The sequence below is a fragment of the Mercenaria mercenaria genome, chromosome 7, assembly GCF_021730395.1.
Source record: "Mercenaria mercenaria strain notata chromosome 7, MADL_Memer_1, whole genome shotgun sequence".
Classification (NCBI taxonomy): Eukaryota; Metazoa; Mollusca; class Bivalvia; order Venerida; family Veneridae; genus Mercenaria; species Mercenaria mercenaria.
In genome coordinates, this window is record NC_069367.1 from 50,416,195 (window position 1) to 50,560,373 (window position 144,179).

The 144,179-nt window shown below is 35.4% G+C and overlaps 3 protein-coding genes, 1 long non-coding RNA gene and 1 other non-coding gene across 10 annotated transcripts; 3 read left to right on the plus strand and 2 right to left on the minus strand.

Moving 5' to 3' along the window:
• Positions 1–4,101: 4,101 nt before the first annotated feature.
• LOC123554210 (H/ACA ribonucleoprotein complex subunit DKC1-like) lies at positions 4,102–33,116 on the minus strand. The gene is made up of 14 exons (XM_045344192.2): positions 33,066–33,116; positions 25,948–25,985; positions 25,570–25,656; positions 24,924–25,015; positions 23,905–24,154; positions 22,935–23,061; positions 21,962–22,092; positions 20,472–20,615; positions 14,061–14,181; positions 9,242–9,360; positions 7,956–8,044; positions 7,484–7,568; positions 7,007–7,162; positions 4,102–5,762 (listed from the first exon to the last, which is right to left on the minus strand). The coding sequence occupies exons 1-14, from the start codon at positions 33,073–33,075 to the stop codon at positions 5,688–5,690; spliced, it is 1,524 nt and encodes a 507-aa protein (XP_045200127.1). The 5' UTR covers positions 33,076–33,116; the 3' UTR covers positions 4,102–5,687.
• Positions 33,117–37,562: 4,446 nt separating this feature from the next.
• LOC123554211 (monocarboxylate transporter 12-like) lies at positions 37,563–81,427 on the plus strand. 5 transcript variants are annotated; one of them, XM_053548382.1, is made up of 8 exons: positions 37,563–37,667; positions 54,020–54,255; positions 55,209–55,352; positions 59,791–60,525; positions 64,962–65,012; positions 68,177–68,342; positions 69,417–69,463; positions 77,682–81,427. In XM_053548382.1, exons 2-7 carry the CDS (start codon positions 54,027–54,029, stop codon positions 69,460–69,462), a joined length of 1,371 nt encoding a protein of 456 aa, XP_053404357.1. In that variant the 5' UTR covers positions 37,563–37,667; positions 54,020–54,026; the 3' UTR covers position 69,463; positions 77,682–81,427. The 5 variants fall into 5 exon arrangements, with proteins under 5 accessions (XP_053404357.1, XP_053404355.1, XP_045200131.2 ...); XM_053548380.1 differs by lacking the exon at positions 37,563–37,667 and adding an exon at positions 40,404–40,564; XM_053548381.1 differs by lacking the exon at positions 37,563–37,667 and adding an exon at positions 43,751–43,846.
• A 17,258-nt stretch (positions 81,428–98,685) lies between these two features.
• Positions 98,686–102,471, minus strand: LOC123554213 (uncharacterized). The gene is made up of 3 exons (XR_008371739.1): positions 101,799–102,471; positions 101,286–101,458; positions 98,686–100,230 (listed from the first exon to the last, which is right to left on the minus strand). It is a non-coding gene; the product is annotated as an uncharacterized LOC123554213 (long non-coding RNA).
• An 18,258-nt stretch (positions 102,472–120,729) lies between these two features.
• Trnae-uuc (transfer RNA glutamic acid (anticodon UUC)) lies at positions 120,730–120,801 on the plus strand. The gene has a single exon. It is a non-coding gene; the product is annotated as a tRNA-Glu (tRNA).
• Positions 120,802–130,886: 10,085 nt separating this feature from the next.
• Positions 130,887–140,456, plus strand: LOC123554214 (uncharacterized). Of its 2 annotated transcripts, none has more exons than XM_045344198.2 (4): positions 130,887–131,262; positions 136,700–136,997; positions 139,649–139,919; positions 140,349–140,456. In XM_045344198.2, the coding sequence occupies exons 1-4, from the start codon at positions 131,217–131,219 to the stop codon at positions 140,406–140,408; spliced, it is 675 nt and encodes a 224-aa protein (XP_045200133.2). In that variant the 5' UTR covers positions 130,887–131,216; the 3' UTR covers positions 140,409–140,456. The 2 variants fall into 2 exon arrangements, with proteins under 2 accessions (XP_045200133.2, XP_045200135.2); XM_045344200.2 differs by lacking the exon at positions 130,887–131,262 and adding an exon at positions 136,205–136,531.
• The last annotated feature ends 3,723 nt before the right edge of the window (positions 140,457–144,179 follow it).

Consider the following 144,179-nt stretch of genomic DNA (forward strand, 5'->3'; position numbering starts at 1 on the left):
TTGATTTGACCCGGTGACCTAGTTTTTTACCCTACATGACCCAGATTCAAACTGGACCTTGAGATCATCAAGATCAATATTCTGATAAAGTTTCATGAAGATACAGTAATAAATGTGGCCTCTACAGTGTTAACAAGCTTTTCCTTTGATTTGACCTGGTGACCTAGTTTTTGACCCCTAATGACCCAATATCAAACTCGTTCAAGATTTTATTGAGGGTAACATTCTGACCAAGTTTCATTAAGATTGGACCATATATGTGACCTCTATAGTGTTAACAAGCTTTTCCTTTGATTTGACCTGGTGATGTAGTTTTTGACCCCAGATGACCCAATTTCAAACTCGTCCAAAATTTTATTGAGGGTAACATTCTGACCAAGTTTCATTAAGATTGGGCCAAAATTGTGACCTCTAGAGTGTTAACAAGCTTTTCCTTTGATTTGACCTAGTGACCTAGTTTTTGACCCCAGATGACCCAATATCGAACTCATCCAAGATTTTATTGAGGGTAACATTCTGACCGAGTTTCATTAAGATTGGGCCAAAAATGTGACCTCTAGAGTGATAACAGTCAAATTGTTGACGACGGACGGACAAAGGGCGATCACAAAAGCTCACCTTTGAGCACTTCGTGCTCAGGTGAGCTGAAAAAGTAGGTCAGCAGGACGGTGGGGGGGGGTGACCAAGTGTGGGTACACAACTTCACATGTTGATAATTAATTTTTCCTATACAAAATGTAAAACAAGGGAACCCTCGGGGGTGGCATATACTGACCCCAGGGTGATGATTTGAGCAATCGTGGTAGAGAACCACTAGAGCATGCCACATACTAAATATCTAAGCTCTGAGCGGTTTGAGACAAGTATTTTTTTAAAGGTTTTTCCCTATACAAGACTATTTAAACCATGTGCACTGCCCCCCACCCCCGGTTTGGGCCAGTTTTAACCACAGGGGTTAATTTTTTGCAATCTTGGTAAAGGACTACTACACAATGCTACATACCAAATATCAAAGCTCTAGGCCATGTGGTTTTGTACAAGATTTTAGTTTTCCTTATACAAGTCTATATAAACCATGTGACCCAAAGGGCGGGGTCATATTTGACCGTAGGGGGATAACTTGAACAACCTTGGTAGAGGACCGTTAGATGATGCTACATACCAAATATCAAAGCTCTAGGCCCTGTGGTTTTGGACAAGAAGATTTTCAAAGTTTTCCTTATATAAGTCTATATAAACCATGTGACCCCCCAAGGCAGGGCCACATTTGACCCTAGGGGGATAATTTGAACAATCTTGGTAGATTTTGCTTTTGTTTGCTTTGGGTTTAACGCCGTTTTTCAACAGTATTTCAGTTACGTAACGGCGGGCAGTTAACCTAACCAGTGTTCCTGGATTCTGTACCAGTACAAACCTGTTCTCCGCAACTGCCAATTTCCCCACATGAATCAGAGGTGGAGGACGAATGATTTCAAACACAATGTCTTCTATCAAATCACCACAGAGAACATACGCCCCGCCCGGGGATCGAACTCACGACCCCGCGATCTGTAGACCTGCGCTCTCCCTATTGAGCTAAGCAGGCCTGCGGACCTCTAGATGATGCTACATACCAAATATCAAAGCTTAAAAAGTTTTTCCTTTCGGTTGTCATGGCAACCAGAATTCTGTATGGAATTCAGTTCTTTGAACAATTCTTAAAGACCATCCAAGGGACATCCCTGTGATCGTTTCATCAAAATTGGCCTGGTGGCTTAGGAGATGTTGTTTAAAGGAAAGTGTGGCTGGACAAACGTACAGACGCCAGACGGTGAGCAATCACAATATCTCATAGAATATTTAACGGTCTTGAGGCAAAAAGTGACACAGGTCAACAGCCTAACTTAATATCATGCTGGTCATGCTATACTAATATATCGTTGTACTATATCAATACCTTCATGAGAGAGCTTAAAAACCAACAACCCACTTGGTTTTCTGCCAAGACATAGTTTTGTGCACACACACATGCCTCCTCCCACAATTTTAATATGACAAGAGCTCGTAGAACACGAAATGACCCCCTTGATGCATTCAGTAATTGCACAAGGAACAGACATTATTTGGTCACTGTGCACTTGATGTTTGACATACTGACCTCAAGTCAATAATATGGGTCATTAACCAGTCGTAAGTGACCTCCGTATCAAATTTAATGTGATCTTAGACCAAAGCATTCTCTAGTTATTTGGCAAAAAAAAGTTCTACTGTTCTGGGTCAATGTGACCTTGACCTTTGACCTCAAAATTAATAGGGGTCATCTGCTGGTCATGTCCAACCTCCCCATCAACTTTCAGGGCTGAAGCTAGGCTAAGATTTTAGGCAGAAGTCACTTCTCCCTCAGCTAAGATTAGGGAGAAGTGGAGAGGTTTTAGGGAGAAGTGACGAGATTTTAGGGAGAAGTGACGAGATTTTAGCACCATGACATGCAAGTTGAAAAAGGAACTAATTATGCTTAATATAAGTTACTATTTTTATTATTTCCTGTCTTTGTTTATTAATTTAAAGTAAATAACAAATTCACTGAAAATGTCAGTGATTCTGTTTTCTTATCATTTTAAACCTTGTGAATGTAATGTGCTTAAACTGCAAATTCAAGTTTTTTTTCACTCTTGCAATGATTGCCCAAACCAAGAAAACCCTTTGAATATGAATACAATTAAAAAAAGTAAATTCCATATCAGCAAAAAATAAATCAAGCTCCCAGTTGCTGCACTCAGAGTCAGTCACTTTAAATAACAAGTGTATGAATTAAATACATGTCAATAGCAGTGACATCACTATGACATCACACAGAATACAGGTCTCCTTTGATCTGCTGGTGTCTCTTTGATATGCTGGTGTCGGCACACATTAAAAGAAACAGTTGTCAAACAGGTTTAAGCCAGTTTCTGATGGCAGGTGTCAAAAATTTGCGTAAATTTCAGTTAGGTTATTTTGTTCACAGAAAGTGTCAGTGATAATATTATGTTTCTAAAGTTTGGGTTTTGAAAAATACCAGTGAAATTAAGTGGATTTAATGAAATTACTCGAGCCAGTCATGGTAAGATACTTTCTAAAGGTCAAAAAAGAATGTGTAAGCTTATGTAATATAAATCCCTTCTGCTTTGTTTATCAACAGTCAGTTTACACAACAAGTGTCACATTTGCACTTCTCCGTAATCTGAAGTAGGCGGAGCTTAAATTATGCTTTCGTGTATTCCTGTCAAGTGTCAATAGGCTGATAGCCGATAATTGGAAGTGTGTGGATAAAAAAATCAGGCGACTTGAATTTCACTTTGATGTTAAATTAGAGCGAAGTGGGGAGCTACAAAGCGACTATTTCGCTCAAGTCGCTCCCTAGCTCAAGCCCTGATTTTCATGATCCTAGGCCTAAGCGTTCTTGAGTAATCGTCCAGAAACTGTTGAAATGTTCCAAGTCACTGTGACCTTTGACCTACTGACCTCAAAATCAATAGGGGTCATCTGCTGGTCAAGATCAACCCCCCTATCAACCTTCATGATCCTAGGCCCAAGCGTTCTCAAGTTATAGTACGGAAACTGTTTAATTGTTCCAGGTCACTGTGACCTCGACCTTTGACCTAAAAATCAATAGGGGTCATGTCCAACCTCCCTTTCAACTTCTATGATCCTAGGCCCAAACGTTCTTGAGATATCATCCTGTTCCAGACAACTGTGACCTTGACCTTTGACCAACTGACCTAAAAATCAATGGGGGTCATCTGCTGGTCATGACCAACCTCCCTATCAACTTTCATGATCCTAGGCCCAAACGTTCTTGAGATCATCCAGAAACCGATTGGTCTACCTACCAACCGACACCTGCAAAACGATATACCCCACCTTCTTCGAAGGGGGGCATAAAAATTGATCAACTAGGAAAGGTTTGATCAAAACAATGGTCTTTCCCAGTTTTTGTTGGGAATCAACTATTTAAACACATCAAGCACTGGTCCAATGTGACGTACTCTGGTAAAGGTGTGGAAGGACCGACAATACTAAAACTGTTTGTTTTGTGGGTGGTAGTATGTTTGGTAGCTTTCTGATTAAAAACAAGCTTCATTTCAGGTCTTTCACAATTTATACAACTGAAAATAGCCATATTTTTTAACAAATGCATATGAATAAAAACAAAAACATGGAGATATAATGAACACATTTCTCTTCTAGACGAATGATCAGTAATATATTTAGTCCATCTACTGGTATTGTATACGTGTTGTAATCATATTTTCAATACTGTATGTATAAACATTACGTTGGGGTTGGGGTAAGACCCGAGGGCCTTCTTCAAGTGGCGCAAGAATTGTTAAACTTTTACAGTTGTTGCACATGAAGTGTCACTGTGTGTGTCGATTTGCTGAGTTACACTGGTTCCACCCTGCAACAAGTCTTACCCCCTGCGAAAAACCATACAGAAACCAGTAATTTGTATTGTTTGATTTCACTGGCAGACTCATTATACATGGGTTTGCTGAATTCCCCAAACACACCTTGGTGATGCACTACTGTACCATTTTACGTTACTAAACAATTATTGACCAACTAGTTTTGACCGATCAGGATGTAAGAACAAAACTATTTTGATAATTGGGACCCAAGGTTTGGTCCTTTCAAAAATGGAACTGTACAAACACTATTTTTAGAAGTCAGAAAAACATGATGACCATAACATCTTTAACACCCCAGAACTGTTCTTTTTTTCCAGACAGCAGGGATTTCATTATTTAAGAATTAAGTTGTGAAGTACAGCAGTAGTGGGGTCCTCGCCCAGCAGTGTTACTGGGGTGGGACACCTATAATCATATGCCAAGGTTCCAGTATGCTCCTTGCTAGTGATAAAAATTATCTCTCAGGACTGAGCTTTTAACATTCTTTTACTATCATTTTGTCTCAACTAAATCACAATTTTCTGCACACGTTTATTTAGGAAGCTACATTTAACTAGCTGTTTAAAACAAGCAAGTTCAGATATTACAATTAACTTTAAGAACCAGTATTGCAGGTGGAAAACTTCATACTTCCTCACGACAGGTAACCTGGATATTACAATCCTTTACTCTATGGGGACAGGGCCTTCTGAGGGCAGATCTTATTTTTTAAGTATTTTAAAAGAACTAGGGAATTCTGTCAATAAAAATTTTGCTATCACGGTATAAAATTTAAGCTGAAATAAAACACAGGTAAATGAATTATTGCTTATTTACCAGGTAATATTCTTTATCAAAATCAATTTTTTTTTCTGAGAGCAAGAAAAATAATGTATAAACACTTAAAAGTTTTAAAGTCTTAGGGACCAAATTTCTGTCCAAAACCTGGAACAAAGACCCTGTCACCCTGGATGTACAAGCATAAAAATATTAGATTTTGGACAATACTGTTTCATTTTCTCTGCATGTGTTTATAAAATTTACTGAAATATGTCTAATCAGTAATGTCAGCTCACTTTGCTGCAAACATACAGCTACAATTATGCAGGTGAAATTCCACAGGGAAATACAAAATTTCCTACACAAGTGAAACCTCATTTTCAAGTACTGATCCGAAAAGACCAGCAATTATCCGTAGTTTGTTTTGGGAACACTGGCTGCTTTTCCTTCTTAATTGTCTTTATATATGTTCACCAATCAGCATATAACTGGTGAAACTCAATCAGAGTCTGCAGCTTCTTTCTTGTGTTTCTTTTTCTTTTTCTTCTTTTTCTCTGAAGTTGGCTCAGTCTCCTATAACAAAGTCAGAATTTTGAGTAACAGGTATGAACAAACTGTTGGACAAACATGACTGTGTATTTGCCCCTAAAGTCACATCAACCTAGTTTAGATAAAATGGCAGCATTAAAGTTTTACTGCTGGTGAATGAATCCAGGTATATTATTTTTTCTACTGTATTATCTGACTGCTGACCCATAAGGAAGAGGTACTGAGGCAAAATGGTTGTTCTGTTGAGTTTTAAACCTTATCATGCTGAACATGACTGATTCTGCTTTTACAACCAGTGCCGATCAAGTTTGGCCTGCACATATGTGCAGTCCGATCATGATCTGCACTGTTCCCAATTCAGTCAGTATCCTTAAGGTATGCACCCCTTTTAACAGTTAATGGTACTGTCCATATTGAACTAGAAATGTGTCCATGGGACAGAGATGCCCCCACTATATGACGAAGGACACAAATTTTTTCCTAGGTCAGGGGTCAAACTCCTACAATACTGAATGAATCCAAACGTGAAACCCCAGGTGCACAAATGCACATGCTGACCAACATTCCTGTAAACTTTGGTGACTCTAGGGTGACACAACATTAAAATGACCAATTTTTAACTGTCAGGGGCAATAATTCCTACACGACTGAATGAATCCAAACGCGAAACCCCTGGTGCACAACTGCACAGGCTGACCAACATTCCTGTAAACTTTGGTGACTCTAGGTCAAAAACTTTTGGAGCTACGCGCGACACAACATTAAAATGACCAAGTTTTTACTAAGTCAGGAGCCATAACTCCTACACGACTGAATGAATCCCGACACGAAACCCCAGGTGCACAACTACACATGCTGACCAACATTCCTGTAAAGTCTTGACTCTACGTCAAATACTTTTGGAGCTAGGTGCGACACAACATTCTCGGACGGACGGAAAAAAGTGTGGGCATAAAAATGAACGAGTTCATTATAGAAATTTAGCAGGGTAAGGGTGGTTATACACACACACTGCAGTCATGTGACATATTTTCAGCTTCTGACAATGGAGCAATATTCTAAATTTATCAATCTCCTGAGAACACCTACCCCTTTCATATTTGAAATCAGTATGCTTTCTCTTTTAACCCTATCAGGTGAATAATTTTTCTCGAGCAAGTTTGTGAAAAATTTATTAAAAAAGTTTTCACAAGTTTGCAGCTAGAGTGATGTTAAGCTATTATAAAATACTGAGAGAGGAAGCTCTTTCCTCCATGTTAAATTCTCACCTCAACTGGTTGTTCATCTCCACTAACAGGCTCCTCCTTTATCTTTTTCTTTTTTTTCTTTTTGTGACTGTCACCTCCAGCTGTTGGTGTTTTAGGTGAAGACATTGATGAAACATTTGCTCCTTCATCTGAACTACTGCCTGATTCATGCTTCCTCTGTAAAGTAACAAGATTAAATTTTCATTTACAGACTGGTTTTAACGTTTTACTTCTCATTTGATGTAACTAATTTCATTGGTATAAAACCCTTTAGTTTATTCCAAACTTGTTATTTCTTGAAGAACAAGACATATGTATTCAATAATTTCAAACTTAAGTCTGGTCAAGCAAGAATTTCAACTTTAACTGAAAATATTTATTCAAGCCATTCCAGTTGAGAACTTCTGTGGACAGCCCAAATAAATTAATTAGAAAGTTTTACACTGAAGGACTAAAAACAAATTATTCCGCCAAGTTTGATCATAATTTCTACACTACCTTAAGAGGTGTTTGTGCCTGTTCTATGTTGTTTATATCTGGTTTGATATCTGCCCCCTCTCCCAAGTCCCCAGATTTCTTCAATCTAAAAAACAACACAAAAACATGCTCTTTTATCACCACAGTGAAGTGTAATTTTAACTTTTCATGATTTTAGGAGTGTTCACTGAAACTTTAGTTCAAATATGTCATGCCGACTGAAAATAAAACATTCTCTAGAGCTTTAATTAATGACAACATCTGAGTGTCTTTTAATTAAAATAGATGACTTTTAAGAAAAGTTGCATTCTAATTTCAAACTTCCTGATACATTATAAAAGCAACTTCACACTCTGAAATATCATAAAACCAAGTCTAACATTCATGGTCAAACTGCACATGATCAATTACACTTTCACCGCTAAAGTAAACTATGTTAATAAATTATCCAATCAATTGAAATACTATGTAGCATCCAAGAAAAAGAACTTACATTTCCATCCAAGCTTTGGGTGTTTTGTCATTTGGTTTTCCATATTTGTCCAGTTTACCTTCTTTAACCATCTGCTTCTTAATCATAGCCTGAAAAATCATTTGTCAACACGTTTTCTAAAACTGAAGTCTCAAGATGTAAGATTTCAATATATGCAAATTCTTCGGTTTACAATTTTCAAATTTCAAGTGTTTTAGCTTAATAACAAGAGCTGTCTCCGTAGGATGACACATGCCCCCGATGGCACTTTGAATGAATAGTTATGGCCGATGTTAGAGTTTAGGACCTTTGACCTACGGAGCTGGGTCTTGCGCGAGACACATCATCTTACTGTGTCACACATTCATGCATAGTTATTTTAAAATCCATGCATGAATGACAAAGATATGGACCGGACATGCCCATCAAAGCACTATCATGAAAAATGATCTTTAACGTCTAAGTGTGACCTTGACCTTTGAGCTACGGACCTGGGTCTTGCGTGTGACACGTCGTCTTATTGTGGTACACATTCATGCCAAGTTATTTGAAAATCCATCCATCAATGACAAAGATATGGACCGGACACGCCAATCAATGCACTATCCTTTAACATCTAAGTATGACCTTGACCTTTGAGCTACGAACCTGGGTCTTGCGCATGACACGTCGTCTTACTGTGGTACACATTTATGCCAAGTTATTTGAAAATCCATCCATCGATGACAAAGATATGGACCGGACACGCCAATCAATGCACTATCCTTTAACGTCTAAGTGTGACCTTGACCTTTGAGCTACGGACCTGGGTCTTGCGCACTGCACGTCGTCTTACTGTGGTACACATTCATGCCAAGTTATTTGAAAATCCATCCATCGATGACAAAGATATGGACCGGACACGAAAATTGCGGACAGATCGACAGACTGACAGACAGACAGACGGTTCAAAAACTATATGCCTCCCTTCGGGGGCATAAAAATAATGTTACTTTAAAAGCGAGAAAATCGAGACAGATCATACAACTGTGACACTTATAATACAGAAAATCTTGCTGCACACTGCTTAATCCTATTGTGTAGACTTAGTTTGTCAAAGAGACAAAGAATCATGGGTTGAATTCTAGTTATCAATTACATTCAAGTTTCAACATTACGTAAATAGCAAGCTATTACAAAACTGTCCTAGATTTCACAAGCCAACCATAACTTGTTATGGAGAAGTATCTTTCAACTTCTCCACATGATTACAAGCAGGAGAGCCAACAACTTCAGACAAAATCTCTTTACATATAGCTTTAACTTACCCTTGGTCCCAGTCCCCATTTCCTAGGATATGTATCTCTCTCCATGATCACACGTTTTATCTTTGCAACAATATTGTGGTCTGTTGTTGCCATCACGGCTGATGTCATCTGGGCTATTGCTAGAAAGAACAATCAAAGGTTGAAATTTCATTACATACATAATTTTACAATGTACGTGAGTCAATCATCTCTCAAAATCCCTAAAAGTTTCCATATACTGTATAATAAAGTAGTTCCTTTAATCACAAGAGTAACAAGAGCTGTTTGTAAACACATACGCCCCTAATGATTGTATGCACCATCGTCAGTTTCAACATACTGTGACCCTGACCTTTGAAACAGCTATCTACCAATCAAGAGTATTTGACATTTGTAAACCAAAGTGTTCTTTTATATACTTAAATGTAACCGGTTCAGTTTGAAAAAGTCACCAAGACAATAACCTTTGATCGACAAACTTCCAAAACAATTTGCTTTATCTACTGAGAACTGGCAATCATCATGTGTGAAGTTTTCAAGGCAGCAGATGAAAGTGTTTTTCAGAAACTGAGCTACCGTCATTTTTGCCTCACAGACTGACCTTCATCTTTGAAATACTGACCTCAAAAACAGCAGTAGTTATCTATTAACTGAGCAGGCAATCACAATATGCAGTTCTACTGAATACCAAAACCATTCTTTAGTTATCTAGAGGAAGTAATTTCAGTGCAGTCATTGTGATATTGACCTTTGACTTACTGACCCTATAGGGATCATTCATTTTCTGTTAATAGGCAATAATTCTATGTAGTCTGACAGCTTTAGACCTAGGCATTATCTAGTTACTGATCAGTAACCAAGTTGTCTACCTAATGGGCAAAACAGTACACATTCTCTTCTTAGGAGGGGGCATTTCAAACGCAAGTTTAAAAGAATATCTCATTACTCAGAACAAAACCTGTTGACCTACCAGATACTTTTGACTAGACTGCACGCAGCACTCTTGTTTTTTGGGACTGGGGCCAGAATCCATAAAGGGGGGAATTTCGCATGATTTTTCAAAACAATTCTTCTGAGGGGGAATTTCAAACGCAAAAAGAAATGCAAACAAATATAAACATTCTTCTCAACTTTACTGACCCAAACCTGAATTCTGTTAATAATAAACACTGCTGTATGAATTCTGCCAAATATAAACAACCTTATTCAGACATCACACCTTATATTTTTTCTCTGAGCCACTGAATTTTTGGAAACAATAAAATTTTAAGGCCAACAAATCAACTGCAAAGTGTTTAGCACTAATGTTCCTGGACTTGAGGGGGAATTTTTTAAAAACGGTGAAAAACGTACCATTTTGAGGGGGGAATGGGGCCGATATTCGGCCCCAAATTTTGCCAAACGAGAGCCCTGGCACGTGATACAAACTTTGCTGAAAAGACTGCAATACAGTCAAAATATCCAGCAAGTCAACTGTCAATATCACCAATTAAAGCCAGAAATTGCAATGAAATCCTTGGTCTGATATATACAAAAGCTCGTAGAACATGAAATGCCCCCCTTGATGCGTTCAGTAATTGCATAAGGAACAGAAATTATTTGGTCACTGTATACAAAAGTTCTACTGTTCTGGGTAAATGTGACCTTGACCTTTGACCTATTAACCTTAAAATAAATAGAGGTCATCTGCTTATCATGATTAACTTGCCTATTAAATTTCATGATCATAGGCCCAAGCGTTCTTGAGTTATCATGCAGAAACCGTTTAACTGTTCAGGGTCACTGTGACCTTAAACTTTGACATACATATTTCAAAATCAATAGGGGTCATCTGCTGGGGATGACCAACATTCCTATCAATTCTCATGATCCTAGGTCAAAGCATTCTTGACTTATCATCCAGAAACGGATTGGTCTACATACCGACCGCCAAACAATATACCCCTCCTTCTTCGAAGGAACGCATAAAAATTCAAAGAATCTCTTTGTCCCTGTTAAAACAAGAGGACCATGATGGTCCTGAATCGCTCACCTCTTCCCACATGACCCAGTTTTGAGTATGACGTCGTTTTTTCTATTATTTGACATAGTGACCTAGTTTTTGAGCTCATGTGACCCAGTTTTGAACCTGACCTAGATATTATCAAGATAAAAATTCTGACCATTTTCAGGAAGATCCATTGAAAAATATGGTCTCTAGAGAGGTCACAAGGTTTTTCTACTATTTGACCTATTGACCTAGTTTTCAAAGGTACGTGACCCTGTTTTGAACTTTACCTAGATATCAAGGTGAACATTATCACTAATTTTCATGAAGATCTCATGAAAAATATGGCCTCTAGAGAGGTCACAAGGTTTTTCTATTTTTATACCTACTGGCCTAGTTTTTGACCGCACGTGACCCAGTTTCGAAACTGACCTAGATATCATCAAGGTGAACATTCAGATCAATTTTCATGAAGATCCATTGAAAAATATGGCCTCTAGAGAGGTCAAAAGATTTTTCTAATTTTAGACCTACTGACCTACTTTTGACCGCAGTTGACCCAGTTTTCAAACCTGACCTAGATATCATCAAGATGACCATTCAGACCAACTTTCATACAGATCCCATGAAAGGTATGGCCTCTAGAGAGGTCACAAGGTTTTTTTATTATTTGACCTACTGCCCTAGTTTTTTATGGCACGTGACCCAGTTTCAACCTTGACCTAGATATCATCAAGGTGAACATTCTGACCAATTTTCATGAAGATCCATTCAAGGGTATGGTCTCTAGAGAGGTCACAAGGTTTTTCTATTTCAAGACCTACTGACCTAGTTTTTGATCGCAGTTGACCCAGTTTCAAACTTGACCTATATATCATCAAGATAAACATTCAGACCAACTTTCATACAGATCCCATGAAAAATATGGCCTCTAGAGAGGTCACGTTTTTTCATTATTTGACCTACTGACCTACTTTTTGATGGCACGTGACCCACTTTCGAACTTGACTTAGATATCATCAAGATGAACATTCTGACCAATTTTTATGGAGATCCATTCACAAGTATGGCCTCTAGAGAGGTCACAAGGTTTTTCTATTTTTAGACCTACTGACCTAGTTTTTCACCGCACATGACCCTGTTTCGAACTTGACCTAGATATCATCAAGATGAACATTCAGACCAACTTTCATACAGATCCCATGAAAAATATGGCCTTTAGAGAGGTCACAAGGTTTTTCTATTATTTGACCTACTGACCTAGTTTTTGATGGCACGTTACCCACTTTCAAACTTGACCTAGATATCATCAAGGTGAACATTCTGACCAATTTTCATGAAGATCTCATGATATATATGGCCTCTAGAGAGGTCACAAGGTTTTTCTATTTTTAGACCTACTGACCTAGTTTTTGACCGCACGTGACCCAGTTTCGAACTTGACCTAGATATCATCAAGATGAACATTCTGACCAACTTTCATACAGATCCCATGAAAAATATGGCCTTTAGAGAGGTCACAAGGTTTTTCTATTATTTGACCTACTGCCCTAGTTTTTGACGGCACGTGACCCATTTTCGAACTTGACCTAGATATCATCAAGATGAACATTCAGACCAACTTTCATACAGATCCAATGAAAAATATGGCCTCTAGAGAGGTCACAAGGTTTTTCTATTATTTGACCTACTGACCTAGTTTTTGACGGCACGTGACCCACTTTCGAACTTGACCTAGATATCATCAAGGTGAACATTCTGACCAATTTTCATGAAGATCTCATGAAATATATGGCCTCTAGAGAGGTCACAAGGTTTTTCTATTTTTAGACCTACTGACCTAGTTTTTGACCGCACGTGACCCAGTTTCGAACTTGACCTAGATATCATCAAGATGAACATTCAGACCAACTTTCATACAGATCCCATGAAAAATATGGCCTTTAGAGAGGTCACAAGGTTTTTCTATTATTTGACCTACTGACCTAGTTTTTGACGGCACGTGACCCAGTTTCGAACTTGACCTAGATATCATCAAGGTGAACGTTCTGACCAATTTTCATGAAGATCTTGTGAAATATATGGCCTCTAGAGAGGTCACAAGGTTTTTCTATTTTTAGACCTACTGACCTAGTTTTTGACGGCACGTGACCCAGTTTCGAACTTGACCTAGATATCATCAAGTTGAACATTCTGACCAACTTTCATAAAGATCCCATGAAAAATGTGACCTCTAGAGTGGTCACAAGCAAAAGTTTACGGACTGACGCACGCACGCACGCACGGACGACGGACGAAGGACACCGCGCGATCACAAAAGCTCACCTTGTCACTTTGTGACAGGTGAGCTAAAAATACTGGTGTAAAAAATTTTTCTTTTGTAATCAAAGTCAATATATCCCATATCAGTACTGTGTCAAATTTGCAATAATTTAACACAGCTATCCGCGAATGGGAGTTAGTATAGCACACTTTTCCATCCTCCAGTCTACAAAAAACAGGAACATGAACAGGTGTGCACAGGCACAGTATCTCAAAATTCAATCATTAAAGTTTGGTCTCGGTTATCACTAGAATATTCTCATCTAAGATATCTAATCTGTTGCAACAGAACAACCTTTATGGCTGCATAAATATATTTGTTTTATATCAACTGTCTAATTTGTCTGTTTAACCCGTACTCTATTTTAAAGTTTAAATGTTACTAAAATAATATAAGTTAACCAAACTGGACTGTCTAAAAGTTGTATTCTTTCATTCTATCATAAATAAATTCTGCACCAAGTTTCTCCAACTTCTCATCAGAAAGGGAAAAATACATAATTCTTTTCAAATTTAAAAATGTATTCTTACCTAATGCTACTGCCTCGCCTTTAGTTGTTACAATGACTATTTCCTCATCTATTTCTATACCATTCTCATACCTTAACACACCTGGTAACATTATCTTTGCTCCATAGCAGACAGCATTCACCTGTTTGTAAATAACATTATTATAGATGATAAATAAACAGACAGGTATCTTTTCACTTCACTAACTCTTTTGCTTATCCTGCCCTTGAATACAGGAAATATCCCTACAAGACCTCTTTGCTATTTAGAAAGAAATTCAAACTGGAAAAGTTCAGTTCATCCCTCTTTGAAAATAATGGTGTTGTAAATGTTATCCTCCGACATGTTCCTAAACTACAGTAGTTTAAAAACTTTTTAAAAGGATATTCAATCTTGCACCAGCTACCAAGTTAAGTGCCTACAAAAGACAGAAACCTGTTTTAGAGTGCTTTAATTAAATAACAAGAGCACCCCAATGCCGAGCAATATATGAACCTTGACCCTTATGTGTGACCTCGACCTTGAAGCGAGCCGTCTGAAACGTGCGCTCTACACGTCATCTCAATGTGTTGAACATTTGTTGCAAGTTTTTTAAAATGCTTCAAGCAGTTCAAGAGTTACAGAGCGTACAAGAAACAAAATCATATGACTTTTGGCCCTTAAGTATGACCTTGATCTTGAACGAGCCATCCAAAACATGTGCTCTGCCTGTCGTCTCGATGTGGTGAACTCTGTGTTAAGTTTCTTCGAAATCCTTCAAGGGGTTCAAGAGTTACCGAGCAGACATGACATTGCTTACAGACGGACACTGTCGTCATATCATTTTACATCCCTTCGGGCATATAATTAGCAAAGACAACAGAGAATGAAATTAAGGACATCATAACGCTAAAATTTCACATTTGGAAATAAATATCCCTTCAAGACCTTTTGTTAATTAGAAAGAAATTCAATCTAGTAAGGTTTAGTTTGAAGTTCAGCAAGGTTAATGGCGTTGAAATGTAATCCTCCGACATGTTCCTAAACTACAACAGTTGTCTAGAAACTTTTAAAAGGATATTCAATCTTGCACCAGCTACCAAGTAACTGCCTACCAAAGACAGAGACCTGTTTTAGAGTGCTTTAATAAAAGAACAATTATTCGGTAAGATAGGTGAGAATGAAATTAAAGACATCATTACGCTCAAATTTCACATTTGAAAATGTTATGGAGTATCTGTGTGAAGTTGTAACAAGAGTGCCAGAATGTCACAATATATGCCCCTCATAGCAAATTTCTTTACACTAGCACCTGTATTTGCAAATGGAATTTTAGTTCTGTGGTTATGTAGGAATTACTGTAATTCTTTTGTTTTTCTAAACCCACAAAAAAATCCTTACCAGGTAAAGACACCTTAAAATACACCTAAATTTGAAAGTAACATCTATGTTGTACCACAGAACAGTGGTCTTGGTTTTTCCCTATGGTCAATTATAAAAAAGTTACAATATAAGTTATTTATAGTAACAACTAAGGAAAGTTAATTTTAAATTATTTTTTTTTAAAAGTCCCAAAAACATAATTTCTAAGTCCACACAAAACTCCTTACCAGGTAGAGACAGGTCAAAATACACCTCAAAATTGGATGTAACATGCATGTTGTACTACAGAAAAGTGGTCTCAATTTTTTCCCTATGACTAGTAATGAAAAAGTTACAATATAAACAAGAGGGCCATGATGGCCCTATATCGCTCACCTGAGTTTAATTGCTTTCTTGAAAAAAATTCTTTGCTAAAGCTAAACAAATAACCCCATGGGGTGGGGTCAATTTGACCCCGGAGGTAATGATTTGAACAAATTTTGTAGAAGTCTACTAGGCAATGCTACATGTCAAATATCTAAGATCTAAGCCTTCTGGTTTATTTTTAGAAATTTTTTGAAGATTTTCCTATGTAAAATCAAGTGACCCCTGGGGTGGGGTCAATTTTAACCCCGGGGGTCATGATTTGAACAAATTTTGTAGAGGTCCACTAGGCAATGCTACATATGAAATATCTAAGCTCTAGGCCTTCTGGTTTATTTTGAAGATTTTTCTATGTACAATCAAGTAATCCCATGGGGCGGGGTCAATTTGACCCCGGGGGTCATGATTTGAATAAATTTTGTAGAAGTCTACTAGGCAATGCTCCATGTCAAATATCTAAGACCTAGGCCTTCTGGTTTATTTTTAGAAAATTTTTGAAGATTTTCCTATGTAAAATCAAGTGACCCCTGGGGTGGGGTCAACTTTGACCCGGGGGTCATGATTTGAACAAATTTTGTAGAGGTCCACTAGGCAATGCTACATGTCAAATATCTAAGCTCTAAGCCTTCTGGTTTATTTTTAGAAATTTTTTGAAGATTTTCCTATGTAAAATCAAGTGATCCCTGGGGCGAGGTCAATTTTGACCCCGGGGTCATGATTTGAACAATTTTAGTAGAGGTCCACTAGGCAATGCTACAAGTCAAATATCTAAGCTCTAGGGCTTCTGGTTTTTGAGAAGAAGATTTTTTAAGATTTTCCTATGTAAAATCAAGTGACCCCCGGGGCGGGGTCAATTTTGACCCTGGGGTCATGATTTGAACAAACTTGGTAGAGGTCCACTAGGCAATGCTTCACACCAAATATCTAAGCTCTAGGGCTTCTGGTTTTTGAGAAGAAGATTTTTAAAGTTTTTACTTTTGGTTGCCATGGCAACCAGAATTCTGTATGGAATTCAATTCTTTGAACAATTTTTAAAGAAGACCATCCAAGGAACAACCCTGTGAAGTTTCATCAAAATTGGCTTGTTGGTTTAGGAGGAGATGTTGTTTAAAGGAAAGTGTGGACGGACGCCGGACGGACGGACGGACGCCGGACGGTGAGTGATCACAATACCTCACCCTGAGCACTTTGTGCTCAGGTGAGCTAACAAGGGACCTGCGCATGACACTCTGTCTCATGATGGTGTTCAGTTGTACAAAGTTAAATCAAAATCCCTCCATGCATGAAGAAATCCTCTAGACAAACACATTCTTGCATCTGACCTTTGGCCTCTTATGTGTGACCTTGACCTTAGACCTATGGACCTGGTTCTTGTGCATGACACTCCGTCTCATGGTGGTGAACATTGTGCCAAGTTATATCAAAATCCCTCCATGCATGAAGAAGAAATGCTCCGGACAGTTTTCATTCTTGTATCCATTGACCTCTAAGTGTGACCTTGACCTTAGACCTAGGGACCTGGCTCTTGCGCATGATATCCCGTCTTATGCTGGTGAACAATTGTGCCCAGTTACATCAAAATCCCTCCATGCATGAAGAAGATATGCTCGGGACAAAGTCATTCTTGAATTTGACCTTTGACCTCTAAGTGTGACCTTAACCTTAGACCATGGGACCTGTTTCTTGCACATGACACTAGGTCTCATGATGCTGAACAACTGTTTCATCAAAATCCCTCCATGCATGAAGATATGCTCCAGACAAAGTCTGTGGACGCCGCCTGCCTGCCAGGGGCGTTACAATAATATGTCCCGTTTTTCAAATGGGCGTATAAAAAGTAAAATAAACATAAAAGTTTGAGTTAAAACAGTACTATGTCTGATTTAAAATGCTTTAAACACAGAATGGATATGAAATGTCGCTAAAAAGTCTAAAAACATTTTAAAGGACTGAATGTTATTTGGGTAAAAACCACAGTGGATCTTCTAGCAAAATCATCCTAGAATCATGATACAATGCACACTGAATAACATGCAGTCATAAACTCCAGCTCTACCTACTAGGTTAGTTTATGTATATTTAGCTAAGATAAATATATTTTACAAGGATTTTCTAATTTCGATCAGTATGTAATGACAAGTATTTTAGAGAAATATGAGCATATTACGTCTTTAAGAAAGATTAGAACAAATACTCCTGTGGGATAGGTCCTATGCAGATTGTGATTCTTCTTTACTCCAAGACTGATGTGATATTATATATAAAGTTTCCAATGAACAGCAGTGGGGGGCAACTGATTTCAAGTCGGCAACCTTAACCACTCAGATACAATTAGAGACTTTGAACTGTCCTGTCACAAAGATTATTTGATCAAGCAAGGATCTTACTGGCAAGTTTTACAACAGTTTTCTTATGCAACTGTTCATTTTTTCATCTATAAAATGTTTTTGTTTACTCTTTATGATATGATATTGGTCAAACGAGTTTCCATTCCATCAGACAGGTTATCATGGATCATCCGACAGTATGAGACAAGTCTTAAAACTCTTTTGCCATGTCTGAGCTCTGGATTGGTCTTTTCAATGTTGCCATTAAAGAGTAAGCTGAACATTTTGTCTCCTTATGAGACAAGAGGACCATGATGGTCCTGAATTGCGAACCTGTCCCCAGATGACCCAGTTTTCAACTGAGTATGACGTCGCTTATTCTATTATTTGACATAGTTTTTGAGCTCATGTGATCTACTTTTGAAACTGACCTAGATATCATCAAGATAAAAATTCTGACCAATTTTCATGAAGATCCATTGAAAAATATGGCCTCTAGAGAGGTCAGGTTTTTTATTATTTGACCTACTGACCTTGTTATTGATGGCACGTGACCCAGTTTCTAACTTGACCTAGATATCATCAAGATAAACATTCAGACAAACTTTCATACAGATCCCATGAAAAATATGGCCTCTAGAGAGGTCACAATGTTTTTTTATTATTTGACCTACTGACCTAGTTATTGAGGGCACTTGACCCAGTTTCGAACTTGACCTAGATATCATCAAGATGAACATTCTGACCAATTTTCATGAAGATCCATTCACAACTATGGCCTCTAGAGAGGTCACAAGGTTTTTCTATTTCAAGACCTACTGACCGCACGTGACCCAGTTTCAAACTTGACCTAGATATCATCAAGATAAACATTCAGACCAACTTTCATACAGATCCCATGAAAAATATGGCCTCTAGAGAGGTCACAAGGTTTTTCTATTATCTGACCTACTGACCTAGTTTTTGATGCCACGTGATTCAGTTTCAAAAATGACCTAGATATCATCAAGATGAACATTCTGACCAATTTTCATGAAGATCTTGTGAAAAATATGGCCTCTAGAGAGGTCACAAGGTTTCTATTTTTAGACCTACTGACCTAGTTTTTGACCAAAAGTGACCCAGTTTCAAACTTGACCTAGATATCATCAAGGTGGACATTCTGACCAATTTTCATAAACAAGAGGGCCATGAAGGCCCTGTATCGCTCAACTGACCTATTGACCTAAAGATCATCACTATTTAAGTTTCATTAAGATATGGTCATAAATGTGGCCTCTTAAGTGTTAACTAGCTTTTCCTTTGATTTGACATGGTGACCTAGATTTTGACCCGACATGACCCAGATACTAATTTGTCCTAAAGATCATCAAGTGTAACATTCTGACCAAGTTTCATGAAGATACAGTCATAAATATGGCCTCTAGAGTGTTAACAAGCTTTTCCTTTGATTTGACCTAGTGACCTGGTTTTTGACCCCATTTAATCCAGATTTGAACTTGATCTATAGATCATCAAGATTAACATTTTGACCAAGTTTCATTAAGATATGATCATAAATGTGGCCTCTACAGTGTAAACTAGCTTTTCCTTTGATTTGATCGGGTGACCTAGTTTTTGATCCTACATGACCCAGATTCGATCTGGACCTTAAAATCATCAATATTAACATTCTGACCAAGTTTCATGAAGATACAGTTATAAATGCGGCCTCTAGAGTGTTAACAAGCTTTTCCTTTGATTTGACCTGGTGACCCAGTTTTTGACCCCAGATGACCCAATATCAAAGTCATCCAAGATTTTATTAAGGGTAACATTCTGACCAAGTTTCATTAAGATTGGGCCAAAAATGTGACCTCTAGAGTGTTAACAAGCTTTTCCTTTGATCTGACCTGGTGACCTAGTTTTTGACCCCAGATGACCCAATATCGAACTCGTCCAAGATTTTATTGAGGGTAACATTCTAACCAAGTTTCATTAAGATTGGGCCAAAATTGTGACCTCTAGAGTGTTAACAAGCTTTTCCTTTGATTTGACCTGGTGACCTACTTTCTGACCCCAGATGACCCAATACTGAACTCGTCCAAGATTTTATTGAGGGTAACATTCTGACCAAGTTTCATTAAGATTGGGCCAAAAATGTGACCTCTAGAGTGTTAACAGTCAAATTGTTGACGACGGATGGACGATGGACACAGGGTGATCACTAAAGCTCACCTTTGCTCAGGTGAGCTAAAAACCCATGAAAAATGTGACCTTTAGAGTGGTCACAAGCAAAAGTTTACGCACGGACAGATGGACGCTGCTCGATCACAAAAGCTCACCTTGTCACTTTGTGACAGGTGAGCTAAAAAAATTAGAGATTCCTGTCTCTACTTACTGCAGAATCTTTTATCACAATACGCTTATGTGATGTGAGGAGAGCTTCTAGAGGTTTAATAACACGTCTGAGGTAACTCTCATCTTTATGGTTATCATACATCCATTGAGCATCAAGGACATCATGTAGTGTCACCATACCAACCTGTAACAGAACCAGCTTAAATATAACACAGACTTGGTGCTTCAATAGGAATGATGTCATCCTTTCCTGATTTGGTCTAAAACTGCTTGAAAGGATAAAAGTATACATAAAAAATTTGTTTAACAAAGTTAAAACTCAGTATTTTGATTTCCAAGGGACCAAATGTTTTACTTCGAGATAACTGAAATTTGTCTTAAATTGTATATTGTGAACATGTTTTTTTCGACTGGACTTGAAAATTTCTTCGAGATAACCAGAATTTTCAGTTGTTAAGCAAATTCGAAATACGGTGTTTCTCTTGCATAAAGTAAAAAAGTGGCAACATTAAAAAAAATCTGGACAAGACACTACCAATACTTTCATCAAATGGGAAAAAATGTCATGTTTGCTCTTTGGAGATGTTGTTAATGGAAGCTGAACAGTATTGTAATATTGTAGATTATATATCCAACACAAAGTACTGTATGAAGCATCTAGGCTACACACAGATATCGGATGTTGGGAGTATTACTGTAGCATACGTTTCCATACCAAAGTCCAGAATCAGTCAGTAGCATGAACATGTGTGCATCTTTTAACAGAATTCACAAAATTAATGAAAATGAGCTCAATTGTCTTCACTTCTAAACAGAATACAAGAAATTTCAACATTCAACATCATCAACTAAAGTGAGAAACAGTCATGAAATCCTTGAAGTCTAATATATATAAAAGGAATGGTTACCTTCATTGCAAAAACTAAATGAACTTGAAACTTTTAAAAAGCTTACGTGATACAAAAAAGGAATTAACAAATCATACCATTCGCTGACACTAAAGAGTGGACAGATCTGTGATTTGTAATCAAAGTCAATATATCCCATATCAGTACTGTGTCAAATTTGCAATAATTTAACACAGCTATCCGCGAATGGGAGTTAGTATAGCACACTTTTCCATCCTCCAGTCTACACAAAACAGGAACATGAACAGGTGTGCACAGGCACAATATCTCAAAACTCAATCATTAAGAATTCTGTGATATATCCAAGTCTGGATTAAAAGCTACTTCAAGAATGTTGAGAAATTACACCAAATTCTTTTCACAAATACTCATCTTTTGCATATAAGCACGTTTCTATTGTTTTTGCAAAAAAAAATGCTTAAATACTTTTCAAATGCTTCTACCCTTTTATAAAATTTAACCTTATGTATCTTTAGCTTTCAGGCCTCTACAAGAAAATAGTATTACGAAGCCATAACATGAAGATGTTTCCCCTGTAAACAAGTCCTTTAATGGTCAAATCCACACTCCTGGTTGTTAAAAGAGTCTACACATTTAGCTGACAGAGAACAAGTTTACAAACCTTCTCATTTTGAATGCCTGATCGGACCCGCCGCAGTTCTTGCATCTGGCCTCCAACTCCGAGCAGAAGTCCCAGATGTACGCACATGGTACGAATGTATGTGCCTGCCTCACAGCTGACCCAGAATACACCTAGAGGTCAACATGAAAGAGGTCAACACTGTGAACCAATGTAATGCACATGGCTAATGTAGCTGACTCTTTTCAGCATTTCAGAAACTATTTATGAATGTGTTATAGATGAAATGATTTTGGTGGCAAACTGGTGTGCCTGAGATAACCTTTATTTTGTTATTATAAAGTTCCTGTCCAATCCAACACACCAATATGAGCACTGAAAAGTATTCTTGAAATAAAACAGACAACTACATTCATATACATGCAAGCATAATGTAGCATTACCACTAAAAACATATTCTTAAAAAAATTCAACTGTTCTTGCACTTTGAATGAATAAATATGGTCAGAACGGATCTTATTCTGTTGCTGAACTACATTTTACATAATAATATAAATCTTGGCAAAATACATGTAGGTCACAATGCAGAGGCTTCATTAAGGGTTGGCGGGCATAGATTTCACCCTTCTATAATGGTCTGAAGACCCGGCTACCTTTTTTTGTAGCATGTGAAGTTCAGAATAGCCAGACCTTTGCGACCAGTGCAGATCAACATCCATGCAGGCCAATCTTGGTCTGCATTGTTTGTTTATCATTCTGATTTCAGTAAATTTTCAGTGAACACCCCTTCAAATAATAAATCATTAACGGTACTGCCCAAACTGAAATATAGACAGTCCATTTTAGAAATTTAGCTGGGTAAAGGTTAAGATGAACAAAAATAGAGCTACTGCAATGTATCACTGTCACTGAACTGCATCAAACATAGTTGTTGTGCATATACCCTATCTGCCTTGCTTCATCATCTAGATATCTGCAAGATACTGTCTGTATTCCTGCAATACCAAATACTTACCCATTGCATCTTCCTTCTTGTATTCTAATGATTTCACCTCATAAACTGTTCTAATTCTTAACTGTCTCTTTACTGCAGATATCAATGGAGGTCTTTGAAATAATGCACCTTGTAATGTTTCCAAATTCTGCAATAAGTAAGCACAATCAGTTAGTGTTTTCTTAATGAGAGCGTTATCTTTTTTCTTCTTCCTACTTTGATAGAATAGCTAATGTTTAACTTTTGTTTGAAGTTGAAAGTCAGAAAAGTAACCAGAGTTAAATTTTGTTTTGGATATCATATAAAGCATTCTCAGTAGTATTCTCTAAAGGATTTTGAACCAGTAGGGACTTGCTCTCAACAAGTAACAGACAACCATCCTATATGAGTTACAGGAGAACACACAACTTCAGACACTACCAATTTTTAATGAAGTTTTACAGATTTTGTAACTATACCGCTTTCTCTACTTTCCCTCTACAAGAGTCACTGAGTTAAAATTATTAGGGAATCGATCCCACCCATTTTCGTCGCAAATCCCTCTACGGTAACATGCAATATACTGAATGAGATATATACTATCAAGTTAAAAACTGTGTCCTTCCGGCACGTGCACAGTGTCTGAATTCGGCTTTTTTTGGAAGAATATGCTTTTTCCTTGTGCCTAATAAGCGTCCACATTACTTGTCCGAACCGCAATGTCTTGCACATCAGTACAAATATGGGTAGTATTGTTTTTATTCCAAAGTCCAACTTTAAATTGAATTAAATTGCGAAGCGACAAAAATCAGGATCGATCCCTCTACACTAACATGCAATATACCGAATGAGATATTTACTATCGAATTAAAAAATGTGTTCTTCCGTGCTGTCATAAGACAGTTCTTTTCAAATAGTTGTCGGGTCGATTCCCGATTGAGGCAGTGTCTTATTTCATATTATTTACATAAGGACATTAACTAACGAAAAATATTACAGAGAAAATACAAACCCTTAAAACCCTTTTCTCATCCTCCACCACACTATGTAGTCTGTAAATACAAACATACTCCTTGCCGGCACCCTGCTGAGATTTTACGAGTCTTGTTGCACGTTCTATACATACAATCAGACAACCTGTTACTTTGGGATCTAATGTTCCACTATGTCCAGTTTTATTTACACGCAATATTCTCTTCACCCAAGCTACAACTTCATGTGATGAGGGATTTGATGGTTTGTCGAGATTTAAAAAGCCACTCCTGAAAATATACATTGATGTTTTTAATTTCTGTAATAAATTAGCCAGTTTCAAACCTTAGGAAACAAAATATTCAATTTTATGTCTAAGCATTTCCATGCTGATGATGAAAACTATAGCAGTAAATTCCCATATGACAAGAAATTCTGACTGCAAGTTCGGGATCCCTATGGTAAACAAAGGTTTTGTGATTTTTAATTCCATTAATTACTTTTCAATCGCTTTCACTGTATTTAGCAAGCACTTAAGACTAAGGCTCCCAAGATTACAGAATTTTGCAGGTGTTTACACAATCTTTCAAATGCAGAACATTATAGTTTAAATGGCCTTCAGTTATGATGACAGAGAAAAAATTACAATTTAAAGGAAAAGTCATGGCTTCTTTTTGACATTTAAAGAACATGCTGTCTGGCACCTTTTCATGCAGTATTTCAAGTCCAACAATATATTTCAATTTATCTGCTTCAAACAAAATTTAGCACCATATATAAAGCCTTCTTACACAGTTTTGTTCCATCTCAAAAACAGGATATATACAATTGTCAATTAAGCATGCAATATGGTAGCTAACTGTTTATTGAAGTGAGGTATAATTTAGATAGTTCAGCAAGTTAGCCTTTCATTCAACCAGGTAGAAAATTCAAATTTTGTAAATATTTAAAGATCAAACATGACACAGTCTTGCTTAAACATGTAAATGTGGGAGCCTACTTACAACTTGTACATTTTAAATGAGTCATAGATTCAACATTTCTGATTAAGGAACATACTTTACATATTCTTCTATGGGACGTTTCAATGGAGAACATCCTGATGGTATAGGTGTGTACCTTCCTGTTTTCACATTAAGTTTGTCAAAATTCTGAAAATAAATCATTAAAACAGTAATACTACGTTTTATTGTGCAGAACATGCCAACAATACGCACTACTACTAGCTTCTTACAAATCACTCATTTGTCAAGAAAAGTGACATTCAAGTACCAAAATCCAGGTAGAGGTTTTGAGAAGTGGGAACAAGCAAAATGCGGACTAACGGATAGTAAAGGCAAAAACAACGTCTCCCATAAAATGTAGAGACAAAATTCTTAAAATAAAAGCTAGAAAACTAAACTTGTTTCTTTTATTCATCATCTACATCGCAAACTATATGGAAGCTCCACTGGTGGAGGAAGACCCAATCTGCACACCAGGGACATTACTTTCGGCACTTACAGGCACTTGGGTAGAACCACTGAACTTTGCAAGCAAGCTACAGGACTTCACATGGGATACCTCAAGCAGTACACAAGCCCACAGAGGTAAAGGTTTATGATGATTCAGAGTCAGTTACCTTAACCACTCATCCACATCACTGAATGCAATGGAATTATAATGAATGACTGGATAGAAACACAGGATGTTTACATTTTTTTACCTTTAATAGAAGGGGCCACTGTGATGTGTCTAACTTCTGTACTTCAGAGGAAGGTTGAATGAGAAAATCTGCATTATGCTGTGTCTCCTAAAATAACAAAAGACATTTAGTATCTCTTAAATTTTTATAAGTGTCTGATGAGAGGAAAAGAGCCATTTTCTATTCTTAAGACTTATCCAGAAAGCACACTGGATACTCAATCACAATTGAACAGAGATTAAGAATGGAACAGTTTTCTATTTCATCCAATAATACAAAATTCAGAGATAAAGATAAAGTACCCTAAATTTTACTCTATTATTACTTTATCATTAAAAATTTCACAAAATAAAAATGTGTGCATAAAATATTACAACCTGTGATGATAAACAAACTTACAGCAACATCTACTGACTTATGCTTTTTCTTTTTGTGACCTGAAAAATACATCAAACTTAAGATTTCAAATACTGGAAGAGATCTATAAACAGTTATCCATTTAAATACCAGCTGACTGCCTATTTTCCTATTCTGCTTTGTGTGACAAATAAGACTAAAAGCTACCAAACATAGAAAGAAAAAAAAGAAAGGTATTTTGTAATGCAAAAATGTGTTGTCAAAATCTCTAAAATGCAGGAGCTTCCGGGGGGCTTTGCCCCCCTGGTCCCCTAGTTCTATAAACGGCGGACTTCAATATTTTACGATTTTGACATTTCATATAGTCCGAAAGTATGAATTTCCCGGTAGAGCTTTCCGCAAAAGTTCTTGCGGAAGGTATTACAAATTCACGGTAGAAGTGACTTAAAAGCGACAGCTAAATACCAACAACGGACAAAGAAACCTAATTTACACACCCATCGAACATACTGTCTTACTGAAGATCAGTCCGCACTTTGAAAGTGAAATTTACATCCATTCACTTTCGCAACACAACAAAAAACTAACAAATCTTCTCTATTATAAAGAATAATTTTAGAAGAAACTAAAATGTGTCTGTAGGACACTGGGTGTGCCCCCCACTGGTACTTTTGTCACAAATAAGGGGCAATAATTCAAATGTTTGCAGTCTTAATGGGGTATAGCCTCAACAAACATTTTATGAAAAGGATTCATTATTCTAGACCCTATACTTTTTGAGCTATGAGCATCACAAACAAAAAATCCACTATTTTGGCTATTTCAAGGGCCATAACTCTGTAATATGAGCTAAGATTCTCAAGAAGAATGCCAAGTGTGCAAGGTCACATCATGTTAAGGACTCCAGCAATGTTTCCTGAATTTACATCTTATACTTTTTGAGCTAGGCACATAATTAGGTGAAAAAGTGCATTTTTTTACTATTTCAGGGGCCATAACTTTAAAAATAGGGGGTGGAGCCAGCCAAAAAATTAGAGGTGTGCAAGTTTATATCATGATAAAGACTGACGCAAGTTTTCAACCATTTATATTAAATACTTTTTGAGCTAGGTGCGTCACAAGGAGAAAATGTAGTTTTTTGACTATTTCAGGGGCCATTACTCTAAAAATATGGGGCGGACCTATATGAAAAATAGGAGGTGCGCAAGTTCATATCATGATTAAGACTCATGCAAGGTTTCATGAATCTATATCAAATACTTTTTGAGCTTGGCATGTCACAAGGTGAAAATGGGCATTTTTGACTATTTCAGGGGCCATAACTCTGAAAATAGGGGGCAGACCCAAATGAAAAGTAAGAGGTGCGCAAGTTCATATCATGATTAAGACTCATGCAAGGTTTCATGAATCTATATCAAATGCTTTTTGAGCTAGGCATGTTACAAGGTGAAAATGTGCATTTTTGACTATTTCAGGGGCTATAACTCTGAAAATAGGGGGCGGAGCCAGATGAAAAATAATAGGTGCGCAAGTTCATATCATGATTAAGACTCATGCAAGGTTTCATGAATACATATCAAATACTTTTTGAGCTAGGCGTGTCACAAGGTAAAAATGTGCATTTTTGACTATTTCAGGGGCTATAACTCTGAAAATAGGGGGTGGAGCCAGACGAAAAATAGGAGGTGCGCAAGTTCATATCATGATAAAGACTCATGCAAGGTTTCATCAATTTATATCAAATTCTTTTCGAGCTAGGCGCGTCACGAACTCCAGACGGACGCACGGATAAGACCAAATCTATATGCCCCCACCACTCATGGGGCGGCACAAAAATATTCTCACGGTCTGATTTTTTAAACAAGAGGACCATGATGGTCCTGAATCGCTCACCTATCTCCACATGACCCAGTGTTCAACTGAGTATGACATCGTTATTTCTATTATTTGACATAGTGACCTAGTTTTTGAGCACATGTGACCTAGATATCATCAAGATAAAAAATTCTGACCAATTTTCATGAAGATCCATTGAAAAATATGGCCTCTAGAGAGGTCACAAGGTTCTTCTATTATTTGACCTAATGACCTAGTTTTTGAAGGCACGTGACCCACTTTTAAACTTGACCTAGATATCATCAAGGTGAACATTCTCACCAATTTTCATGAAGATCTCGTGAAAAATATGGCCTCTAGAGGGGTCACAAGGTTTTTCTATTTTTCGACCTACTGACCTAGTTTTTGACCGCACATGACCCAGTTATGAACCTGACCTAGATATCATCAAGCTGAACATTCTCACCAATTTTCATGAAGATCCATTGATAAATATGGCCTCTAGAGAGGTCACAAGGTTTTTTCTATTTTTAGACCTACTGACCTAGTTTTTGACCCCACGTGACCCAGTTTCGAATCTGACCTAGATATCATCAAGATGAACATTCTGACCAATATTCATGAAGATCTCATGAAAAATATGGCCTCTAGAGAGGTCACAAGGTTTTTCTATTTTTAGATCTACTGACCTAGTTTTTAACCCCACGTGACCCAGTTTCGAACTTGACCTAGATATATTCAAGGTAAACATTCTGACCAATTTTCATGAAGATCCATTGAAAAATATCGCCTCTAGAGAGGTCACAAGGTTTTCCTATTTTTAGACCTACTGACCTAGTTTTTGACCGCACATGACCCAGTTTCGAACTTGACCTAGATATCATCAAGGTGAACATTCTGACCAATTTTCATGAAGATCCATTGAGAAATATGGCCACTAGAGAGGTCACAAGGTTTTTCTATTTTTAGATCTACTGACCTAGTTTTTGATCCCACATGACCCAGTTTCGAACTTGACCTAGATATCATCAAGGTGAACATTCTGACCAATATTCATGAAGATCTCATGAAAAATATGGCCTCTAGAGAGGTCACAAGGTTTTTCTATTTTTAGATCTACTGACCTAGTTTTTAACCCACGTGACCCAGTTTCGAACTTGACCTAGATATCATCAAGATGAACATTCTGACCAATTTTCATGAAGATGCATTGAGAAATATGGCCTCTAGAGAGGTCACAAGGTTTTTCTATTTTTAGACCTAATGACCTAGTTTTTGACCCTACGTGACCCAGTTTCGAACTTGACCTAGATATCATCAAGATAAACATTCTGACCAATATTCATGAAGATCTCATGAAAAATATGGCCTCTAGAGAGGTCACAAGGTTTTCCTATTTTTAGACCTACTGACCTAGTTTTTAACCCCACGTGACCCAGTTTCGAACCTGACCTAGATATCATCAAGATGAACATTCTGACCAATTTTCATGAAGATGCATTGAGAAATATGGCCTCTAGAGAGGTCACAAGGTTTTTCTATTTTTAGACCTAATGACCTAGTTTTTGACCCTACGTGACCCAGTTTCGAACTTGACCTAGATATCATCAAGATAAACATTCTGACCAATACTCATGAAGATCTCATGAAAAATATGGCCTCTAGAGAGGTCACAAGGTTTTTCTATTTTTAGACCTACTGACCTAGTTTTTGACCCCACGTGACCCAGTTTCGAACTTGACCTAGATATCATCAAGGTGAACATTCTGACCAATTTTCATGAAGATCTTGTGAAATATATGGCCTCTAGAGAGGTCACAAGGTTTTTCTATTTTTAGACCTACTGACCTAGTTTTTGATGGCACGTGACCCAGTTTCGAACTTGACCTAGATATCATCAAGATGAACATTCTGACCAATTTTCATAAAGATCCCATGAAAAATGTGACCTCTAGAGTGGTCACAAGCAAAAGTTTACGGACGCACGGACGCACGGACGCACGGACGCACGGACGGACGACGGACGACGGACACCGCGCGATCACAAAAGCTCACCTTGTCACTTTGTGACAGGTGAGCTAAAAAGTGCGACCCGTTACTAACTCATTGTCTATGTAGTATGCATATGTTTATAATCGATGGGTGTAATCAGTATTTATTGGTTGTAATTTAATTAAAAGTTACTTAAATTAGTTGAAAGTCATATCAAAGCAGTTTAAAAGGCTAGTCTACATGCGTTTGGTGGTACCCATGTTTTTAAAAGTGTCGTAGGCTAAAGGTATGTGTTTTTGTCTAAGCATGTATAATTGATTCTATGTATTTATTCAGTGTTGTCTTGTTCATGATATTTCAATAAATTACGCTAGAAGATTCTGTGAAATGCATCGGGGAAGTGATTGGTGGTGCAGTTTTAGTTACGGTAAACCAATGTTTCATGTGTTTGAGACTTTTCCTATATTACACTTCAATAAACAGGGTTTTTTTTTTTCGGCCGTTTTTATAGCCATTATTCGGCTATATTCCCAATGCCAAAAAGTATGTATTTTTCCCAAAATGAGTGTAAAAATTCCCAATCTTCATTCTGAAAAAAATTTCATCAAAATTGCACAAACATTGACCAAATTATTGACAATTTGTAATGGAAGTATGTTAAAAGAGGTTGTACAATGTGAAACAAGTGTATGAGAAAGTGCTTAAAGGCGTACGCTAGAATTCCCTGTATATGAGATGGGCGAGAATTTTCCCAATAACAGAATTTCTTCAAACTTTGGATATTGAAGGACCATCATCTAAGAAACAAAAAAATGCAATAAAAATCATAGGTCACCGGATTCGGAAAAGAGTTATCCGCCCTTGAAAACATCATTTTTTGGAGGAAATGCCGTTTTCAAGGGCAGATAACTTTTTTTCGATACCGGTGACCTATGATTTTTATTGCATTTTTTTGTTTCTTAGATGATTGTCCTTCAATATCCAAAGTTTGAAGAAATTCTGTTATTGGGAAAATTTTCGCACCAAATTCTAGCATACGTCCTTAAACACATCTTTACTATATCCTATGGGACTAAATATTTCCCAATTCTAAACATTTACGCGTCAAAATTCCCAATTTTGGGGGTATAGGCTATGTTCCCAAATTAGCTAGAAAAAACCCTGATAAAATAAAGTCAAAATATGTGCTATGTAAATGGCTGACATTCGATTAAACTTGACACAGGGACATGTTGAACGTCCAAATATTAAAAGGCACCCTGTGCAAGTTTAATGTTATTGAACTACCTGGTCCCCTACCAGGGCTTTGCCCTGGACCTACAAGGGGGCCTCTGTGTCCCAGTTGATCCCCGGCTGATCTGTTGAATTTAATTTCTAATCTGTTCATTTCAGACATTTTGACAACCCTGAACATGCAATATAGCGAATGAGATATATATGCTTACTATTGAGTTAAAAATGTATCCTTCCTGCATGTGTACAGAGCGTCTGACTTTGAATTTTTTTGGAAGAATATACTTTTTCCTTGTGCCTAATAAGCATCTACATCACTGAATTGCAACATCTTGCACATCAGTACTAATATGGGCAGTGTTGTTTCTATTCCAAAATCTTCAATTTATAATTATACATAATGGATCCCTCTACACTAACATGCGATACCGATTACCGAAATTATGAAATATTTACTGTTAATTAAAATATTGTGTCCTTCCGTGCTGTCATGAGACAGTTCTTTTCAAATGTTATGGGATGAGTTGAAGTCGGATCGATTCCCGACTGAGGAAGTGTCTTATTTCATATTAAGCCTGATCATTAAGGTAACTTGACATGAACAACCAAGATGGCGTCACGAAATTGGGGTTGGTCACATTATTTACTCGTATAGACGATATACTGCTACAGAGGTCTAAAATTGCATTTAAATCATTTAATACATACATATACAATTGACAAAATGCATTTAATTTATAAAATTATAAAATCAAATGTTCTGAAACTCACCATGAAAACTAGTCAATTTTTGTGCACATTTTGCGGAAAAGTTATGTATCCAAACTGAAAAAAATTTATATCCTCATATCTTTGAATATGTCCTTTAGGTGTTCCACCTATAAACAAAAGAACTTATCAACTGAGTTTTATGCTATTTGCTCGGTAATTTCATTTGTAAATTATAAATTTCTATATTTTCACCCTAAAAAGTTGAAACCTGCCTGCAGTATGAGGGTCGTTAAAAAAAATTCGAAGTACATGTAAGTTTACTTTGTCCGTATTTCTGAGACTTAACATCCTCACATATTAAGAGTTTTGAGTGATGTGTTCATTTCTTAGTAATTTTGCATTGTTTGTATTTTAATTTTATATAATGTTTACAATCTTTTCAATCTGTGTCCTAGTTCAAATATGTTTGCTACTGTTTGAATAACCCTCAATGTCAAATCTTCTCTGACTTGCATGGAAATCTCATGGAAAGTGTGGATCATAGGCCGTACTAAATTAATGGATGTTTAATGTAATTGATAAAGTACATTTTCTTGAATTTCTGTTGCCCCCCAAGACATATAGAGCCAGTTTAGATGAGGATTTCTGCATTTGAACATGCAAGGGTCATATAACATAATGTAAAAGACCCGAAATCAGCAGCTATGTTTGGGTTCACTTTCCATTCATAGGACTGGGAGAGTTTTACGATAAACATATTTTTGGAATTGCATAGCCTCTTGTTACTGAATTTATTTGCAACAAAATATTGAAATTTATAATTTACTGACCAAATTACAGAGCAAATAGCATAAGACTCAGTGGATAAGTTCTTTTGTTCATAGGTGGAGCACCTGAAGGACATATTCAAAGATATGAGGATATCAATTATTTTCAGTTTGGATACCTAACTTTTCTGCAAAATGTGCACAAAAATTGCTTAGTTTTCATGGTGAGTTTCAGAACTTTTAATTTTATAATTTTATAAATTAAATGCATTTTTACAATGGTATATGTGTGTATTAAATGATTAAAATGCATCTTTAGACCTCTGTAGCAGCATATTATCTATAGAAGTAAATAATGTGACCAACCTCAATTTTGTGACGCCATCTTGGTTGTCCATGTCAAGTTACCTTAACAGTAACATGTTGAAAATTATTGGAACACGTGGGCCATGCTTTGCCACAGCAAAAAAATGGACTAATTTTCTTTATCTTTGACTGACAGCTTGCAATAGATCTCTACCAAGAATAAATAGATTACAACAAGTTAAACAAAGTATTTCAAAGATTATATTAGTCGCAGAAAATCGTATAATGTTTATTTTTTACACCCGGCTTACTTACCGTCTTCCATTTTGAAAACAACACGTGCTCTTGCGCGCGTTTCCGGTTGAACCGTAAGAACAAATATTTCATGAGATTTACAAAAAATAGAAAAATTATAAGTCTAAACACCACTAAATCCGGCTGAATTATAAAAATCCACCCACTTTGAAATGGGTTTTTGACATTTTCTAGCATATCATATTTCAGAAACTTTTATTCCCATAAAGAACTATATCGCTGCTTTAAAAAAAACAAAAAGAAAAGGGGTGTTAACTGTTATATAAGAAAACTACAGTTCGTTAAATACAACCCGCTCAATTTACTCCTTTTCGCTTCTTTTAATTTCTCTTTTCAAAACATTATATTTTTACGCCACCATTTTATATAGCATGCGATAGGAACATGACGATTTCGACAGAATGTTAAGTGATACATACTGAAACGTGGTAAGTAAAAAAACATGATGATATGATATTATAAGAAAGGGCGCAGGAACCTAAACTACATTAATCCCCATTCTTCCATGTGGGTTTCTTCTGTTCGCAGTATGTTCGAGTATACATATCATTTGTCATTTCTGAAGGTAGAGCTCCGCGATCTAAGCTGTCACACTGCAATCAATCCAGCCCTTTCTGTAGAGTTGTTCGTCTTCCTTTAGAGTTGGCATTAAATACTTCCCATGGCGACATGCTCTGGGAAAAAAACAGCATATAAACAATATAACAACTCATTAAGATTCATAAAAGAAATCTCAAGACAAACAATACACAGGCCAAACAAGCAGCTTATAACACCTATGTAAGACCCCAGTTAGAATATTGCTCTGGCACCCCTGGCAGTAAAATTGAAAGTGTCCAGAGAGCTGCTGCTAGATTTTGTCTGTAACAACTACGACTTTACAGATAGTGTAACTAAAATGATTCAAGAACTCCAGTGGAAATCTCTAGAACATCGTAGAATTCAAAACTCTCTTTTTATATAAATGATCCAGTATAATCTTGTCTTTGTTGACCAAAATCACCTGATACCAACAAGGAACCTAAATTTTCTCATACCCCAGTCACGCACCCAGTATCACTCAAATTCTTCCTTCCCCAGAAACATCAGATACTGGAATGCTCTTCCAATATATATTCAGTCTAGCCCTAGCCTAAACATCTTCTCTGACAGGCTAGCGGCGGTCACATGCTAGAGCTCAGTTTCCCTTTATCCTTTTCAGCACACCTTATACTGTTCTATATCTTTTTAACCTAACTGTTTGTTGTAAACTAACACACTGTTTTTCCAGACTAGCGCCTCTCAATCATAATCGTAAACAACTGCTCGGAAGAAACATGTAGCTGTAGATACTAGGAAATATGGATAATTAGAAAGTATATTATGGAGGATTAAAAAGTATATACGATATATTTTGTTAAATATGACAAACATTAAAATCTAGCTTTTAAAATACCTTAACCTACAGTTGTTATCAATTCAGTTACTGTGTATCATTGCATGTGAACTGATATTAAATCCAATGTTTAATCATGTTTTCAGTCAAAACATTTTACTCAATTTCAACTGACCAAGAACTTTTTCTTGATCATAACCATATTGTGAAGTGAAATGAACTTGAAGCCAAATGATCTATGATGTGTTTTCAATCACAGTGTTGAAGATCATAAGACCATTGAGCACATCATCTCTATTTTCAAACATTGATACACGTGTATGATAATTTTTCATTGATTCATGCTTACATTGTTTTATAACTATCACTTTTGTATATTGGAACTTGATGAAACCGGCCAACACCTGATCTTTCCGTGTAAAGTACGGTCATCTGCAATTGGACTGGCTGTAAAATTCGCAGAGATTTTCACAGTACAGACTACGCTCACAAAGTGACACTAACTTTAACAGCCCTAGACGGCGAACAAAATTAGCAGATAGATCTATGGCCGTCGTTGGTCCCAAATGGTGGAACGATCTACCTAGCTATCTGAAAGACATTCAGTCTGAAGGCAGATTTAGATCAAGACTGAAAACACATTTGTTTGGTCAGTTTCATGAACATTGAGTGTACTATTGTTAAAATACAAAATATCAGTAGTGGAATGAAATAGTATTTATACATGTCTAAATCTAAGTTCTAGAATCCTGTTCATGTTTTGAATGTATATATTTTAAATGTGTGTTATGTAATTGTAAAGCGCAATAGCATATTTTATAATTTTTGCGCTATATAAATGCCATGTATTTGTATTTGTATTTAGATGTAGTTCGAGAGGTCGTCAGTAAACATCTGGCAGGAATAGCCAGTACACTGGAATCAATTGACGCGATTGATGAATGAATTCTATGTAGGATGTCGTGTTGGGTACGTTCTCAAACAAAAATGCTAATCCAGTCATTATATTGCTCTAAACTCCATTGAATTCTTACTTGTTGAGCAGTCTGACGTGACCCTGGCGTTGGAGAATTCCAGTGGTGTGACGTCTGTCTGTTCCCGTGTGCCAATACTTACGTAAGATCGTTGATATTTAAGAATGGCTGCGTTTCAGAAAGCATTCTTTTCTTAAACCCATGTTATACATCATCCTATACTTGTAGAGTGTTAGTTCACATGTTGCATGAAGATAATGCTGACAGTAATATTACGTACCACGGTTTATCATGTGGTGGATGTCAGTCACTGAAACTGTTCTGTAGGTCTCCAATTCATTTCTGACCCGTGTCTTGTCAGTCTGTGTCACCTAGCTTCGCTGTCTTCCAATACGGGAACTTGATCTGGTGATTCCTGGGAGAAGAGAGTTTTGTTTCTGTTGGTACAATGTAGTTCATTTCAAGAGGTGTCCTGTTAATTCGTCTAGGTATGTAGCTTTGTGTTGTTCTTTACTGTTATGTAGGTGGTTCATGGTAGGATAAGGACTTGGTAGAATTGACTTGGCTTTAGTGATCCTGTCTACAGCTGCCTTAACTTATTTATCTACCCCTGTAATAAATAAATAAATGGCAGATCACGACTATTATTTCTACAAGCAAGGCAAAGTCAGTGGTTTAAACACAATACAAAGGTATTTAGATACAGTCAAAAATCAGACCAATCTAAATGTTTTGTTTGGATTACCTTTAATAAACCAACTTTTAACTTTACATACTTGGTGTGGTGAACGTAGTACAAAGCATACAAACGGTAGTTTTATTTAAATAATTTTGCGCATGAAAGCGGTATTTTGTACATGTCATAATAAATGTTTGAAAAATAATTGTAATGCCACGAGATGTTGTGGCGTTCGGATCGATCGATAAAGAGGTGTGAGGAATCCTCAGTCTTTGGGAGGCAAGTGCAATATTATCCCATATTACTTACTCATTTCTATTCCGTTAAGTTACAGTGGTACCGGAAACGTCAATATTTTTCGTTGTTGTTGCATTAAGGATAACATGGTGTAATAGCCATATTTCATATCTTGTAACTGGATGGTTATATTTAAATGAAATCTGGTCACTTTAAAGACATTCAAAATAAAAACTTTTCACCGAGAGATTTTTCAAATTTTATCATTTTTTTTTTTTCTCTTTTTTTTTTTTTTTGAAGATATCGGTATTGAAGTTAACATTGATGCCTATATAATTTCTTTGATTATGAGAATCTGAATTCGAGTTCCGAGAAAATATTGCGAGATAAAGCTCCATTATATGATTCTGATACAAATATCAAAAAGAAATCTAAAATTCCCCGTTAGGAAAAGGAGTAAATCATTTTTTTTTCTAGTTTTCAGGGAGATAACTCATGAAAAACCAAAATTATCAGGGGATGTAATCTAAAGGAAATTTAGAGAACTACTTGTCAATACGCACCTTATTTATATCGGTTGACATTTTTAAAGCTTAAATTATCAAGTTGTATTTACGCTTTTGGTGAAATTGAGACCTATTACACCATGTTATCCTTAATTCTTTTATTTCGTTCAGTATTGTCAATCTTTTTTCAGGCTATTGAACAAATTTATAATGTTTTCGTTACATTTATACTTGTAGTTTGTGGTTTTAAAATCTCTCGGTGAAAATTTTTTTTAAATTTTGAATGTCTTTAAAGTGGCCAGTTTCGGATAAATCTCTAGTGTATCCGTATATTAGGATGTCTCCAGATAGTAGCCTACGGATGACTGCATGAAACACACTGCAGTGCGAAATGCGTCGGAACGCTGGTGACGCGCAACGATACGAGCTACAATGGTAATAAAGTGAGCAAGCGCAGGTCATAGGGAATGCTCGTCTTACATCTAGACTAAGACGCGATATTCAATCTTGCATCGTCATACTTTCTATAAAAACACAGTAACAACTATATTTACACAAGGGCATGAATCACCAAAGGCAGACTGTCCTTTATAGCTTTACTGACTATGGGGCTTTATTAAATACAACAAAATGGTAATCTTAACAATCTCATATAATTTACAACCTGCAAAGGCAACGAAGCATCAAATTAGTCCTAGTTTAGATTACTCTCGGCGTATTTCATATAAACCAAACAAAGAGTGTTCGGACGTTAAGCAACGTTATATTTTATAAAAGTTCATGTATATACGGAGATTACAAACACGGGCGCATGAAAGTTTGCGATGAATAGTAAGTAAGTTTCATTTCAACATTCCTTATTAATTTAATGTATGAAATTTAATTCTATTAAAAACGTACGCGTTCGCTTATTTATCATTGTGATTTGAATGCGAATAATTATTATATGTTAATCGTTGTTATCTGTTTAAATAAAAAAACTATTAAGTTTAAAGTAAGTTATACAAGTAGAAGTAGCACTCTAACGTAACACGGTTTCTTCTTATTGTGCTGAAAAAAACAGTTTCTGTTTGTTTTAAAAAGTTCAGGTCAGTAACTAGTTCACCATGTATGCAGCACCGAAACGTTTTTAAAAAGTGTATGATACTAACCTGAAAAAATTTTTCATAGACTGTTTTTGTTTTGCAATAATTTAAGTCGTTTACTTATATACCATACAACTTTGATATTTACAACATGCTTGTTTGACCATGTCTAACAAGTAAACGTGCATTTGTTTACTGCAAGATCGAATTCAAATTTTGTAATCGAAATTGTATATTCAGTCACATTATCTCAAACGAAAAATACAAACAATTTTGAATTCAATACGACAAGACTTTTGTGCCAGATGTATAACTCAAAAGGCCTACCCCTACCACCCTTTCATTGAAACCTCTCAAACTGACATAAACCAACGCGGAAAATAATCACAAAGTATTCTACTGACTTAGATTTCTTGGAGGACAACAACGACTGGCTTCTACAACATAACCAAACATTCCTAAGTCGAAAAAAATGGGGCATCACTCGGTGAACAAGCAAAGTAGAGTTATGGAATCTATCTACTGCATATCCAATCAGTTTACAGTTCAGAAGTTTATGCAGTTTCAGTTCGTTCCGACAAGTGGTTACTATAACGCCGACACGTAACAACTTAAAACAAAGTATCTTAAAAGACAAAATAGTGCATTACATACCAGATCATCACAGTGAACAGGGCGGAGCTACAATCCACAAGTGGTAACTGAGGTAACGTATTACATGCAAAAACTTAACCCGCCGAAGCCGACATAAGGATTGGTAAATAACTTTTAATATTCTCAGATATCAATATCTTTAGTTCAGCGCTTACGTCTTTTAAGGCGCTAGACCAAATGTGATTTTTAGATCACAGGGTATAATAATATTGTTCCGTGTAAAAATTCAAATAACCTGGTTTATTAAAACAATTTATACATCCAATATTATATGGAGTCTTGTTAGAAGGTTTGTTCAATATATATTATACTTGCTGCGATAGCGTGAACAATATGACACTTCATGCATGTTATCAGTATGAGCTAGAATGTGACTTCTTTATCAAAAATGAGGTCACATCAACTGCTGCCGCTTTTAAGAGTTATATTTCCGTTTTAGAAAGAATCTATCTATATCTCTATATAAAAGAATCTTTCATTTGAGAATCACTTGCTAAGTCTTTGAGGATTCGCATAGTCAAACAGGCATTTTCCCGTAAGATTTAACAAAATTAACAAAATCAAGTTTCTTGTTTTATTCGATATAATTTATTCTGACATCTTATAGTACTTCTTTAATATCTGGGGACTCTATTTTAGACTCTGTCTATTTTAGAAGAAAACTGCAAAGCTGAACTTTGTTACGAATATTCTGTTTTGTATAAGAAAGAAGTGTGTGTTGCTGTAAAAATAGGCTTTGAATTTTAATCTGTTAGCAATGAAGATTTAGGTCTGTTTAATGTTAACTAACTTGATTGTTTTTAACGGAGTTTGTGTCGGTTGGGGGAATGTGCTCGTTATTAGAGTTATAAGCATACTTTTGAAAACCATAGAATCCTTATTTAATTCCATTCATGGACATCGGGGATGAATTGTCAATGGTAAGGCAGTCCAGTCCGTCTAGGTATTTAGAGTATGTAATTTTAGTCATTGATCATAAGGTAGTCCAACCCGTGATCACTGACTGCATTCCAATTACGTAAGTTTTTCTGACTCGTGTGAGAGGTCGCATAGAGAACCACAGATTTAAGGTACATTTATTATTACGTAATACTTGAGTATTATGGCATTTAATTCCTTACAAACAGCTTGCTACAGGTAGGTCTGAGGTACTAATGTGATATTTATAAAGTTGACGTGCTGAATGTTGATATTTCAAGCTGTTTCATTTTTTGTTTACATTTTGTATTCAATCTGTGTCTTATATTTGTTCTTGAGCTAAAATTTGTTCTTAGATAGGTTTCACTATGTTGTACTTTTTTTTTTTGTCAACGAGCAGCATTAAGGTGCTTGGTAATTTTCTTAAAACAGGGCGAAAACTAAAAAGACGTTCCACCCGTCCTCACAATTAAGGCTTCGATTTGATTCATTTGAGAAAGCGTTTCAGAAACATTCAGATGTGTTAACGTGGTAAAAAGTATTTCTGGCAAAGAAAAAGTATAATATGTATAATATACAATTTATTTGGTTTAAGAAAACACATTTTGTATATCACATATCCTAAAACAAGTACAACCTGCTGATGCATGAACGATGCGAAGTAAAATTATTTCAGCTTCAAATTTAGACTTGGCTTCAATGTGCATAAGATCTGTCCTTAGATGTATTTTACTTGTATGCAAAGATATAACTGTCCTGTCGTGTCCATCCTAGTGAAAATAAAACTGTCAAGTTTACATTTATCAGTAGTAAACCACATATATGTTATATAACTGATAACAAGTATCTTATATGTGAAAATATCGGCTGACCTCAGCACATGGCAGATATAGGTCAGATTAAACGATACACTAAAATCAGCTGTTTAACGTTAAAGGGAATGTATATATATAGAGAGCGATTTTCAACAATTTCACATAATTTAGTTAATAATTTAGATTAATATAAACTCATGGTTTATGTTTCCGGAACGTACTTAGCAGAATGTTAATAATTCACCAATGTTATCAGGTATTTGCTTTTTGAATTGTGAACATTTGTTTTCCTATACTAGTATGTATTTTTTTCTCATCTTCGGCTTTTTTTAAACGTACACTATCTCGAGCGCACACTCTTTTTGTTTCGTGACTCGACTTTTCTATATGTTCTGTCTCATGGGCTCATGGGCTCAACGCATTATCTTGTGCGCACAAAACACATTTCACATGTTATCTCCTGACTTCCGTAGATTTCTTGGTTCATACCAAATGACGGTTATTCAAGACATGCGGCATTAAACAAAAATACTTAATTATGTTTGACATAGTTTTAAGTTCAAATAAAGAAAAAACTTCTAATACATCAAATACCAAATCAATACCAATAAATACTATGGCTGTATCGTGAACAAGCATTTTCCACTGGCACTCTTATGCAGGACGGACATAGATTTTGATCAGCACTATGAGGTGCCGCTTTACTGTTTATTCACTTATTTGCGCTATCTTAAATTCGTTTATGGACACAACAAAGTCATTTTATGATTTTATATTTTCATTTATGGATATCACAAAATTTTGCGACCTTAATAATTCATTTATGGATATCACAAATTCACTCGATGATGTTTTTGGATGTCATGAAATGAATATTAATTATTATAATCATTATGATGATAATAACAATGTATGGCACACATACAGTTTTTGTATATAGTGTCACAAGTTCTGTCTTGTATCAAGTGTGATGCTTTAAATGTGTAGCTGTGATGAATTGTGGACGCCCTTGTCCTTGAATTGGACACATTTCTAGTAGTTATTTGGAACAAATTCTCTTTTAAATGTATCTAAAAATTGTTGACACACACGTATATATATATATATATCCATTTTAGCTCGACTATTCAAAGAATAGTCTAGCTAGCTACATGTATTCTACTCACCCTGGCGTCGGCGCTGGCGTTGGCGTCACACCTAGGTTAAAGTTTTGCATGCAAGTATATAGCTGTCATTATAGCTTTGAAACTTATTTTCTTTCTTTTCTATGTCAATTACAAACCTCACTGGGTCAAGATCCATAACTCTGACATGAATTTTGGCCAAATTATGCTTCTTTATGGACTTAGAAAATCCTGGTTAAAGTTTTGCGTGCAAGTTCCTATCTCCAAAACTAATGTAGATATTGAATTGAAACTTCACATGTGTCTTCAGGGTTATAAAACTTGGTAATAGCATCAAGTCCCATAACTCTGATATGCATTTTGGCCAAATTATGCCCCCTTTGTACTGGTTCAAGTTTTGCATGCAAGTTAATTACTATCTCCAAAACTAATGCAGATACTGGATCGAAACTCTTAAGATATTTTAACATCTAGGGTAATATTCCTGCCTTTGGGATAATAATTCGAATAGTCGAGCATTGGCTATCTTACGGACAATTTTTATTATCAAGACTGATTAATTTTCCTGTTTTTGGCTCGAAAATAGTCAGGAAATACATATTATTTTTCGGCGTTAGCTGAATAACATGGATTTTGACCTAGATTCTGCAGTAATCGGGACACGGAACAGGTGCGCGCTGAGAAGATAAACCATTTATTAAGTCTACTCTTAAATGACATTGATTATCAGAAGTCACATATATTAAATGGAACATAATTAGCAGTTTTGTTACCCTAAACTAAAAATGATACATTCTAATATAATGTTTTTAGTAATTTATCACCGCTAGAAAAATCGAAAGTAAACTTCTTCCCCGGTTGCGTATCTCGCTTATGGATGAATGAGTGGCGGCTGGTTGTAACTGTAGTCAGTGTACCCGGTGTCGGAATGTACGCGGTTTCGCACACACGGCAAATTCATGCTCTTCGTGAAAATAAAGCAGAAAATTTAACAATTCTTTGTTATTATTTCACGAAACTGAGTTATTCCCTACATAATTTGACACCAGGGGTCTTTCCCCACTGGAGCCTCGCTCTGGCAAGTGCAGACAAAAACAATAACAACACCAATGGAGGCCAGTAGGTCAGCTGAAATTTTTTAAATTTCATGAAAATAATGACTATGCAAACAACAACAATGTGCAAATTAAATTCAAAAATCACTATTCCATCATATATTATGTTAGTATTTACTTATTACTTTACCCAAATAAAAAAGATTTCAACAATTATTGAAGGTATCCCAATCTGCAAATGTTTGATTTTTTGCATTATTTTTTTTTTTACTGAGAACTTAATCAAGTAATTAGAGTTATGGAGGTCACTAGTGATTTAAAAGCTAGGGTTTTATTTTCATGACAGCTGCTTTAGCCTTTTCCAGTCCAACTAATTGTACGCTGGTCGACATATTGTGCTAGTGGGTTACTTATAAATGGGGGATTCTGACCCAGCACGAAATTATTTCAGAATCAGCCCAGGACGTCAAATCATTTTGACCTTCTATCACTGAAAGGATACCTCTTGATCATTTAAATTTGCTGCTTAGATGGAATATTTGTAAATGAATAGTGTGTTCGTATATGCATATCCAAATATTTTCTGTCTGTACATTCTGTTTAATTCTGAATTTTTCATGCGCCAAACATTATTACCTCTACGCCGTTTGTCTTTTTAAAGATATTTCTTGTTTAATTTTCTTTTTCTTTCTGCAAACTAGCAGTATGAGAAATACAATCAGCGCTAATAAATATCTATAACTTCAAGCATTGGGAGAAATTCAGTGTGTTTTTCATGAAAAAGCCGTAGCTAGAACCGGAACAAGGCCTTATATAAGCAGAATGGCCATTTTTAATTTTGTAATGGTACAAAAATATACTGGAAATAGTTACAAATCAGGAACTAGCAGAAACCTGGATAGAATTATGTTTGATTAACAGACAGACAGACAGATATCATTATTTTTGCCTAAGGTAAACATATTACAACACGGGGAAATGTAAAGAAGTTAAAAAGGTCCTGAAACATGACGATCTGATATTAAATGTAGTTTCATAACTTAAGATACTCGGTTATGGGGAATAAAAGCAAAGAAATGTATGGCGACATACACAAATTTACTTTGTACTTCCCTGATCAATTTCAGTGCTTTATTTTTGCTGATTTAAGTATAGATACAATTTTATAGGTCTGTCTACTCACGGTACGCACACTTATTTTCTCGCACACCGGACTGGTCCGTTACGTGGGATTGTACGGATATCGTACGTTCCGGGCAAACAGTTTATTCAAGCCAAAATGGGAAGTAACTCTGAAAATGTTATTACGTTGTAAATTTTTGTGCAGAATTTTTTGGCTTTTATATTGATAAACAGAACGTAAGTGTTGCAATATATATATCTTTCAATAATTAAATGTATACACTATCCTACAGACATAAGTTCGGTATAAATGAAAAATTTTAAAGTGCTTAATTTGAAGGTATTTTATGGTTATATTGAACAGTTGTCGGATAAACATGTCACGGAGTCAGTATACATCCGGTCGGACTTCGATTGAGAGAATGGCTGTAGTGATAGTAGGTTTAAAGGCAAATTTCAACAGCCATGCTTTTGGGTTAACACGTGACGTTGTTAGACTATCTGCCTACTAGCTTAAGGTCTTCAGCGCTCTCGCCAGTCTCGGTTTATATACTGGATTTGGACGGGAGCGCTGAAGTGTACTTCGTAGGGAAATCATACCAATAATTGTACCAGAAATCTGACACGCTCGTGTTTGTACATTTTAAAAGAAATCGGCAGCAGAACTTTCTGATCAGTTAATATATAGTAAAATCTACCATTGGGCCAAATTTTACGCATTAAAACCCATAATTGATGGCAGAACTACCTGACAATTTCGAACTGGTCTGAAACGTTTACTCTACGCCGCCATCTTGCTCCTTTGAAATACGAGAATGACCTTTCACCCGCGCGAACCGTAAAGAGAGCACTTACATGTGCCGCTTCGCGTTTGAAGTTGCACCAGCATCCTGGTAGCAAAAAAACTTGGGAAAATGGTTATTTTTTATTGAAATTGATTTGAATTATTACTTTCATAGATAAATCCTTAAGAAAACTTGTATGTATAAATCATTTCTTTTGTTTACAAGGTGCTCTACATGTATACTTTTAGTGGCTCGCGCGGTTACGTCATGAGAGAATCTCGTTGTAGCTATTCAACAATGGCCGCCGAAATGATGCTGATCTAAAAGTGACTTGTAAAAATCGGCGATTTTATTGTAAAATTTGCTTAACTGATGTAGAAGTGATTACTTTATCAAGATACCCATACGTCTTCGTTCAAAATTTCAGTTGACTACGTTTGCGACGAAAAGTTGGACAACTTTTTATTTTGGTATGGTTTCATAGTAGGCCTGGTCCAAAACTCTAAAGCCGCAACTATGAAAAAACAAAATATAAAAAAGCGGCATTTAGAGTTTTGGAAGCCAGGACTATCTGCCAACGATCACAGGTCTGGGGTTCAACTCTACTCTAGTAATGACATAATTTGGTACTTCTCCCTGGTTTACTTTAGGAAGTGACTAGGTGTCAAGTAACTGGACCTCTAGACAACCGGTATACGGCAGGCTAGAGGTCCGATAATCAATATGAATTCTGAGAACGGTATTTACAAAGAGCTAGGAGATAAAAACAGGAGATGATTTCAAAAATTTGTTTTCTTATTTTTCTTGTTTTAAAATTATTGTAACTTATAGACGGAAGTCATATGATGAATTGAAATAATAAACTTATTTTTTCTTTAGTATTTAAGACATGCATTGTGCTCATGAATTGTTCAATTCATTTACTACTTTAGTAAATACAGTACAGCCAGCGCGGAACCTTCATTTGAACACCCATCGCCGCTATTCAATTTCGCATGTTCGTTTTTACTGTCCGCCACGGCGTGTGTTCATTCTCGATATCGACATTATAGGATAAATCCCGTTTTCCGGTATTACCCACCAATAAACACCAGTTCCCGGTTTTACGGTGAGGGGGGTATCGGCCATTACGCTGTATAGCAGTAGTGTTTAATATTATCCTTTTTTCAAGGTTTAAACAAAGAATATGAATAGAAAAGTATTGCATATTATCATAAAACATTGTTGTCATTAAAATTTAGCAAAAATATCCTCAAAGTTTAATTTTTTTTAAATTTTATCTTTTTTTCTACACTGCCGCTTCCGTTGCTCAATACCGAAGGTGTGAAATTATTCGCATTTTTCAAGGTAAACAAATTATTTTTGCAAAAAATTTTTTTTGCCGAGGTCGTAAAATACTATTTTCATTGTGAAAAAGTAAGAACTTTCCTAAAATCTTATCTTCTGGCAAAAATAGTCGCTGATATTGTACACGGTCCGTATACTGGTTAATCTTGCCAGTTCCCCTGTCCCCATTTACGGAAATACCGGAACACAGGATTTATCCTATAATGTCGATATGGTCAGGAATGGTTGTTCAGGAATGGTTGTTGCTGGAGGCAGCAAACGCAGCGCATTGCGATGGCGGACGCAATGGTGCGTGGCAGGGCTTCCATTAGGATTCAGTGTCATGGAGTCAGGACTGCCTAACATTCAGATTTTGGAGTCCCTCTTAAATTTTCTTGGAGTCCTACGTAGTATCACTTTGTACAATGACTTTCAATATCATCATCATCATAATCATTACTATCTTCATCATGTCTTATTGTTTCAGAACAATGTTTAAAGTAATAGAATTTAGAGAAAAGGACCACTAGATTGATCAGAAAACATCTTATTTAACAAAGAATATTTTATTGTTTTATTATATGTATAGCAACAGTCAGCACTTCACTAAAATCGACAGACTTACTGTTGTTCAGCTACATAACGAAAATCCACTAACAAATCTGAAGTACATTTTACTTGGAGTAGAATTATGTCAAATTACGTCATTCACCTGGCTATACCCAACCAGTTAACTTTCATCCCGAATAAAAAAAAATCAATAATTTGAATGAATAAAGGACAAATTTGCCGACACTCCTTTTGTAGTTTTGCTGCCATGTGCTTGTGTTTATTTCAAACTATTAATCGAAATGTGTCAGAGATATCAGTTCTTGATAGGAGACAAATTGAATGTGTGTTTTTTTATCTAAAAAATACTGTAAAAGTAGGATTTATCATTTACGAAAATCCAAAGTAAGTAGCAAATTTATTTCCGATCGGAAAATATGTTTTAATTTAAACTGGATGTGAAATGTCATTTGCTAGAAGAATATAGTTACCGTAGATACCCATGTATAATGCGCAGTTTTTTGACCCCCGGGACCACCCCCGAATCGTGGGTGCGCATAATACACAGGTATAGACAATTTTCCAACTTCAAAACAAGTTTGTTACCGATGTTCGCCATTTTGGTAAAGGGAAACTACTCCCCGCGCTTACTGTCTCCGCTAAAATCTAAGATTGCCATTACGTTCCGTAAAAGATCGAATTGTTTATTTTTCTTTCAAACAAAATTAATTTCATATAAATTTAAAAGTATTTTGACGAAAGAAATGTTTATAAATCACAAAACTTATGTTACTAATTAAAGATCGAGAATTATCTTTAACCGAGATCAAACTGTGAACAACATAGTTGACACGAGGTGACTCGTTGATTGCCGGTAATTACTGGCTTTATGATCGTGACAAAAAGACTATCACACCTTTTGTTATCAGTTTAAATTGAGAAGCTCATGTCATTTTGAAAGATACCATTCCGAAATATTGAATCGGCTGCTATTTATTTATTCAAAATAGTGAATTAAAAAAGGTAAAACAACAAATATAACAATAATTTACTGGTTTTATTTTCGAGAAAACAAAAATCGATAGTACCGTGAGACCGATGCTGCTCTCCGCCGTGGAGATAAAATTTATTACCGGTGTCGATGTAAACTCTTAGTTTCGTTTTCCATCCACCTCAAAATTGACCAAAAAAATTTTTTTTTTTTTTTTTTTTTTTTTCCAGGATTTTGGACTAAGATTGGGGGTGCGCATTATACATGGGTGCGCATTATACACGGGTATCTACGGTACTTGCTGAGGTTTTATGTGCTGAAATTATCGATTTTTTTTCCCACAATTAGTTACTTTGTCTTCGGAGCTTGTTTCACCAACTTAATCCGAGCCAAATGCATGTATTGTTTTATTGTCGGCAATTAGCGTCTTCTAAACATGTCAACTGTTCTGGATAACAGTTTATATTTACAGACGGTCTCTACTGTAGTCTAGCAAACATGATGCTTTCACACTAGTCTCACACTTCAAACACTGCCGGCAGTTTTTACAAGGCTGTCAATCATCAAGAGTTAAAACAGATTTGATTAATTATGGGGCGGAACTAATCACGTCATTTGAGTGAAGTTACGTCACGTTGTATTGATTTTGTCGTCCTTTGAAAATATCTGAAGTCCTTTGTATGCCTCTGACATTGTGTATTGGCATATGGATCATAATTTCTGGTGTATTTTACGCCGGGACGCCGCTTAATGGAAGCCTTGGTCCGTTGTGGTCGGTCGCGAGGAACCCTGGTGTTCATTTAATACTTTTTAGCTCAGAGCTTTTGTGGTCGTCCGTCCGTCCACAATTTCCTTGTGAACTCGATAACAGGGATTTTGTAAGGCTGATTTTAGGGCCGAAGATGGGCCCCATCCCAATTGCAAAAATTTGCTTATTTTCCCAATTCTGAGGTTTAAATTTCTCAAAATTTTACTGACCGTTGAATGTCGAGTTTCTCACTGAAGAAATACCAGAAAATTTAGTAGACACTTCCAAAAGACAAAAAATATAAAACAAAGACTTGTAATATGACATCAAACAATAACAATGCTGAAATAAAGGTTGTACCGTATGATGGTAAAACTTTTTTTTTGTATTTCCCAATTTTCAGGTTTTACGCGCCATTTTTCCCAACTGAATGGGCCCGGGCCCCAGTTTCTAAACGGTAAAAAAATCCCTGATAGAGACCACATATTGTATTTGATTTAATCAAACGTGCACACAACTTATATGGGCATAATATCTCGGTTCCATTCGAAAACTGGCTAGATCCCATCATGGGTTCCAGAGTTATGGCCCCTTAAAGGGCCAAAATTTTTTTTTTTGGCTTGTGAACACGATAGAGACCACATTTTGCAATCAATCTTAATAAAACTTGCACACAACTTGTATTGGCATAATATCTCGGTACCTTTCGAAAACTGGCCGGATCCCATCATGGGTTCCAGAGTTATGGCCCCTTAAAGAGTCAAAATTTGCTATTTTTGGCTTGTGAACATGATAGAGACCACATTTTGCAATCAACTTTAATCAAATTTGCACACAACTTGTATTGGCATAATATCTCAGTTCCTTTCTAAAACTGGCCAGATCCCATCATGGGTTGCAGAGTAACAGCCCCTTAAAGGGCCAAACTTTGCTACTTTTGGCTTGTGAACACGATAGAGACAACATTTTGCAGTCAACTTTTATCAAACTTGCACATAACTTGTATTGACGTAATATCTTGGTTCCTTTTCAAAACTGGCCAGATCCCATCATGGGTTCCAGAGTTAATGGCTCCTTAAACATGTTAAAGGGCCAGAATTTGCTATTTTGGCTTTTGCAGCCATATAGAGACTTCATTTATGGTTTGAAACTTGCAAAATATCTTCAACAACAATAAATCTTGGATTCCATGATGAATCTGTCAGATCCACTGGACCAGTGATCATAGGTTCCGGAGTTACGGCCCCTGATTGACCCCTAAAAGAGCCAAAATTTTGTAATTTTTACCTTGTGAACATGATAGAAGTGACATTTTATATTTGAGTTTAACTACACTTACATACAACTTAAGTCACAATAAGATCTCGGTTCCTTTCGAAAACTGGCTAGATTCCAGCATGGGTTCTAGAGTTACTGCCCCTGAAAGGGGCATATTTTTAGCTCATCTGTCACATAGTGACAGTGTGAGCTTTTGTGATCGTCTGTCGTCCGTCCGTCCATCCACAATTTCTTGTGAACACAATAGAGACCACATTTTGCAAGCAATTTTAATCAAACTTCTACAAAACTTGTATTGGCATGATATCTCAGTTCCTTTCGAAAACTGGCCAGATCCCGTTATGGGTTCTACAGTTATTGCCCCTTAAAGGGCCAAAATTTGTGTGTGTGCATGCGTCAACAATTTCTTGTCTGCACGATAGTGGTTTCATTTATGATTTTATTTTAACCAAACTTGCACACAACTTGTATCACCATCAGATCTCGGTTCCTTTCTTGAACTGGCTAGATTTCTTTATTGGTTCCAGAGTTATGGCCCCTGAAAGGGCCAGAATAAGCTATTTTGACCTTGTCTGCAAAATAGCAGCTTTATTTATGATTTGATTTTTACCAAACTTGCACACAACTTGTATCACCATAAGATCTCAGTCCCTTTCTTGAACTGGCAAGATTCCATTATGGGTTCCAGAGTTATGGCCCCTGAAACGGCCAGAATTAGCTATTTTGACCTTGTCTGCACAATAGCAGCTTCATTTATGATTTGATTTTAACTAAACTTGCACACAACTTGTATCACCATAAGATCTTGGTTCCTGTCTTGAACTTGCCAGATGCCTTTATGGGTTCCAGAGTGATGGCCCCTGAAAGGGCCAGAATTAGCTTTTTTGACCTAGTCTGCACAATAGCAGCTTCATTTATGATTTGAATTTAATCAAACTTGCACAAAACTTGTGTCACCATAAGATCTCGTTTGCTTTCTTGAACCAGCCAGATCCCGTAATTGGTTCCAGAGTTATGGCCCCTGAAAGGGCCAAAGTTAGCTATTTTGACCTTATCTGCACAATAGCAGCTTCATTTATGATTTTATTTTAACCAAATTTGCACACAACTTGTATCACCATAAGATCTCGGTTCCTTTCTTGAACTGGCCAGATTCCATTACAGGTTCCAGAGTTGTAGCCCCTGATAAGGCCAGAATTAGCTATTTTGACCTTGTCTGCACAATAGCAGCTTCATTTATGATTTGAATTTAATCAAACTTTCACAAGACTTATGTCACCATAAGATCTTGGTTCCTTTCTTGAACCGGCCACATCCCTTAATGGGTTCCAGAGTTATGGCCCATGAAAGGGCCAAAGTTAGCTATTTTGACCTTGTCTGTACAATAGCAGTTTCATTTATGATTTGATTTTAACCAAACTTGCACACAACTTTTATCACCATAAGATCTTGATTCCAATTTATACGCCCAAAGGGACGTGTTATGTTATTGCCTCGGAGTCCGTCTGTCTGTCTGTCTGTCTGTTGGTTAGCAATTTCTCTTCTGCTCGGTAACTCTTGAACCCCTTGAAGGATTTCCAAGAAACCTGACACAAATGTTCACTTCATCAAAACGACGTGCAGAGTGCATGTTTCGGATGACTCACTTCAAGGTCAAGGTCACACTTAGGGGTCAAAGGTCATATCACTTTGTTTTGTGTGTATATTGCTCTACATTTGCGTTGCATTGCAGTTCTCTTGTTTTTAGCTCACCTGTCACATAGTGACAAGGTGAGCTTTTGTGATCACCCGTCGTCCGTCGTCAGTCCGTGCGTCCGTCCGTCCGTGCGTCAACAATTTCCTGTCTGCACGATAGTGGTTTCATTTATGATTTTATTTTAACCAAACTTGCACACAACTTGTATCACCATAAGATCTCGGTTCCTTTCTTGAACTGGCTAGATCCCATTATGGGTTCCAGAGTTATGGCCCCTGAAAGGGCCAAAATTAGCTATTTTGACCTTGTCTGCACAACAGCAGCTTCATTTATGATTTTAATTTAATCAAACTTACACAAAACTTGTGTCACCATAAGATCTTGGTTGCTTTCTTGAACCAACCAGATCCCATTATGGGTTCCAGAGTTATGGTCCCTGAAAGGGCCAAAATAAGCTATTTTGACCTTGTCTGCACAATAGCAGCTTCATTTATGATTTTATTTTAACCAAACTTGCTCACAACTTGTATCACCATAAGATCTTGGTTCCTTTCTTCAACTGGCGAAATTCCATTATGGGTTCCAGAGTTATGACCCCTGAAAGGGCCAGAATTAGCTATTTTGACCTTGTCTGCACAATAGCAGCTTCATTTATGATTTGAATTTAATCAAACTTGCACAAAACTTGTGTCACCATAAGATCTCAGTTCCTTTTTTAAACCGGCCAGATCCCTTAATGGGTTCCAGAGTTATGGTCCCTGAAAGGGCCAAAATTAGCTATTTTGACCTTGTCTGCACAATAGCAGCTTCATTTATGATTTGATTTTAACCAAACTTGCACACAACTTGTATTACCACAAAGTCTTGGTTGCTTTCTTGAACTGGCCAGATTCCATCATGGGTCCCAGAGTTATGGCCCCTTAAAGGTCAAAAATTGCCTATTATGGGTTTTGCAGCCGTATAGATACTTCATTTATGGTTTTATTTGATACAAACTTCCAAAATATCTTCAACAACAATAAATCTTGGATTCCATGACAAATCAGATCCAATCGTAGGTTCCAGAGTTATTTTATATCTGATTACCTCCCCTGATTGTAATCAAAATGGATTTATATCAGTAAGTACTTATAGGACTTATTTGAAATTTTATTATTGTCATTAGTTGGACTGAGCCAATCAGGGTAGATAACTATGGACTGATTTTATGACAAATTACCTCCCTTTATTTCAAATTAAAATGGGTGTATCTTCGTAACTAATGAAGATACTGATCTGAAATTTCATTTATGTCAACAGATTTTTTTGGCAGATCCTTCTTTTGTTCACTTACAATAATTTTTTTTTTAATTACTTCCCTTTTACGTTACTATAAATAGCTTATTTTTAGTAACTTTTTTATTATTGGCCGTAGGGAAAAACCGAGACCACTTTTCTGTGGTACAACATGGATGGTACCTCCAATTTTTAGGTGTATTTTGACATATCTGTACCTTGGAAGAATTTTTTTTTCTTTTTGGTTAAATTTCTTCCCTTTGTTGTTCCTGTCCTTTGGACTTAGATATTTTTTCTGAGGACCTTCTTGTCCTCAAGTGCAATGATAACAGGTGAGCGATATAGGGCCATCATGGCCCTCTTGTTATTTGGCAGATCCTTCTTTTGTTCACTTGCAATAATTATTTTTAATTACTTCCCTTTTATGTTACTATAAATAGCTTCTTGTCCTTAAGTGCAATGATAACAGGTGAGCGATATAGGGCCATTATGGCCCTCTTGTTTTATTTTGACCCTTTCAGTCATATAGAGGTTTCATTTATGCTTTGATTTGATACAAACTTGCATAGAATAATTATCTTGATGATCTCTAGGCCTGGATGAAAAATGGGTCGTGTCGGGTCAAAAACTAGGTCATCAGATCAGATCAAAGGAAAGGCTTGTTTACAACCTAGAGGCCACATTTATGACCCTATCTTCATCAAACTTGGTCAGAATATTTATCTTGATGATTTCTAGGCCAGATTCGAGACTGGGTCATATGGGGTCAAAAACTAGGTCACCAAGTCAAATCAAAGGAAAAGTTTGTTAACACTCTTGAGACCACATTTATGACCCTATATTCATGAAACTTGGTCAGAATGTTTATCTTGATGATTTCTAGGCTAAGTTCGAAATTGGGTCATAAAGGGGCAGAAAACTAGGTCAACCAGTCAAATCAAAGGAAAAGCTTGTTAACACTCTTGTTCATTGATGTGCATGAAACTTGGTCAGAATGTTTGTGTGCATGAAATCTTGTATGAATTTTTATCTGGGTCATGTAGGGTCAAAAACTAGGTCACCAGGTCAAATCAAAGAATAAGCTTGTTTACACTCAAGAGGCTTGGTTCAATCTTAATACATATTGGTCAGAATATTTGTCTCCATGAAATCACTAGGTAAAACATGTTTACACTGTTATTGTGTTTTAGTCTCAGGTGAGCGACTTAGGGCCATCTTCGCCCTGTTGTTTAAAGTAACTATTAACTAGTCAAACCCATTATATTTGATGAAACTTTGTAATTTCTTTATACCCGTGTTGTGTTTATCAGAACTGAAATGCATTTATGAAGTTAAATAAGGTATTATTTATTGTAAAACATGGACAATTGTCAGTATTGTATTTTGTAGCCACGAAACCTGGGACTCAGTCATATTTGGCTGGGACTCAGTCTTATTTGGCTGGGACTCAACAGTTTTGGAAGGACTCAGTGAAATTTTCAGAAAACACAAACACTGATAATAGCTTTAAAATTATATAATTTAATAAACAGCATATACAATTTTATCATTGCAGTCCTTTTGAAAACAATAGTCATTTTCATAAAAATGTCCATGTATGCAAAACTTAGCATCTGTATCTGGATGCCTAGTCTGTACCAAAGAGATTTTCTAGGAATCTGATAATCAAGTTATTAGTTTACAGAATTGATATAGAAAATTTTCAATCAGTGAAAGTAACTTTCTTTTTAATTTTGTAAAAGTTTGTTCAAATTTTTTGCAGCGGCTAGATGATTGAGCAGGTAGCGGCAAGTTGTGCATCATCGACTATGAATGACCCAACAGAAGATGGGAGTCGTTGGGTCATTGTTCTCGGGTCATTCTTTGTACAGTTTATAGTGTGTGGGATCACATACAGCCTTGGGATCTTCCAGGTTGTGTTTCAGGATGTTTTCTCTGAGGATCATTTTGACACCTCATGGGCAGGATCGATTCTACTGTATGTTACTGCACTTACTAGTAAGTAATTTAGTTTGTACATTAACTTCTTCGTAAACATGACTGTGTCAATACCTTTTAAGTCCAACACACTCTTATAGTGTTGACAGGGTGCTGCAATCTAGAAAAGTGCATTGGTTTAATACACTTAGAATTCTGTAACAGTTATGCAGGTTTGCTGCTTTAAAAATGCTTTTGCTGAAATACATGTTCTTGCTATGTTTTTATTACGGGATCAAATACACGAATAAACATTATTCTCAATATATATTCTGTACAAATATGCAATGTTCACAGTGATGTCACGTACAAATATGCAATGTTCACAGTGATGTCACACTTAAGATTACCTCCTAAAAACTGACAAAATGAATAGAAAAGTAGGTTTCTTGTGTCTTCTAAGACATTTTTCCTCTACCAAATCAGAGAAATGTTACACAACTATGACCAGGTATTGCCACGTACTTTTACTGAAATTGAGTTATAATTCAACAAATATAATCTTCTTTCTTATTTTTCTTACCAAAATGTCAAAAATACATCCATGATAAGATTTGAAGGGAAAAAACCTTAACATAAATATTTTACCTCTATGGCCATTCCAAGTGAAAAATGTGTGTTCCATATTCAGTCTGCCATTGTGCAAAAAGACCAGATGGCTCCCATACTGGTTTCCTTAGATACATGTAATTACGCCTTCAGTGTCATATTTCTGTTTATAAATTCTATTCTAGAAGGGTCTGAATTAAACCCAGAATTTGATCAAATGCTCACTTCAAACTTAAGAAATCTTCAACAGATCAACTGGGTGCAGCATTTTAAGTATTTCACAGCTTTGTGGAACTACTAATCTTTATTGGTCTCCCAGTTTCATGACAAGGAATTCTGGTTTGTGTATTTAGAAGTTTGGATTTGAAACCTTAAATAGATTTGTGAAATATCAGAAAATTAAATATTTTCCTTTGTTATTTCAGGTGTTGTGTTCCGTTGTTTTATGAGCAAGTTTGGGAGCAGAGTATGTGTTATGCTAGGTGGTCTGATTGCAGCAGGAGGTCTCGCATTGTCTGTCTTTGTTAATGACGTGTTTCAGCTTTATCTTACATACGGCCTCATGACAGGTATGTTCTACTGTATGTTTTCAGTCCTTTCATACTGCCATTGGCCCCTAAAATTTCCATTTTTGTGCATCCACATCCTAAAAAAGGAGTGGTAATACATTTTTCTTTCTATGTTACTTTTTTTTGTTAGTCCATCTGTTGAAAACTCCCGAAAAGCATGCTTTAAAACCCTCAGAATTGTAAGGAATGAGTTTGACAATCATACTGGACACGATTGATTCTGCCTGAACAACCAGTGTAGATCTTGATCAGCCTCCATGCATTCTGATCAAGATCTGCACTGTTTGCCATTCAGTCAGTATCTTTTTGGTAAGGCTTAAGCACTCCTTTTAACAGTCAATGGTTCTGTCCAACTTGAAAGATGGACAAGTCCATTATAGAAATTTAGCAGGGTAAGGTTTAATTAATGCCCATGTACTAATTTAACCATATAAAGCCATGTTAAACTGTTGCAACTTTTTGTAGTAGCATTGTTATTCAGAAAATAGTACAACAGTTTCGGCTCATGTTGCTGCAATGTGTCAGTAGGAACAACTTCAGGGAAGCATAGTTACTGTAGTAGATGTAACTTTCACCCTTGTTAAAACTGGCTTCACTTTTCATGAAACTGAAGTTATTATTATTAACCAGATTTAAATAGCACCCTTTTCTTGATGAAAACGTTCAAAGGCACTTTACATATTACATATAGAAAATGCAGCCACACAGGGTGTAAAATTCATCCTCTACAGACAGAGCGATCTGACCAGAGGGACAGAGTGAGATAAAGCCCAGAACAGATAGAGAGAAATCCTTTTTAGACACAGACTTGTCCGGCTAACTTAGCCTAGCTCTTTGCAAATAGACAGTCTGGTTCTTTAATGTGCCCGGTGTATAGCCCTGATACACGCAAAGCCATCTTTCCTTGGAATAACCAGTACAGGTCTCTAAGATAGGTCAGAGACACTCAAGAGCATCTCAGAAATTTTCAGTGTCTGGACCGGGATTCGAACCCCGGACCTCTGGATTGACAATCAAGCATGTTACCACTAGACCACCAGCCCACCATAATATAACATAGTAGGGTTTTCTTTTGAACATAGAAGAAATGGAGAAGGTTTATACTTTGATACTACAACATTTTACATGTATAAGTGCTTTGGGTAAGAAAGGCATTCAGTGAATGATGGCTTAATCTTACTAGGTTCAAGTATTAGTGATAATGGGGACATCACCTTGTTTAGTGGTTTTAAGTAAGATCTATGTGATAAAAGGTTATATTGATTAAGTGTTTGTGTTGTATACACAAAATTTTATACTAGTATAATTCATTAAGATAAGATATGTGTGACAGGCAGATAATGTATTGATAATAAATTTTGTTTTATCGGGGTTCTGATGAAATGTCCACTGATATCAGTTTTTTAAGCCTTTCCCTTACTTTTGAGGTTGGGGTATTTTCATATTCTGTTGAAGCAAAGTTCTACTCTCCATTGTTTTGAGCCCCCAATCAAAATATCAGATTCAGTTCAAAACATAGTCTCAAACAGTTCTCCTAGTAAAACAGACTGTATTTGTAATGTAAATCATGCACACTTCTTGGGCCTCTTTATCTGAGTGGTTGATATGGTCTTTTACTTTGCATTGCTTGACCCTCAAAACTGTGTTTGTTCGAAACCTCGCTTGATGTGTAGAATTCTTTTATACGAAAAAACAGGCTAATGGTTCCACCCAAGTACCTATATGTGCCTGAATTTGAAACAATGGCCTGAGGGCCACCAGTCTTCCCTCCACCATCAAAAGCTGGTAAAGACACCACTTTACCTACATGTATAATGTGTTGATGCAACTCTAAACCCAACAGTAAAAAAAATAATAATAAGTTCCTATGTCAGAGATACTGTAATGTTAAGGACATCTCAAAATGTAGTATATATAACTCTTTGACAATGTGTCATTGAAAGGTTTTGCTTGACCAGTCAGGGGTGTAAGTGTTTCAAGTTATTGCAGTTTATAACCCATTTGAGTTACTGCTTATACTTTCATAACTTGTTTCAGTTATCATAAAATATTACAAAGCCCTCCTGTGCCAATTCCTCATTGTGAATGAGACTAATGTAATCATGTCCTGAATCCTTGAACTTTTATCTTTCCAGCTATGCAGTAAATTTTTTTAGGCAAGGCTGATAAAGTTTTATGCAGAAGTTTTAAAGCTATAAAACTCTTAACATCCCATTATGCTTATCAGGTCATGATCAGACTAAAAGAGAATTTAATTAACCACAGTTTGCTACTATTTACACTTTAAAGGTCACTTTGAGAGAACAGCAAAAAGACTTTTTTTTGAATAACTTACCTGAGTTAACTATGTTTTTATAGCTAATACAAGTTATAAAATGCTTGAAAAAGTAACTGGAATAGGTTACATAACTTAAAACAGTTACATCCCTGACTGTTGACTTAGCGATATTTTGAATGGGTAAAACGTAAACAGTATTTTTACAACAGTACATGCTATTATGTTAATACGTTTAATACCTTAATTTGATAAAAAAAAAAAAGAAGAAAAAAAAAAGCCCCAAAGATATTGTTTTTGTCATTAAAAAATACTGGAACCATATTACTTTAAAATACTGGAGCCTAATTCCTAACTTTTAGGGACAGTTTGTAGGGAATACATGTGCCATTTACTAAAAATATGAAAAAGAAAAATATTATGAGACATTAGTTGCATTGGTCAAAAGTTCAATGAAAATATCTTTAAAGAGGGTAAAATGAAGTTCAGCAATTGAATAGCACTTAACCATTTGTTCATTATAAACATTATGAAGATTTCATTGAATTCATGCCAATTGTTACACTGATATGGTAATTAGTTATGATAAGTGTTTTTTTAGGTCAGTAGTTTTGAGGTATTTGACGTTATTTTGTAATGCTATTTATGTCAGAATTAAGAACTTATGTTCAGCTAATAATATATACAGATTTTTTTACCAGTCACAGCTGTCGTATTTGTTCTAATCCTTCTAGAATTTTATCGTAAAGTGATGGCAGACTGATAAAGAAAAAAGATTGCAGTTCTTATAAGCTTATGAAAATAACTATCCAAATGATTGATGTTACTGTTATTTATTGTTGCTAATTTTTAGACAGACATAAAACAAACAGTTAAGTGTACTGACTGTATACTCTATATTTAGTATAAATGTCCCCTTCAAAATGAAAGTCCATCATCTCTCTGTATCAACGAGGGACTTTTTTTCAATTGATTTCATAAATGAATACTAGCACTATGCTAGTACTGTTTATGTTTGTTGAAAATCATTCATTAGAAATGAATTAGAATTTATAGTTTACAATGAGTCAAGATTATTATTTTGAAATTCAACCTCATTCCCTTCTCCAAAGTTTGTATTTTCTATTTTTTGTATTACGACCAAAACCCATAGTACATAACTATTTATGTAAAGCATACCATTTCAGCCTCAAGACATTATGCGTTTTAGTCATTTTTGCCCAGAGTGTTACTGCAAATATTCATTTAAAATAATACTTTTTTTTATTACAACATGATTTTCCCGATGTTTTAGTTGGTACAATGTATATCTGATGTTCCCCTCCTAGCAGGCTGTGCCACCATTTCCCCCAACACTAAAAAATATGAAGCTATGATTTACAACACAAGTAATTGAGAGTATTTATGTCTCCCACCACACAGTTGTATTGATTTACTCCAGTCTCTGTTTGTGTGTGTGTCTGTGTGTCTGTCTGTCACAAAGCTTGTCCGTACTCTTAAGTCGAACATTTCTCATCCGATCTTCACCAAACTTCAACAAAATGTGTCTGCCAATAAGTGCTCGGCCAAGTTCGATAACTAGCCAAATCGGCCTAGGCACTTTGGAATTATGGCCCTTGAATTACCGAAAAATGCTCAGATTTTAGGCGCATTCCTGGAGCCAAAACCCTGTACTACTCATGAGTAGTATAGGGATCCTTTTGGCATGAGTAGTATAGGCGTCCTTTTGGCTCCAGGAATGCGCATGCAGTCTGAGTAGTATAGGAGTCCTTTTGACTTGATAAATGTGCATGCGCTCTAGTAGGGCAAGTTCAATAACTAGCCAAATCGGCCCAGGCACTTTGGAATTATGGCCCTTGAATTACCGAAAATCGGCCTTTTTATTCTCGTCCGCACTTAAGTCCAACATTTCTCACTCGATCTTCACCAAACTTAAACCAAATGTTTTTGACCATAACTCCTCGACCAGGTTCATTAACTAGCCAAATCGCCCAAGGCACTCCAGAATTATGGCCCTTGAATGACCCAAAATCAGCCTTTTTACTCTTCAAAGGTATATTTGTAGTGAGTAAACAGTTTGACTTGCTATTTAGATGATTAGGCAGTTGTGGGAGATATATGCGCTTTTCTCAAAAGCAACTCTAGTTGTTATTTTTATTTCAGGGGTGGGTTTTGGCCTGGCCTGCACACCATCTATAATGATTATAGAACAGCACTTTCACAGACGAAGGTTCATGGCTATCAGTCTTGCTGTCGGAGGGGTCGGAATGGGCATTATTGCATTTCCATTCGTTATCAAGCACCTGCTGGAGTATTACGCATGGCGGGGAACTCTGCTCATCCTGGCAGGATTTGCATTCAATCTTTGTGTATGCGGTGCTGTTATGTTTCCGGTACATAAATCTAAAGAAGTGCGATTATTACCCTTACTGTCATGTGTACCTCTTAGAAACCCGATATTCCACGGGTTGTGTATTAGTAATTTCTTCTGGAGCTTTGGATCAACAATCGTGTACATGTACTTGCCGGCTTATGCCATTTACGAACATACAGACTTAGAGAATTCGTTCTTACTTGTAGCATGCATTGGAATTGCCAGTTTCACATCAAGGTCAATCTTTGCATTCATGGGGAGAAAGAGTGCTTTGGACGATGTAACAGCTGTTCTATGCTCAGTTACATTAGGAGTTGTTCTGACAGGTGTGTCGCCAATGTTATTTGAAAAATATGCAGGACAAATCGCTTTTACATTGATATTTGGATTTTACAGCGGGTACTGGACTACTTTTCTGTCTCAGATTTCCAGAGAGCTTGTAGGGCCCGAGTATATTGCAATGGGAAATGGATACCTGAGCTTTATGATAGCTGTCGGAAGTCTGCTGGGCGGGCCCTGTGCAGGTATGTGCATATTTATATAATTATCAACAACATGATACAAATTTCTTTTTCAACAAAATCTTGTAAATTTAACCAATTTGGAAACAAATGGAAACAATTCGGTCAGAAATGTCTGTACTTGATTTCAGAATTAGTTACCTTATTTTCATCATTAAATTTTAGTTTTAAAAATATTTCCTGAAACATTCTTCCAAAAAAGCTGTGTTATGAACTGTTTTATGAAGTTTTATTACAATGATAATACACATGTTAAAGGAAATTCACATTCTTTTATTAACAAGAGTTGCTTTATCCTAGTAGTAAAACAAAATACTTTATTGTTTCTAAATATTGCCATAAAGGAAAAGGCAGTACAGTTCTGTTATTAATTTCAAGGTTACATAACATAATTTAACTATAATTCATCAATTTATTAAAATTAGCCACACTTGAGTTCAAGAAATTTGCAAATTTAATGGGTTAAGAATTTAACATACTGATTAATGAGCATGGAATAATAGCAGTTTTGTCTTTATATATACAGTTATACATATTACATGTGTACAAAAGTCTAAATAATCATAGCTGCAGTTATAGCAACAGTATATATACATCTATATGTATGAGTTTCTTGAGGCTTTGAAAATTGCCCTACCTTCCTAGATAGACTTTTTGTTTAGTGCATGTGATTAACAGATTCAGGCCTGGAAGATAATTATGTTGAATATGCAAAAAAGTCATTGCCCAGAGCTGACCGATGGCCCAGTGGTAACACTGTTGACTACTAAACCAGGGGTCGTGAGTTCAAGCCCCCACTTCTCCAACTAAAAATTTCTAACATGAGAGTCCCGCGTATGTGTGCTTTACACCTGGCAGGCTAAAGAACCAGGGAAGCGTCTGGAATTGGAGCATCTTCTGTATCTTGCACAATCCTCCCACTAACATTACTAACAGTCTTCTGGAGGAGTCGCCCATGGATGGGTTACTGGTGGCGATTATAAATAAACTTATATACAAACAGTCATTGCCACAAGGTAGATTGAACACATTTTTTTTCATGTGAGAGTTTTAAAGAGATAAATTTACAGATAACTAAATCAAATAATATTTCTTAATGCAATTAAGGATTGATTTCTTCATTCATGTCATTAGTGTCAAAAATGTTGAAAAAAATCTAAGAGGTAAAAACATAAATATTGTAACATTGTAAGTCCTTGAAGTGAATAAATTGGGAAATTTAAGTCAATTATTCATACCAGTATGACAGCAATGATACACTAGGAACTTAATACTTGACGGCTTGTAAAGTTAAGCTACTTCCTCTCCTCTAATTACACTTCACTCTGTGTACTTTGACCAAATTGTGAAATTGACATGCAGTTTGGCAAAATAGATCTGGATCAATAAGCTGATGTGAAATTTTGTATGAAGATAAAGCTTCAGGCTGTGAGAAAACTTCTCATAATAAGACAGAAAGTGGCACACTATCAAAGTTAAAAAAAAAATCAAAGTTAAGTGCAAGAGATACAATGTTTACTGTCTGAAAGTTCATATGTAAGTGTTTCTGATAGGAACAGGCCTTACATGTTTAATTGTTAAGTAAAGGATGAACCTTTCTACTGAAAGTTGGACTGATGTACATTGTACATCCTGAACAGCTAGCCTTATGACAGGGTTTGCACAGACCTTGAAAAGTCCTTGAATTTTACAAACCTTAAACATGTATCCTTGAATTTTGTAAGAAAAAGAACTTCTAGAATTTTACTCAAGACTCCTTTGAAAAATGACAGCAGTTGTCTAGCTTTGTAGAAGACTAGAAATGAAGATAATTTGAAATACTATTTAGTATTTGGTCACATACTGATCCTTGTATGAGACCAGTCTCAAATCACTAGCATCTGATTGGTTCACACATAATCATAGCACGATTTTAAAATTGACCACTGTATTTAAACTGTATTCTAATCTATATGTAATCTACTTTGTATTCTATTCAGTAGTCTACTCTGCATTCTATCTGTATTCTTATCTACTCTGAATTTTATTCTATTCAGTATTGTATCTGTATTCCAATCTCCTCTATATATCCCCTTGACAGAATTTAATGAAACTTCACACAAGTGATCAGTACCAACAGTAGTTGTGCATGGGGCATGTTAGGTTCTTTTAGAAAAAAAATTTGAAGGTTATGGACTTTGTTTTTTGTTAGCTCACCTGTCACATAGTGACAAGTGAGCTTTGTGATCACCCTTCGTCCTGTCGTCCGTCGTCAGTCGTGCGTCAACAATTTCTTGTCTGCACGATAGTGTTTCATTATGATTTTTTTTAACCAACTTGCACACAACTTGTATCACCATAAGATCACAGTTCCTTTCTTGAACTGGCCAAATCCCATTATGGGTCCCAGAGTTATGGCCCCTGAAAGGGCCAAAATTAACTATTTTGACCTTGTCTGCACAATAGCAGCTTTATTTATGATTTGATTTTTACCAAACTGGCACACAACTTGTATCACCATAAGATCTTGGTTCCTTTCTTGAACTGGCCAGATTCCATTATGGGTTCCAGAGTTGTGGCCCCTGAAAGGGCCAGAATTAGCTATTTTGACCTTGTCTGCACAATAGCAGCTTCATTTATGATTTTATTTTAACCAAACTTGCACACAACTTGTATCACCATAAGATCTTGGTTGCTTTCTTGAACTGGCGAGATTCCATTATGGGTTCCAGAGTGATGGCCCCTGAAAGGGCCAGAAATAGCTATTTTGACCGTGTCTGCACAATAGCAGCTTCATTTTTTATTTGAATTTAATCAGACTTGCACAAAATTTGTGTCACCATAAGATCTCAGTTCCTTTTTTGAACCGGCCAGATCCCATAATGGGTTCCAGAGTTATGGCCCCTGAAAGGGCCGAAATTAGCTATTTTGACCTTGTCTGCACAATAGCAGCTTCATTTATGATTTGATTTTAACCAAACTTCCACACAACTTGTATCACCACAAGATCATGCTTCCTTTCTTCAACTGGCCAGATTCCATCATGGGTTCCAGAGTTATGGCCCCTTAAATGTCCAAAATTGGCTATTTTGGCTTTTGCAGCCATATAGAGACTTCATTTATGGTTTTCTATCTGATTACCTCCCCTGATTGTAATCAAAACGGATTTATATCAGTAAGTACTTATAGGACTTATTTGAAATTTCATTATTGTTATTAGTTGAACTGAGACAATCATGGTTACCGTAGATAATTATGGACTGATTTTATATCAAATTACCTCCCTTTATTTCAAATTAAAATGGGTATATCTCCGTAACTAATGAAGATACTGATCTGAAATTTCATTTTTGTCAACAGATTTATTTGGCAGATCCTTCTTTTGTTCACTTACAATATTTATTTTTTTTAATTACCTCCCTTTTAAGTTACTATAAATAGCTTATTTTTAGTAACTTTTTTATTATTGGCCTTAGGGAAAAACCGAGACCACTTTTCTGTGGTACAACATGGATGGTACCTCCAATTTTTATGTGTATTTTGACATATCTATACCTTGTAAGAATTTTTTTTTTCTTTTTGGTTAAATTTCTTCCCTTTGTTGTTCCTGTCCTTTGGACTTAGATATTTTTTCTGAGGACCTTCTTGTCCTCAAGTGCAATGATAACAGGTGAGTGATATAGGGCCATCATGGCCCTCTTGTTACTATACCATATACATAGACACAATCTTGTGCGCACCATCTCTCCTCATCCCCTTGACACAATTTAATGAAACTTCACACAAGTGATCAGTAACAACAGTAGTTGTGCATGGGGCATGTAAGGTTCTTTCAGAAAAAAAAATTGCAGAGTTATGGGACTTTGTTTTTTTGTTACTATACTATATACATAGACACAATCTTGTGCGCACCATCTCTCCTCATCCCTTTGACACAATTTAATGAAACTTCACACAAGTGATCAGTAACAACAGTAGTTGTGCATGGGGCATGTTAGGTTCTTTCAGCGACAGAAATTGCAGTTATGGGACTTTGTTTCTTGTTAACATACTATGTACATACAGTCTGCATATGCAATCTTGTGCGTGCCTAATCTACCAAACCCTTGCACACAATTTAATGAAACTTCACACAAGTGATCAGTACCAACCCAAGTTTTGCATGGTGTATGTTACATTCTTTTACATAAATATTCTGCATAGTTATGGGACTTTGTTTTTTGTTACTATACTGTATACATACAGTCTATATATATACAGTCCACATAATTATGCAATCTTGTGTGCGTCAAATTGCAATGTACTGTATCAGTGCATGCGGGGGGTACATTCATCACCTTTAGTGATAGCTCTAGTTCTACTCTGTATTCTATTTGTATTCTATTCTATGCAGTATTCTATCTGTATCTCGTCCACTCTGTATTCTATTTTATCTGTAATAATTGTTGTTATCTTTCCAGGAATACTCATTAGAGAGAAAGAGGAGTTCCGATATGCCTTTTATATGGCAGGTAAGGTCGCGTTTTGCAAGTGTAGTCTAAAATTCTAGTTTACATACTGTCACGAAAGTCAAATTGCAGAAACATAGTCATGATGCCTTCTTACATGTGTACGTGAAAGAAGATTCTGAATTTTTAGCTCACCTGAGCACGAAGTGCTCATGGTGAGGTATTGTGATCACGCAGTGTCTGTCGTCCATGTGTGCATGTGTCGATGCATCGTCATCCGTTGTCAACATTTGTGTTTAAACGACATCTCCTCCAAAACAAATGAATGGATTTTGATGAAACTTGGCCATGATGTTCCTTGGATGGTCCTCTACCAAAGTTGTTCAAATGGTTCCGTTTGGTTGCACCTAGGGGCTGCCAGAGCTAAAAATAGAAAAAACTTCAAACAGCATCTCCAAAACCAATGGTCTGATTTTGAAATAATTTCACACAAATGGTCCTTATGTCACCCTCTACCAAGATTGTTCAGATTATACCGATTCATGAAAAAACATGGCCACCAGAGGGCGTGGTCACTTTTCCCTATATGTATATAGAGGAAACTTTAAAAATCTTGTATGAAACTGCTTGTCCGATTTTAGAATAATTTTACACAATTGGTCCTTGTGTGACCCTCTACAAAGATTGTTCAAATTATTTTGATTCGTCAAAAAACATGGCTGCCAGAGGGCGTGGTCACTTTTTCCTATATGTATATGGTGGAAACGTTAAAAATCTTCATGTGTGAAACTGCTGGCCTGATTTTAGAATAATTTTACAGAAATGGTCCTTATGTGACCCTCTTCCAAGATTGTTCAAATCATACTGATTTGTCAAAAAACATTGCCGCCAGAGGACTTGGTCACTTTTCCCATTATGTATATAGAGGAAACTTTAAAAATCTTCTTGTATGAAACTGCTTGTCAGATTTTAGAATAATTTTACACAAATGGTCCTTGTGTGACCCTCTACCAAGATTGTTCAAATTATTTTGATTCGTCAAAAAATATGGCCGCCAGAGGGTGTGGTCACTTTTCCCTATAATTTTTTATTTATATGTATATAGCTGAAATTTAAAAAATCTTCTTGTGTGAAACTGCTGGCCCGATTTAAAAATAATTTTGCACAAATGGTTCTTGTGTGACCCTCTACAAATTATTCAAATTTTTCCGATTCATCAAGAAACATGGCGGCCAGTGGGTATGGTCACTTTTCTTCTCTGAATCAATAATAGCTAGAGCTTTGATATTTGGCATGTGATATCAGATTTGTAATGTGTACCATAATTGTTCAAATTATTGCCCTAGGTTCAAAAGTGTGTGTGACGTGTATATAATATAGGTTAACATAGAAGAAACCTAACTCTGTACTTATACAAACACACTTGAAGCCTTATACATAGGTGAGCGCTTTAGGGTCAATGACCCTCTTGTTTGTTTCTCTTTACCATCAGTTTTGAAAGTTAGGTTTCAGAAACTTGGTTTCATTATTCCTTCTATTTGACAAGAAATATAAAATTAATGCATACAGCCCATTTTTAGCTCACCTGTCACAAAGTGACAAGGTGAGCTATTGTGACCGCTTGATGTCTGTCGTGCATCGTCAGTCGTGCGTCATCCGTCAACAATTTCTAAAAAAATCTTCTTCTTATAAACCACTGGGCAGAATTACACTAAACTTCACAGGAATGATCCTTGGGTGGCTCCCTGTCAAAAGCATTCAAAGAATTGAATTCCATGCAGAACTCTGGTTGCCATGGCATCCGAAAGAAAAAACTTTAAAAATCTTCTTGTCCAAAACCACAGGGCCTAGGGCTTTGATATCTGGTGTGTAGTATTGTCTAGTGGTCCTCTACCAAAATTATTCAAATTATCCCCCTAGGCTCAAATATGGCCCCGTCCCGGGAGTCACATGGTTTATATAGACTTATATAGGGAAAACTTTTGAAAATCTTGTTGTACAAAACCACATGGCCTAGGGCTTTGATATTTGGTATGTAGCATCATCTAGTGGTCTTCTACCAAGATTATTCAAATTATCCCCCTAGGATCAAATACGGCCCCGCCCTGGGGGTTACATGGTTTATAAAGACTTATTTAGGGAAAACTTTGAAAATCTTCTTTACAAAACCACATGGCCTAGGGCTTTGATATTTGGTATATAGCATCATCTAGTCAGACTAGTGGTCCTCTACCAAGATTATTCAAATTATCCCCGTAAGATCAAATATGGCCCTGCCCCGGGGGTCCCAAGTTTGACATAGACTTATATAGGAAAAAAGTTTAAAAACCTTCTTGTCTGAAACCACAACACTTAGACCTTTGATATTTGGTTTGTAGCATTGTCTTATGGTCCTCAACCAAAATTATTCAAATTGTACCCCTTGGGTGAAAAGAGGCCCTGCCCTTGGGGTCCCAAGTTTTATATAGACTTGTATAGGAAAAAGCTTTAAAAATCTTCTTGTCTGAAACCATACAACCTAGGCTTTTGATATTTGGTATGATGCATTGTCTAGTAGTCCTCTACCAAAATTGTTCAAATTATGCCCCTGGGGTTAAAAGAGGCCCTGCCATGGGGTCACTTGGTTATTATTTGAGTTATATAGGAAAAATACTTAAAAAATCATCTGATCCTATTTCCAAGACTGTTTAATTATAATTACCTGATGACCCCAAGTAATATGATGTCACTTGACTGTGACCTTGACCTACTGACCTACTTTCTTGTTTTTTAAGATACAGCCTTGAAATTTTGAGTTTTGCACACAAATCGTAAAACTGAATTTCATTGACCATGAATGTGACCTACTGACTTCCTTAATATTTTATCATCAGTTTGACATTTGAAACATGTAGCTCATATTACTCAGGTGAGCGATCCAGGGTCATCATGACCCTCTTGTTGGTAACTTAAAATTTATGATATCTGCCTAAAATTGTTGTGCTATTAAGAGCTTTAAAACATACCTGAATTATGATTTAAATAAAGTATTAAATGAGTCATCTGTTGTGTAGTGGGTGTGGAAGTTGATGAAGGTTCAGAGGTCTTGGGCTTGAACCCAAAAAGGGTCACAACAACTCCCAAACTATAAGGCATGTTCTCCCACCCTGACAAATATGAGCTTTTGATAAGTTATGGCAAACTCAGATGATACATTTCAAAGCTAAACAGTTAGTTTTGTCTTGCAGGAGCATCTTTGATCTGGAGCAATGTGATATTACTATTATTTAAATTCAAACGTTGTGGACCACTCCCATCAACAGAAGGGGCACGTGGCCCTTCTAAGGCCCCACTTCTTGATGATGTGTATGTGCCAGTGAAAGTGATGACTAGTAAAGGGGACCAAGTTTTAGTGTGAGTATTTTAAATAGAATTCATAACAAGCATTAAATGAATTTTGTGGTTATGTTTTCTGGGCTTCTTATGTTTCTGCTTTGCAATGTTGTTAGTATTCCATCCCCTATATTGTTGATGCATATGAACTAATGCATGTTCCATATTGATATACATAGAAAAGTAAGTATAATTTTCAGTTATACCTGTAAAACACAGGCAGTTATACATTTAAGTAATCCAGTACATTTTCTGTTAGACTAAATTTGTTTCAAAGTTGTGTCCAAGATCTACCTTTTGAAATAATTTTGAGCTATTTTTAGAACAACATATTTGTTGGCCTAAGCAATAGAGTACTAGAATTCCAGTCAGGAGGCAAAAGAATCAAATTTAAGGGTGTAGCTTCTCGTTAGTGGCTGGCAGAATATGAATTGTCTAAGGTCATTCATCTTCAATCTCTGATAAGTGTTGTTATTGAATGAAAACTAGTTATGTTAAAGCAGCATGCCTCCAGATCATTCGACAACAAAAAGAAAAATCATCTTCTTTAGAGATCTTGAAATAAATGCTATATTTCTTAAGAAGGCTTTAAAACTTAATTACTGACAAACTTTCTGTTACGGAAACACTTGAGAATTTGCTGTTTTTGCTACTTTTTACAATGAAAATTGAAAAGCGTTTGTGACGCTTTTACTCCAGGTAAATGGCTTGATTATAAATATCTATATTTTGAAGTCATTATTCACTACTTCAGCAATAGCACTATTGGTTACGACAACGGGAAAATGTCTTTATTGCAGCGGCGGTCCGGGGGTCGATTCCTGACATGGTCATTTTTTTTTCTTGATTTGGAACTTTTAAAATATGTTAGAAACAAAAATTTATATTCTAATGTTCATAATATGATCAAACTTCAATTTGAAAGAAAGATTACTTTTTAGCCAAATCTGGAGGTATGCTGCTTTAAGTGGCTTTGAAATAGAACTGAAGAACTGTTTTTAGATACATAACACTTAACAAAACAAAGAGTTTTTTGAAGAAGCTAGAACAGAATTTACCAAATAAAAATCCTGTCTATGTGAATATTGTTGATAGGTTCAATTTACAAGGACTTAAGCAGATACCAGAGACTGTTGTATAAGGTATTATCACTGTTTAATGGTAGATGTTGCTCGACTTTCTTATCACTACTATGTACAGTTTGAACTCGGTATTTTACATTCCAGGGGATCTAGAAATTTTTCTTTAAAAAGTGATAATTAGTGCAGGTATTTTTTCACTAAAAGTAAATGACATGTTGTATACATTTTGACAGTACACAGTAATATGAAACGCATTTAGTTCATAGTTCTTAGTTTTTATTGGCAATGTTTGACCAATCTTTATTTAAGAAACAAGTTTTTACTTTAACTGACTTCACCTCAGATTTACTGGTCCAGGATTGGCAGTTTGTTTTTGACATAATGGGAGTGAAGTTACATATATTAATGGGACTTGATAAATACTTGGTTTGTAGCAAAAACTTGCCGGTAAGGGAATAGACTATTGGAGATACCATTTTCTAGCTGTACATTTTTTTTGCTGGAGGACATTGCAGTATTAAATTGTCTTCCTAGGGTTTAGTAACATATTGATACTATAATTACCTTCCTGTTTAAATTCATTCTGGGTTTCATTTACTTAAGCAATCTTGTTCACTCTCAAAGGATTAGAACAGGGCTCCGGAAATTTTGAGAACTCAATCGGTCCGAAACGAACATCTCGACATCGGCGCTACCCCACCCGCCGTATTACCAGTATACCATATTTGTAAAACGTGATAGAGTAAAGAAATAAGCATGTCATGCATTAAAAATTATTTACCGGTCACCGCTGGTTACCATACAATAAAAGCAGTCATCCAGTGTTATTTGTGATCGTTACTTTGTTTAAATTTCGATGTTTTTTCCGAGAAAATACTTGCAAGGATAAAATTGCCGAGGCATTGTTTTCTTGGCACCATGTATCTAAAAGCCAACGCACGTGCCTTCGGTACCGTAAACACGGCAGATACTTTGTGATGTTAACACATTATTTGACGGAATTTTATAAAATACAATGCGTCAATGCGATTTACTCAATACAAAGTCTCTGCCAAACATCCTCAGTATTTTTTAGAATACTCTGCCGCGGACCAAACATGTTTGTTATGTGGACGCTGAGATCGAATTTCCCGTGTGTATGATACCAAAAGGTCACGTGTGTTGGCCGTGGATATTTCATTTCACTGGCATTGTACTTCAATAAGCAACTACGTTTTATAAAGTTATATGTTCTCTTCTGATCAATGTAAACAAACGTTTTTAAGACCGATTTGATAAACTGGCCGGTGCGCCTTCCCGGTTTTCTTTATCATTCGGGTTTGCCAGTCCATTTTTTTTTTTACAATCGGGTTAGACGATTTTCTGTACTTGTTTCAACTGGACTCAAATGAATCATGTATTTTTTTTTCAAATCAAGTAATTATAAAAATTATTTATATCGGTTTCCCGTGTGATGTCTCATTAAATGCAATGACCATTTGTTTCTTTTTACCTGTCTTCAAAATAAAACAATCCGTCGGCTAATAATCTAAATAAAAGAAGTGGGTCCCCGTCAAAAGATTTGGATCCAGTTAAAAGCATTTGGAAACCAGTCAAAAATGTTTATTACATTGCAGTCAGCTGCCTGCAAACATTAAAGGATGTGCCGCGCGAGCACTGATGTGTCACGTGCTAATTACGGACCGATTACCAAGGTGACAGTCAGACCGTTTGACACGTTTATTGATTATCTGAGGGTGCAACCAACAATTTCCTTCTTGGCAGGTGATCATGTATTGAGATTTCAGACCGAAATTTATACTTTTTCACCATTTCACGGGACCGATTTTTTTCATTTTTTCACTTCACGAATCGGTCTGAAAAGTCAAAAATCGGTCCAAAACCGACAAACCGGCAAAATTCCGGAGCCCTGGATTAGAACAAATCTCTTACATGTCCAGATTCCATTAGAAGTTTTATTCAGTATGCCAGGAAATGAACTAGAAATAAATGGAAGTGAATAGTAAGAACAGGACTGAACAAAATAATTTTAATATCAGTGATTTTTATTTAGTTTTTGGGACAATTTTATCTTCTTTCTTTCTGTAATTAAATAAATACAAGAACAAAAGTGGATACTTCTAAATCTTGAACCAGTATTTGTGACGTACATGTTAATATTTAATACTGCCACCTTCATTATGCATGGTTTTATGGCTCCATTTGAAGAAGAGGGGATATTTTTTTTTTGCTCATTTTCTTTTGGTAGACTATTTGGTTCCTGATCAGTAACTTTAAGGAATTCTTGGTCTAAACAATGGTCAAGCTTCATAATATTATTGTTATCCCCCGACGAAAGTCGGAGGGATATAGTTTTGGCATTGTCCGTCCGTCCGTCCTTCCATCCATCTTTCCGTCCGTCCGTCCGGAGCCATATCTAGGAAATGGTTAGGAATATTTATTTAAAACTTCATATACATGTTCACCACTATGAGTTCTTGCAGCCTGTCAAGTTTCAGTCAGATTGCCCAAGTAACATCAGAGTTATGGCCCTTAGAAGTTTCTAGTGTTAACTATATAGGGTACTATAAATATGCCAATTTCTGCATCATAACTTTTGATATATTTGACCTTGAACTATGAAACTTTAACAGAATTTAGAGCACTATAATGTGGTTGTGCACACACAATTTCGTATGGATTTCTTTTGTAACTGCAGAGTTATTGCCCTTTAATTGTCTAAAAATCCACATATTTGTACATAACAAACTTGCCATTTGGCAGAATTTCATTAAATTTCTTTCATTCTTTTCTGTGAACATTTATTATAAACATGTGAAGTTGCGCACCCACACCTGGTCGCCCACTTGCCTTGGTCACCCAGGGTGACCCCGGGGTCAAAATTGACCCCGCCCCAGGGGTCACTTGATTTTACATAGGAAAATCTTCTTCTCAAAAACCAGAAGACCTAGAGCTTAGATATTTGACTTGTAGCATTGCCTAGTGGACCTCTACAAAAGTTGTTCAAATCATGACCCCGGGGTCAAAATTGACCCCGCCCCATGGGTAACTTGATTTTACATAGGAAAATCTTCAAAATTTTTTCTAAAAATAAACCAGAAGGCCTAGAACTTAGATATTTCACATGTAGCATTGCCTAATAGACCTCTACAAAATTTGTTCAAATCATGACTCCAGGGTCAAAATTGACCCTGCCCCAGGGGTCACTTGATTTTACATAGGAAAATCTTCAAAAATTTTCTAAAAATAAACCAGAAGGCCTAGAGCTTAGATATTTCACATGTAGCATTGCCTAGTGGACCTCTACAAAATTTGTTCAAATCATGACCCCCGGGGTCAAAATTGACCCCGCTTCAGGGGTCACTTGATTTTACATAGGAAAATCTTCAAAATTTTTCTAAAAATAAACCAGAAGGCCTAGATCTTAGGTATTTGACATGTAGCATTACCTAATAGACTTCTACAAAATTTGTTCAAATCATGACCCCGCCCCATGGGGTTACTTCATTGTACATAGAAAAATCTTCAAATTTTCTAAAAATAAACCAGAAGGCCTAGAGCTTAGATATTTCACATGTAGCATTGCCTAGTGGACCTCTACAAAATTTGTTCAAAACATGACCCCTGGGGTCAAAATTGACCCTGCCCCAGGGGTCACTTGATTTTACTTAGAAAAATCATTGAAAATTTTCTTAAAATAAACCAGAAGGCCTAGAGCTTAGATATTTCACATGTAGCATTGCCTAGTGGACCTCTACAAAATTTGTTCAAATCATGACCCCTGGGTCAAAATTGACTCCGCACCAGGGGTCACTTGATTTTACATAGGAAAATCTTCAAAATATTTCTAAAAATAAACTAGAAGGTCTAGATCTTAGATATTTGACATGTAGCATTGCCTAGTAGACTTCTACAAAAAATTTTCAAATCATGACCCCCGGGGTCAAATTGACCCCGCTCCATGGGGTTACTTGATTGTACATAGAAAAATCTTCAAAATTTTCTAGAAATAAACCAGAAGGCCTAGAGCTTAGATATTTGACATGTAGCATTGCCTAGTGGACCTCTACAAAATGGATTCAAATCTTGACCCAGCCCCAGGGGTTACTTGATTGTACATAGGGAAATCTTAATAAATTTGCTAAAAATAAACCAGAAGGCCTAGATCTTAGATATTTGATATGTAACATTTCCTAGTAGACTTCTACAAACTTTGTTCAAATCATGACCCCGGGGGTAAAATTGGCCCCGCCCCAGGGGTTACTTGATTGTACATCGGAAAATCTTACAAAAAATTTCTAAAAATCATCAGTTTGACATTAGAAACATGTAGCTCATATTACTCTGGTGAGCGATCCAGGGTCATCATGACCCTCTTGTTTTTCATTTTTAATTTTCCATCAATATTTATAATCAACATGTGAAATTTTGTTTCCTCTCCCATTCCCCCGCACCCCCACACCCTTAAAAAATAAATATATATACATATATATATTTCCATTCCTTTTTTTTTTTTTTTTTTTTTTTTTTTTGTTAAATGTTCAAACCTTCAACATGTTAAGTTGTGACTGCACAAGCCTTGCCGTCAGTCATGTTCAAGATATCTTACCAGTGTTCTCATAAGGACATCTGTGTTTTAAGTTCAAATGTACATGTTAAACAACACATGGTGCCAAACCACTCAAAGACAATATTTCGTACCAGTTAAACTTCAAGTTCATATTTCAATTAACTGCATTTAATTTTAAAAGCTAAGCTTATTACAGAAAGCATATCCCATTCAAAATAAATTCTTTAGTCAGGATCAAAGTATCATACATTTATTATGTACTCTTTAATTAAACATTTGTTTTCTTTTAAATTGATTTTGACTAATGAAATTTTTTACTTCTTATTAACATCCTTAACTTTTTGCCAGATATATTTTTTTGCCATTCCTCACCACAAACCCTTTCGGCGGGGGATACCAATTCATCGAATTTGCTTGTTCATTTTCCAATTGGTCAAAACACGACCCTTATTGTATTTTGGGTCAGTAAGTCTAAGCATTGAGACTGGAAACAGTTTTCATTAAATAACTAAAGAACTGTTTGGCCAACTGTTGTCAAACTTCCTACGATGGTTATCTTTGGTCAGTAGATGACTACTTTCATTTTACGGGTCAGAATAGGTTAAGCTGACCATGAGACTGAAAAAAAGGTTTCTGCTCAGTAAGTATAGAACATTTTGGTGTACTGTTGTCAGACTTTACAGGATGATTGCATGCAGTCAGTAGGTGTTCCCTATTGTTTTGTTTTCTGAATGACTGTATTTTCTTAGATTTTAAATGATTGTCTTATATTTTGCAGTGATGCTGTCGTTAGCACTGTGTAGCTCCACACTGTCATGTATATAGTGATCATTCCCTGCACCTCATCACCATTCTCAGTACAGATGCACCGAATTTAGTACATGTGCACCTAACATTTGTGTCTGTAGTGAATCCCACTGATGCTGCATACTACCTATCCCAGGATACTTGTAACAGAGGGACAGTTACAGAAGAACAGATGAAATATTAATATTTTCAATTATAACAGTATTATAAGGAGTGCATGCTAAGTTTTTCCTGTGATAACATTCTTGCATGGGTGTGCTTACATTTGAAATAAATGTGTGTGTTTTTTCTTTCAATAAGCATCTGAGGTCAGTTTTCACATAATTTAGTCATACATATTGAAAATGATTGTGTAAAACCAAAATCTGAAGTGCTAATTGAGAAGATTTACTTGTAATGAGCAGCTTTATTTATGTTGAAAATATTTTAACAGATGAAGTTTCTTGTTTGTAGAAATTTGCTACATGATTTGTGTACATATAAGTATGAAATCAACCTTTCCTATGTGCACTTATTAAAAAGATGCCACAACACTTAACCTCTGGTGACACTTAGTTGCCATGCAACATAATAGGTCAAAGGAAGACAAGCTTAACTGGATAAAAGCACATTCAGGCTGTTTAGAGATTATGCTTAAGCTCTCAAAAAGGCAAAAAGCACTTAGGCCAAACAGATTGAAGCGCTCAAGGCTGCCAGATCTATGCACTTAAGCTTGCGAAGCAAAAGCCCTCAAACCAGAAGCATGCATGCTAGATTTAAAACACTCTTTGAGTTTAGGCTACAGTGTTCCAGCCTGAAGCACGTCATGCACATTCAAACTGGAAGCATTGCTGCCTGATGCACACCTTCCACCCATTGATCTCTTCATTCCTCATGACAGTAACATTTATTGCTGTAAAGTAGTATGATACCGTATTTTCCAGACAATAGGCCGAAGCCTAAACATTTTAAAAAATGAAATTTTCAGTGGTGCTGCCTATGCGTCGAAGCCTATACATCAATTTATTTTTTCTAAATGGGCCTTTCATTCGGCCTGTAAATAATATCAGTATTACATCTTGGTACTGGAAATAGATTTTAACATGAAATCAGTATGTTTTATGTTCATTATTCAAAGAATTCCCATCTTTGTAAAATCTTCACGAAAGACAAACTGTGAAATTAGCCCAGTTGTTTCGCATCTTTAATGTTCTGGAGACAAAAGATGAACAGACACAAACAGACAATTACCTGTATTGAGTCAAATATTTGTAATATGATTACCAAACAGAACAGTGTTTTCCATTACATACGTCAAAGTGGCGACCAACAAACTGATTTCCATTCTCTTCAGCGTATGCAACCAAACAATTTTCTCTTTTTCGTCTGTGTAGCCATATTTTGCTTATCCGATCGAATCAGGTTAAAAGTACAGAATGGACAATTTTGCCGAGAGGGCCTTTGAAAACAGCTATAACTTACAGTTCGGACTTAATAGTTCACTGCATTCGACAGATTAACAAGTATGATTACCAGTAAATACAACTGACTTCAATGACTATTTGTCGAGGACAGCTTGTCTTTATACAACATGGTCAAGTTCACAGCATTGCGGAGTATTGGCCGTGGCCAATATGCCGGAGCTGCCTATACCATAAATTTATTTCTGATATAGTTAAAATATACGGTTGCGGCCAATACGGTGCAGCAGCCTATTGTCTGGAAAATACGGTAATGCATGTAAATTGTTGCAAAATTTTGTGATTTTTTGTTTGTTAACTTTTATATGTGTACATATATATATATATGAGCCGTGCCATGAGAAAACCAACATAGTGGGTTTGCGACCAGCATGGATCCAGACCAGCCTGCGCATCCGCGCAGTCTGGCCAGGATCCATGCTGTTCGCTTACAGTTTCTCCAATTCCAATAGGCTTTAAAAGCGAACAGCATGGAGCCTGACCAGACTGCGCGGATGCACAGGCTGGTCTGGATCCATGCTGGTCGCAAACCCACTATGTTGGTTTTCTCATGGCACGGCTCAAATATATAACACTTGCTTACTTTGGGAACAATTCAGATTTCTAAGGTAACAAGCTTTTTGGAAAGAAATAATGATCAACAAATGATTTTATACAAAATTTTGATTTACACATGATTTGGCTGAACTAAAGGTCTGATACATGTTTATTTCAGAATTGTTTAGGGATTCATTTTTTTGATAATCATTGATTGTCTGAAGAAATTGTTTACAGGCAGCAGACTTGCATTTTTTTGTGACATCCCAGGGGTGGCGAAATCTGATTTTGACTTGCTTGTCCTTTTTTATCAATTGCTATTTTGTACTTGTCCGTATGATGGTTATATAGTAAATTCTGGTCAAATTTTACTTGTCCGTACAAGCTTTGGGACAGCCTGGGCAATACGGATAATTGAATTTGCCACCCCTGCATCCATATGTCACCAACCTTTCTTGCAATATTTTCGAAATTTACAAAAGTTTTTATAGTATAAGAGGCTCTGATTTGCATTTAACATGATTGTATTACCATTATATACAGAAAGTGAGCATTAGGAACCGGAACGTGGAAGTTGTTTGATAGATTTATTTTCTAGTTTACATTTTTTGTATTCCAGTTCCAGTGTTCCCTGTAAATATTTTAGTGTTTTTTTTTCTTATTTCACCATTTTCATATTGTTGACATGTACATACACCTCAGTGTTCGAAATAGTCATTATCCATGCATGAAAATGTAAAAACTGGGTTTTCTTACTTTGTATGGGTTAAACAGTGAAAGTGCTGATCTTTTTGTGCTTGTTCTTGTTTGGAATTGAACTGAATTAATGTTGTATGTGTGAAACATGTCAGAATTGTACTAAGGCATCGAGCCATTCATTTTTACTTCTTTTCTTATATTTTAGAGTCCAGATGAACAACTAAATGAACACCATTCTTCCTAGAATATTTGCCAGTTCTAACAGGATTGTAGTGTGTATGTCCAGTGAAAACCTCATCTCCTTTGTGTGTTTAGATAAATTTAAATGTTGATGTGTAGGTCCAGTTTTAATGTGTGACAATTTTTGGAATGTCAGACCCTCAGTTTTGGTATGCCATGCTTTACAAACAAGTTTCAGTGAGAAAAAATGAAATTTTTGTTACCCATTAGAAACTGTGATTTTATCAAGACTTTTTGAGATGCTTAGGTTTGATAGAACTTTAAGAATATTTTTCGCCAACATTATTTCTGTATTATTTTTCTTTTAGGGTGATATAACATTTGATAAAAAATACTGTGATTGAGAGCTGGTTGATGGTTGATTTTTTCCCTTTTTCCTTAAGTACCAGTGTCACTATGCTAGTTTGAAATTGTTGTGTTACTGGTATTTACATGTATACATTTATATACTATTGATTTGGTTGAAACATTTACGTGACAGATGTGTATATATTTTTAATAATGCCCACTGTGATTTTAGATAAAAATATATCCAAGTTGTTTAAATCAGAGAGATTGAATAGAGTTGGCCCAAGTAATGCTTTAAAGTTATTTTGTGCAGCTTTCAATAGACTTAATATCTGATACAACAAGCTGTTTCAAGATAAAACCTTCAAGCACTTGGTCTTTTATATGTCGAAATCTGAGGGTGTATTACTGGTAGTTGCCAAACTTCAGTGAAATTAATCATGTTTTCACTTTCTACAAATCTACATGTAGTTCGACTTGTTCGATATATTTGAATGAATCTGTCCCGGGGTTAATATCAGAAAAAAGTAAAACTAACCTTTCTAGTCACATTCTTTTAAATTTCAAAAATCATGCAACTGTATTGAAAGATATTTAAGGACAGCTATCCAGCTCCTTCAGGTTGTAGCCCTGTTGTTTTCCTTACTCTGTTATTAGATATATTAATTGCCATGGAGAAAAAACAGTTTCAAGGCTGTGCATGAGCTTTGACTTGCAAAGTATTTTCAATATAATTTCATGTCACTGCATTCTTTTGTAAAATTAAAACAGGGTCACTTTTTGATGGTGAAACAAATTCTTAAGGTAATTATTTACAGCAACAAACATTTACTGCTGTGTAGTCCTGACAAAAGTCTGGATTTATCACCCATACCTTTCACATTTAACAATTGTGCATTAGGCAAAACAGCCACTGTTTAGTATCATAGAATGATTACTTAACTCTAAGGGATTGGTGTCTTCTAAGTTTTATTATGCTCATTTTGTAAGAGCCTATGAAAGATTCCAAGATTGATTCATTGGTACCAATATAACTTGTGGTTAGATACCTTTGTGTATATTCTACCTTTATTTTTTTAAATTTCTCTTGTTCGTTTGATTCTCCACTATTGATATTTATGAAGTGCCAGGAAAAGAATTAAATTAACTATGAAATGATTCTGAAAATTATATGCAGATGAAAAAGTTTTTAAAATGGTTGTAAATACTGTTGATTTTATTTATATTTTCACACATGTTATACCACCCATTATAAAATGGTTGGAAATGAACTGTTTAAGATACCATATTACTGTCCTTTCTAAATGGATTTGTTTGGTTTTATTTTAATATAGTTGACTAAGAAGCTGTGGCAAACGCTTTCATTTGAATATATTATTTCAACATTAACACATGTTTGTGCACAAAACCATGACCAAACTAATTTGAGATAAATACTACATGTTGTAAATAGTTTGTTATTTCATTTTTAAACCTATTACATGTTTTGTAGTATAAAATGCATCCAGATGTTTACTATTGAAATACAAGTTACCTTCTGTTTAATATGCAATCATTAATACGTAAGTAGTAATGTTGATGACACTGCACAAAACTTGTTACGTTACAAATATACTGCCTAGTGCAAAACGGTTGTAACTCAAATAGAATAAAGAAGATACAACTGTTTTTCACTGAGCAGATGAAATGATCCTCTTTATATAGATGTATTTTAAATAACTGAATTTTTATGTACTATAAGATTTATAATTATAGTTAATGTTTATCATTCTCCTAAAAATGTGTGTAAATACTCCATAAAACTGCAGGACAGGAGAAAAATCCTGATCAGTTATAACATGCCAAAAAAGATGCAGCTAAAATACAAAAGGCCATTTGATCAAACTTTTTTGATGTACTATAAACAAAAGCCTCTCTGACGTGCTGTGGATAATTCCCAGTTTTGTAAAAGAAAAATGTGAAAAATTGAGTGTCAAGATAGAAAAAAATGATTTGAGCTGCCTTCTTGAGCTGTTTAAAGTTTTCTGCCCTTAATTATTATTTTAAAGATGTACCTAATAATAAAATTTTGATATGTCATAGTAAAGAAGTTGTTATGTAGTCATTGATAGAAGCAATATTCAATGCAAAATTGTGTGTCTGTAAATTTGTGTGAGACATTGTTTTTTCCCACCCTCCTTTTTCTTGTACAGACTATTTATATCAGTCATTGGGGAATTTTTAAAAAATACATTGCACAAACTGTGATTTCTCCATTAATTGACAGCCTGCTACAAGAATTAGATCCCTAGATGCAAGTTCAGTGTTATACCTCCAGAACTTTCATACAAAATTAAGGTACTGAGGTCCAGTATGATTCAGTATGTAACTCGCATGGTTTGTTGAAAAATTCTTGATGATTGATTTAAGAAATGAAATGGAAATAATATTTTTTAGACATGCATTATTTTGCTCCTCTTTGAATAGGGGCTTTAGTTTTGCTCATTGTTGATAGGGTGGTGTGTAGGTAGAACATTTCGTTTCTTGTCAGTATCTAGAGAAGGCTTGGTCTCTCATTGGTCTAATGCCTGTGGTGAGAAGCCTTATAGATATAAGATCAGAAGGTTGGCACAGTGACTGTTCAAAAACTGTTTCCACTCAAAAAATAATGAAGCTTTTTCCTTCAGTATTCAAACTACATTTGGTGATTGCCTGTGGTCAGTAGATGACCCATATAGTTCTTCATGTCAGTAAATTAAGGTTACAGCGACCATGATACTGAAAGTGTTTTCCATCAGCAACTAATGAAAGCTTTAGCCTGCAGTCATCAAACTTCACAGGATGATTGCCTGTGATCAATAGATAACCCATGTTGTATTGGGGTTCAGTAAGTCAAAGGTCAAGGTCACTGTGACTGCTAGAGTGAAAACCAGTTCTTCTTAATTGCTAAAACATACAGTCAAAGGTTTAGGTTACAGCATATAAAATTACATTCACTCTTGCATTGATCAGGCCATCTTAGGGGCATATGTGATTTACAAACAGCTTTGGTTATTTCGAGTATGCTTAGGAGAAATTCTTTATACAGTTTTTACATTGATGTAGACACGAGCATTCAAGCGAGAAAATATTTGGGTTTTACTGTTCCTCCTCATCATTCACATTCTTGTAAAGTGTTTACTGATTATATAAACAATGAATTGTTTTGGTTTCATTAAATATAAACATGTTTATTCTGCCTTTTCTGAAATAAGAAATATTTTAGTTGCAGTTTTGAAATATATACCAAATGTAATACTCGAATAAGGCTTCAACATCATGACACATTTTGAAACTACTCTCCGTATGTTGTATGTAACATTAATAGATATTCTATGGTCTTAAATTGTACAGTTGAAAGGTTGTATTTTCTGTTACGAGATGAATAAATGAACAACAAACACATCTGTTGATTTCTTTCTCAATAATTGTTCCAGTCATTCTTCCACCACTTCCATGAAACCAGATTTCAGTATTTTATAGATGCTTTAAGAATACGTCTGATTTACCTAGTTATCCATTTACTGGTAGTTCTTCAAAAGAGATCCATTTACAGGTAGTTCTTCAAATGAGTTATGAACCAGACACTTCCTGGTTGACGATTTCTTCCTGTCTTCAGGGACAAAGCTATGTGAAATTCCCCAAAATATTTACATTAGAGGAATGAGGCATGTGTTGGAAAACAAGTTACTAAGTATCACAGTGGCAATACAGAAGTACTCTACAGGTGTAAAACTGTTCTTCTAATATAGGGGACTAAAATGTTTCAAGACATTTGGGAGCTAAGAAACATAAACTGTTTCTATCTAAATTTCAGTAGTAGCCCTGAGCCACAAGTACATATATATTCGACGCGAACGTTCGCGTGCTGTACAAAATGTACTAAGATAATCCAACAATGCCAATAAAAGTTATGGAGCAGAAACGCTTTTACTTGACCTTTGGCTGACCATCATGTGTCATGTGCACCACACATAGTAAAAGAAGATCATGGGGAACATTTCTGTCTAGAAATGAAAAAATTCTTCTATGCAATTAAAATTTATGAAGCAGCGAGCTTTATACTTGACCTTCAATGGTAACTAATAGGCATACAAGCAACACATCATCTGGTTGTGGGGAACATGTGTGCGAGTGTGTGTAAAAAATAAAGGCAAGAAGCTATGGAACTAAAACATTTTAAACTTTAATTCAAATAGTGACTGACCACCAAAAATGGAAACACCTTAAACAGTGACCGCAACCTTTAGCCAACAAGTCAACACATTGTCTCATCATAGGTACTAAGATAATCCATTAATGTGTAGAAGTTATGGAGTGGAAACAATTCTTTCTTTTTTTGTTGGATTTAACGTCGCACCGGCACATGATAGGTCATATGGCGGCTTTCTTTTCTTTTTTTTCTGAATGAAAGTTATGCTTCTGACACCTCTCACCTAGGTCAATAAACTTTTTGAAAGAAAGGTCTAGTTTATTGTGAAAGTGACTCTTTTCTCCTACTCAAGATAACTGTATGTATGCTTGTTGAGTTTTTGACCACCATGTCATTTTTCAGCCAAGGGGGTTTTGACTGAGGGGATTTTGAGCATCTCCCATAAAAATAGCTAGTTTACATCCCTGCTCTTGCTTCCAGGCAGTTTGGACCACTAAGTTGCTTAAAACGTTTTATATTCAAAGTGAATATCACTTTGACATCAATTTCCATCTATGGCAGGTAATACATAGCTTCTGAGTAAACACGTCTGTCAATCAAACAACTCGACCTTGGAGCTTTTCTTTCTTCACCACAACTTGGCGAGACAAAACTAATGAAACTGACCAATCGGAGATTCTTTTTGACTTTTTTTTCAGTTTAATTTGTAAGGAAGTACGTAGACCTCTGTGAAAGCCCAATTTTTTTTTGATAAGATCTTTTGATCAAAAAACAAAAACCGTCTCTAATTGAGCAGAACAATTTGTATAAATACAATGCCTATGCAAGGATGCTTCTGACCAAGTTTATCCAGTAAATGGTTCACAAGAATTAGTTTAAAGGAAAACGCTAATAAAAGACACTGGACATGACACAGTCACAATAGTTTGCTTCGAGTACTTGTTTCAGTTGAGGTCACAATACGAAGTGATGGACTGATGAAGTCAGATTTAAGTTTTCTCAATTCATTTATTTAAACTGAACCATATTGAGGTTTTATTCATTACGACATTTATTTTTCACTTACTGACCACAAAATTATCTGGAGCCGTATTCCCTAAGGCTAATATCACAAGAAGTTGGAAATCAATCGGCCTTAAGCAATCTACTTATCTGAAACTAGTTTAAAACTTTTAAGGATCAGTGTATACATTACCTTAGACCAAATTACCACTTTGACAATAAATATTGCCTATTTGACCCATTCCATCATCCTAATGACTTGACTATGGAAGCCCTGGAGAGACAATTGATTTCCGTACTTCCCTGGGGACTTCTGACTTCTAACTTTTGCACTTCTCACTTCCAACTTCTTGACTTCCTACTTCCTACTTCTAACTTCCACACTTCTGACTTCTAACTTCCGTACTTCTGACTTCCAACTTCCTGACTTTCGACTTCTGATTTCCAACTTCCACACTTCTTACTTCCGACTTCTTGACTTCTTACTTCCTTCTTCTAACTTCCTGACTTCCACACTTCTGACTTCCAACTTCCTGACTTCTTACTTCCGACTTCCGCACTTCTTACTTCCAACTTCCTGACTTCTTACTTCCGACTTCCAACTTCCACACTTCTTACTTCCGACTTCCAAAGAGGGAAAGTTGGAAGTCAGAAGTGCGGAAGTCGGAAGTCAGGAAGTTAGAAGTCAGAAGTGTGGAAGTTAGAAGTCAGAAGTGCAGAAGTTAGAAGAGGGAAGTAAGAAGTTGGAAGTAAGAAGTGTGGAAACTGGAAATCAGAAGTCAAAAGTCAAGAAGTTCGAAGTCAGAAGTAAGAAGTGTGGAGGTTGGAAGTAAGAAGTCAGGAAGTTGGAAGTCAGAAGTGCGGAAGTCGAAAGTAAGAAGTTGGAAGTCAGAAGTGCGGAAGTAAGAAGTCAGGAAGTTGGAAGTCAGAAGTGCGGAAGCTGGAAGTCTGAAGTAAGAAAGTTAGAAGAAGGAAGTAAGAAGTCAAGAAGTAGGAAGTAAGAAGTGTGGAAGTTGGAAATCAGAAGTCGAAAGTCAGGAAGTTGGAAGTCAGAAGTGCGGAAGTTAGAAGTCAAAAGTGTGGAAGTTAGAAGTAGGAAGTCAAGAAGTAGGAAGTGAGAAGTGCAAAAGTTAGAAGTCAGAAGTGGGAAGTACGGAAATCAATTGTCCCTCCAGGGCTTCCATACTTTACTGGTAATGGCAAGTGTAACCATGATCTTCACTTGATCAACTGGGATCGACTCGTCACAAGCTAATGCATATTCATTTATAAGTTACACTAACAAGGATTGCTACGAATAATGTCTGTCGATTTCAAACTTTATAGACTTTGACTGCAGGGTAAAAAAATGGGCACAAAGCTAAGCTGGATTTTTTAGGCCTTATCAACAGTAGTTCAGTTATGTAATGGCAGGACTATTTCTTTTGTTTTGTGTATTTAGAACCGTTTTTCAACAGTCTTATGTAACGGCGGGACTTCTGTTAAATCATAATGTTAGTTTTATCTAGGTTTCTCATAATGATTTATCTTATATGTATACGCTACACAATATTTGTTCATACGAGATATGAAAATTCCAGCATATTTTCTGCGTTTACATGAGCATCATCTAGACTTGCTATAACCAAAGAGTTATAAAAAATAATTTATTTAAAATGCATTTTATACTTCTTTGTTATAACGTATAACCGACACTATATTTGTTATTAGCTGACATATCCGGATTTGTTATAACGTATACCAGATACTACTTGTCATTAGCAGACATATCAAGATTTGTTGTAACGAATACCCGAAACAATGTGTCATTAGCTGACATATCAATATGTTATGACAAGTCAAGATTTGTTGTAAAGAATAGTCAATACTACGTGTCATTAATGGCTATGTTTTGGACTAAGAGATACAGGACGTTGCATTTTTTAAATTTGTCATTTTAACTTTATTATAATTGAAACCAGATACAAAAAGTCGTCTGTTGATGTAGTTTAGACGAGGCAAATGTTTCAAAACTTGCAGTGTAAATTGAATTTATTGTAACAACGCGAGAAATGCACGGGGATCGAAAAGAAACTAATAATTATAAGAAAATGTATCTCCGAATAAATTATAAAGTATCAATGACACCCAAAAACATGTCCCAACAGTGCACTAGAAGAAAATGCATAGAAATTTTCGGGGTAATTATTTGGTACCGTAAGTCTCTCATATATATACAATATATATATTCTTCAATCAAGGATATGTCAGTGTAAATGAGCTGAGCGTTAGTTTTCTAAGAAAACGCCGTTAAACTATGTTACACGAATCACACGTGCACCGCTCTTTTACAAAACTATGTCCGCCATGTTTTCTTCAGTGAACGAAATAAAAGGAGTATTTTACCTTAGAGTTCCTTATTGTAGAGTACGACTGACTTTCTAATCTAAATAAAACATCACTTTTTTATAACATCCCACTGTCCGATCTTTCTGATCACTTAACGATCACTCACAATTACAAAATAAAACCAACGTGACATCAAAATTATCACTTTACACGGCTTCATGGACATCACGGCCTACTAACATTAAATTTGTAATCATGCGCCAACCAAACAAATGATGAAAGATCGGTACTTTTTCAAAGACATGTTTTATTTCCTGTAATTTTCTGATATTCTAACCTTCAAACAACCGAATTGTATGCACAGAAATAACGAAACATTTATGCAATATAGTTTTTAGTTTAAATTTTGGATCTATCTTTTTCCAGCCCAACAACAGACATGTATATGTCACAAACCCGGTCTGTCCTCGAAATCAGTGTCAAAGGTTACTAGAACATAAATACAATAAATAAACAACCGCTTACTATGTTCTTGTAAGTCCTGTAAGATGAAACGGCTCGTGATTATACATTCATATATTTTCCGTATCGGGAACATTGACAATCACAAGTCGATCCTTACCACGAACATGAAAACAGTTACTTTTATGCCTTTGTTTACATTTCGAAGGTAACTATTCACATATACGTTCAAGAACGTAAATTTCGTGCTTTCCGACCCACATTGTGTGTAAACTTTTGTATTTAAAAGTATGGTGTATTCGGCAAACCATTTGTAACTTCCGACGTGGTAAATGTCATTGAGAGTATCAGTTATGTTTACGAAATTTAATTGAATATTTATGTTTTATACTTGCAAAAGAAAAACTTGATGGCCATGGTCGCTGACTTCGAATTCCTCGCCCATCACCGATGTGGGAACAAAAACCCACTTGAGGTGTGAAACTTTTCACGTAAGGAAGCCATCCAATTGAGGTTAGTGTCTCGATCTAGGTACTAGTCTGAGCCTCAAAAATGTCTGGAGGGACCCCTGTAGCCTTTCCCCACCAACAGAACCTGGGGAAAGTTCATTGTGTCGTTTCGGTGTTACTCTTAATCAAGCAAAATAAACATTGTTCCCATTTTTGTTTGTTTGTTTTATATAAATGAATATGCAAAAAGGGTTTGTTTGTTTCAGTGTAACGTCAAAATATAATATTACAATTATAAATCAACAGTGAACGCCACATTCATTATTTTTTCACGAGGGGTTAATGCTTTAATCTTACAGGTAAAACAAACATATTCCTATTGTATAAAGGGTAAAGGTAAATATATATGTATATGTGTGTGTACTCGTGGAATTAAATGTTAAGTGTAAAAAGTATATATTCACAGTTCAAATCATCCATGCTAAATAATACGTCGAAAGATACCTTAACAAATTTATATTTTCACGTATCTGGGCGAAACATACCGTCCTTAACAAATAGATATGTTCTCATATCTGAATGGAATTACAATCCAATACCATAACAAATATATATATTCACATATTAGGGCGGATATAACCACCGAAAGCATATCAAGAAATGTAAATGAATTTGCCTATTAAGAGAAATCTTTCAAAATCAGAAAATTGTCACTTGAAAGAGGAGGCGGATTGGGATGTGGTGGTAAGATAAAACAAGAAATTAGCCAAAATAAAATTAAAGAAAGAAGCGTGCTATTCACTCTTGAATGCTGACGAAGAAGGAAGATGCCGTTTCACGATTGGTTCAACAGTATAAAAGGAATTCATTGATTGGCTTTTACCGTAATATATAAATTAACATATTTCAGAATAGGACCGATTTGCTCCAAATATAAAACAATGATATAAATAATTTTATCTACCTATAAAATTCATATATATATAAGCAGTACAATTCCTGTAAATGAGCACTACGTAAGCGCTCAGGCCCCTCTCGCACACCATACCTATAGTTCGGACTTCTTTTATGTGTAAAGGCATGTGCACAAAAATGACAAATTTTGCCAACACCTGGTAAATTGTAATGTGTTTTTTAGAAAAGTAATAAACGGAAATAGAAAAATAGCTCTCAGCTCATTTACACGGATAGTTTAGCTTTATTATGTATGTTATAGTTTTTCGCAGTTATGCACGATGACATAGAATACTTACCCCGAAAATTGTAACACGAACATACTGATAACTTTTCCCACTTTACTTTTTAAATTAAAGTAAGAGTTCAGCACTTCATGGTTTTGATGTATTGTCACAGTGGAATAACGTTTGTTTTACAGTTACTTCGAAATTCATCAGAAATAATATCATGTACCCCACCCACCTAATTCATAATTTCAAAATAGCATAGGCCATAAGCACAGATAGTGCTTGGCTATCATTGCTGTAATTATTGTTGAATTGCTGTTAATAATAGGTGGTTGATTTGGGTTCATTATTCGATAGCTGGATCCCAGCATCACACGTTATGTCATATACAATAGTTAAATTTAAGGGAACCAGATATTTGATAGAGCAAGCACTATGTATAAATTTGGACCAATCAAGACGATGTGCAGAACCCATGAGTCAGCGTTGTCGGCTCAAGGTCAAGGTCACAACTCAAGGTCAAATGTTTGAGCCTTCCATTTTGGTCATAGGATCACCTCATCAAGACGATGTGCAGAACCCATAAGTCAGTCATGCCGGCTCAAGGTCAAGGTCACAACTGAAGGTCAAAGGTTTGAGCCTTCCATTTTGTGTCCGCTCTATATCTCCTAAACCCCTTGAAGAAATTTTATAAAAGTTTGGTCAAATGATCACCTCAAAACAATGTGCAGAACTTATGAGTCAACCATGCCGGCTCAAGGTCAATGTCACAACTTAGGGTCAAAGGTTTCAGCCTTCCATTTTGTGTCCACTCTGTATCTCCTAAACCCCCTTGAAGGATTTTCATCAAACTTGGGTCAAATTATCACCTCATCAAGAACTCATGAGTGAGCCATGTCAACTGAAGGTCAAGGTCACAACTGAAGGTCAAAGGTTTGAGTTCCGTATCCCCTAAACCCCTTGAAGGATTTTCATGAAACTTGGGTCAAATTATCACCTCATCAAGACGTTGTGCAGAATTCATGAGTCAGCCATGTTAGTTCAAGGTCACGATCACAGCTAAAGGTCGAAGGTTTACACTTTCACTATCCATAGCAGTGGTGGGGGATTTAGCTGTCGTTATTATTAATTGAAGATCGTTAGTTTGAAACATTTAGTGATTTGCCTGATCCCTGAAATTATATAGCTCATAATTGAAATCATTAACGAATCACTGGTACACGAATCATTTAGGCAAGGTAGCCAGAGGAAAATTTATGTATGAGCTATTTGGTCTCACCAGCTCTACGTTTTAACAAAGGACATTCTACATCGTTTGTCAGCTAGTCTAAGACATAGTCACCTTAGCGATTTGACCCAGTTTATTGTTCAAGATACTAAAGGCGTAGGCACTTACCTGGGTCAGATAACTCGTTTCCTGCCAGACTGTATCATTACATTCTATTGAGATCAGGAAACACTAAAGCTGAAACTTTTGCAAAAACATAATGATACTAGTGTGAGAAAAATCATAAAATGTATAATTCTGAGAATTTTAATTCATATGTATACATGGTCTTCACTGCATCATGATGTCATTTTCATTATTTTCATTTAAACGTTTCTACAATAGAAATGAGTAAAATATAGGTTTCCTGATACAAAAATTTGAGACAAATTTATTCCAAATGCCTAACTAATTAACATTATTCAGAAATTGACATGACATTTAAGATAAAACAATATAACAATACTTATTGGTTATTTGTGTAATAATTGCGTAAATAATTGCTGTAATTTCTGAAACAAATACAGTGCCAACAATAGAGGATTGTTTAAAAGAGAAATTATTTTAGATTTATACTATACATGTTCCGTGCAGGTTAGACTGCATAAGAATCTTTAAACGGTTTAAAATTATGAAAAGAACATTATCAAACCCCACAGATGGATAATGTATGACCATTCACAAAATAATCTAAATTGTTATACAAGTGTATAGGAAAACTTAAAAGCAGATCAACACGGAGATATGAATCGACATGGCTACAGTGCGGAAAATAAATTGCAATTAAACTGTGTTTTCATCTCAGGGAATTCGATGAACACATTTGTTGTGTATTTAGAATTATGACATGCAACAGTAATACCATTATCTAAAGCAGCCTACGAATACGGGGGAAGCTACGAATACGGGGTAAGCTACGAATACAGGGGAAGCTACGAGTACGGGGAAACTACGGATATTTGTTTTGTATTTAGAATTATGACATGCGACAGTAATATTATCATCTGAAGCTGTCTACGAATACGGGGGGAGCTACGAATACCGGAAGCAAAGAATACGGGAAAGCTACGAATACAGGGAAATTAATACACAAGACATTAGTACTTGTACCTAATTGCCTACTTGTTTTTATAGTTGTTTAGTCATCGGAAAAAATGCCTGGAAGTAACAAAAGTAAGGTGCATATTTTGTATGAAAACTTTACGAAGGTATACGCACATCAATTAGAAATAGGAAGGCAGAACTGAACTTAACACAGTGATGTTCAGATAAGAAAATATACACTTCCTTGTTTTGTCCGAACGATGAAATTATGACAAAAAATCATCAAAATATCCAGGTAACAGCTCATATAATACCAACGAATATGATGAGTTTTGCTTCTGAAACATGAATAACAGTACAAGTATATCCAGTCACACAGACATTAATGATGTCTTATACAGACTATAAAGAATTGTCTTATCATCTTGAAATAATTTCTTTCTACGTCATAGCCATTCAGTGCATTGTTGGGATAACAGGGAATATAGTTTCTCTCATTGTTTGGATTACAGGGAACAGAAGTAGTAAACTTTCGTGTGCTATATATTTCAAATGCCTATCAGCGTGCGATATTTTTGCTTTAACATATAAAACTGTTCAAGAAATCGACGTTAACAAATACGTTGATATAAACTTCCCGTCGTCAAAAGGTTGGTGCATAGTATTTGAGTTTTGTTTCTACTCAGCACCACAGCTCTCTGCATGGACCATTGTGTGTTTGTCTATAGAAAGAACGCTCAGTCTATGTTTTCCTTTCAGATTTCAAACACATGGTGCTAACAAAAGAACAATAATAGCATTGCTAACATGTGTGGTAATTATCACTGTAATAAATAGTTTATATGCATCCGCATGGTGTCCCATGTACGATCTTGATTTAGCATCTAAAATTGGAGAAATATCAAGTGTCTATTTATTGTGTGTTCTTCCGTTTTTATTTATCACGACATGCAATGTTATTATTATTGCTAAAATGTGTTGGCTTAGGAGAAATGGTGTTCGTAGTAACAGAAGACAAGATATAGCGTCAAGAGTTACAACATTAAGTCTTATAACAGGTATACTTCAGTGTATATCTATTCTTCCGACGATGCTATTCTACCTAGAATTTTCTGATAGAATACGGATAGGCATCTTCCAGTCACATGAAATATATATAATTTGGCGTTTTGTATGCCGCGTGACTTTGTACCTAAATAACTGTTTGAATTTTGCTATTTATTGTTTCGTAGGTGCCGAGTTCAGGAAAGACTTTAAGGAAAGGTTCTGCTGCTGCAGACCTGTTAGTTGAATGTTGCACATCTGTTTGATTTCTTTGTTTTGTTTCTAGATAATACTTTTCATACAATTTGTTTGCTTTACTACTGAGTTAATGCCACTTTTATTACTACATAAAAGACCAAACATACAAACTAGCACTAGCCACTGATATTTATAGTTAGTTCTTAGAAATTTACATTCATGCACAGTACTACATAAGAAGAAAAATCAGTTAAAATAAGTGTCTGGAAATATTAGGTCTGTGTTGATGTTTTGCTAAAACGTGCTATTATTACGATGTCTCGTGAGAGCTATCCTTGCTCCGTCCCTTTATCTTGTGAACTGCCGCAATGGGCGACTGAGGGCGACAAAACGATCAGAAAATGCGGTGATACCTTTGCATCGTATTATCATTATATTAACATAATATCACCTTAAGGTAGAAGAGATGCTCGCAAGATAATATGTTCCGAAAAACACGATGCGAACGTTCAATATCAACATTGCACTATCGTACTTTTGAACTGATGGCCTAGGGTGGAATGGACAATAGTGCGCAATAATACGATGCGAAAAGGCGCCGCAACATCACAATGCGAAAGTGCGTTCTTAATGGTGCGTTTTCTTGTTGTCTTATCGCGCTGTTGCATCGTATCTTCCCGTTTTCTCATTGTATTATCGACAATTTTGAGATCTAATGATTATCAAAATTATAAAATTATTATGATGCAAAATTGGGGCAACATGTTTTTACAATTTTGCTGAAATATTCATGGTATACAATTCTTGATTCTGTGTGAAAATTATTTATTCTTTTGATTTCGTTTTTTTTTTTTGTGTGTTATTTTTATGGTTCCTGTATTCCTTTGTGACCATAGTTATTGTTATTAGATCAATTATCAGATTTTAGCATGCCCCCTGATGTAGAGTTGAATTTTTTGTAAGTTAAGATTTTTTATACTCTGTGGGCTTGAAGAACATTAGTTCCCAAGACAAATAAGGGCAGAAAAAGCACAGCCTGACCGCAGTCGTTTTTGTTATAAGGGCATTTTCTTCTCTCACTGTTTAAACATTTTTGAAATTAGGTAAAATTAAATAAATGGGAGTACTTTATAAAACATATTATATCGCACTTAATGCTATAGGGTTTTCAGATCTTACAGATTACTATGAATACAAAGTGGTATAAGTACTATATACGCATAAATGTCACTAACAGATCTCTTTCATTTTTATATGTTTGCATAATGACCCCAGCCACTGTTTTCAATGTTAAAAACGAACTTAAATCTACAAGAAAAATTCTGCTGTTAAGATTTCGAAAATATTTTGCTGCTTTAATGACACACAAAAAGGCTTCAAAATTGAAAGAGAAAATGTTGGTGTAACCGTGCATCTATCATATATATTTAGAAAAGAAACTTTAAAAACTGGTGAATTTTTATATTTTTAGTTCTTTAGTTCTTCTTTTTTTGTCAGATTTCATACTTTCTAGAAAATACAAGGTGCTATGTTGAAAACTGTCATTTAAGTTGTAGCATATTATTATAAATATCAGTAAAAACAAGAGCTGTCTGATGACAGCGCGCTCGACTATTCGAAGAATTGATTGAAGAATGGGGTCAAAATATTTCCACGGATATCCAGACAAAAGAAATAAATAGATTAGACAAACAATGTTCCTGTATTACTTTGATTTCGATAAGTCTTGCACTAAATGGCAATATATGAGCCAATTTCAAAGTCCAAAAAGGGCCATAATTCAGTCAAAATAGTTATGTACTCTTGCCTACAGATGTAAATCATAATGATAAGCAAGTGTTCAAAGTTTAAAAGCCATATGTCAAATAGTTTTGACAAAACATGGACTTGTATGAAAACAGAACCAATTTCAAAGTCCAAAAAGGGCCATAATTCAGCCAAATTAGATGACAGAGTTAATATGTTCTCTTTCCTACAGATAGAGACTATTATACTAAACAAGTGATAAAAGTTTCAAAGCCATATGTCAAACACTTTACAAAAAATATGAACTGGTACGAAAAACTTAACCAAGATTTCTAAGTCAAAAGGGGCCATAATTCAGTCAAAATCCTTGATGGAGTTATTTACTCTTGTCTATAACTGGACATGGTGATGGTAAACAGGTGTTGAAAGTTTCAAAGCTTTATCTCAAAAGACTTTGTCAAAATATGAACTGGTACGAAATATTAACCCAGATTTCTAAGTCAAAAAGGGCCATAATTCAGCCAAAATCCTTGATGGAGTTATGTGCTCTTGCCTATAACTGGACATGGTGATGGTAAACAAGTGTTGAAAGTTTCAAAGCTTTATCTCAAAAGACTTTGTCTAAAAATGAACTGGTACGAAAAACTTAACCAAGATTTCTAATTCGAAAGGGGCCATAATTCAGCCAAAATCCCTGATGGAGTTATATACTCTTGCCTATAACTGGCCATGGTGATGGTAAACAAGTGTTGAAAGTTTCAAAGCTTTATCTTAAAAGACTTTGTTAAAATATGAACTGGTACGAAAAACTTAACCATGATTTCTAAGTCAAAAGGGGCCATAATTCAGCCAAAATCGCTGATGGAGTTATGTACTCTTGCCTATAACTGGCCATGGTGATGGTAAACAAGTGTTGAAAGTTTCAAAGCTTTATCTCAAAAGACTTTGTCAAAATATGAACTGGTACGAAAAACTTAACCATGATTTCTAAGTCAAAAGGGGCCATAATTCAGCCAAAATCTTTGATGGAGTTATGTGCTCTTGCCTATAACTGGCCATGATGATGGTTAACAAGTGTTGAAAGTTTCGAAGCTTTATCTCAAAAGACTTTGTCAAAATGTGGACTGGTACGAAAAACTTAACCAAGGTGTGACGCCGACGCCGACGCCGACGCCGTGGTGAGTAGGATAGCTCTACTTATTCTTCGAATAGTCGAGCTAAAAATCAGAGCCAAGCCTGATCTACTTTACTTTAATAGATATGGTACATTATTAGCCTCATTTTTAATTATCTAGCAATATTTTTTTCCATAAATATTGTTAAAAAGAAATATTCGAAGAAAAAAATTTCAAAATGGTAAAATATTTCGATTGTTCTTGTCATCATGCATATTGTTGCAATTTTTTCATATTTATTTTTCAGAAAGTGTAAATATTGACAGATATAAAATAACAGAGCAAAATGTATTTCTACAAGTTACGTTTCTTTGTGATTTATTATGAAATATCTCGTTTTATTTTATCAAAACTGTGTTACTCTCCAAAGAAACTTTGTGATTTTGTGATTTACTTGTACCTAAGAACTCTCATTTAATTTTATTCCAACGGTGTGATCACTGTTATGATAGCTTTCTACTTTGTGATATTTTAGTGTGCTACAATATCTTTTGTAAACTGCTGTTAAACATACATTACAGATATCATTAAAAAGGGTTAAAAACTGACAGCGTATGCTTGTTGTGACCCTATCGTAACTTTTACAATCCGCGAAACGAAATTTGTACATTTCTGGTCACACAATAAAACTATTAAAACACATTCCTTTATAAAATACCCAAATCAAACAATAAACAATTTAACTGAAGTTTACTCTTTTCTGAATCTTCTATATCAAATATTTTCCAGGCGAAAAATAAGAAGCTGTTCTTCCAAGCCAAGAACAAAAAGAAGAATTTTATAAAAACAAAGATGATTTTTGTTATAGCCTTAGCCATTTCGTTTTGTCATTGTTATGCGTTTAGTTTTACTAAGTTAAACATGAACTCTGTACATACATATGTTATCTGTGTTTGTTGTGCATATTTTCTGAAAAAGTACACATTTTACTGTATTCCATGAACATATACACGCAATTATGTTTTTGTTGTATAGACAACCTCAACCGTACCAATGCCTAACTGTGCAACCCGCTTAAAATTAAATCTTTACTTACCCATTTGCGTACTTTTTTACTCACTGTGAAGTCCATTACAAGATACAGAAATATAAAAATATAAGCAGGTCCTTTGTTCAAATTGTTGCCCCAACATTTTACCAAGCGGAAATAGACAATGCCTTACTTAAGTTGATTGAAGGCTAAGACTAGTAAGGACACGTCACGGATGAAATATTTTATCCTTTATTGCAATACACAATAGGTACTGAAATTGTGTTTCCAATAAAAGTGCTTATTAGATAAATCCTTAATATTTATGTGAAAATAAGAATGTGTTTTGTATGATTGCAACACTGAGTTGCTCTAATTAGTGATAAATGACTAAAACAATAGGAATTCCTACGTGATTTGAATAGACAACACGACATTAAGGTAACATTATATTTTTTATTGTTTTAATTTATGAGTTGTAAGCTACAGTATAGAAGAGGCATAAAACAACAACAACAACAAAAAAACACACAGACTGGAATGTAGAAATAACAGCAAACTTTTAATTAGGTCTTGAGTCTTCATACGCCTGTAAAAATTGTCATTTGTTTTCACAATCTGTCAAAATCATTTTTATCTCGCCATTCTGCATACTAGTGTTCATTGTTTTTGTAAGTATCTTGGTAGGACATTGTAGTGTGTAATTTACTTTACTTTACATTCCACATCAATATCTTTGCTTGAAATTACTTCGTTTAGCTCATGGAAGTCACGCAGTATATAAGAATTTATATTGTTTTAGTTTATTGTCAGTAATAAAGGTACCAAACCTTGATACTAGGATATAAGAATTGTTCCTTTCTGGTGGGAAAAGGAAACTATTTGGTTGAATAATATCATAACGATTTTAGGAAAGAAATGAATATTCTTTGCTTATTTGTCATTCACCAGAAACCACCTTTAACACAAAAATTAACTAAAATGTACATGTCTACTAACATTTTGCCATTTTTCAACTGCTAGGATTATGAAAAGTAATATCTTTTTATTCGTGAGTATAGTTTCTCATTATTTTGTCAAGAGTGAGTGTGTTGGATTTTACGGCGAATCGACACAAAAAGGTAATATATAACCGATAAAAAAGTTATACCAGAAATGTTCATTGAAATATGTCTAGAACCAGTCATGCAAAATTATATATACAGCGTTAAAAATATGAATTGTTAACACATATCGCAATAGATGCTAATAAAAAAGTTCCTAATTAAATAGATGTCTGTCTCTTTCAAAAAGCATAAAATGTTGTCGACCGAAAATGTTTCACAAAGTCTGAACGTCATGGGAATGTACTGCCATGTGGAGCGAAGTCCACACAGTCAATTGTGAAGGGGAAGACGGTTTGACTTACATTTTTTATTTCTAAAAATGGTGATTGCCAACCTCGTGTCACAAACATTAAGAGAGTCTTAGAGTCTGTCACTCCTATAGACTAGTGGAATTCTTTAGCAAAAACAGTTGATTCATACATATTTTACATTTGTTGTAGAGCAAGTTGTCAGAAAAAAGTAAAATGATGACTTTGTAAAAAAAGATGTGTTATTCAAAGGTGTCTGTGCTGTTGATAGATTATTGAAGAGTGCTCATCAGTGACATTTAGTCCACATAAGTGTCTGTTAGTATTATTATGATAATTGTTTGTATGAAAATAACAACTTTATTTTTGAAGTGTAATACGAATTTTAAATTTTCCCACTTGAAGGAATTGATTGTTGTGTTTCATCGACTAGATAAAGCTTGAACAAAAGCGCTATTACCATACACTTTAATTCACAATGTTTCACAATGCCGCGTTTGTTAGAGGTCCAGAGAAACCGAGCTATCTGGATGTTGCAAGCATGTGTATCTGCCATTGACGTGTCAGTAGGACGTTTAACTGCAGTCGAAGCACAGTGCATGATTTTGTCAGACGCCTTAGGCTGACAGGTGATGTGCATGATCGTCCGAGGGCAGGCAGACAAAGAGCAACTAGACGATCATACCATCGCCTTGACACGCTTGTGAAACAGGTTCAGACCTGCGACTTTGACAGCATATGTTCCTTACTCCTTGCACACCCTGGCGTCGGAATCGGCGTCACTCTTTAGTTTTATTTTTTCTAGGTCAATTACTTACCTCACTGGGCCCAGTCGCCTAACTCTGACATATATTTTGGCCAAATTATTCCCACTTTTAGACTGAAATTCCTGGTTAAAGTTTTGCATGTAAGTTACTATTCCCAAAACTAATGCAGAAGCTGAATTGAAAATCTAAAGATATTCTTGCTTCTGGTATAACTATTCGAGTAGTCGAGCATTGGCTGTTTTGCGGAAAGCTCTTGTTCTGTTTATATTGGTATATCAGAAGAATGAAATTTGAACAGATGGATTTGCTCACGTCCTTAATTAGCAGAATGAATTGTATAATTCTTATGCCATCGTTGCGTTTTCAAAATGATGATCCTGGATCGCTCACCTGAGTAATATGAGCTACATGTTTCAAATGTCAAACTGATGCTAAACTATTAAGAAAGTAGGTCAGTAGGTCACATTCACGATAACTGAGATTCAGTTTTAAGATCGGCGTACAAAACTGTACATGTCATCCAAATTTTAAGCTGAAATTCTAAGTTAAAAAGGGATATAATTCATGAAATATTGGTGCAAGAGCTATGACTCTTGTATCATATGATGGGAGTAATGATGTTGAACAGCTATTTTAAGTTTGAACCAAATGCATTAGATAGAAAAGGAGGGTTTGAACTAAATGCATTAGATAGAGTGTAAGTGCATCAAAATTTTAACCTGAAATTCTAAGTAAATGTGGGGGATAATTCAATACATATTGGTAACACAGTTATGGACCTTGTGGGAGATGATGTGGAATAACTACTATCAGTAAGAATCAAATCCATTTAGTAATAATTGAGATAGAGTGAAAGTGCATCAAATTCAAAGTAAAAAGGGGAATAATTCATATTATACTGGTGTGAGAGTTATGGCCCTTGTGTCAGATAATGTGGATGATGATGAGGAATACCCGCTTTAAGTTTAAAGCAAATCTCTCAAGTAAGTACAGAGATAAGGAGAAAAAAGAGAGTGTAAAAAACATTAACCAAAGGTGGGGATGCAGAAAGACGCCGACAGCGGGTTGAGCAGGATAACTCTCCATATAATTTGTATAGTTGAGCTAAAAAACTTATATAATAAATTCTGGTCTTAGCCAGGATCATACACACCAAGTTTGGTATAATTCTGACCAATAGTTTAAGAGATGTTTCGAGTAAAAATGTTGGTGCATGACAACAAATCATTCACATATACTATTAGCTCACCCTTAACAAAGTTCAAGTGAGCTTAAAAGCTTGCATCATTTGTCATGGCGGTTCACATGAATTTAACTGTCTGTTTATGTACCAGAAGCTACTTGTATTTCAAGTAACTGGGCAGGAACCTCTTCTTTCAAGGTCACTTAGATATAATATTATTAAAATTCAACTGACTAAAATTTCTAAATTTACTGCTGAAAATCAGTTTCTTTACCAGGGTTCTCCCCAGGTCAATTAAGCGTAGTAAATTACTAGATAAAAAACACACAATTCAATATCTGTTTTTGATTAACGTTTAATAAAATTAAACTATTCAAAAAATTTCAAAGTAAACATGGCAAAAGACATTAAATACATGTAAATACAAACTAGATGTGTGTCCATAGGACACAGGTGCCCCCAATTCTGCCACTGTAACATGGTTTAATGACTCAGGTTAAACAATTTTCTAAAATGTTTGCAACACAAAATTTTAAGAACCTTATGTGTATTTTTCACTTAGTTGGCGATAACTCTGGCCTAGCTGAGTAAAATCCTAAAGAGAACACTTCATAGGCTATAAAACAATCCTCTAATGTTTTATGATTCCAGGTAAAGTACATTTTAACATACATGTTTCACAAACTTTTTTTTGAGTAAGTCTGGACAAGAAGTCTGGTCTTGTGTAGTGAAATAATGACTGTAGGTAAAATATTTCCGGAGCTACGTGCGACAAAACATTAAAATGACAATTTTTTCCTAGGTCAGGGGCCGTAACTCCTTCAATACTGAATGAATCCGGACGTGAAACCCCAGGTGCACAACTGCACATGCTGACCAAATTCCTGTAAACTTTGGTGACTCTAGGTCAAATACTTTTGGAGCCACGTGTGACACAACATTAAAATGACCAATTTTTAACTAAGTCAGGGGCCATAACTCCTACACGACTGAATGAATCCAGAGGCGAAACCCCAGGTGCACAACTGCACATGCTGACCAACATTCCTGTAAACTTTGGTGACTCTAGGTCAAATACTTTTGGAGCTATGTATGACACAACAATAAAATGACCAATTTTTAACTAAGTCAGGGGCCATAACTCCTACACAACTGAATGAATCCGGACGTAAAACCCCAGGTGCACAACTGCGCATGCTGACCAACATTCCTGTACACTTTGGTGTTTCTAGGTCAAATACTTTTGTAGCTACGCACGACACAACATTAAAATGACCAATTTTTTACTAAGTCAGGGGCCATAACTCCTACATGACTGAATGAATCCAGACACGAAGCCCCAGGTGCAAAACTACACATGCTGACAAACATTCCTGTAAAGTTTTGTGACTCTATGTCAAATACTTTTGTAGCTAGGCGCGACACAACATTCTCGGAAGAACGGACAAGAGCAAATCTATATGCCCCCAACACTCCACTCGTGTGTGTGTGTGTGTGTGTGTGTGGGGGGGGGGGGGCACAAAAATTGTGATACAGCTTTCTTAAGTTGCAAGCACTAGCTTTAACATTTTCACTTCCACATGAAACTAAGTCACCTATGCACACTTCTCTCAGAAACCTTAGATAATTTATGATGTCCTAGCTAGAGATGTTTCTTCTCAGTACAAGATGTGTCTCCTTAATGTACATGTAGGTTCTAAAGTCATCTACTGATGTTATTGTTTTGAAATAAATGAAGCCTTGCTGTTTTATCACAAGATATTTCTGTTGTTGCAAATGTTATTGTAAATAGTGTTTTGTAGATTACTGCAAAGGTGTTGTAAGTTGTTTTCCTTCACTTCTGTCAGCGTTGCATCAATACTTTCCTCCAACACTCCGAGACCTAGGAAAATCGAAAGAGAAAAAGTATACTGCTGATTCATCATATACAAATCAAGCAACATGAAAATAGATGATTAAATCACAATATTCTACTTTGCACTTTGTGAATTCAAGAAACTTCTAAAGCCCCAATGGTATTTTGGCATCATCTTATCACATTTATCACACTTTTAATCCTTGAAAAATATCTTTAGAAAAATGTGTTATCAATTATTATTATAATTTCTGATTCCTCAAGTTTGTATTTATTTTAAAAATTCAAGCTGTATTTTCCGCATTTTATTCATATTTATATAACAATGGTACATATTTCTATTTATTAAAAGACATTATACTTTACAAGTTGTTATTTGTTAGAAAAATTACCTTTTAAAACTTCATTTCAATTAAACTACAGAATGCAAGAATGTTCAGACCAAAAAACACTAAATTAGTCTGATAATTCAACTATTCTAAATATCTAATCAGCAACTAGAAATTTTCAAATGTTGACTCCTGTAGTGGGCAAATATAGGAGTTGCTAATGGTTGCCTACAGTTTTAACTGTTAAATTACAGATTGGTTATAAATCACTTATTGACCTTCTAATGAATTAAGTTACTGTGTTCACTTCGCTGTACTCTTGCTACTGCAAAACTTAACTTCATTAGGTCAATGAATTATCTATATTAATACATCCAGTTCAAAAAGAAATTCTGTGCATTGAAAAAGAGACTGAGGGAAATAGCACTGAATTTGTAGAAGAACATGTTGTTGCACGGTCTTGATTCAAACTGACAGCCACAGTAATAAGGCAACTATACTCAGCTTTACAGGAGGATGAATACCCTACTGCCTTCTGGGCATTAGTTGAGAAATAAAGGGGAAATAGTTATGATCACCAACCCAAAAGTCAATAATATCTTTAAATAAAATAGTTAAACCACGGGTAGCCTCTGATCAACAGCAGTGAGGATCGGACTCAGCAACCTTAACCATGTGACCTTTCTGATAAAAACAAGCCTTTTTTCTAATTGGCAAGCGGGATGTAAACGATTACTACTAGATTTGACTTACATATCTACTGTAGTGGTCAAGAACTGTTTCATCAGTAAATTCAGCCAAATAACCGGCTCCTTTCCATGTTTTTTTCTTCACGGAAATAGTGACAAATTTTACTGATAATGACAGCAATAGAATCTAAAGTCTCAACGGTAACTTGGTGTTCTAAACAAGATCATTTGCCACTACTGAAATGCAATACAAATCTTGTATCACTATTTGCTACTCAGAAGTCATGATGTGAAGAGATACCTATAATCTCACATTCCTAGTTTTTAATACTAAAAGTAGATTTTACTACTGTAATTAATAGGATATCTAAAATAAAGATGATATTTTGGAAAGTCCTTTTTTTTAACCAAATTTTAAAAAGGCTTACTTTACAAATTTATAACAAGTCAATTCATGCTATTCTGCAGTTTGAAACAGCAGTTTTTCAAGTTGTTTAACCTCTAATACTAAATTATTATGTCTTAAAATTCTATATGTCAGTTTTACTTACTCCAACTGGTTTTTATCACAACTCACCAAGTTACATATGTCTGAACCTTGAACTCTGCCAAGTCTCTGCCGGGACTACTGTTTGCTCTGCTCTCGGACAACACCTCATACAGCAATAAACATGCACTTTTCAATGGAGTTAGTGCCACAGGATGACTTATCAACCTAGAATAAAATGTAGCACTAAAAATGTTATGTCTGTCAATGTTCTAATTTCAAGGTAAGTCTCTCACTTCAATTTTGCCAAATGTCTATTTTAAAGACTAAGGTTGATTAAGTTTAAGGAATTCTTTGATACTGAGCCTTAAAAAAATATTGTGAAAACGTCAATATTTGTGGCACATTAACTTTCATAGTTGCATTAATGTAAAATTATATTTCAACAAGCAAATTAACATTAATATTTGTGGCACATTAACTTTTATGGTTGCATTAAATTAATGTAAAATTATATTTCAACAAGAGCGCCGCCAAGTGGGGCAATATATGCCCGAAGGGTTACATCAGAGGATGGGAGCAAAATTTAAAGAACTTGACTATTGAAGTCCAAAGGACAGGAACAACAAAAAAGAAGAAATAATAAAAAAAAAAAATCCACAAAAAATTCTTACCAGGTAAAGTTATGTCAAAATATATCTAAAAATTGGATGTAACATCCATGTTGTACCATAGAAAAGTGGTCTTGGTTTTTCCCTAGGGCCAATAACGATCCCTCGAGCAAAAGTCAATTTGCAGATCCTTACTTCGCATGTTTGATCATAAAGATAATTTCGTTCTACACTAACTGATTATTTAGGTACCTGCGTACGTACAAAGGTACAAAATTCAATTTTATTTGAATCTGGGAGACGGTCCCACCTGTTGTAAATTAATGAACTAGAATTATGGAACACGTGTAATCACATTGAACAACTTTAGTTTCATAAATTCACGCAGTCATTACTCATATAACATCTTACAAATAATGAACAAAGAGTACGTACGCGGAAACAGAACGGATCGTAGCAAGTAGCCCTTCGTAAATTCTTCAGTATTATGTAACCAGCTTGTGGAATAGTGAAAATACTAATGTGTTACGGGGTCTTTTTAAGTTTGTAGGTGAATGGGCAAACAACTTTTTTTTTTCATTTTGTGCCTATCTTCTAATAATCATATACATTCCTTCTAAACATCCATTGGTAATTCGTAATTAAATTCACATTTATTTTAAATGAATTTAAAAAAACCAATGACCACCGAGACCGGTAGATGGAACCAAGTTCCCAAATAAATGACTTGGATATTCAAAAACCGGCATGGTACTCCAATGGTACTTACTTACGCGGCTGCTTGTTTAAAACTTCGTTTAATCTCTTAAGTACACTGATCCGGCCATGAGAAACCAACAGTGAGTTTTTTGCGAACCCCGCAAATGGATCCATACCAGCCTGCGCATACCGCGCAAGTCTGTGTCAAGGATCCATTGCTGTTCGCTTTCAAAGCCTATCTAATTAGAAGAACTGTTAGCGAAACAGCATGGATCCTGACCAGCCTGCGCGGGTGCGCCGGCTTGTCTGGATCCACGCTGGTCTCAAAGCCATTATTTGGTTTTCCGCATGGCACGGCTCATCTATTGATTAATTTCAAAATATTCCCGGAATTAACACGTAACACAGTTTTATGCACCGCTACACCAAACATAAGTGTAGTAGGTTACTGTTTTTGGGGGGTTGGGTGGGGTTAATTTCGAATCGTTTATACACAGTTCTTCCTTTCACTTAGTATATTTAATTTAATTACTTCCGTTTATTTCTGTCCCTAGATTTTTATGCAATCGTAACAAGCGTACTTATATCCCGAGAAATAAATGAGAGGTCGGATGTGGTTGTATCTGGTTTGATGGGGGGGCAATTTTGATATCGGATTTTTCACGCATGACTTGAATTCGTTGCTGTCAAACCTTGCTTGTATACAATCCAACCGTTACAACTGTTTTATCGTACTGTATCCATACTGTAAACACACTTGAACAGTGATTGGCTTTGCGATGGCATTTTGTCGCAAAATACCTACTTTCATTTTAGAGACGAGACAAATATGTTGAAAATGTTTCTTCTTTATTCTAACGATTTTTCTGATGATACAATCCACAAAGTTTTGATAAACATCATTGAAAGTTTCTTTTTCCGTTCTTGATTCCCATAATCTGCACGTTTTATCCCTTAGTAATTAAAAAACTGGAATGATCAAATTTTTATATCGATGCTTGAACCTTAGAACGAAAACTTGACAAACATAATAAAATACGTATGTAAATACAATTATAAACTAGAAATATCAAAACTTACGTGATGTTTATGACATTTTTGCTCGGAGGGCCATATTATACAGATCAAAACACACTGCTACCGGTGTAGTTACCATACGTGTTTTGTAACTAGCATTCTGATTCTATAGCAAAAGACAACGCTTGTCCAGTCAGATGGCATTACAATACGGTATCCGACTTTCCATATTTGGCCTCTTCCCAATTACAAAATAGGTGAAATTTACCAATTTCAATAAAAAAAATACAATTCCCAATTCGCGGAAATGTTGAGCTCAGATTGTACCATTGTATCGACGATAAGCCCAAATCGTCCTGAATAACAGTATTCTTGGGCTAAAATGCAGACCTATTACCATTACTTAGGCCAAAGAGCTATAAAAATATATATGTATAATATGTATTTTATACTTCTTTGCTTAGGCCTAAACGCAGTCATTGTTCATTGATCTTGCACTTGATTGATGGAATATACATTTCTTACGGATTTTGGTAGCTGTTTTATAAAGGGAAAGACAGACCTGGAAGAAAGTTATACATTAATAAATATAAAAAATAAAATTTCCTTACCATAAAATCAAAACATTTTCCACATTAGCTAATATTTTGGATCCAAAGTTAACCGGCGGTTAGTTCAACAGCCCTTTAAAATTTTCGGACAACTGGACCTGATTGGCAATACAGCAAGTAATTTTCATGACAACTATTCCGTCTGTTCGACGTGCAGATGACTTAGTTGTGATAAATCGTTTGTAACCGGGGTTTAGTGCTGACTAAATCTTTAACAATCTAAAGTTCTGTAGTGGGAATCCATTTAAAGTTTAATTAGATCACTGTAAGGGGTTTCACAGGAGAAACACCCAAATCAGAGAGGAACCCCATTCACCTGGCCAGAAGGACCAATCACGACGAGTAGCATCGTTTTAACTTCCAGACTCCATTGAATTTACACGTATTCGTATCACCAACTGGAACTATTAAAGGCCATCTTGGGTAGTTAGTGACTGCATTGTATTTATATCTGTTGTTAAACTCTTCCACCCCTAAAAAGGAGTATCGGACCCAGTATAGTGATGGCCATTTTCGCTATATTGGTTCAGAAGTGGGATGAATGCAGCATCCGTGTTGTCTATAGCACACATGGAACTGGGAGAAAAGTTAGATACGTAGTATCTGCATTACTGTACAGAACACATTGAGTGCTAGAAACAGGGGTGACTACAGTATCCATTCTTTCTAGGGCATCCAAAGAAAGGGTAAGTAAGGTATCTGATTTATGGCATAAGACATATGGGTGCTTGAGGGTTACTAGGTATCCACATTGTCTAAATTGCACGTGGCTTGGGCAGAATGATAGATACAGTATTTGTATTGCTGGCCAGATTACTTTGGATGTTGGAATTAAGGGTTAATACGGTTGCCATATTTTCTAGACTGTAAGGGGCGCTCCAAGAAAGGTTAAATCAATATCTGCACTAACACATCTAGTGCTAAGATTATGAGTGTATACGGTCAGTTTAAGACATAAACTAATTTCAAGACGGAGGAGTCTGCTCCAGATTAAAGATTCTAAAGGGATAGGTTCATCAGCATGCCAGTTTGAGACAAGTCTTCAATCTAATGAAGCTTTTGTAATGCTTGAAATAGATAATGTGATTCTTTTGGCAAACTGAGTAAGGAGATGAAATTTACAATTTGACAATACCACCGGTCATACCCTGTTGAGGGAGTCTTAAGACATTTTTCTCAATGCAGCTCTATATCTTATGGTTTTAAAAGAAAGTAAAAGAGTTGACCTTTAATTCTGATATTGTAAACTTCTGTAAGTTAGATATGGGGATATTAATAGCTCTATATCTTCTTATCTTATTATGTTAATCAAGGAAGTATAAAAGTTAAACTTTAATTTTGACATTGTAAATTTCCCTACGTTACACGGTGATATATCCTTGCAACTTTTTAAGTGATATGTATTTATGCATTAAAAAGATTTGATAGTATGTGTAGTGATGTTGATTCTTGCAATGAAACTGAAACTGAAACTGAAACTGGTTTATTTGCTTAAACGCCTATTTCTACATTTAAAACATATTCAATGGCGTTTTACAATACAAGTTGAAAAAAAATATTAAATAAAAAATATTTTAAATAAGATTAATTAAAACGAATCAAAATAGCAATTATTAATTAAAGTCAATGATTAATACATATTTTAAAATATTACTAACATACAATTACACAGCAAACATTAAATTTCTATCACTGTCACCAGCATCATTGTTTAAAACTCAGTCAAAACTTAAAAATAATGCAAAGTACCCTCGAAGAAATGCGTTTTCAACCTTTTCCTAAAGCAGTCAATTGAAGAACTTTGTCTGATGTTCAACGGCAAATTGTTCCACAACTTTTGGCCCTATAGTACTAAAGCTTCTATCACTAAAAGTTTTTCGCTTGTTGAAAGGGACGATGAAAACAGTCAACTGATGACTCCGAGGATCTGAGGGAGCGCTGGGGATTTTGGGTGTTAAGAGTTCAATCAAATCTGCAGGCGCATTTCCCAAACATGGCAATTGAACATGTACGTCAAGATCTTAAATTTTAAATCTGGCTTTGATCGGCAGCCATGCAAATCGTAGAGTGGCTGCTTAGAACTGTCTCTTCTTCTACGTTTCAGAACTAACTTCGCACACATATTTTGAATGCGTTGCAGTTTTGCGATGTCACAATCAGAAATACCGTATAAAATAACATTCCCAGTAGTCTAAATGCAAAAAAAAAAAAACCAGCGAAAGCACTAAGGTTTCAGTTGCATCCTGAGTCAAATATTTGCGAATGTTGTTGATTCGGAAAAAATTCAACATTGCCGTTCTACATTTTATTTTTATATGCTCTTTGAAAGTTAAAGTTTCGTCCAAATAGGCCCCAAATATCTGATGTTACTCTGTCTCTTGTTTTTTATCACCACAAATATCTATCTCGTGAATGTTTAACTTATTCAACTGAGGGGCACTTCCAAAGGCAATATGTTCATTTTTGGGGAAAATTCATTTTTAGTTTTTTTACTGTTCATCCCTCATTTGAATCTGTAGCAAACTCCTCTAGTTCACCAATGGATTTAGCCTCGATGGATGGTTGGGGCTTAAAACGTGTGCTGCGGTTTTGGTCGTCGGCAAACCCAAAAGACGGAAATGGACGGGGAACTATGCCCAAAAATCGTTCCTGCGTACGTGAGATAGAGCCACGGCCCTAAACAGCTTCCCTGGGGGACACTACACGTAAGCTCACGTGCTGATACATGTTTGATTCACACTCACGCGGCAGCTCCGTGGCCTCAGATATGAGTTCAACCAGTCCAATGCAACACCAGAGACACCATACTGACATTTCAAAACGTCCAAAGAATATCGTGATCTACCGTATCAAAAGCTGCACTAAGGTCTAATGCTATCAATGCAGTCACTTCTTGATGTTCCATAGCGTCCAAGATGTCATTGATAATCTCAATAAAGTCGATTCGCACGAATGATGTTGCCTGTATGCGGACTGATTTTTTGGAAGGAGATTATGTTCATTTACATTTTATTAAGTAAATACAGTGCTGCTTTCTCTATCAGTTTGGACAAGAATGAAAGTTGCTCACTGGCCTATAGTTTGAGAATATAAGTTCGAGACCAGCTTTCTTTAACAGAGGTCTAACTATTGCCTGTTTCCACTGCACGGGGAAAACCCTCCTTGAGTCAATGAAAGATTCACTAGTCTAGTTAAAATTTGGGGAAGGAGCTCGTTAAAATATGACTTCAACACTTTTTTTGGGAATAACATCAATTCACACGACTTTGTTTGTAACTGGTTAATGAGTTTTCTAATTTTCATCCTCACTAATTCAAAAAATTTTTCCAAATTCCGCCACATTTCTCATTGATGGTTTATAGTTTTCAAAATCTTTTAAGCTGTCCCGTATTTTCTAATAACATTAATCAATCTGTTACAAATAAACTTCTTCCGTAGGGTTATTGTGATCATAATCTGCGTACTGTATTCATATACGCCCAAGAATCTGTATTGGTTCATAGGCTTGTTAACACTCCTTAAATAATTTTATTTTTCGGTTTGTTTTCAATTATGGTTTGTTTGAAAATGTTTCACTTTGTGTGTACATGAACATATTGAAATATGTATTGTTAAACTGGACCAATTAGTTTATTAAATTTTGCTTTTGTAATTCAGATCTCATTTTGAAATTAAATGGTAGTCTAAAGACACATGTGCGACAAAGTATATCAAACCTTTACTTTTTACTGCAATATCCTGTGTCAATTGGTAAAACTGTAAAATTATTCAAAGAGGTTTTGAGACACACCTCATATTTATTGTCCTGTCTTTTTAACATAGACTGGAAGTTCTGATATTCTATAAGGCAATGATTTGTATCAAACTTTTTTAAAATCCTAAACGATACGATGCGGACACGAAACATGATTTTGACTATGAGTCGAAATGGCATGCAGTTAAGGTAGTTCTGCACGATTGATAAACCGAAAATGATGGCGTAACGTCATTTATCGGAAAAAACGTAGAATAAAGCCTGGGTTCGGCGTACGGAATTGAAAACCATTTTATGAATTAAGGTAGTTCTGCACGTTTGGATAGAATTTTGTTCTACAATGCAGAATTTGATTAAACTCTGATTTTTCAAAACGTCAGAATATACCTAGAAAATTCAGCAACTAAAAATAATAGGGTCATGTACTTGATTTTATGCTAGACTGTTTTGAAAAATATGGACCTTACGCAATATTTCATAATGGGAGTCTACGGGGAAATCAACTTTCATAACATTTTCGCAAATAGAAATTTTTCTACAATGTAGATTTTGATAAAACTTCTCACAGTTGTAAATAAAGACATGGCCTATTATTTGATGAAATAAAATGTATAGGTCCGTGTGCTTAGTTTTGAGATATGTGACACCGGACATTTCACGCTAATTTTAAGACATTATTTTGGGTTATTTAATGTGTCATATGTTTTAATGTCATATTTTGACTTTAGAAATATAGCAACAGTGCCAGTGTAATAAATTTACTCATAGGTTGCGATTCATTCATAAAATGATTTTCATTTCCGTACGCCGAATCTAGGCTTTATTCTACGTTTTTCGGATAAATGACGTTACGCCATCACTTCCGGTTTATCAAACGTGCAGAACTCCCTTTAAAAGAAACATTTAAGTAAATTCATTAAAGCCAAAGGCTCAGGGTGAGCTATTGTGATCGCTCACCGTCCGGCGTCCGTTCGTCAGTCGTCCGACCGTCCGTCCACACTTTCTTTAAATAACAGCTCCTCCTAAACCACCTTGCCAATTTTTATAAAATTTCACAGGGATGTTCCTTGGATGGTCTTCTTTAAAAACTGTTCAAAGAATTCAATTCCATATAGAACTCTGGCCGCCATGGCAACCGAAAGGAAAAACTTTAAAAATCTTCTTATCCAAAACCACAGGTCATAGGGCTTTTACATGTAGCATCAGCTAGCGGTCCTCTACCAAGATTGTTCAAATTATCTCCCTAGGGTCAAATATGGCCCCGCCCTGGGGTCACATGGTTTACATAGACTTATATAGGGAAAACTTTGAAAATCTTCTTGTCCAAACCCACAAGTTATAGAGCCTCAATATTTGGTATGTGACATCACCTAATGGTCCTCTATAAAGATTGCTAAAATTATGCCCCTGTGATGAAAAGAGGCCCCGTCCCGGGGATCCCAAATTTTACCTAAACTTGTACAGGAAAAACAAATAAAAAATGTTTTTTGTCTTGAAACAAAAAGGACCTGGGCCTTTGAATTTGGTATGTAGCATTGTCTTATGGCCCTTTTCCCCCAAAAATTTAATAAAATTTAAAATCCTGGGATGTAAAGAGGCCCCACCCCGGGGTCCTAAGTTTTACATAGACTTATATAGAAAAAAACTTTTAAAAATTTTCTTGTAAAATGGCGCAAAAGTACACGTAAAAGCGTGTTTTTAGAAAAACGAATCAATGACATTTGTAAGACACGAAGTGTTCATGGAGAATGGTTAATGTGGAAATGCGCCTATTTTGGAGTTATAAGGTTTCGTTTCGGACATTTTGTTGAAAATAAAAAAATTTAGTATATTCCTCATATAATGCATATTTTACATTTTTGAAATTTCTGTAACTGTTTTCTCTACAAACCGTCAAACACACCATTGACGTCCATTTTTTATGACCATGAGTTGACGTCCGTCAGACTGTTTTCGTAAATCGTTCTATTCAGTCAACAAGTATCTATTTGCTTGTTGCTATCATATTTTCATTTAAAAATGTTTTTGAAATGATGTACAATTTGTGGAGATCATTTTGACGTTGAAGTCGATATCTACGTTAAAAAGTGACATCAGAGTGACAAACATGACGTTTAGTTTTTAATAAAAATTTTTGCTTTAAAATCTTGTCTCATGTAAAATCCAAACGATAGAATCTGAAAAAAAAAACTGACATGATGATCAAAACTTTATTTCTGTCGATTGGAGGAAAAGAACTACGGGGTCACCGAATTCATTTTCGCGTAAAATTTATTAAGTACCCGTCTTTCCCTGGGAAGAACCAGTACGTACAGGTCTCTTAGTTAGGTGGAGACACTCGAGAAAATCTCAGAAATTTCCAGAGCCTGCCCCGGATTCGAAACCCCCCAACCTTTGGATTGACAGTCAAACGTGTTTTTCGCTAGACCAACGGCTGACCCCAAACATGTCCTAAAAACGTTTGTTCGGCCAATGGGTTATGGATGAAATTTAATATAGTTATAAAACCCTAAATGAGCCCAAACTGAAATTTGTGGACATTTTGGGGCGATTTAAAATTTCGCTTGAAAAACGTCAAATTGGTATAATAAACTTTTTCTCCAAAGTTTCAGATTTTTCCAGGTGTCATTTTGGCGTCTTACCAAATAAGGTCTCAAATTTTTCGTCGCAAAACCCAGGCTCAAAGCCAAAGGAACTCGCAACACCGGTTAAAGGTTCGAAAACATTCGAACTGAGTTCAAACTCTCCAAAAGGTTTACTTTTTATTTTGGCCTTACTTTGAACATAAGTGTGACGCAAAGAAAATATATCTTCTTTAGCGAAAGACTTCAAACAAAAATTTCCTTCGGTCTGCAAGGCTAGCATTTGGACTGAGATCTGGTTAGGGCATTCTTTTCTTCTATTTTTATTTCACAGAAATTAAGCATACTGAGAGCGGAAAAGGTTCAAATTTGTAGAAAGTAGAAGTCTCCCCACAAAGAAAATACTTTTGGGACAATTTTCGTTCGTCCGTACGCAATATATCAGCTATTCATGTACTATAAAGATGCCTCTTAAAAATAGAAAACTTCTAATTTCAACAGACAGTAGAAAACAACTGTTTCGAACTTAATATAATAAGTACTGTACAGTAGACCTTTATCTAAACGAATGAGCAGGTATTGTTCCTTCAGAGGGGTATTAGTATTAAGCCATGTTATTGGATGTATTATGAAGATCAACACTAAAATAGAAGAAATAAGTTATAGACTGTCTGTCTGTGTGTCTGTCTGTGTTCGTCCGTCTGTACCCATTATAAGACGTTCTAGCGCTTGTAAGCGGTAAAAATCCAGGATTTTCAATCCGTGTTTTTCCGTTTAAATTTTCCCCAATTCTATAAAGAAGGACAGGATAGAAATATCTTAAAGAAATAACATTTATTAATTAGCTAGAGATGTTTTTAATTGATATGAAGAATTTTAAAGTCTTATCCGGCTCGATTCCGTCGGTAAAGTAATGGGATAATAAACTTTAGATTTTTTTTCGAAATTTGGCACAGGGTCAATGGTGACCAGCATTAGGTTGTTGTCTTTACATGTAACCAGACATAAAACTACATGATCATACCATATATATAAAAATATTGCAGCACGGGGTCAACACAGCACGAAAACATAGTGAATGTTTCATATTTTATGAAAGATAGATGCCGTTTCCAAACTTTTATGGATTCCGTGAAAAAGTCTATAAGTTATGAAACAGTAGAAATGGGCTGAAGCAAAATACGAAAAATAATTCCATACTGCGCATGCTCTAACGGAACGCACCAGAACGATATTTTCACATTTGGCGCCAGAACGACAGAACGCCAAGACGACGTTTTTTAGGGAGCCGTTTATAAGTGTCGTTCTTCCGTTCTGTCGCGTTGCATTCTTCGTTATATCGTTTTGGCGGGGGCGCCAGAACGAGAGAACGAAGCAACGCCAAAAGAGGAAAACGTCGTTCTTTCGTTATGGCGGGGGCGCCAGAACATCAGGGCCCAGTTGTTCGAAACTTTAACTGGCCGTTAAACTAACAGCCTGTTAAATTTTTGATTCAAAATATTAGGCATGACGGGAACCACTTGTATGAATGTTTTAATTTTACTGTAAAGATGTTTAAGTATTTATATTTGTTAAATTATAATATGTTTTACTAAGTCTTCTAAAATGTCAAAATGTAACTATAAAAGTTAATCGACTGTTAGCTTAATCAACTGTTAAAGTTTCGAACAACTGGCCCCAGGACGACACTGGCAGAAATCAGCCACCCATAGGGAGCCGAGCTCATCGTCCCCCCAGATAAAGAAAAGAGATATACACCATGTACACGAAAAAAGACTGGTCCATGGTTTTCGTATATTTTTGATGTTTACAGATGAGTAAGTAAATTTTTTTTCATGAGCACAATCCCTTGCAAATTGCTTCCTTTAAAGAAAACAACAAAATGTGCTCCCCGATAACTCGGAGGTGCCTTCGACGAGATACAAATATGGTGACAGTACAATGGGGGCAGTACAGGAAAATATGTCTATTAATTTACACGGAAGAGACACGCAGATTAAAGGATTAGTTTTCGCTTTATCTCTTTTACTTCTTTTTTTTTTTTAAGTTTTATTTCTCTTATTACAAAGTGTGACATAATAACAACTTTAGGTTTGGGTGCGCGCATTACAAATACATTTATTCTTTTACCCTTTGAACATGGTTTTATCTTATTTTAATCTCTGTTCATTGTACTAAATACTGTTTAATGCCGTAAAGAATTAATTTGTTCATAATACGTTATTTAAATTTATGTTCTTTCACTTACTGTCTATGTTTACGTATTTAGGATGAATTTAAAACATGTATTATTATGTTAGAGGACCATATGTAAGACTGCTGTAGCCAAATAGTTATCCTCTTTAAATTTAAAGGTTATTATATTATATTATTTTTATGGTAAAAGTAGATAAAGCTCGTCAAATTAAGGTAATCTAAAACCAAAAATGAACACTACATGAATGGAAACGATTGAGAAAAAAGTTCCCCTAAAACGGTTCCCCCATGCGATTCGAACTTGTTTCGTTTAGGGTCAGAAACCCTACTGCTCACCAACTGCGCCACTCCGCATTTGTTAATCATATTATTTGTTAAAACAGTATTTATTGAGAAAACTGCACATATCACAATAACATGAATTTTGTATATAATTGGGGTTTGAAAACAAGTTTTCAAAAACTTATAAATCATTTTGTTAATATATAAGTATGTTGTATACAGTTTTAAAAACGTATTTAAAAATTGATTTAAAATTTTTCCCGTCAGGCTTAGGGGTCAGTGACTAACAATAGTGAACATATTTAAGAGGCCCCTCTGTAGGAAATTAATCTTTTTTACATTGAATTCGAGGAATCGACCCAAAAAAGCATTCGACACCCTCTAAAAGAAACTAACGATTTGTAAACTGTAGGGCCAAATTTGATAACACTACTTGTCGTTCAACTATTCCAACAAAAGTTAGATTTTTTTATGATTATATACCGAATAGATTTGGAAAATTAGGAGCCTTGTCAATATATCAAACATGACAAACAACTTTATCTAACATTTCGAGTTTTCTTTTTTCAAAATTATTCCACAAAATTGAGTTTGCATTGTCATAGAAACGTTTCCACCGACACTATAATGACCCTTTTAAAAAGGGAGATTAATTAGAATATTACATATGATAAAACCGTAATAATAATAATAATAATAATAAACTGTATTTAATAAAGATAGCAGAAAAAGTGTAAATACATTCTAATATGAAAAAGAAATTTTACATGTACTTATTTCAGTAAGAAATTTTCAGTTAACAAAAACAACAGCAACAAATATTTGTATATATAAAGAATAAAAAAAAAGTGCATCAATGATTGATTAATTAAAAAAGCGTCCCCGTTATGCCGACAATACTTACATAATATATGAAAATTAAAGAGAATAACGTGAAACAACGGCAACAAACGTAAACGGCGTATATGAAAAAACGCGAAGAACATATGTTTCAGCATTGGACTGTAACATGAACAAATGTTAAACTTTTGGGAGGTATTTTATTCCAAATATGTAACGCTGAAGTACGAGAACGAATCTTTCGAGGTTTATACGCAAATAAGATGTTTCTGGCCCTTTGGTCGTAGATCATGCAACTCATTTATTATATTTCAGCCATGTAGATAGGCACCATGTAATATGCATATAGCTTTGTTAAAACCCTCACTGCTGTGGGGACATTTTACCCTGTTTCAAATTCTAGTGTAGGTTTACCTTATTGGTATGTTAAGAATATTCTCGGCCGCTCGTTTTGGTATTATTTGTACTATATAACATTTTGTATCTTTTCCCAAAACAGTACCACAGTAATCGAGAATGGGAAGGATATATATGCATTATAGTACAGCAATTTACTTCTTCGTTTTGATAAAAGATAATATTATTCAAAGTGCCACTTTTACATACATTGTCTATCAGAGCATGCCAGTTAAGTGTATAAATTCCTTATTTCTTTGCATATTTTCTAGCTTTGTGTCGTTTATCTTTAATTTTAGATCATCTTTTATTGAAGAACCGATTATACATTTTGTTTTTCTTCGGGTGTAAGGACATGTTGTTTAAATTGGCACTGCTCAGATAAGACTTGAATTGGTGTATTTCCAGAATAATGGTATAATATCAACTATTCAAGTAATATTCATGGTGGGCAAGATCAAACGCCAGTTTTCTTAAATCAGGGACAATCGTTCCCATTACTTTTCCACTATTAATATCTTTGATCGGAGCATCAGTTTGGCAAACTGCAATACCATGACAAAACAAGGACAAATACATCATCATCATCATCGTTATGATCAAAGAAGTATTTTTATAGCTCTTTGTTATTATTATCATTATTATTTAGTTGTAAGTTATGAATCACTTTGAACTGGATGTCAGGGCGCCATACTAATACAATGTACCAGTGCAACAGTTTAAACTCTATATTTAAAGTGAGATGATAGCTTAAATATACCACTGTCCACAGATAGCATTCTGAAAGTATTAAGCATTTGGCATTCCCTCATATCTGTACTCTTAATGTGCGGATCATCTAATATTTGTTATTATCAAACCTGTCCTTCCATCCCCAATAAATCCCCAAAAAATAGGACGCTTTGCGGACGACAACTATAAAATAACAGATCATAAATATTAAGTCATCCCGATAAGCCCAAAAACAAGTAAGCTATCCCCAATCCTTCCGACGGGCCTCACGGCTAAAATCATTATAAAAGATGATTTCCCGCCCCTGCGTTCAGTTTTTGCAGTTATGGCGGCGATGAAGTTTGGCTGTGTGTTTTTTTTGCGTTCTTTGTTTGCTGGGACAATTTTGGGACAGTGGGGGTAAGTAATAATTTTTTTTTACATTGTACTGAGGTTTAATAGGGCCATGCCTTTTTTGAATCAACAAAGTTAAAAATTTCGATCATAAAACATTACCGACCCGCAGACCTTGATTTAGAAATACTTTTTCATGATCTTAGGGTAATCTTAATTGTTTAGCTGTTTTGTACTCCCTTGGAAAAACATAAAAAAAAAGGAAAGAAGGAAGAATCGACGTTTTTTAAAGAATGATAATTATGTTAATAACTCGAAGAAAACTTGATTTTATTATTTTTCCCAGATGAGCTCATAAAAATGTGATAAGTGGTATATTGTGTTTAAAAATGCAGTGGAAAGGTTTCTTAAAAGCTCCGAAATGCCAAATGAAGTGCTGAATTTCAAAAAAATTTCAGGGTTGAGGGGATGCCTCCGGGCCCCTCTAGCTGGTCAGCTACTTTGATGTTTTTACTTGTATATGCCTAACAAACCACAAAAAAAAACATCAAATTATTTAGTGTATAAGGACACATGTTTGTCATAGAAAAGGGGTTTGGTTGGACCCCTCCTAGAAAAATTTGGCCCGGAATCCCACACAGGTGCTAGACACGTACCGGAACCAAATATTTAATTATAGGGCCCATATATGTCTCATAAAATACATATAATAAAGGCCTAGAGTAAAATATTTTGGGTTTCGTGTCTAGCACCCGCGCATGTAATAGACTGTTTGGCTGAGTTTTTTAGAACATTTTATATCTTTTTTTTTGAAAGGATTGGTGAACTAGAACGCACAATTGTGTATTATCTACAAAAACTTATAACCAACGTACCTGTTTTCAAACCCCTGTACTTATACTCTTTTTTAAACCATAACATTTACCTTCAGGCCATGAATGATATAATCACTGGGACTTGCAGGGTTCTTGGAAAAGAGATGGTACCTAAAAAAAATCATCTTATAGATTTTTCAGAATGAAATGATCAGGACGGTAACATTGCCCATCCCCGCGGCTTTCTACATAAAAACTAACATTTTTGGAAAAATAATAAAGATATTTCTTTCAAACTGGTCCCTTTATTATATAATTTTCTTGCCTCCATTTTGTTAAAATTTCTTCCTTTTTCAGATTTTTATGATGCCAAAATTTTGAAGTAAAAAAAAATGTTATAATGCAGTGTTTTAAAACAGAAAAGGGTTCAATGGCTTTCTATTGCCCGAAACTTGTGCGCCAATACCTTTATTCTATACATTTAGGGTTAATACCTTTTTCTAGTGCAGAATGGTTTGAACATTTTTTTACAAGTAATATTTTTCTAAAAAAAGTTGTAAGTGAAAGCACAGTAAAATGTTTACAATTCATGTACTGGCGCAAAAACTCAGAGCATTAGAAAGCCATTGAACCCTTTTTAACTCCACTATTCGAAGAAGTTAGAACAGTCTAGCTATTCTTACTCACCCTGGCGTCTGCGTCACACCTTGGTTAAGTTTTTTCATGCAAGTACATACAGCTATCATTTTAAAAGGGATATAGCTTTAAGAATTAATTTTTTCTTTTTCTAGGTCAATTACCAACCTCACTGGGTCAAGTTCCCATAACTCTGACATGTATTTTGAGCAAATATGCACCCTTTTGGACTTAGAAAACTCTGGTTAAAATTTTACATGCAAGTTTCTATCTCCAAAACTAATGCAGATATTGAATTGAAACTTCACATGTGTCTCCGGGTTAAAAAAACTATTGATAGCAGCAAGTCCCATAACTCTGACATGATTTTGGCCAAATTATGCCCCTTTTGGACTTAGAAAATTCTGGTTTTAAAATTTTGCGTGCAAGTACAAACAGCTATTACTAAAAAGGGATATAGATTTGAATTATTTTTTCTTTTCTAGGTCAATTACCAACCTTACTGGGTCAAGTCTCATAACTCTGACATGTATTTTGGCCAAATTATGCCCCCTTTTGGACTTAGAAAATTTTGGTATGTGTAAACAGTTTAAGTTGTAAATTAATGTTGATATCTGAAGTTGCCTGCTTAATTAATTGTTTGCACAATAAATAAACACAATTTAGTTTTTTTGGGTAGTTGACCTGTAACGAAAAAACATCAAATAAGGTAATCTCTGATATGCTTTTTCAGCTTTTATTCGTTTTTTTTCATGGAAAGCAATGATCGCGAGAGTTTCACCAGAAAATGCTGAAATTGCTTAAAAGTACTTGCAGAGGGCGTTACTCATAACTACCTTAGAATGTTTTACTTGCAACCACTACTTTAAAATGTTCACCACCACGAGACAGAGTGTCATGCGCAAGATCCAGGTCCCTAGGTCTAAGGTCAAGGTCACACTTAGAGGCCAAAGGTCAAATACAAGAATGACTTTGTCCGAAGCATTTCTTCTTTTATGCATGGATGGATTTTGATGTAACTTGGCACTATAATACACCATCCATGAACGAAGTGTCATGCACAGTTCCCTTCTTTAGAATTACCTCCCTTTGTTTTACTTTAAATAGCTTTTATTGTAACTTTTTCATTACTAGTCGTAGGGAAAAATCGAGACCACTTTTCTGTAGTACAACATGCATGCTACATTCAATTTTGATGTGTTTTTTGACCAATCTCTACCTGGTAAAGATTTTTGTGTGGACTTACAATTTTTTTTTTTTTTAACTTCCCTTAGTTTTTACTATAAATAACTTATAATTGAACTGTTTTTAATTGACCCTAGGGAAAAAAACAAAACCACTTTTCTGTGGTACAACATGGATGTTATTTTCCGATTTTAGGTGTATTTTAAGATATCCTACCCGGTAAGGAGTTTTTTTTTTGTGGACTTAGAAAATAAAAGACTTACAATGATTACTAAACAATCAAAAATTTTAAAATTCCATTTTCAAATACAGCTGCTAGAATAAAGAAATTTTCGTGACGGGCATATATTGTGACATTCTCGCACTCGTGTTCCCTGTTAGCTTTCAATTCCTTCTTTTTACAGTAAAAAATAGAAAACAAACCCTAGCAAACTGTTCATGAAAATTATAAAATTAGCAGTAAACCACCTCACCACTGACTTATTCTTTTTTCCACATCTTTAAAACCCTGAAAGCGGACCACAACAAATGGTTCTTCAAAGCTTTCCCCAAAATTAATACTTTCAGACACTAACTTGCCAGGAACTAGGCTCAGTTATAATATGCCATGGGGAAATTTGGGCCCTTCAATTTTAGTGTTTCAGTCAGCGAGGCGCAGAAAGGGAATCAAAATAGTAAAAATAATAATAAACAAATTTAAATGAAAATGATATATAAATTTTCATGATAAACTATGCGATAAAACAGTTATAATATGTAGTGCTCGTGTGTTACCAGGATATATCAGAGCTAGGGGTACATCTCGTTATTTTTCTGTTCACATATCTGTCTCGGCCTACCGGCCTCGACGATATGTGCAGAGAAAAATACCCTCGATGTACCCCTAGCTCTGATATATCCTGGTAACACACTCTCACATATACTATAACTATTTCATAAAATATGAATATAGGTTATTTGTTTGCTCTTTTAAAAATCCTACTGTTTAAGAGAGATCGCGAGTAATGGAAAAAAATCAGTTATTGAGTTAACTTTTTCAATCAGTAAGTAATGTTCAGAAAAAGAATAGTACCTTCTGTGACTTTCCCAAACTTAGAAAATATTTTCTCAAATTCTTCCTCGTCTATATCAAAGTCAAGACCTCCAACAAAAATCTTCCCAGGTCTGTCTTCCATTTATAAAACAGCTACCAAAATCTGTAAGAAATGTATATTCCATCCATCAAGTGCAAGATCAATGAACAGGGACTGCGTTTTGGCCTAAGTAATGGTAACAGGACTGCATTTTAGCCCACAAGTACTGTTATTCGGGAAGATATGGGCTTATCGTTGATACATTGATTGAACAATCTGAGCTCAAAATTTCAGTTGGCTACCTGTATTGTAATGCACGATCTGACTGGACGAGCGTTTGTCTTTTGCTGATCAGATTGCTAGTTACAAAGAAGGTATCAAAAACTAATGTGAAAGATAAATATTTTGCTAAAATATAGTCATTTGTTGGATCTTTGGTAAACGGTGGAATTGCAGACCTAGCTATTTTAATTAAAGTGAATGATAGGTGTAGCCATTTGCCATCAAAATACGGCCGAGTTGCTGGAACAAAGATATCTAATGTCAAACATTCTCTGGCAAATGGAAATATTAGCAGGCTTTCGACCTTCTTATACCTACAGACTTTAGTTTTTTTTTCAGGGTTGCATCACTGATCTTGTTGGGCAGGGTCATTAAGGAATGCCATTTTTTTAAGTGTTGCATCAGGGTCTTAGTTAGTCCCAACTTGTGTCGTTATCACTTTCATTGGCCAGGAGTGCCAATGTCTCGCAATAAGAGGGAAGGTGTGTAGCGGTTCTCGTATCGGGTGGCCTTGTTACCTCAATTGGTAGAGCGTTGGCACGGTAAGCCAAAGGTCCGAGGTTCGAGTCCTCGTCGAGGCTGCACATTTTTCCTGAGACTGTTACACTTCATAGTACAGGAAATAAATATTCTTGTAAAAATAAATAAAATAAAGCTTCTCGAGAAGGTTCAGAATAGTTATCGGGCGACTTTGCGCGAGGACGAATCGACCAAAATAATTTCTCACTCGGTTTACCTTGCGTATGAACCCGTTCCTAAATGATGGGACAAATATCGCATAAAATATGATTGCTTGTTTCGAAGTTCAACCGTTTAGAATAAAAACTGAAGCGTAAAATAGGAAATTTGTACTAATATTCTTTTTAGTCCATTGAAAGCGGAAATGACAATCGCGTGCTATTCCTTGCGCATGCTCAATACTGAGTTTATTTTTAGTATAGATTCATATATTTATAGTTTTACAAATAATACAACAATCCGGTGTGGTCTAGTGGTTAGGATTCCTGGTTTTCACCCAGGCGGCCCGGGTTCGATTCCCGGCACCGGAACATTTTTTTCTTTTTCTGCTTGTTGCTACATTTCTCGCTGTGATAATAAACTTTTCTAAGACCAGTACACAAAGCTTCATGCAAAATGTTTTAGGTTTTTACACAATTTTACCTAGATTCTACATTAATATATGTAATAGATGTAATATATATATACAGCAGGACACCATAGCACTACAGAAGGACCTGGACCAGCTGCAACAGTGGGAAAAGGACTGGCAGATGGATTTCAACCCATCCAAGTGTGAGGTTGTTAGAATAACCAAAAGGAGAAACCCTATCAAAGCCACTTATACCATCCATGGCCATGACTTATCAGTCACTTCCGGCAAGTATCTTGGTGTGACATTAACTGAGAACCTTTCCTGGAATGCTCATGTGTACGACAAGACCAAGAAAGCAAACAACACGCTTGGCTTCCTTCGACGCAACCTCTCAAGATGCCCACAGGGAGTCAAAGCCCAATGTTACAACAGCCTGGTGAAGCCGGTAATTGAATATGCTTCAGCCGCCTGGGACCCTCATACCAGCAGAAACATCCAGCAACTGGAAGCGGTCCAGCGCAGAGCAGCCAGGTTTGTGATGGGGGATTACAAGACCACCAGCAGCACCAGCCAGATGATATCGAACCTTGGCTGGGATTCTTTACAACAAAGAAGATCAGACAGTAGACTGGTGATGATGTACCGCATTACACACGGCCTAGTAGACATACATAAAGACTTGTTCCTCCACACAACAGCACTCTCCACACGTGGTCACACCTTGCGATATGCACTGCCTTTCTGTAGGACTGACACTTACAGACACTCCTTCTTTCCAGCCAGCATCCGATTGTGGAACCAGCTGCCAGAGCACGTCGTCGCAGCCCAGACCTTGGACACTTTCAAGGCAGGGCTTGCCAGTTGTCGCCGCTAGCTCTATGTACAGGGATTTTAACTGCTTTTACCTTTTTTATCCTGCACTGTTGCTCATCTCACAATGACCTTGTACATAGTCTTTTCATACGCGACGATGCTCCAGAGTGAGCCCTGCGTATTACCAGGAAGAAGAAGAAGAAGAAGAAGAAGAAGAAGAAATAATAAAGGAACCGGCGGGCCAATTTTAACAATTTGAACAAATATATTAGAAGAAACACAGATGTCAAATCATTGGTGAGTGTTCGGCAACGTCTGTAAAAGAAATGACCATTGAGTAATTTTGCTACAAAAAAAAATGGATATCATTGGAGGTTGCACGTGCGCGATACAAAGAAATTTAATGTAATAAGAACAACTGAATGCGCACGAGACTTGATCTACAAATTTCAAGATAAAGGGCTATATTCATAGACAATACTCCAACACCACTCATTGAGTACACTCAAATAAATTGCCTAACGATCACGTCTTTACTCAGGAAAGATTCCAATTGTATTCATAAAGGTGAGTGACAGTAGAGTCAACTCCCAAGAGTGAGTGACTGTTGAGGGAGGTCCTGGGTACCCTTGAGTGTTTCTCAAAGGTCTCATAATGTAAGTTTAGCTGATAAATTTACAGTATTTAATTAATTTGAAGGTAAGATAACAGTGTCATGTTAAAACGGAAGGTCATATTTGTGCAAGGTATTTTGGAAAAATATTTTCTTTTCTTTTTAATATATGTTGTTGAGGACGACGAAAACGCACACAGACCCAACAAATTAAAAGACCGTTTAATTAATAAAAACAGTTAAAATAGATACAGAAAATCAAATATACATCTACGAAACCTGGCCTAACGGGGTTTATCAGTCACTCCCTGTAACACACGTCGCAGTAACAAATATTTACATTTCACAAGGCTAGATATCGGTTAATTCATACTGAAAAATATAAACAATTCGTCACGTCAAATTAAATGTCATGAAGAACCTATCATTACTAAATCTCATTGTTAAAATGACAACAGAAACATTTATTTCACAAAAAGATATGAGCCGCGCCATGAGAAAACCAACATAGTGCGTTTGCAGTCTGGTCAAGATCCATGCTGCTCGCTTTCAAAGCCTATTGCATTAGAGAAACTATTAGCGAAGAGTATGGATCATGACCAGACTGCGCCGATACGCAGGTTGGTCTGGATCCATGCTGGTCGCAAACGCACTATGTTGGTTTTCTCATGGTGCGGCTCAGTTATGTGTTTAGTAATTGAAATTTAAAAAAAAAAAATACGCGGGCTGGCATTCAGAAAACACAAATAATTAATAGCAGAGTTAAAAATTCAGTTGTTTAAATTAATTTCAATTTTAGCGAAAATTAAACTTTATATTTCCAAGTATAAATTATATTATTCTAATGCAGATGAGTAGACTGGCTGATGGACGGACGAACGGACGGAAGGACATATTATAAAACAAATAGACGAAGTACGGACGGATAAACATGCAGACGACAATAAGATGACAACTTCCAACTACAAAAATTATGTTTAATCCTCTTAATCCATTGTGTACAGTGAAACCATTACTCGAGCTGTCCTTCCGAAAGTTAAGATTGAGTTGAATTATGAATATGACTTTCGAACTTCACTCACACTCCCGCAAGGTCTACTCGAGGACCACTTGAGTGATACTTACCCAAGTTTGAGTCAAGTGTGAGTTTGAGTAACGACTATGAATATAGCCCTAACATGACAACTTCCAACTACAAAAATTATGTTTAATCCTCTTAATCCATTGTGTACAATGAAACCATTACTCGAGCTGTCCTTCCGAAAGTTAAGATTGAGTGGAATTTATGAATATGACTTTCGAACTTCACTCACACTCCCGCAAGGTCTACTCGAGGTCCACTTGAGTGATACTTACCCAAGTTTGAGTCAAGTGTGAGTTTGAGTAACGACTATGAATATAGCCCAAAGACCCACCACGGCCTAGTGACCTACTTTTTCCGCCCACAAAAACTTCATGAAAATCATTCTTATATGATGTGAAAGGTCACGTGATCTAGGTGCGAAATGGTTGTTTTTTAAAAGTGGGAAAGTAAAATGCGTTTTTTCAAAGATTTAAGGAATACTGAGTAATATTTTTTGTGGATTTTTATGTATTTATGATGGATTATCATGTGAAAGTCGGAATATAATGACTAAAACAAAAGATAAAAAGAGAAAAAACAGAAACAGCAGTGATAATGAGAACAATGGTAGAAAAATTCAAAAACAGAGAGGCCCGTCTGGGGATACGGACAAAGATAGTGATATAGCGGTGAGTGACATTTTAAACTGGACAAATTCAGTGCTTTATGGAGATGATAATGAGGATAATGGTGAAAATAATGTATTTTTGAATGGTAGCGTGGATGTTGTAAGAACTAGTAGTGATCACCCAAAAACAATGGCGGACAAACAAACAGAGCCAACTAATCGTGATATAATGAATGTGCTACAAACCATAAGTGGTCGCATGGATACAGTTGAGAAAAAACTTGGTGCTATTGAGACTTTTGAAAAGAAATGGTGAATTTTGAAAAGGAAATAAAACAGCTGTGGGTGGCGCTAAACGACAGAGTCAAGAAGGTGGACGACAGGGTAACGCGTGTGGAAGACAAGATCGATGATGTGGACGTCGGAGCTGCGTTAATTTCGGAGAAGGTACAGAGTCTGGAGAAAGAAAGGGACACACTGCGTGATGAAATTTCCTATTTAAAATCTCAGTCTATGAGAAATAATCTTATCTTTACCGGGGTCCCTGAAGACAACACGAATGGAAATGAGTCAGCCGAAAATACGGAGCAGAAACTACGCAAACACCTTCAGGACGCTTTGCATATCGCAAAAGATACTGCTGAGAACATCAGGGTTGAGAGAGTACATCGGTCTCCAAGTGAAAGAATTCCTGGTAAAGTGAGGAGTATTGTGCTAAGTTCACATACTTCAAGGACAGAGAAATGGTAAGGAAACGTTGGAAGGAATTGGACGGCACAAACTTTAAGATTTTTGAACAATTTCCGCCTGAAGTGATACAGAAAAGGAGAAAATTAGTGCCAAAAATGAAGGAGGCGCGCCGACAAGGGAAGAGAGCGTACCTGGCCTATGACACCCTCTATGTAGATGGTACTCCGATTAAAGCCTAGGGACACGATGGTGGTGAGATATCCATTCTCTCGTTTAATGTAAACGGTTTATCTGACTATAAAAAGAATTGTACCGATTTTGTAAATCTTTTGAGTTCACATGACATTTGCATACTATATGAAACATGGGCTAATTCTTCAAGTGATATTGATTTGAAAGGTTATGTTTCTCATAATCTCTACAGAAAATTTCAACATAGGAATGCACGAAGAAACAGTGGCGGCATTGCTATTTATTATAAAAGTCATTTAGATACAGGTATTAAAATAATAAGAAATCATTATGATACTATTATCTGGTTGAAACTAGATCGAAATTTCTTTGGTTTAGAAGAAGATGTATATATATGTGCTGCATATATTTGGGTAGAGGATTCTCCTGCTTACAATACTATAAATGTTGATTTGTATGAAATACTAGAGAATGACATATCATATTTTTCAGAATACGGTAAATTGTTTGTAACAGGTGATCTAAATTTCAGAGTTGGCAATAAATATGATTTTATAGTACATGATAATGTAAATAGTGTATACGATGATGCAGATTATATACCAGACAGTACCCTTGACAGGGCCTCAGTAGACAGAGTACATAATAATCTTGGTTTAAAATTGTTAGACATGTGCAAATCTACTTGCTTAAGAATTGTTAATGGCAGATTAGGTGACAGTTGTAAGCATACATTTTATTCACGTAACGGAACATCTGTAATTGACTATTTATTGGCCAGTGAGCGGGATTTCACAACGATCAGTAATTTTACGGTAGGTCAGTTTAATGAATGGAGCGATCATGCTCCGCTACTCTTTAACCTGTATTGTAATAATTTCTCACCTGATTATGAGACACGCACTGATATAAAATACAGATGGGATAATTCACTTAAAGAACAATTTCGTTCAGGTATAATTTCAAAATTGCCAGAGTTCAACATTATTGTAAATGATATAGATTATTCAAGCAAACAATCAGTTAATAATGTTTTAGAAAGTTTTTCAGACGTAATCCGCAGTGTTGCGGACCCGTTATTTTCTAGACAATGTAGTTATAATAATAGACCTATGTTTGATGATAATTGTTGTATCAAAAACACAGAATGGTTTGATACAGAGTGTGTGAATGCTAGAAACTCGTACTTAGAGGCTTTGCGATTATTTAACTTGGATAAAACCCCTGTTAATAGAAACACTTTATGTTCAAAGAAAAAATTGTATAAGGACTTAATACGCAAAAAGAAAAGTTTTTCATATAGAAATAAGATGAGAGAAATTGAAAAACTAAAGACACAGAAGCCTAGAGATTTCTGGAAGTTTTTCAAGTCTAAAAATGCAGAGAAAAATTGTAATATCTCTTCAGAAGATTTCAAATTATTTTTTGAAAATCTTAGTAATGATATGTCTGATTGTAACAATGTTGAAGCTGAAACATTTTGTAGTAATAATGATTTTAATGCTGAGAATTGTACTTTTCCAGAGTTAGATGAGCCAATTTCTATAAATGAAATTATATGTGCTGTAAAACAATTGAAGCGTAACAAATCTGTTGGTAATGATTGTTTAATGAACGAATACTTTATCGAATGTATTGATATATTATCGTTGCACTTATGTGATGTTTTTAATTGTATTTTAAACTCGGGGTATTTTCCAGATAAATGGACTGAAGGTGTTATTATACCTTTACATAAAAAAGGATCAGTAAATGATGTAAATAATTATCGGGGAATAACTTTAGTTAGCTGTTTTTCAAAGCTTTTTACCAGTATACTGAATAAGCGAATTGAATTGTTTTGTGAAAACAACAATATAATCTCTGATGCTCAATTCGGATTTCGTAAAGGTCGTTCCACTATTGATGCATTATATATTCTTATGTCAATTGTTCAGAAATATATCAATGAAAATAAGAGATTATATGTTATATATGTCGACATGTTTAAGTGTTTTGATAGTATTTATCGCAATGCTTTGTGGTTAAAGATGTATAAAACTAGCATTCAAGGTAAAGTGTTGAGGATAATAAAAAATATGTACCAAAATGTTAAGTCATGTGTAAAATCTTGCTCATCATATTCTGATTACTTCAGCTACGCTATCGGTTTACGTCAAGGGGAGGTAATGTCGCCTCTATTGTTCTCACTGTTTGTAGAAGATTTAGAATTATTTTTACAAGATAGTATACATTCTGGACTACACATTGATGATATTGTTTTGATTTTGCTATTGTTTGCGGATGATATGGCCATTCTAGGTAAATCGCCCGAAGAAATCCAGAATCATTTAGACAACCTTTATTTATACTGCAGTGCTTGGGGTTTAAAAGTTAATACAACAAAAACAAAAATAATGGTCTTTCGTAAACGGGGGAGATTACGCCATGATGAAAAATGGTCCTATAATGGCCAAAATATTGAAGTAGTTGATAATTTTAACTATCTAGGTACTGTTTTTAATTATACAGGTAATTTTTCATTAAACCAGGAGCATTTAGTTGGTAAAGCCCTTAAGGCAATGAACACACTATTATTTAAATGTAAACAATTTGATATAAAACCAAAAATATTATGTCAGTTATTTGATGCTTTTGTAGGTTCGATACTAAATTATGCTTCGGAAATATGGGGGTATACAAAATCTAAAGAGATAGAACGTTTACATTTAAAGTTTTGTAAAAGACTATTACAAGTCAAAATAAATACATGTAATGCTGCAGTGTATGGAGAATTAGATAGATATCCTCTATATATTGTTAGATATGTAAGAATTATTAAATATTGGTTTAAACTTGTATATAGTAATAACATTATTCTTAAAACAATATACAATATGGCATTAGACGATTGTAATGGTGGTTGTATAAACTGGGTATCAAATGTTAAGAAGTTACTAAATGATTACGGATTTTCATATGTGTTTGATAATCCTGATACTATTCATATTGATAAATTCATACATGATTTTCTATTGAGAATAATCGATACATATAAACAGGAATGGAATATAAGTGTTAATAATAGTTCAGTACTAGATATGTATAGAATATTTAAAACAAGTCATGATTACGAATGCTATTTAGACGTACTACCTCGTAGTCTTAGATTCTATTTTGTTAGACTAAGACTTTCTGCTCATCCTTTAAGAATACAAACGGGAAGATATTTACGTAACAATATTCCACGAAATGAGCGTTATTGTTTGTGTTGTAATAAACGAGACTTAGAGGATGAATTTCACTTTATTTGTATTTGTCCATATTATCAGCAAATACGTAAAAAATATATTAAGCGACAGTATTTTGTAAATCCATCAGTTTTTAAGTTCCATTCATTACTAAATTCGACCAACAAAGATGACCTTGTTAATGTGTGTAAATATATCAAAGAGGCAATCAAAAAAAGAAATTTGGTTATTAATAATACATTATAAAGAACCCATGTCATTGTATTCTCACTTCCTTTGTTAGTTACATTTTATTTGATTATATACTATATGTCTAGGTATAGTTTTCTTTTTTCTAGTTGTTAGTAACATGTTTGTTACTTTCTTTAAAATTGTATGAACGTGACTATGTATATTGTAATATTAGTGTTTAGACGATGTACGATGTACAAGTCTCAATAAAATTCTGTTCTGTTCTGTTCTGTTCTGTTCTTATAATACAGGTAATATACAGCTATACAACAAGTTTTCAAGTGGAAAATTTAGGCCCTTCCTGAATAAATGTGTTTTCACAACTTTATCTGCAAACTTATTCAGTCAATCTCTTTTCAGCGTAATTTTAAGAATATAGATGAACAGCTGTCTTACACTGCAGAAACAAAATGTGATTGAAATTTAACTAAATACACTGATTTATGTACATATTGCTACATTAATTCAATAACATGTTAAGACATTAAACACACCGTCTTGGCCTTATATATGTTACTGTCAATTTTAACTAGATACTTGTTATTTCCCATTTTCTTTATGCAAAGTATGTATAATTACCATCATGGAAATACAAAAGAATACAGTCATTTTGTGGTGCCTCTTAAAACACATTGTCTTGGTCTAATATATATCATTGCCAATTTTAAATGTAAATTCTTGTATATCTCATATTTTTCATGCAAATCATGTATAATTACCATCACGGAAATACAAAAGAATACAGTTATTTTGTGGTGCCTCTTTAAGAACACTTCAATGATCTACATGCGAGAAGGGTAGGTTTGACGGCCTATTACATAGGCAAGATGTTCGGTCTATTACTTCTCGGATAAACGAAGCCCAGCATAATTTTATCAAAATATTTCAAAGACCGTGTAAGAATGAAAACGGTCTAGGCCCTAGCTGGAACGGGGCCAATTTTGAACCCAGGTTCATGATTTGAAAAAAAAAATGTTGAGGAGCACTAGGTAACGCTACGTAACAACTAGAACTTACGGTTTTGGAGAATATCTTTATAAGTTTTTCCTTTTGGTTGCCATTGCAGCCAGAATTCTGCAAGGAATGGAATTCTTTGAATAACTTTTCATACATTTTCCTCCAAATGAAGTCGTTTTAAGCGAAGTGAGGACTAACGGACGTACGACGGACGGTGAGTGATCACAGTAACTCACCCTTGGAGTTGTCAACGAGTTAATTAATAAACGATATTTTGCGACATTTTAAAACCGGTTGAGGTTACATAATGATTATAATTTTATGGTTTAAACAAACTTTAGATTTGACGTATTTGTAACACTTGTTTATTTATCTATTATTATTTTTTAATTCGTGTAAAATTAATAAGAATGTCAGTTTTTTAATTTGTGTCAACTTTAAAAAATAGTATCAGTTATGTTATGTAGAAGAGAAACTGGGGAAAACTAAGTATATTACACAGTCGTGTCTTTGACCAGTGGAGAACACTTGACCTGAAATGATGCTTAGTTTAATCACAGTCAACCACCTGCCAGTCTTTCTACCTGGTTCGAGCCCCTAACAACCAACACATATACCCGTAACATAAATGGGCAAATAGCCGAAATTCCGAGTTACTATGTCAACATTTCGAGTAATGTTCAAATGTACAAGTCGAAAATTCGAGTCAGCAAATCAAATTTTGATTGTTATAATATCTCGAAATTTTGAGTACCTGGCACCAAAGCTCTTGCGTAGATATCAGACCAGAAACATACAGCATTAAAATTGTTATTAAATCCCGAGTAATAACATTTTAAGCACCATAAATGTATTTAACATAATCTTCTCTTTTTTTTTTACAAAGTAAAAAGAAAACAATTGCCGTACTATTGACTTAAGAAATTTCATTTCCATAGCACGTTTTTAAAAAGGAAAGTGCTTTATTGATTTTTTGTTTAGTTTTAACCTGTTTTCTGTTTTACAGTTAAGGTAGTTCTGCACGTTTGATAATCCGGAAGTGATGGCGTAACGTCATTTATCCAAAAAACGTAGAATAAAGCCTGGATTCGGCGTACGGAAATGAAAATCATTTTATGAAATAACCGCAACCTGTGAGTAAATCTATTACAATGGCACTGTTGCTATATTTCTTAAGTCAAAATATGGTATTAAAACATATGACACGTTAAATAATTCAAAATAATGTCTTAAAATTAGCGTGAAATGTCCGGTTCACTTTAATCATGGTCAAATATCTTAAAAATAAGCACACGGACCTATACATTTTATTTCATCAAATTATAGGCCATGTTTTTATTTACAACTGTGAGATGTTTCATCAAAATCTACTTTGTAGAAAAATTTCTATTCGCGAAAATGTTATGAAAGTTATGATTTTCCCATAGACTCCCCTTATGAAATATTACTGCGTGAGGTCCATATTTTTCAAGTCTTTACTACCCTAAGAATGTCAGAACCATCGGCATACAACAGCAACTTGTTTCGACCCTCCCTCAACTACCTCACACCACCACCACCACCACCACCACCACCATGTCCTTGACACACATGTGAAAAAAGTAATAGTTTTATCTTTAAACTCGGATTCAAACTACGATCATGTTGATATTTCTTTGACATATTTAGAAACACAACTGAATCGAAATAGTTATTTATAATAAAAAGAAATATTTAACAGGAAATTTTACGTGCCGAATCATCAGTGACACAGGCCATTTATTCAAACAAAAGTCATAGTAAAGTGTATGTTCATTAACCTTTACCCTGCTAAATTTACACAGTTGACTTGTCCATCTTTCAATCTGGACAGTGCCATTAACTGTTAAAAGGGGTGCATACTAAAAGGTACTGACTGAATGGCAAACACTTACAGTGCAGATATTGATCAGACTGCAGGAAGTGCTGGCTGATCATGATCTACACTGGTCTCAAAGGCAGAATCAATCGTGTCCAAAATGGTAAGGGTTATACACAGTATTCTGCTCGTTTCATTTGTTTAACCTTTTTTAAGTGAGTTGAAGGTGTACATAGAATGAGTGTACATACAGGGTCGGTAATCTAACATGTAACTTAGGTGGCAGGGGAGTGCAGATTCGCGAATTCCACATTGACGTGTGGGTACCAGTGTTGAAATATCCATAGAAATCTCGTTTTTGCTTATTTATCTTTGAAACTACTATGGACTATTGCAGATACTATAGACTACATAAAGACGACCCTCCGGTCCTATGCACTTGTCGCTTTCCATGCCAGATGTAGTGAAAATTGGCCAAATCACCCAAATTTTATAGACCAAAATTAGCCTAACCGGGCCTCACTTTGAACTCTGCCATTCATCCATTTTGTATTTTTAAATCCAATTTCGTAGCATATATGTATAGTGCGAACATAGATGCATACCCAGGTGGTGTGGAATGTGTCTCCCAACCACCACTTTATTTCCCTAATTTTCACTTGAAAAAAAAATGGATGGATGACAGCCGAGCGTCTGGCCGACTTTTTGTTCTGATGTTTATGTTTTAGCCTCAACCGGAAGTACGGAGCTAGGAATTTTAAAACACCCGCCGTGTAGAATCATTAACCTCATTCCCCAGATATATTAAAGAATTAATAATGATAAATAACCAGTAAGATAGATATGCCTTTATATCTACCCTGTCCTGTTTACACAGAAAATCGACCGGGGCCAAACTACGAAACCGCTCCCCTGCCACCTTACGGCAAATCTTACCTGACACAGCCTTGTGAGGGGTGATGAAAATATCTTATCTGTCGCAAACAGAGACTGGTCCAACCCGAGTCTTCTACTTTTCAGTTTGCTTCCAAAGTAAATTCTGACCCTGGTGTTTCATCAAAATACAACATCATGGGTTTAGGGTATGACTCGACACAGATGAAGACATTTTAGCAACATTGATACTGCACCAGTCTCCTTTTGTAACATGACTAGAAGACAAATCGTCGCCTGATTCTTATAGTGCTCTATCTCCATTTTTCGAAAAAATGAGATTTTTACATCATTTTGTTTGTCTCGCCGAGCTCTATCGTTCTGGAGCAAGAAACGTAACTTTTGACGTCATAGAGAAAGATCCTGCGTAATACTTTGCTCCATGTCCTCTGTTTGAATGTAACAGTAACGATTAAAGTACTCTATCTCCAGGACTTAAAGCACTGTAATGTTTAAAATTATTCTGACCAATCATACACATAAACTAACATCATGTGATCATCATTAGACTTTGTAAAGGAGTGCTCTATCTCCATTTAACTTAATCCAGAATTGCTCTAACTCCATTTTAACCAATAGAATGCACAGTTACATGCATGTGATCACAACAAAATATGGCGGATAGGCATAGTTGTAGCATGTTTGAAATATACTTAGAATGCATATCTACACGACATGCATAGGTGAGATTGCTTATACAGGTTATTTTATCATTTTATTACTTATACAAACACATAGCATTGTCAAGCCATAGGCAAGAAAATACATGCAAGATTTGCAACAGACCTGTAGTGATGTGTATTTCGGATAGAAACTATTTTCGTCATTCTGAAGCTGGATCTTAAGAAATACCACTGATATAACAACGGTATTTGCAAACATGTTTCCGAGAAGCAAATCTGTGATAGTAAGTTATTGTCTATTAAGAGCAGTAGAAAAAAATAAACAAAACATATTTTACTTTACAAAGTTACAGTAAGGCGACAACTAATTTTCTTGTTGATCACTTTTTTTAGCTATGCAAATTTTGCTGAATGCAGTGTTCGTAAGACAACAGGAACTGGCAGTACAATATCCTTACTTCCAGACGCAAAAATCCTATCGTTAAACTTGCAACCCTTGACAACAGAGAAAATTGAAAATTAAATATTTAAAAAACAAGGACAAATATCAAACAAGGAATGTAATGCTTAAATTCAAGTCACTAAATGAAAGTACGTACATGAAGAAACTGTGAGGAATATAAATAATGGTTGTGTTTGTGAGAGAGAATAGATATATATGTTTCTTAGAATTTTAAGTAGTCAATACTTATTACAAATGGTTGGTGTGAATCAAAATCAATGCCACAAAACTATTAAAGTATCACATGATGTAACTGTACCGAATATGAAACAGTGTGTGCTGTGACTGCAAATGTTTAGTTGCAAAATGAATGCTATGAATTCTTGTTATGATACTCAGTATTAAGTTGAAATGTATGCCACCAGATTTGAGAACGACATGCAGAAACTAAATGGGAATATATACAATAAGATTAGTATGAAAGGTATGACCGGGACATATTATTTGCGATGTAATATCTTTGAGCCTTAATTTAAATGTCAGAATTATGTGGAAAGTCTAAATGGGCCTAAGTCCTTCAACAGAAGAAAGCCTTAATCATCTGACTTTTCTTCTAACTAGTTTGGTGAAAATCCTTTAACCTGTTCATTATTTTTTATTATCATTTTGCTGTCACGCACCAAGCACATAACCATCGGAAGAAATCATCTAAAGTTATTTCTTTTTCAACTCTAGTGGCCCAAAAAGGGCCAAAGTGTCCCTATTTGAATAGATTTGATATAAGACATAACATGGTAAAGGACCTTATAATGATTTCTCCGGACAAGGTTTTATGAAGGAATTAGAGAGGAATTTAGTAAAAGGTATCTCTATTTTGCAGCTCTAGCAGCCCCTAAAAGAGGCCACACTAATTGCATAAATTAGTTAAAGGACCTAATAAAAGTTTGATGAAGATCCATCAAGCGGTTGAGAAGTAGTCATTTAAAGGCATTTGTAGCTTTAGGTCTAGTGGCCTCTTAGAGGGCCATGCACTCCCCCACCCCAACCCACAATTAAAAAAATGGAGCGGGCAATATAATGATGCTACGAACCGAGAATGATGACAGTCAATGAGTGGTTCATTAGAAGTAGTCATTAAAGGTATTTTTGATTTTAGCCCTTTTAACAAACAGTCTCCGTTTGAATAAAATTGAGAGACAGCCCTAATGATGCCACCGGCCATCTCTGATGAAGATCCGTCCAGCGGTTCATGACCAGAAAGTATTTCTATTTGTAGCTCTAGTTGCCCCTTAGAGGGGCAAAGTGCCCTTATACAAACAAATTTGAGAAAGGACCTTATACTGGTCTCTAGACCAAGTTTGGTGAATATCCATCAAATGGTTCATGAGTAGTCGTTTAAAGGTATTTCTATTTTGAACTCTAACAGCCCCTGAAAGGGACCAAGTGCCCCTAACAGAACAATTTTGGTGAAGATTCTTATAAGGATGCTACACATCAAGTTTGAAGAAGATCCATTGAGTGGTTCATGAGATAACATCATTTAAAGGTATTTCTAATTTTAGCTCTGGTAACCCCTCAAAGGGGCCAATCGTCCCCATCTGAACCAGTTTGGGAGAAGATGTTATAATGATGCTACAGACTATGTTTGATAAAGATCCATCAAGCGGTTCATGAGAAGTTCCTTAAATGTTTTCCCTATTATTTTTTTGCTCTAGCTGCCCTTAAAGGGGCCAAGATTAACCATTTGATCAAACTTGATAGAGATCTATCCACAAAATTCTACTGACCAAGTTTTGGTATAAATGTAACCAGTAGTTTCAGAGGAGAAAATTTAAGTATAATGTTGACGCAGAAGACGGACGCCGTACAATCCAACCTATACTAATAGCTAAAAAGAGACATGAATATAACATTGATTGTGTTGTGTAAAAGAGAACTGGTATGACTGAAAAGTACAGTTACATGCAAAAATTGAACATAATATAAAAACTGTCGTTTTGTGAAAGAATATAGTTATTACTGAGAATATTTAGTTGCAAAGGAAATGTTATTAGGTTTTGTTATAATGCTTAGTATTATGTCAAACTTAATGCCAACTGATAACAAAACACGGAAAATCTTACTCAGCGTAATGAAAAGCTAGTTGTATTTGGCAAATAGAATAGTTACGACTAAAAATGATTTAGATCTTTGTTCATTGCTGACAATAATTATTGTGGTTACTGAGTAATTAAACTTCAAAATATTTTTGTTGTTGTTTAACACAATACTACGATATGGTTACGAATACCCATCTGCAAATAAGTAGGACCAATGTGCCTAGTTTAATAGCCAATTGTGTATAGCGTAGCAGTTCAGTTAACCCTGAAGAATACGGACAGCATGGTAAAAAATTGGCAAATCAGTCCAAATCTTCTGACTTTGAACACCTGCCTCTCACCACTGTTTGAATCCTCGCTTTTTCGTGTGAGGAAGCCATCCAGTTGACACGAAGAAAGTCGTATACCCAGGTATCCGTGCGTGCCAAAAATAATGCACCTAGAGTCCTCCTCCACAAAGAAAATCTTGAAAGTTGCAATATGGCCTATAATATTGTGTCAGTTTGATGATACTAAAACCAAATCTAATCGTCCTTTTATTTCAAAATGAGTACAGTGACTGTCATTAAGTACTGTTTAAGAGCTCTCGCACTATTTTCAATATACAATTGTAATAAATATATCTTGCTCTATGTCCAATTTTGTAAATTCACAGTGCTCTATCTCCCGATAGAGCAATACACCTTTAACATTTTTTTCTATTTTTGTCAAATTTGCTCTATCTCCAAAGTGAAAAATGTATAAATGCAGAAAGGTAAAAACGAAATGTATTTAAAAGCATTTATAGTCTGAAAGATCTAAGCGCAAGGAACAAGATATATTTATTATCGTTTTCGCCCAGAAATAAAGAAACTAGACGAGAGTTAAACTTTGGAAGCGATTTTCACCACGTTTAAAAAATGGTAGATAGAGCATCGTTCCACTCAGGCGACGAAATATCATTACAGGTAGAATAAAGTCACGTATAGTTATGAGTAATAATAATTTTCAGGATGTGAAAGTCTTCTCACTGATAAGTGAAATGCAAAATTATTTTATTTTTTAAGATCATTATATGGAAAATATTCACACGAATTACGCCAATGCAGTATAATTTCAGTGATACACAATAGAAACATCAATCCCCATTTGATATTGTTAGAGGTAATAGTTATGCACTTTACAGATACGTATGGTAACCTTTATATAACAACATGTCATTTTCGTGCAAATTCAGCGACGCAAAACAGATCTCTGAATATAAATTACGGCAATTTCATCCTATATGGTGCATGCACATGATTCTCTGTAAAACGTGTTTTCTCTAGGGCTAACTGTTCTTTAGAATAGGAGAACGTAAGCTTTTTTGCTGTATATGTGTTTTACAACATTTTACTTTAAAATAACGCTCTCCTTCTTTAGAATATAACCAACGTGCTATTTTTTTAGAAAAAAAACTGAACGTTACATACATTGACTTTTAGGTAAGAAAAGTCAAAACAAATTTTTACATTTAAATTTTAGCTACCAAGTCAACTCAACTAAATATGCAGAGGGAACGATACAACATATCATTCTTGGTATTGTATGCGTTTGTGCACATTCAAGTTGTCATGGGATGCTCGTGCGCCTGGATGCCAGTGGAGGATATGTATTGTATGAGAGATTATGCAATCAAAGCTACAGTTCTCACTGAGTTATCGCCACCTTGGCAAGATAATGGTTTCCCAGAGGGCGTGTCTACTACCACGGAATCATGGTTAGACCAGCGCAATAAGTATTTGGAATTTACATATGAAATAGGAATCGAAAGTGTTTACAGGTGAGTAAACAAACAATTTTTTCATTTAAAAGATGTTGAGCATTCAAAGCCAGTGCATGATAATTAGTAGAGTGCCAATTTCGAAAGATCTGTACAGGCTGGACAGAAGTACCAAATTTTGTACAACGGTAGCTTGGGACAATATAAGACTTTTGGCTGTAAGGGCCAAGGTCACAGCTCTCTGGAATTCTATTTCTAGAACATTCAAAATGGCCGCCATTAAAGCAAATAGCTATTTTAGTAAAAGTTAGTTTTTATCTTATTCTTAATTCATATTTATGCGTAAACTGATTCATACTTACTCTTAGGGTCAAATGATGCATTTGCATAAAGTTAGGTCATGCTATATAGCTACATAACGGTCTGTCTGTACATTCGTCCGTACGTATGTTAAAAATGTCTTCTTTTTTAAAACCATACGCTTTTACGTGCATACATCATAAGCCATGTAATGTGCTGCTTGATCTCGATTGATCTAGAGGTGATAAATATATGTAACGACTTAATTTTTGTAGAAGATATGTTCCATTTTGTTTTGTTCGTCTGTCTGTCTGCCTGTCTGTCTATCGCAAAATCGTGTCCGCTCTGTATTTTTAGTCATAGTGAGTCCACATGTAGAACGCAACATCAGTTTTATATTACTGTTGTACATTGTATATCAAATGATGTAAAGGCAGCATTTCATGTTCGCTAGTGCCTCAGATGACATGCAGATGGCAGTCCAAGCTCCCATATGATTATGCTATTTATGACAACTCTGTTCAACTTGCTATGCATAAACTTCTAATAATGACTGTGTGAGCATTACTAATACTGTTTTAATGTATAAAAGGGTTTTAGCGATGTCGAAGTTGAAAATTAACACTAAGTGTAAGTTTTCTGTCACTTTTGTAATACTATGTTACATTCTATTGGCATTGGATTCTGATGCGCTTTATAACTTCAGGCCTATTTTAGAAATGGAAACATGGGTATTCCCCATTTTGCAAGTAATTATACTGCTAAGCCTACATCTTCTATTGTATCGGCTAAATATTTACAGTTAAGGACAAAAATATATAGCCTTCATTTCACTACAAATTATATCATCAGAAGTATATGCACCTTTATGACATATTCCTTATGAATAAATAAATGGAAATACTATACAACAAAATTCTAAAGCATAATGAAACAGACAAAGCCTTGATTGCAGCATACATGTATTGCCTTTTAAATACTTTGAAATTTCCCACTTAGATCAATGACATCAATGCCTTCTTAAACGACGACAACACAAGCACTTCTTTCAGTACTGCACATGTATTTATCCTTTTACATAAAAGGGAGGTGATAAAATAGAACGGACTCAGTAATGCTTTCTACTTTGTGAATCATATTTTAAATACCTTTGAAAAGTATGTTAATAATAAAGTATCAAAGATAAGATTTAACAAGTTATTGTTATATCTTATGTTCATAATAGCACATGCGGCAGTCACATAATAAACAAAGCCATTATGGCCCTTTAAGCAGTTAAAACAAATCGTTTTATACATTCTTTTTGCATTTTTAGTAGGGTATTTCAGGAACAGTCACTTGAATATCACAAACAACAATAGGCATTTAACAATTTATAGAATAAATAATGTAAAAAATCTTTAAAGAAAACTCGGATTTAGCCAAGACAGCTGTTCTGAGATATATGATTTTTGGCCAAGGACGGACGGACGGACAGACGGACGGACGGAACAAATAATAACATGCTTCACCCAAACGTTGGTCAAGGATATTGTTTTCCACTGCACCAATACATAATTGGAGTCAAGTTTTACATTACAGGGCTCATCTAATATTTATAACTACAAGTATACTGTTAATAAACGGCTTTTTTGACGTACAGACAGACGGACCTTCCAACAGACGAACGTAAAAATTGCCATCACTTCATGCAAATGCATCACTTGACTCCAAGATAGGTATGAATCAGTTTACACATTAATATGTATCAAGAATAAGATAAAAACTAACTTTTACTAAAATAGTTATAATGGCGGCCATTTTGAATGTTCTAAAAATAGAATTCCAAAGAAGTGTGACCTTGGCCCTTACAGCCAAAAGTCTTGTATTGGTCCAAACTACCTCTGTGCAAAATTTGGTACTTTTGCCCGGTCTATCTAGATTTTTCAAATTTTATGAAGAATTGGAACTTAAATCAGAGAGTTCAGAAGAATGATTCGATATTTTTAAAGTTATGGAAAGCAACATTTTTTTTTCGTGACAGCAGAATTTTGAGACAGACGTCACAGAAACATCCAACCTGTCTTAATAGAACCTTTCCCATTAACTTACTGTGTCTATCGAAGGGTCATTATTATGACAATAAATAATTTCATTTTTCGAAATGTGTCTGTATTTAGTAGATACTCTCTGTTCTTTTAGGTTATTGGGTCAAAGATTAAAGTTACAGCTTACAATTACACACTCAGCTGCCTGTGACAGGCCATCATGGGGACAAATGTGTTTTGCGGACAGCTCTTGTTTATATCATATATTGCTTTGGTGGAGGAAGGATTGCAACTGGGTTTTTTGTTTGCATGTATGCGTGTGTGTGGGGGTGTGGGGGTGGGTATACAACAGTAAATTTAACTTTATTTGTATACCTTTTTCAGATCAACGCCAGGTTACGAGTCCGCGGTGAAGATAATTACCACAGGAGGTTATGGAGGGTGCATGAGGAGACTTGTACCCGGCACCACGTATTTTTTAATGGGGTATGTCAGCAATCCCTACACGGAAGAAGGGTTCTCAACTCTCACGATAAGCCATTGTGATGCCGCTTTTGACATGGAATACTCATGGAGTGCTGAGGTTGTTGAAGGTTTAATAAGCAATCCGCCGGTATGTGAAGAGCCGGAATATTCCCTTGACGACTACTTACGGGTAATGATGATGATGATGATGATGATGATGATGATGATTATAATAATAATAATAATAATAGAAATAAGAATAATAATAATATTTAATAATGATAACAACAACAACTTTTTCTAACGAGGATAACATCTTTGACTATAAGCTTGTCTAATGTTGTATATGGTCCTCTAAACTTAAAGATACAATTCAAATTTAAAACCCAGTCTTTGATATACACAGCAAAATGAAAAACATGTATTAGAATATGAAAAAAAAACAACAAAAAAAAAACAACAACAAATCATTTGTGAAAATTCAGTAGTTAAATGTAACCAGTATTTTTACAGAGTATATATCGTGATAATTACATAGCTTTCTAGTGACAGAAATGTGCCGCCATAATATATAGATATTTAGTGAATAAATACATATAGTTTCTGTTTTCTGTTACAGAACCATAATCTTGAGAAGAAGAATTCGGTACCATCCAATGTATGGAAGAAGAAACGCTAAAAGTTTTTGTTTAGACTGTTCTGAAATAAATGTTCTTAATCTATTTAACCGTTGTCTTTACGATAATATCATTTCTTCATTTCATCCATATAATCTAGTTACTACTAAAAGTAACAATTTGCGAAACAAAGGCATTTGCTGCACTTAGGAGTCGGGAAAAGTTACATTCTTTGTCGTAACTGTGTCAGCTAGCGGTATAAAGCTTAAATCTAATTTTATACGTTACTACAAAATTGTGGTAAGAGTTACTAAAATGTTAGCCATATTATGAGCGATTACACCTAAGAATGTACGGCAATTGCTACCATTTATGCTACAAACAAGAACAAGTGATAAAGAAAGAATGGATTCTGAAAAATTGACCAGATCTTAAATGTTACATCTACGGTAACGTTGTATTTGCAACAGGTGCCATAAACTATTCAAGTAACGACAGAAAATGTAACCAATATACAGAAAGCGATATCATGCCACACAAATGTAACTTGAATAGAATATTATACAGATATACTAGGTGACAAGTCACATTGTCACAGATGTAATTTGTATAGAATGCTGATACAGATAATGGTTTCAATTTATAAAGTCGGGGCTTCAGATTATTCATATGATCGTGTCATTTCCGTGACAAGCAGTATGTACAATGAAATTGTAGAAATGAGCTTCTTCCTGGGTTGACTGTTGATCATATATCATATGTAGGCTAATTTTCACTGTTTTGTCACATTGGTTGCCGCTCATTATTACTTCCTCCCCATTTGAAAGATCACCGTAGAAATTTGTCTGGATGAATTCGTCTCATACTCAGCAAGCCTTTCTTTCTTTTGGCTGTTATTTGAAACATATATTTCAAATATAATACTAACATATCCCGACGTCACATGAGACGCAACCGGCGGCTATTGGTTTCTCATATAGTGTGACGTAGTACGTTTCGGTGAAGTTTTGTCCTTGCAAATATGGGCAACACGTGAAATGGAAAAATTAATGTCACAAACAATCATATAAAATAATATTTTCTTTAATATAGCTGATTAGAATTATAGGGGGGAAAAACCACTTCATTCTGACAAGTAAGTGCTAATGTATAATAACTTCTCCCACCAAATCACAGGTTGACTGGAATCTCCCGAGAGCTATATCTGGTCATCAAATCTACAAGAAGCAAACTCTGTTTGGAATAGGTAAAGATGTCTTACATGTTGTGATGTAATTTGATGTCGGAGAAACATCAAAACTATATTATATACTCTATACACCTTTTGAAGGATTCCTTAATGTAGAGATAGACCCTAACATTTTCATTGATAGAAATACATTAAATAAAGTCTAGAAATTGATTTCCAAGTCCTTGAAATTAACAAAAATGATTTCACAAATGTGCAATGTATGATAGTTTTGCTAATATCAATAACAGAAATTTTAATATTTAATTCAAAGTTGTGATCCGTAAAGAATGTCAACTCTTGCCTTGGGCTAGTACTTTAAAGTAGAGATATTTATTAGTTTACTTCCCTTGCAATTACACAATAGAGTAGAAAACGAAAACGGTTTAAAACACAATAATATATATTTTTGAACAACAAAATCGTTTAGGATTTATTAATATGTGTTTGATTTAACCCTGAACCACTGGTTCCTATGATTTTGTCAACTTACTTATGGTAAAAAATAACTTTTAACAAGCCGATAATAAAATGAAATACCAGTAAGTATTTTATAGTGCAGATAATACAGTTTTGCTTGTATCGAAATGTCACAATAGAAGCACTTTTGTAATACAGAACACCTGGTAGGATTAGTAAAGGTGCAATTATATTGATCTCTTTTTCCTATGCCTACTTAATGTGATGCGGCAGTCTAAACCGTGTTCCTTAAATTTAATATAGTCTCAGACTACAAGATCAGAGTCCGCGGTACTCCATTTAGTATCATTGTATAGGGGCTGTTGTCTATTATATAATAAGTATTGGAGTCTCAACATACGTTATACAATGTCAAGAACCCCTGAACTATATTCACTTTTGTTTTAGGGACATTTGGGAAATTATAGCCATACAATGTGCAGTGGCGTTACTTTTCAATTTCGCGGTATAAGTATTGAAAATATATTTACCGTAGATGTTGATTATATATACATTTTGTATCTAGCGAATTGTTCTGTTGCACTCGCTCAATATCACGTCAAATGAGAAAGTCGGTTACATTTGCCGGATAAATTAATTTTGCTAGAAATAAGTAGAACATATCCAACTTTTATCCTAACATTTATAAAATGTTAAGCATTGCATCAGATTTCTCTGATAATGACTGCTGACTAAAGAATTTTTCATTTCAGTATTTCTTTTTATGAATTCATAAGCAAAAACATAAGTATTTAAGTGAAACAATCCCTGCATCAAATAACAAAAAGCTCACTCAAAATGTATCTATAAATTAATTGGGATATCATTAAAAACACGCGGCGTTTTAAAGCCTTACATAAAAATATTTCTTGAATTACTGTTGGACACTGTGTCCCCTTGTGTCATAGAGACATCAGATAACGTGAACTGTAGGGACTCTTACTAACGTTTTGGTATATGAGGAGTTACTTTTGCACTCAATGAGATTTGTTTTTGAACATTTCTGAAACAAAATTGTCATTGATTAGGTCTATTTGCCTTACGTGTAGTTTAGTTTATCCAGAACACACCGTTTCAATAGTTTTATAGTGTCTGAAACGGTGTGTTCCCACGTAAACATTACATATATTGATGTATCACAGTCCCTTGTTCAGTGACGTCCAATAATATGCCTTTCCAGCTCTGAGAAGAGGAAACCTCATATGTTTATAGAATACGATTCATTACGTTGACATTTCCCACTTTTATCAATTCAATAACAATGAATACCTTATAAGCAGGGCGTTACCATATTTGAAAAAAGATTTTGTGATCGTAAACTTTCGCCACTTTTCGAGAACAAAATATTTATAGAATAACACGGATCCTCCAAGACCTTCAGGAACAGGATTTGTACAATCGATCCACTGTTTCAAAAGATGATGGCATACAAAATCATTAAAAAGTTCAGTAGGAACAGCTAAGTTTTAAGAATGAAGAGCCCTTGAAATGAAAACCTAATATAGTGTATGTATGGAGTTGTACATAATGTATATGAACACAAAGATACTATAGTAGACAAAGTAAAGATATAGACTAACGAGGGAAAACAATCAAATAATAGACTACAATGACGCACGGCGGAGTTTTACTGGTTAATTGTGCACTATTCCTCACTTCCCGCCAACTTAAAAAGTAATAAAAGTTATCCGCACTAAACGAATCCCTTATACAAGTTATCGTTACAAAAAGGTAAGGTTTGTAAACAACAAAAAATCTTGTTAAAGCATATTGGGAAAGAAAATCCAACGAGCCATATACAATGTACGTCTTTATTATATAAATTCTGAAAAAAATACAGTTTGCATACGCACAGACAGAAAACAACTTCCTTTTGTACTATATTGAAATCCAGTTCGCATCATATATCCGCACTTTTTTCATTAGTATTCATGTCACAGTTCTATAAGTAGTTCAAACAAAAGATCTTAAAACGAGAGAAAGGGTCACCAATAGTAAATCCACTAATCATGAGTTTTTGAGAAACAAGCTTTGAAACTTTGATCATTTATGTTTAATTGCTATTTATTAGAAAGCTGATCGACTTTCCTGTTTAGTATCTTTTTACTGTAACTATTAAAACTACTTTGTAAGATTTTTATTTAAA

What these genes read in the sequence shown, in the direction of transcription:
- LOC123554214 (XM_045344198.2), top strand. Translation starts at nt 131,217, where the DNA reads ATGATCTACACTGGTCTCAAAGGCAGAATCAATCGTGTCCAAAATG. An exon ending in AATCAATCGTGTCCAAAATG is followed by an intron (nt 131,263 to 136,699) that starts GTAAGGGTTATA and finishes TTTAAATTTTAG; the next exon opens with CTACCAAGTCAACTCAACTA. An exon ending in GGAATCGAAAGTGTTTACAG is followed by an intron (nt 136,998 to 139,648) that starts GTGAGTAAACAA and finishes TACCTTTTTCAG; the next exon opens with ATCAACGCCAGGTTACGAGT.
- LOC123554210 (XM_045344192.2), bottom strand. An exon ending in AGTGGCCCCTTCTATTAAAG is followed by an intron (nt 25,016 to 25,569) that starts GTAAAAAAATGT and finishes ATTTATTTTCAG; the next exon opens with AATTTTGACAAACTTAATGT. An exon ending in CCCATAGAAGAATATGTAAA is followed by an intron (nt 24,155 to 24,923) that starts GTATGTTCCTTA and finishes GTATATTTTCAG; the next exon opens with GAGTGGCTTTTTAAATCTCG.
- LOC123554211 (XM_053548382.1), top strand. Translation starts at nt 54,027, where the DNA reads ATGATTGAGCAGGTAGCGGCAAGTTGTGCATCATCGACTATGAATGAC. An exon ending in GTATGTTACTGCACTTACTA is followed by an intron (nt 54,256 to 55,208) that starts GTAAGTAATTTA and finishes TTGTTATTTCAG; the next exon opens with GTGTTGTGTTCCGTTGTTTT. An exon ending in AAAGGGGACCAAGTTTTAGT is followed by an intron (nt 68,343 to 69,416) that starts GTGAGTATTTTA and finishes TATTGTTGATAG; the next exon opens with GTTCAATTTACAAGGACTTA.